Raw genomic sequence first — 144,179 nt, 5'->3', positions numbered from 1 at the left:
CGTTTCTTTATTATATATATAAAATGAGATCTCATATAGGAAGACTCCAGCTATTCAGTTACCGTACTGAATCGAACAAAGATTGAAATTGTACCATCAACTCCTGTTAAACCATAGCATCCCCGTTTAATTTGCTTCATCTGTACACAAAATCATAAAGTGTATATGCTTAAGTTTAGGAAAAAGTCAATCACAAGTGTAATCAAAAGCACAAGTGAGGTGGTTGTACATTCGTTAGCTTAATAAAAAGTGTACCGGTATATATTCATACATATGGTATTGCATAAGTTTAACATACGAAGGATGCAAAACAAACTTGTAATTCATAATGTAGACTTTACAGCATATCCCGGCATAAATCCCGTTAACCACAGCCAGCTTACAAAACATAACGTTAGGTGAGGCTTAGGTGGTTTAGGTTAGTTCATATCAGCCTATGTTTGGTGTACCATGATATAAATAATTGTGGCAAGGCTTCACGAAATTTTATCCTCACATAACATTACGGGGTAGCTTCTATGCTGACCTAGTGGATAACGGTGCGTGTTTGGTGAAGGAGTCCCAGGTTAATTCCTGGAGGAAACCTTGATGTAGATTTATTTTACCGATACATATAAAGTTCATTGCATATATACTTCATCAGCAAATCGACATTTTGCATCTTAAACAATCATTCTTGGGGTGTGCACTTGATTTCAACTATATAGATTCACTTCAGGTAGGTTTCAGTGTACGTACCCAATTGTGCAAAGACACTAACAAACTTGTGCTAAGTGGTTACTAAAAAGCACAAGTGCTGTCTAAAAGAGTCAGAGCAGAAGCGCAGCAGGAGAGCCTGAGTGATCATATTAGTCGCAACCCAGGATCTAAAGAGAAGAATCCTGAACATGCAGAGTTATAGGGAGAATAGTTTATTCGTTTTTTTTAAAAAAAAGAAGAAATAATAAAGTTTACTTGGTCAATTATTTTGCATGTGTAACATTAATTGGAATATAGTATTTTTCGTGTAGTGAAAAGATTATGGATAACATTCAGAATCTTCCCCAAATCCATCGACAGCTCCGGAGCCAGTACTGTGACTAATAGTGAGCCGTTATAAACATCCTCGTTTATGTGTATACCTACCGGCACTGACGTGCATGGTCCCTACAGACGCACCCCTCGCTTGCCCGGTTCGATTGCCAGGGAGGGTTCATATGGCTCAGATCCCACATTAAATTATAAATTCACGTCAGATATGGTCTCGGGACTGAAATGAACACCAAACTGTAAATCAATCAACTAAAATTAGTACAAGATGGGCCACGTTATCGACGAATGTAAGGTCACAGCATATTCTAAATGGATGCATAAGGTCCAACTAACCGAACACTTCCTCAGATGAAGATACAAAATATGGAACTACTACTTTTTTAAAATTTTACTGGTAAAATGACAAAGAAAGTCTGATATATAAGGAACATATTTATGTAAGCGACTAACATGAAATTTCCGTTCCTCATGACTTTTTTCGTCTGTTACGTTTCAGGGGCGGCTTTTGGATTTTAATTTTGGGAAGACCCGAGTGCATTTCTGGGCATTTTTCGTTACGTGTTACCACACATGTGAAACACCCTGTTTCATCTGTTGTGTTGTACCGACACTCCAGATGTTTTCTAGAGCATTTGAGTACAAATTCGATACACTTAATACTCAGAACGTTACTGTTGGCCAGCATCCGTACCTGGCGATTATGCAACCACACACAACTGGCTTGAAGGTGTCCGCCATTTTGTACTTGTTCCAGATATCGACTTAATACAAACGAATTATTGTTACCTGGTAGAAACCCTATCAATTCATATCCATTTAGACCTATTTTCATTTGGGAGATTATCCGGGACTTCCTACGTTTCTTTAGGGAATCCCTTGCGCGTGCATGGTAGGATTGTGAAACATGCAAAATTCAATACAGCAGGTATGACTTCTTCAGTGAATTTTTTACCCGCCCTCTTTACGTTGGATAGTTTCCGAACTATTGGCGTACGAAAGTCATTTTCCCACGCTTTCGGCACTTTGTAGATCCGAAACTATGTCCGATAGCCGAAAGTTCAAGAGAACTTGTTTTCTTGTCTCAGTGGCAGGAGTCACCTCCAAAAGAGTTCAAGAGTTGTAACAGTTATTTTGCAGCACCCGATATATATATATATTTGCAACACGCGGAGTCAAAACTTTGAAAGCGTTCCTACTTCGATTCTCGCTACATGACCTGCCCCCCTGAGCCTCTTAGATTTGATGACTAACAATGTTTGGTAAAGGGTATAAATTACGCAATTCCTCGTTGTGAAGTTTCCGCCATTCCCCTTTCCCGTTCCTTTTGGGTCCGAATATTCGTCTCAGGATTTTATTCTCAAGTACTTTGAGTCTGCATTCTTCCCTTAAAGTAAGTGATCATGTTTCGCAACCATACAGAAAACAGGTATGATTATCGTTTTATATATTTTAAACTTCAAATTCCTCGACAGAATTCCGATGACAAAAGATTTTCAACTGAATAATAACACGAATTTCCTGCTTACAGTCGACATTTAATTTCTTCGTGGATATGATTTTGATCCTAGATACTTGAAAGTATCCACTTTATCTAAAGTATTATTTGATACTTTGATGAATCCATAATTTGCAGTATTACGATCCCAGCAAACTTTCAAGTATTTAGTTTATTTTGCATTTACTTCTAAACCTGTAAGCGTTTAATAAGGCCTCTGCTTTTCTTTCTATTGTTCTCCTATCATCTATCAGATTCACAATATCAGCATACGCCATAACATGGTGAATATAATTTAGCTCTAGGCCCTGGTTGCTTTGATTTTCCTTATAGCGTACTCCAGAATAAAGTTGAGTAATAATGTCGACAACACATATCCTTGTTTCATACCATTCTCGACGTGGAAGCCAGCGGCGTAGCGTAAGGCAACGCCGGTAAGCCCGGCATCCCCTGTTAATAAGAAAAAGTACGTATTTCAATATATGTAAATTGTTTGCTTGTAATTATCACAATTATTTCCACTGCAATCTTCTGGATGCGCTCTCTCGCCTTACTTTGAGAAGCAGAACATACGCACGCGCGTCACTCAGATGCACATTTTCTGTCTTTCTTCTTGTCGTATGCTATGTTCCTTGGGCATCCAGGCCTATTGCAAGCAACGTGGTTTTCGTCTGCTTTCTGTCGAATGCGCATGCCCAACTACTTGCTGTCTTACTCTCCTCAAGCCCTTGCAACTCTACATTTTGCTTTAGATATACGCAGGCGTATTCAAGTATTTCCATCTCTATATATTTTGAAGTAAGCTATAGTTTCAGTACAGAACGTACGAGCGCTAATATCAAGGAGATAGAACAGAACAGAAATGGTTAGTTCAATGCCTTTTTGAAGCATGTCGGTTATGTGAATAATAGTAGGAAAAATAGTTATGCTTCAATCGTAATAATAATAGTAGGAAAAATAGTTATGCTTCAATCGTAATTAAATGCATTGTAATTGTAATCGTAATTAAAGGCAAACTATTAATCTTAATCATAAATACATAGTATGTCCAATGACATGGCCAGAAACTCTTTGAGGGAGCTCACACACACAAGCATAAATATAAAGCATTCTGTAGAATCACGATCACCGATCTGGTAGGCCAAAATAGCACTCCCCGCCCCTCGCAAAGATTGCTTGGGCCCTTTAGTCACTGGCATATATCCCGGGGAGATGAGGGGGACATGTTCCCACCAATCTTGGAACAGGGAGACTGTTTTCCCAATAATCCGATTCGAAATTGTGATAATTTGTATCCGACTGCCACAAAGGAAAGTGAAATGAAATTGATATCCCTTGACTTGTTTCATTTTAAAAAGAGAATCGTATTCTTTAATATTTCATTCTCATTAATTATTGTTAGTCTATTTTCAATTATTTCTTTAATTCCTGTAACGCTTCCTATAATGCTATTGTGATCACCATAGTTTTGCTCAAATAAGAGTATAGTTGATTTCCTTTCATAGTTTTGGGGAAGCCATTATTTATATTATTACAAAACAAGTGCCCTAAAATTTTAATGTGGATCATTGTGGATGCGTAAGTAGAAACTTATCAATTATAAATATGCGTGTATTCAGATTTCAGAATGTGTTCACGACACTGATTTGTAATACTGATATGTACCACAATTTCATCTACATCGCCTGGTATATAATATACAATAGATTCACCTCAGAAATCAGATTCATCTACCGTAATGTGAGTCTCATCTATCCTCCTCCCAGAATAAGCCTCAAGTATGCCCTCCTCCCAATGTTGAAGACAAGACAATGTTGAGAAAGAAGTTGCCCACGAGGAAGATATAAAGGGAACTATACTGGAAAAAATGGTCATACAACAGTAGGGCCGAGTTTTCTCGTCAAGAGAAAAGAAGGAGCTGAGACAATTGCTTATTGGCTTCTAACGTAATCCATGCAGTTGCTTTTGTATGCCCCACTAGGCCACCAATTAGGGGGGCTTCCCCCTAAATTTTTTTATAATCCTATATTTCCCCTCGGAATAGCTATGTATTTTTGATTGCTGTAATATTGTATCGTACAAGTGACTAACTTTGGCATCCCCATTTCGGAATACCACGCTACGCTACTGGTGGAAGCTCCTGGACAAGAATTTTTCTACTCGAATTTTACTTTGGGATTCATTTAAACATATCTTAATTATTGTAGCTAGCAGTAGATAGGGGACACTTGGCGCAGTTTTTTTTCCTACTGCGCATGCGCAAACCCTTGACGCTGATTGGCTGGCGCAGGTCACCTGACCCCGCCCCCTTGGCCACGCCCCCTGACGCTGATTGGCTGGCCACGCCCCCGACCACGCCCCTTCACGCTGATTGGTCGGTGCAGGCCACGCCCCTTGACGCTGATTGGTCGGTTTCGGCCACGCCCCTTGACGCCGATTAGTCACGCTCTTTTACGACCTCCTATCTACTGCGCTGACTGGCTGGAAGCGGACCCCCGCTGATTGGCTGGCACAGGACCCACACCGATTGGCTGGCACCGGACCCCGTCCCCCTTGGCGCTGATTGGCGGACCACGCGCACAGTCCACACTAATCGGCCGGCGCCGGATCCCCGTCCACGCACATGTCACATAAGATTCGTTCCCTTTTATGAGCACTTTACGAACACATAGCAGAAATTACATAAGACTCGTTCCCTTTTATGAGCACTTTTAACATAGCAGAAATTACACAGAGACTACGAGCCCATAACATAGCACATACAACATAGCAGGGGTGCACTCGTTCCCTTTTATGAGCACTCTTTTTTAAACATAGCAGAGAATAATGGGGGTGTATTCGCCCTCAATTTTGAGACCAATTTTGACCTACTGCGCATATGCGCAGAATAAGACATAACAACCCCGTTCTCTTTTACGAGCACTTTATAGCAACATAATAGAGCAGACCGCAGATTGTTCCAGTTTAGGAGCAGACTACGGCTATGCGCAGAAACATAAAATAAGACACAACACCCCCGTTTTCTTTTACGAATACTTTATAGCAACAGAATAGAGCAGAGAATAAAAAATAACAAAACACACACACACACACACAAACACACACACTTGATTGCTTATGCGCAGCAAAATTAAATTTCCAATTAATTACACATTGCACGCATGCGCAGAAAAATTACACTACACTACAGACTGTTCCAGTTGCAGTGCTGGTTCCGGTTATTCATTCCCTAAATAACATAATATACACCCACGCTTGGTTGCGTATGCCTAATCCAATTTAGTAAAAATAACACGCATACGCAGAAACATTTATATTTCCGATTCGACCATGCTGGTAAAGAATACCACATTTATTTCTACCTGGGTCTTATAGTTTATGTGAGATACGCCCTTTCTATGACAATTTTAACCGATTTGGATGAAACTCGGTATAGAGGGGTTTTCGGCCATGCTGATTACGAATATCATACTTATTTTTACCTGGGTCTTATGGTTCATGTGGGATACGCCCTTTCTATGATAATTTTAACCGATTTGGATGAAACTCGGCATATGGGGGTTTTCGACCATGCTGAGTACGAATATCATACTTATTTTTTAACTGGGTCCTATAGTTTTTGCGGCATACGCCCTTTCTATGACAATTTTATCCAATTTGGATGAAACTCGGCATATGGGGGTTTTCGGACATGCTGATTACCAATACCACACCTACTTTTACCTGGACGTCGATTGTATGACACTTAAAACCTAATAACTCAAAAACGGATCCACATATTGAGATGCTGTTTCCAAATCTAGTAATTGGTCATCAGGTACTACAAGATCCAAAACATTGACTATCGAGGTCAAAGGTCAATCTACTTAAAACCTAATAACTCGAAAGGATCCACATATCGAGATGCTGTTTCCAAGTCCGGTAATTGGTCATCAGGTACTACAAATTCCAAAACATTGACCATCGAGGTCAAAGGTCAACATACTTAAAACCTAATAACTCGAAAACGGATCCACATATTGAGATGCTGTTTCCAAGTCTGGTAATTGGTCATCAACTACTACAAGTTCCAAAATAATGACCATCGAGGTCAAAGGTCAACATACTTAAAACCTAATAACTCTTAAATGGATCCACATATTGAGGTGCTGTTTCCAAATCTCATAACTAGTCATCAACTACTACAAGTTCCAAAATCATGACCATCGAGGTCAAAGGTCAACATACTTAAAACCTAATAACTCGAAAACGGATCCACATATTGAGATGGTGTTTCCAAATCTAGTATTAGGTCATCAGGTACTACAAGTTCCAAAATAATGACCATTGAGCTCAAGGGTCAACATACTTAAAACCTAATCACTCGAAAACGGACCCACATATTGAGATGGTGTTGCCACATTTAGTAATCGGTCATCAGGTACTACAAGTTCCAATAAAATGACCATCGAGGTTAAAGGTCAAAATACTTAAAACCTAATAAGTCTAAAACGGAGCCAAATATCGAGGTGCTGTTGCCACATTTAGTAATTGGTCATCAAGTACTACAAGATCCAAAACATTGACTATCGAGGTCAAAGGTCAACCACTTAAAACCTAATAACTCGAAAACGGATCCACATATCGAGATGCTGTTTCCAAGTCTGGTAATTGGTCATCAACTACTACAAATTCCAAAATAATGACCATCGAGGTCAAAGGTCAACATACTTAAAACCTAATAACTCGAAAACGGATCCATATATTGAGATGGTGTTTCCAAGTCTGGTAATTGGTCATCAGGTACTACAAGTTCCAAAATAATGACCATCGAGGTTAAAGGTCAAAATACTTAAAACCTAATAAGTCTAAAACGGAGCCAAATATCGAGGTGCTGTTGCCACATTTAGTAATTGGTCATCAACTACTACAAGTTCCAAAATAATGACCATCGTGATCAAAAGGTTAAAGTACTTAAAACCTAATCACTCGAAAACGGAGGCACATATTGAGGTGCGGTTTCCAAATCTAGTAATAGGTCATCAACTAGTACATGTTAAAAAAAAAAGTACTGACTTTCGAGGTCAAAGGTCAAATATTTAAGCCTTAATAACTCGTACACGGAGCCAGCAAGAGATTTCTGTGACCTATTCATTTTTTTGTTCCAAGCAGAAAAAGTGAAGAATGAATAAATTTTAGTGACTTATTTGCTATTGTACTAACGAGGAATCTAATTTGTAACTAGCTCAGAATTTCTGTACATTTTGGGTTATTCAAAATAATTTGGATGGACTAACGAAAAAGAAAGCAAAGATATGCCATTGAGCTAGCTGAGAATTTAAAGAAACAAAGGGAACCTACTCAATTTTCTATCAACCAGAATTGCCATTTCAACTACCTCAGAGTTTATGTGCCTTTTTTATGCTAAGGTGTATTTTAACTCTTCTTGACTAATTAGAAAAACGAAGGAATATTGTACCAATGAGAAATGCCATTTTTTTCTAGACCATGTTCTAATATTTAAACAAACGAAGGGGTGGATTTGAGTGACCTATTCAATTTTGCACCAATTAGAAATAACGGCATATTTTAAATCATTTTGTACTATTTAAATGAACAAACAATCGAATAAATTTAACCGGCTCAGAAGTGTACTATTTAAACAAACGAAGGTCTTCCAATTTTGTAGCAAGAAGGACTATTTTCTAACTAACTCAGAATTTCATTTCATATTGTAATACTCAAATTTGGATGGAGTGTTTAGTTTTGTTCGAACCAGAAAAATTTGATTGGATTTTTTTCCTTATGTACCAACTGGAAAAAAGTGAAGGAATAAATTAGGGTAGAATATCTAGTTTTGTACCTAACAAAATAAGAAAAAGAAGTGAAGAACGAATAAAATTTGGATGGACTATTTTCTTATGTACCAACAAAAAAAATGGAGCACCAGTGACAAAAAAGAAACCGAAGGAGGAATAAATTTGGGTGACCTAATCAGTTTTGTACTAAGCAGAAAAAAGCGAAGAAGGTAAAATTTAAATAGCTCAGTATTTTTGTACATTTTTGTACTACTAAAATAAACGAAGGAATAAATTTGGGTGTTCTAAAGAAGAAAACGGGGAAGGGCCATTTTATTTAATTTTGTAGTACTCAAAATATACAAAGATATAAATCTGTGTGACCCATCCGGTTTTGTACTAAGCAGAAAATTTGTTGTATTCAGATTTTCCGGCTACTTTTTGTGCTCTACAAATAAACGGAGGAAAAGCAAAGAGACCATTTTATGTGCCTTTTGTAACGAAGAAACAAATTTGAAGGAGGTTCATTTTAACTAATCCTGCTGCGAGTAGATCGCTTAGTACATAGTAAAAAATAAAACAATATGGCATTATTGCGACTTTCATTTTCGAATACATACGGATTAAGCCACTATGGCAAAAAATACTACTCTCTCCTTATGCTTTAGAAACCCGCTAGTAGGCCGTCGATTCAGTAATCCATATTGGAGTATACCTTTTATACAACAAACAAGCTTCTTAGTCCCACTCCAGAAATTAGAAAACAAATTCTTTCTTCTACGGTCTTCGGCACGCATTTTAGACCAAGGGCAGCAAGATTCGATTCTCTCGATCTTCTGCTTTACTTGGAAATTATCCACATCTTAGAATTTATCAGGTTACATCTAGTAAAAGAAAACGAATAGATAATTTTGAGACAGTTCCATATGGGTAAATACAGTATTAGTAGAAACGATAGTTTTTAATTAAGTAGAGATAAGGAGAGAGTGAAAAAATGGAAAATTAAATTTTAAATCATTATTATTCTTATTTTAGAGGTCAAAAGGAAGAATAAATGAATTTGAGTGGCATATGTACGGAATTTAGTTTTGTACCGGGCAAAAAAAAATTTGAATGGAATATTTTATTTTGTACCAGCTGGGAATTTAGTGTTGTACCATTGTATCAATTTAAGTATTTTGTACCCTTTAGTACCACCGAGAAGGTGTAGAATATTTAGTTTTGTTGGCTTCTTTATTTTGTATTAACAACTAAAACCTTTAACACATACTTGGTTGTGTGCATTACAATGGCCGAAGTTTTTCATTTCCCTGTGGTACAACGTAATGGTCGCCCCGCTTATTCTAGGTCTACAGTTAGATATTTTCGATTGGACAATGGTATAAAGCCACGTTTTGTTGAGCACAATGCCCACTATAACGATGTGGTAGACAATTATTTGATGGATAGATATTTGTTTAATAGTCGCTATAACAAATGGTATATGGTAGAATTTGTTAAGCATTTATTGCAGGTAGATATTGAGATAGACTTTTTGTCGTTGGTTACTCGTTTAACCGCACACAGTTCACTTTTCCAATCAGCTACCTTTTTGCCATGAAAACTAAGGGTAATAGTTATACTGTGACAGCTTTCTTTCGCTATGGGGGAACGCAGGACACTTTGGATGAGTTATTAAAGTTTTGGAATCATGTGTGCGAGTTCAGGCCAAGTATCCAAATTGCGGATTTACTTGGTTGCTTTACACGATGTGGTAAAACTGGCCTTTTTGCGGTATCTCCTGATACCTATCTGTTGGACCTCGTGGTATTTGGAAACTTGGTGAAAAAGAATAACAAATGTTTTTTCTCACAATAAAGTTATACATACAGAATAATCCATTATGGCAAAAAAATACTACTTTCTCCTTATGCTTAGTTGGAGTAGACTTCGATAATAAGAACGATACATTGTGTAAGAATTTCCAATTAATAGCGGTCTGTAATAGTGCAGTTTATTGTAGTCTACCAGCAATAATGATCTCTAAGAGAGTTATTAGGTAAAGATAACAATTACACCGCCATTCTGCGAACACATTTATACGATCCAATTTCTCAGATTTAAACAAAGAAAGACCATATTCTGCTACTCAAACAAACGAAGGAATAAGCTCAGAATTTCTATACCTTTTTGTGCTATTCAAATAAACCTATTCACTTTTATACTACCTTTTAGTTTTGTACGAACCACAAAAAAAAGGGAAGAAGGACCATTATAACAAGCTCACTATTTTTATACCATTTTGTATTATTCTATTTCATTTTTGTAACAACCAGAAGAAAAGTGAAGATGATACATTTTATACCTTTGTGGTGTTACATTTTGTATATTTTTGTGTCATCCAGAGAACAATTTAAATTGCCTCTCCCGTCACTATATGGGTATTGACGTGTGTTTAAGGAATTAGGTTTACAAAATACTAACGGCACCGCTAAAGTCCAAAGTTTCCCGGTCACTAACTAAATTGCGTCATAATTCAATTATAACTTAATCCATAGCAATTAGCGTACTAAAGAAAACTGATGAAGGACGACGAATCATAACAGCATGCATGACCATTTTTGATCACAGTGGTGATAGAGGAAAAAAGCAGAAGGAATCAACTCATCAAGGAAAACAAAAGTTTCATGTTCCTCACCATCTATAAAGAGTGCTGCAGATATTTAAGCAGCGTTACCTAACTCTTGTATTGCAAAGGTACTGCCTATTGCTCAACGATTCAATTATTTTTTAAACTTTCTTTCCTCGTCTAAGTCCAAAAAGACAAATATATATTTTTGCATTTATGTATTTTATTATAATGGAATATAAGATTATGGAGTATATTTGGAAATAATAGAACATACATCATGACGTTATATTAACGAATTATTTTGCATTGCCTTGAAACATATTATTAAACACGGAGAATGCATAGAATGCTTTTATTGTAGGTATATAAGTAGATGTGTCACACTTGATTTGTTTTTGCGGAAGAGTAGAAAAAATGACTAGCATGGAAATTGCTTATGTTTCACCTAGAGAAAAAGAAATTCAGCGTGAAAACGAGAAACCTATACAGTTAATCCAGCCGTCTGACCCCGATTTGCCAGATGAATTATGTGATACAGTGAGAATCATATATCCAACACAAGAAATAGAAGAAGTGTATTATTTTAGACGCTATAATAGATATAATGATGAAATACTCCCGGAAAATGATGATGACAGTGTTTCAAATATTACCTGTTTTGAACTGGAAACTAATGAGTGCGACTGTACTAGTGAAACTATTAGTGATACATGTGTTATACAATTATTTAATGAGTATACACCAAATTCAGTATTATTATGTAAAGCATGTTCTAAACATAATGAGAATGAAAAAGATCACAACTGTTTGCTGCAGCATGATTACGAATTATTGCAAAAGGTGTGGACGATCTTAATTAAACGTGAAATGAGAGAAAAAATCTATAAACTTTATATAAAGAAGCATTTTAAAGGTTGTAATATTAAGAACACTTATACTTTGGAGAAAAAATTTAATCTGGTATATGAATACATTACAGAGTGTGATTATTATATCAACAAAATAGTAGAAATGTTTTTAGAGAAAGATAAACAATTATTTAATTCTGTAAATGAACACTGACCCCACTATAGCATATGCATTTGATTGTGTAAAAATAGAAGAACTTGAACTGTTAAATGGATCAATCTGTAGTATTGTAATATTACAAACATTGGACTCTGGCAACTGAATTGTCAGTGAGAGGCAATTTAAATTGTTCTCTGGATGACACAAAAATATACAAAATGTAACAAAACAAAGGTATAACATGTATCATCTTCACTTTTCTTCTGGTTGTTACAAAAATGAAATAGAATAATTCAAAATGGTATAAAAATAGTGAGCTTGTTATAATGGTCCTTCTTCCCTTTTTTGTGGATGGTACAAAACTAAAAGGTGGTATAAAAGTGAATAGGTTTATTCCTTCGTTTATTTGAATAGCACAAAAAAGTATAGAAAATTCTGAGCTTATTAATTCCTTTGTTTAAATCTGAGAAATTGGATCGTATAAATGTGTTCGCAGAATGGCGGTGTAATTGTTATCTTTACCTAATAACTCTCTTAGAGATCATTATTGCTGGTAGACTACAATAAACTGCACTATTACAGACCGCTATTAATTGGAAATTCTTACACAATGTATCGTTCTTATTATCGAAGTCTACTCCAACTAAGCATAAGGAGAAAGTAGTATTTTTTTGCCATAATGGATTATTCTGTATGTATAACTTTATTATGAGAAAAAACATTTGTTATTCTTTTTCACCAAGTTTCCAAATACCACGAGGTCCAACAGATAGGTATCAGGAGATACCGCAAAAAGGCCAGTTTTACCACATCGTGTAAAGCAACCAAGTAAATCCGCAATTTGGATACTTGGCCTGAACTCGCACACATGATTCCAAAACTTTAATAACTCATCCAAAGTGTCCTGCGTTCCCCCATAGCGAAAGAAAGCTGTCACAGTATAACTATTACCCTTAGTTTTCATGGCAAAAAGGTAGCTGATTGGAAAAGTGAACTGTGTGCGGTTAAACGAGTAACCAACGACAAAAAGTCTATCTCAATATCTACCTGCAATAAATGCTTAACAAATTCTACCATATACCATTTGTTATAGCGACTATTAAACAAATATCTATCCATCAAATAATTGTCTACCACATCGTTATAGTGGGCATTGTGCTCAACAAAACGTGGCTTTATACCATTGTCCAATCGAAAATATCTAACTGTAGACCTAGAATAAGCGGGGCGACCATTACGTTGTACCACAGGGAAATGAAAAACTTCGGCCATTGTAATGCACACAACCAAGTATGTGTTAAAGGTTTTAGTTGTTAATACAAAATAAAGAAGCCAACAAAACTAAATATTCTACACCTTCTCGGTGGTACTAAAGGGTACAAAATACTTAAATTGATACAATGGTACAACACTAAATTCCCAGCTGGTACAAAATAAAATATTCCATTCAAATTTTTTTTTGCCCGGTACAAAACTAAATTCCGTACATATGCCACTCAAATTCATTTATTCTTCCTTTTGACCTCTAAAATAAGAATAATAATGATTTAAAATTTAATTTTCCATTTTTTCACTCTCTCCTTATCTCTACTTAATTAAAAACTATCGTTTCTACTAATACTGTATTTACCCATATGGAACTGTCTCAAAATTATCTATTCGTTTTCTTTTACTAGATGTAACCTGATAAATTCTAAGATGTGGATAATTTCCAAGTAAAGCAGAAGATCGAGAGAATCGAATCTTGCTGCCCTTGGTCTAAAATGCGTGCCGAAGACCGTAGAAGAAAGAATTTGTTTTCTAATTTCTGGAGTGGGACTAAGAAGCTTGTTTGTTGTATAAAAGGTATACTCCAATATGGATTACTGAATCGACGGCCTACTAGCGGGTTTCTAAAGCATAAGGAGAGAGTAGTATTTTTTGCCATAGTGGCTTAATCCGTATGTATTCGAAAATGAAAGTCGCAATAATGCCATATTGTTTTATTTTTTACTATGTACTAAGCGATCTACTCGCAGCAGGATTAGTTAAAATGAACCTCCTTCAAATTTGTTTCTTCGTTACAAAAGGCACATAAAATGGTCTCTCTTTGCTTTTCCTCCGTTTATTTGTAGAGCACAAAAAGTAGCCGGAAAATCTGAATACAACAAATTTTCTGCTTAGTACAAAACCGGATGGGTCACACAGATTTATATCTTTGTATATTTTGAGTACTACAAAATTAAATAAAATGGCCCTTCCCCGTTTTCTTCTTTAGAACACCCAAATTTATTCCTTCGTTTATTTTAGTAGTACAAAAATGTACAAAAATACTGAGCTATTTAAATTTTACCTTCTTCGCTTTTTTCTGCTTAGTACAAAACTGATTAGGTCACCCAAATTTATTCCTCCTTCGGTTTCTTTTTTGTCACTGGTGCTCCATTTTTTTTGTTGGTACATAAGAAAATAGTCCATCCAAATTTTATTCGTTCTTCACTTCTTTTTCTTATTTTGTTAGGTACAAAACTAGATATTCTACCCAAATTTATTCCTTCACTTTTTTCCAGTTGGTACACAAGGAAAAAAATCCAATCAAATTTTTCTGGTTCGAACAAAACTAAACACTCCATCCAAATTTGAGTATTACAATATGAAATGAAATTCTGAGTTAGTTAGAAAATAGTCCTTCTTGCTACAAAATTGGAAATTTCACTCAAGAGACCTTCGTTTGTTTAAATAGTACACTTCTGAGCCGGTTAAATTTATTCGATTGTTTGTTCATTTAAATAGTACAAAATGATTTAAAATATGCCGTTATTTCTCATTGGTGCAAAATTGAATAGGTCACTCAAATCCACCCCTTCGTTTGTTTAAATATTAGAACATGGTCTAGAAAAAATGGCATTTCTCATTGGTAAAATATTCCTTCGTTTTTCTAATTAGTCAAGAAGAGTTAAAATAGACCTTAGCATAAAAAGGCACAAACTCTGAGGTAGTTGAAATGGCATTTCTGATTGATAGAAAATTGAGTAGGTTCCCTTTGTTTCTTTAAATTCTCAGCTAGCTAAAATGGCATATCTTTGCTTTCTTTTTCGTTAGTCCATCCAAATTATTTTGAATAACCCAAAATGTACAGAAGTTCTGAGCTAGTTACAAATTAGATTTCTCGTTAGTACAATAGCAAATAAGTCACTAAAATTTATTCATTCTTCACTTTTTCTGCTTGGAACAAAAAATGAATAGGTCACAGAAATCTCTTGCTGGCTCCGTGTACGAGTTATTAAGGCTTAAATATTTGACCTTTGACCTCGAAAGTCAGTACGTTTTTTTAACATGTACTAGTTGATGACCTATTACTAGATTTGGAAACCGCACCTCAATATGTGCCTCCGTTTTCGAGTGATTAGGTTTTAAGTACTTTAACCTTTTGATCACGATGGTCATTATTTTGGAACTTGTAGTAGTTGATGACCAATTACTAAATGTGGCAACAACACCTCGATATTTGGCTCCGTTTCAGACTTATTAGGTTTTAAGTATTTTGACCTTTAACCTCGACGGTCATTATTTTGGAACTTGTAGTACCTGATGACCAATTACCAGACTTGGAAACACCATCTCAATATATGGATCCGTTTTCGAGTTATTAGGTTTTAAGTATGTTGACCTTTGACCTCGATGGTCATTATTTTGGAATTTGTAGTAGTTGATGACCAATTACCAGACTTGGAAACAGCATCTCGTAATGTGGATCCGTTTTCGAGTTATTAGGTTTTAAGTGGTTGACCTTTGACCTCGATAGTCAATGTTTTGGATCTTGTAGTACCTGATGACCAATTACCAGACTTGGAAACACCATCTCAATATATGGATCCGTTTTCGAGTTATTAGGTTTTAAGTATGTTGACCTTTGACCTCGATGGTCATTATTTTGGAATTTGTAGTACCTGATGACCAATTACTAGATTTGGAAAGAGCATCTCAATATGTGAATCCGTTTTTGAGTTATTAGGTTTTAAGTGTCATACAATCGACGTATCCCTCATAAACTATAAGACCCATGTAAAAGTAGGTGTGGTATTGGTAATCAGCATGTCCGAAAACCCCCATATGCCGAGTTTCATCCAAATTGGATAAAATTGTCATAGAAAGGGCGTATGCCGCAAAAACTATAGGACCCAGTTAAAAAATAAGTATGATATTCGTACTCAGCATGGTCGAAAACCCCCATATGCCGAGTTTCATCCAAATCGGTTAAAATTATCATAGAAAGGGCGTATCCCACATGAACCATAAGACCCAGGTAAAAATAAGTATGATATTCGTAATCAGCATGGCCGAAAACCCCTCTATACCGAGTTTCATCCAAATCGGTTAAAATTGTCATAGAAAGGGCGTATCCCACATAAACTATAAGACCCAGGTAGAAATAAATGTGGTATTCTTTACCAGCATGGTCGAATCGGAAATATAAATGTTTCTGCGCATGCGTGTTATTTGTACTAAATCGGATTTCGCATACGCAACCAAGTGTGGTTGTATACTATGTTATTTAGGGGATGAAAAATAGGTCATAGTCTTTTATGACCTGCTCGTTGCACGTAGTCTGCTCTATTGAACCGGAACCAGCACTGCAACTGGAACAGTCTGTAGTCTATGTAATTTTTCTGCGCATGCATGCAATGTGTAATTAATTGGAAATTTAATTTTACTGCGCATAAGCAATCAAGTGTGTGTGTTATTATTTTTTATTCTCTGCTCTATTATGTAGCTATAAAGTGCTCGTAAAAGAGAACGGAAGTGTTATGTCTTATTTTATGTTTCTGCGCATAGCCGTAATCTGCTCCTGAACTGGAACAGTCTGCGGTCTGCTGTGTGTGTGTGTGTGTGTGTGTGTTCTGGTACCATTGATAAATAGAACGGCAGTTCTGCTCCGGCGGAATCGGAACAGTTTTGCACATATGCGCAGTAGGTCAAAAAATTGGTCTCAAAATGGAGGGCGAATACTCCCCCATTATTCTCTGCTATGTTTAAAAAGAGTGCTCATAAAAGGGAACGAATCTTTGCTATGTTATGTTAAATAAGCCATAGTCTTTTATTAGCTCTGCTAGTCTCATGTAATTTCTGCTATGTTAAAAGTGCTCATAAAAGGGAACGAATCTTATGTAATATGTGCTATGTTAAATAGGTGGATGGAGAATGTGTTATCGATCTGCTATGTGTTCGTAAAGTGCTCATAAAAGGGAACGGATCTTATGTGGCATGTGCGTGGACGGTGATCCGGCGCGCACCGTGCGCGTGGCCGACCAATCAGCGTCAAGGGAGGCGAGGTCCGACGCCAGCCAATCAGCGTCAAGGGGCGTGGATTTCCAATCAGCGTCAAGGGGCGTGGCGGGGTCACGTGACCTGCGCCAGCCAATCAGCGTCAAGGGTTTGCGCATGCGCAGTAGGAAAAAAACTGCGCCAAGTGTCCCCACCCTACTCTAGCTTTTTCGATATTTCAAATTCTGCAAAAATGTTGTACGTTTCTTTCCTAAAAAAATTCGTAGATCTTTCAAAAATCAATAAATGATTGATGTATTGTATTGTATTTCCATTATCTTTAAAGTATTCGTCGAATGGTAAATATTTAGTCGATAGTTGATCGATTTCGTCTAAATTCGCACTGATAATCTCCAATAATTTCATATGCGTGTTCGATCAGTTTTGCTAATACAATGTTTGAGAAGATTTTTATAGGATATTGGTAGAAGAGAAATGCCTCGATAATTATTACACTCTTTTTTGCTGCCCTTCTTTTGAATTGAAACGAAAATTCATTCTTTCCACTCTTGTGGTAATTCCTCCTCGTTCCAGATAAGGAGAGTGGGTTTATAATTTTTCGCCTCCAGCCAAAATTAACTCAACCGGAATTTCGTCTATACCGGGAGATTTGTGTTTCTTTAATTTATTTATAGCGATGGTTCTGCTGTGTGCATTTACCTTTCTCCACGAACATTAGTTTTTAGCTGCGTGTTAAGAAAATCGTCAAATAAATCTTTCCATTTATTCAAGATGCCATCTGTATCAGTGAGAATTGTTTCGTCATTTTCTTTAAATTATACGCGCGAGGTTGATACCCTTATTTAAATTCGATGATGCCCTTATACATGTCTCGATTTTTTTTTACTATTATCTTCAAGTTTATTAATTTTAGCCATCAAAATATAACGCTTCTTTGTTCTATACATTTTGGAAGTTTCCCATTTGATGTCAACGAAATTTTGTGTAGTTATATCGTTCGAATTTTGTACCTAACGCTATTTCGCCTGTTTTCCCTTCTCCGCTAGTTTAATACATTCCTGGTCGAACCATGGTTTGTTCCTACGTATTTCCGCGTGCCCCATTTTTCTCTTGCTGTTCAAATATAGTGCTTCTCTTAACTGGATTCGAACAGGGAACCCCAAGACCGGATCCATCTATTATTTTCACAACACTTGTCCGATAATCAAATGAACAGGTCTTGTATCCAGCGCACTTGTGAAGCCGGTTCTTAAGATGACTGATTAAGAATAAAATTTTGAGTTTGTTCTTTTTAGTGTGTTGGTTATTTAGCAACTACTCAATTGGAACATTGACGTATGAATTGATCAACTTTAACATATAAATTGAAGAGCACAACAACAATAATAATTATGTATAGACCATAACAAATAATTCTTCGTTTTTCGTACTGTATGAAAAACCTGTAGATCTACAACTAAATCTGTAAACTTGGCACAACCAAGGGCGCCCATCAGGGGGGGGGGGCAAGATGGGGCACCCGCCCCTCTAAGAGGATATTGTATTTGGGAATATCGCAAACCCAATAGAATTTTTACATTGGTTACAGCAAAATTTGAAACTATATTTGAAACGTTGCTTTTACTTGCCCCCCTTGGAAACCACAACATGGGCGCCCTTGGGCATAGCCTAGTATAAAATGATTAGTTGAATCATAGAATCTTACCTTGCAAACAGAGGTGACACTTTTGCCTGTTCTAACGCGTTACCATCGAAGATAAGACAACAATAAAACACCATTGACTAATTTTAGTTCTGTTGCCAAGAGCTAGCTGAAAAAATGAATTTAAGCTTCATTATTCACATTTAAAAAATAGTAACAACCTTCGTCTATATTTACAGAAAACGAAACGAAACGGAATTTTTAATCAAGTATGTTTTAAAATAAAGGATATACCAATACGTATCTTCATCCTATTAACTCAATGAAGCCAAAACACAATCAAGCATCAGCTAGGGTTGTTCGATAAGGCTGAGGACCCATTGAACTTTGGGAGTGAAAATTTATCGAGTTCTCATCGGTTACTCGAAACCGTTCGAGTATTTGAAATTATCGAAGTTTCGGATATTATCGAAATTTCGAGAATTATCGAAGTTTCGGGTATTATCGAAAGTTCGAGTACTATCGAAGTTTCGGGTACTATCGGCATTTCGAGTATTATCGAAGTTTTGGGTATTGTCAACATTTCGAGTATTATCGAAGTTTCGATTATTATCGACATTTCGAGTATTATTGAAGTTTCGGGTATTATCAAAAGTTGTGATAAACAGTTCGGTTCCTTCACCTTTCCAACGATTTCTTCTTGCAGCCAAACTAGTCAAACAACTTTTTCATCTGATAAGTTATTGCAAAGTTGTATTTGTCGAAATCATAATTATTTTTCTGCTTGCCCCGTTATTGACGCAATCGGCAAGTGACTATTAGTAGACTAATGTTGTCTTAGATTATAATTCCATTCGGGTGATGCATGTTTTCTCTTCCTCTTTCTCTCTTCTGACAGACTGCATAAACCTTGTACAGATATGTAGGAAAAAAACTTTTCCTTCACTTCATTGCTAAGGAGAGAAGTTTTAAAATGAACGTTCTGCATATATGTAATACATATTATATACAACTATGATAACCTCGAATACATCTTTCTTTTGAACACTACGATAATCCCGAACTTTTCTAAATATTCAAGCGACTCGACAAATGTGATCATATTGATATATTTCTGTATTTGCTGCTTTCAAACAATTCGAGACCCTCGAACAATTCGAGTGTCTCGAAGTTGTCTAATATTTCTTACATTTCGAGTGCCTCGAACACTTCGAGAGTCCCAAACATTTCTGGACTCTCGATCATTTCGAGAGTCTCGAACATTTTGGGAGTCTCGATCATTTCGAGAGTCTCGAATATTTTGAGAGTCTCAAACATTTCGGGAGTCTCGAAAGTTCGATAATTCGATAAAATTAAAATTCTTTATCGATGAAACGGCTAGGAGATTACGAAAAATACAATGGTGAAGTCTATGTTTCCATAATTTATATTTGTAAACGTAATGCACGTTGATATGAATTCGTTGGTTCAAAGATTTCTTTAGCAGCTTTATCTTTTTGAAAAGAATTCAAGTCAGGAAAACCTAATGTACGCTAGTGAGAACATCGTAGGGAGCTACTTATGAAAGGAATAATCAGCTTGAAATCGTTATAAGTGCAGACAAAATGAAATTGTGATTAGACTATCACAAACTTTAAGGAACTGATGTAAGATGGATGACATATTTTCCATTGGATTATTTGTGTTTGAAAACAAACCTTCATACGCAGCCACCTATTCAGTACGCATTAGTATACATTCTGTTTTCCTGACTTGATTTAAAAAAAATACATCCACAGGATTTTTCGCAGGAGAGGACAAAATTTGTCCACTGGATTTGTATTTTTAATACAGTTATAATAAGAGAAAGGATATGCAAAGGAGCCCCACTGAGGCTGGTTTATTTGATTATATCTTGGTATGACACACGTCGTATAGTATCCCATTACATAATCAGTAAGAAAACCAGGAACTTTTACTTAGTGGAGTGTTCAAAATAAAAGAGGGTATGCACCCAAAATAATGATACACATTTTTACAAAAACTCAAAGAAAACAATAGGGAGCGCGGTGGCTCAGTGGAGCCGGTGGGTGTAGCTGAGCGGTCTGAGGCGTTAGGCTGATGATCGCGAGGTAATGCCCATTGGGGGTTCGAGTCCCTCTGTAGTAGCAAGGGTGGAATTTTAACTGTCCTCGATGTTTCTGTGTTCGTGTCCCTGTCGTGTCTAGTAGTCCTGAAAAGTGGTTGCAGTAGAAAATAAGTCAGGAAGTTTAAAAAAAGTGGTAGGACCTTCACCTCCGGTGCTTGGGGTCTCTGGTTCGATCCCAGCTCGCGCCGTGTGGACTTTGTGGTGGACAAACATCGTGCTCGTGGGTTTTCTCGGGGTTCTCCCGTTTCCTCCCACTTTCTTCATTCCACCATTTCATTCATTTCTCATAATCGCCGTTTTCTTTAGCCTAACCGGCATAACCGTAGGACGTAAAACTCAAAGATTTCATTTCATTTTATTTTCAAAGAAAATAATATTTTTATGTCCGGGGTGTGTAGAATACTCCCTGAACATTATATCTATTTTTACAACAGGAGTAGTAAAAGTAAAAAGTAAAGAAACTACTGCAGCATTAAATTCACAAAATATTTACTTGTGCCCAAACTATTAATTTATTTGTTAGGAAGAGGCCATACCCTACCTTGTGGAGTCCATGGACAGGCTCGGACTGACCAGGACAGGAGGGCAGGGATTCCGGCCAGTGTCCTCCCTAAATACATATAATCATGGGCGTCTCTGGCGGGGGGACGGGGGGACGCGTTCCCCCAATATTTTGAAATACGAAATATTCAATATTTTATTTTAATTTAATTTATTTAGATACTCACTAGCAGTTAGATCATTTCCTTTAATGTCCCCCCCCAAATTTTACATGCCAGAGACGCCAATGCATATAATGAATATTGAATAACATGGAAAATAAGATAAAACATGTCTGCTGCTTTGGAGCATAGTCGTTGTAGTTAGTTCCATTCCAGACTTCGGTGGCCCCCAGCGTTGAATGTAGTCTTGCGGTCCCATTATTGGAATGAAACTTGTAATATTATAAAGTTCTGTATGGGGCTCTATTTGTGGTCTAGTATGAATATACTGTATGAAGAATGGGCCCCAGCATCATATTGTCTAAATGTGTATTGGGATTCCATGAATGCCGAAATGACTGACTTTCATAAAGACCCTCTGGGTCCCTCTGTTAGTCATAGAACAAATGCCCACTCTGGGGACCCGCAAAAATTAAGAAGATGGAACTTAGTATACTTTGTGAGGCTCCTGCCGAGGCCCTACATCCTCCAGTGCGAGACTGTCCATGGATGTATCTGTAGTGCAATATGTTGTTGTGTGTACTTGACAACCGAGAGTAGCAGAACCATCTTAACGGTTCCATAGCCACTTGGTTGGGGACCCCGCGAGCAGAATGGTATTATTAATTACATGTATTAGGGGCAAAATTTAGTCATAGGGACCACAACACACTTGTTGCCATGGGGCTTAATCAGCTATTAAAACGGCACTGGAGAGTAGAGTAGACGGCACTAGCGCGGGGCCCGATTGAGAGCAATCGGTCCAATCGGCTTAAAGCTGACACTGCCTGACAACCTAGTTTCAGTGTGGGAAGAAATTGACAACAGATTTGATGTGTGCCTGTCACAAGGGAATCCCACATTGGACGTTTGTAACTTTTGACCAAAAGAAAAAAAACTTTGAGTTACGGTTCTTTTTATGGTATGTTTCATTTCTGTATTGTATATGTAATAAGATGTATATTTAATGAAATCTTCAATATTCATTTAGGAACACTCTGTAGAAGTTTCCTTCTGAAACTATTTTAAAGTTCTAAATAGGAGCATGACCTTCATGTTTCTCAGCAGAAGACTTGGATCTGGTAATACACTTATTTACTGGAAAATTACTACAATCTTTTCGTTTCCATATTTTAATAAACCACAAAAATGTGGTACCGACTTTTATTATATACTTTGCCGTAACTATTTTCCCTGCATTACAATTACATACAATGTCTGCCACAAAAACACACATAGGTGATCAATTTGATGACATCAATTGCATTGTTCATATTACTTTTCAGTGAGCTTTTTCCAAAGTTCTGGAACTTTTTCGTTCCATTTTTAATGTTTTCTTTTTCTTTTTTTTTTTATATAATCCGATATATTTCTGGATCAACTCTTTCCTTTTAAACTAACTCTCCGCTGTAAGAAGAGAAAATCACTAAACAACTTTGATTGAGTGGGGTAAGTGACATGCATTGGAGTCTGCGCTTTAAAAATAATTTGAAAAATTCAATACCAAAATAAACAGAAGAAGAGGAAGAAAATAACGAAGAGGAAGAAATAAATGAGTAAAACTCACCACTTGTTCTAACGGTTCTAACATAGCTTTGATTCATGCTATATAAAATTACTTGAAGCAGATGAAAAGCCGTTTTGTTAGTCGTGCTAAAAGCAGATAATTAGCTATCCTATGCACACAATTACTTTGAAATTTCTATAGAATATGCAGGATCTATTTCAGGCGTTGTAGTGAAAGATTTGAAAATTTACTCTGTTCTCTGAAAAGTTACTGTTTGTACTTTCTTGTATATTAAATATGTCGAAGGAAAATACACTTGAATCAAAAGTTCTCGTAATATATACTGGAGGACTAATTGGCTGGTTGGACGATGGAGGAGGTGAGTTCTATACTGTGTCTAATAAACAAGTAAAACAAAACAAGGATTGAGTATAGCCCGCTCCCCCCAGTAGGCCTAATTTTTAACGAATCATAGTGATTCTAACGATTCATATTAGTTCATAATGAATCGGAATCACATGTTATCAAGATTTAAGATGTTATTCTTGTGGTAAGGAGGCTTATGTATAAGTAGTAGTAGCGGTAGTAGTAGTAGTAGCAGCAGCAGTAGTAGTGGTAGTAGTAGTAGTAGTGAAAGTAGTAGTTAGTAGCAATACTAGTAGTAATAGTAGTAGGAATGAGTAGTACTTTGAAGGAGACGGTAGCCCCGAAGAAGTTGGTTGGGTTCTGTTCTCGATATAAGTAGTAGTAGTAGTCGGAGTAGTAGTAATAGTAGTAGCAGCTGCAGCAGCAGCAGCAGCAGCAGCAGTAGTAGTAGTAGTAGTAGTAGTAGTAGTAGTAGTAGTAGTAGTATCAGTAGTAGTAGTGGTAGTGACTCATCCAGTTCCGGTGACAAAGAACTGGGGGGAGCGGGCTATACACAAGCCCAAAACAACAACAACAACATAAAAAAACTGCAGTTATTGTTCATATGTGCCGTGTTTAGTGATGATTTCTTATTCACACACAAGTCAAGTTTTCTATTTTTTTATTATTATTATCATTTTATAGTAGGATATTGTCTTTGAACTTCTGACCAGTGAAGATTTCAGACGATCCCGAGGGGGATTTCAATACGCACGGGGTTAAAGCAATACTACGAAAATACTAACCAGTGGCGTATTATGAGGCTTCTGGGCTTAAGCCCCCCGAAATCTTACGTAAAATAGTAAAATAAATGAAATATCCTGCAGAATTTTCGCATTTTCCAGGCAAAGCTCTCCCTCCGAAACAAAATCGTAAGTACGCCACTGCTAATAATCTTTATTGAGCACTATCGGGGGTTTTCCTCAGGGGAAATTTTGTAGTTTTAGGAAGTATGCTCTTATCAGGATCACCCCATAAAATCATCACTGAACTTAATACGTGCAGCTCTATATCTCTACTCAGTCCTTATGGTTTCAAACATTCTTGGGTCCAGCCAGGGACGATTTGCGAGTATTCGCACTTTCGCATGTGCACACCCGTATCAATTTAATTAATCTGTGTATCGTGCAGGTCAAGTTTAGGAACCAGTTGAAATAATTGTTAAAAGATTATAATTCTTTCACTAACTTCCTTATTGTTCTTCAAAAGATTCGCGCTGGGTGACATGGAAATAGCCAACTTAGCAAAGCTGAAGTGAAAGAAGACCACTAGAAGTAATTGTTAAAAAGTTACAATTTATTCACTATTTATGTGTCCAGATATGTGTTACAAAACTACGGCGAGAAACACAAAACCTGTTCTAGATGGTCACTAAAAAGCACGATGCTATCTAACCTAGTCAGGGAAGGGCAAAGCTGATGAGTGCGTGGTAGATCGGGGTGCATACGAAGGAAGAAGACGCGTTAGCAACGGTGGGTATATGCGTAAGCGACGCTACTGAAAATACGTGGATACGAGTTCCTATAGCACTTGTAATGATTTCAAACTAAGAACCCTCAACTTATAAACACAAAGCATACTTTTTCTACATTTGCAAAAATACTCCGTTGGCAGAAAATAGTAATTAATATAATTTCCTTTCATATCACTCACTTCTTATTTCAACCCAGTGTTGGGAAGTAACGTAACGCAAGTAACGTAACGCAAGTAACGCGTTACTTGTAATGCGTTACTTTTTAAGTAACGTTTCCTAGTAACGCGTTACATTTTTTCCAAAGTAACTGTAACGGTAACGCGTTACAAATTTTTAAGTAACATACCTAGTTTGCGTTACTTTTTTCGCGTTACATTTCGGATGAGTAACTACAATATATGTATATATTTTTTTCGGAAACAAATGTTTCTTTCCTGTAAGTGAATTTCTCAGAATGAAACAATCGAGCATGAACTATGTATGTCAGTGGCCGACAGTCACAGACACACAGAGAAACAGATAAGTTCGTAGTGCCACTTGCTGTTTTTTGAAGATGAGGACAGCCTTAGGGAAATCACGTGTACTGATTGCAAGCACCTGGAATATTTTGTCGTAGATTTTGACAGCTTCAAAATCAATACATTCAGTGAGTGAACTAGGAGTGCAATGATACCGGTAGTCTATTTTACTGTTGTTTTTATAAAGATGGAGAAGGAAAATATTTTACCGTTCGAACATTTGAAAGAATACTTTTTTTCTTCTTGGACCGAGGATGATGGTGGACAGAATTTAAAAGTAAAGTGTCGGAAGTGTCCCGGCGGAAAATATTTATCAACAACTAGGGTGCCGTAATTAACGATTTACAGTATGGAGTTAATATGAATAAACTGTGTTTTGATGAGCAGACCTAATTTATTACTAGAAAATAGTTTGCTGGTGGTATGTAATATTGGAGTTCTTTCAGATCAGTTTGCTTATCCTAGAATCCCGTTGATTATAGAGTAGTGTAATGTTTCTCTATATTCTTTATTTTTAATTTTACATAACAACATTGTTATTATTATATAATTAGTTTAGCAGAATAATAATAAGCAACCATTTTTCTAACGCATAGGGATGAACACGAGTAAAGCTAAAACTCGACTCGACTCGAATTCAAGTCGAGTTTCGAGTCAAGTCAAGGGTAATATCCTCGAGTCAAGTTCCAAGCCGATTCAGTTTTTCGCATCGAGTTTCGAGTCCAGTCGAGTTTGATAAATGGCTCGTTCGTTTTAAGTCGTCTTGAAATCATGGCCTGATTACACTGGAAAACGAAAGCCATGGAATACTTCTAGTGTTGCTCACGAGAGGGGACACTGCTCGCATCTCGTCTCGTCTCGATAACGAGACCACAAGAGATTTTTTATAACAAGCTCGGCTCGGCTCAACTGAGAAGATGGCTCGAGCCGGCTCAATTGGAGTGAACCATCGTCTCGAGCTGGCTTGGTAGGGATGAGCCATTTGCTCGGTTCGGCTGAACTGAGCCTAAGGCTCTAGCCGGGTCGGTTGGGTGAGCTGTTGGCTCGGCTCACTTCTTGGTTCGGGTCGATAGTGAATGAGCTGTGAGCCGAGCTGCTAGAGTCGTTGACAATTCTAAACCCGGGACGAGCAGTTTTGAAGTTATTTGGCCAGTGCCCTATAACTTTTAACAGTGTTTGGCTCGAACCCGAATACTCAACCTAGACCCTCATTCCAAATTCAGAAGCTCATGAACAATGTCCTTGACTCCTAGACTTCACGACTACCGAGGTTGGCAATCAACTAGTTTTTTAGTATTCAAATACAAACGGCCTATCTTTCTTTTTATATAGAGTGTTGTTATAATTAATAATAATAATAATAATAATAATAATAATAATAATAATAATAATAATAATAATAATAATAATAATAATAATAATAATAATAATAATAGAAGTTGTAGTAGTTTCATTGATAATAATTATACTGTCTATGTAATATACTTGAAGAATGTACTCGAAAGTACACACCGGATTTGGCTCGAGTCGACTCGGAACTCGACCCGAATTCGAGTCGAGCTCAAATATATCTGTTTCTAGTCGAATCGAGTGTCAAAGAAAACTCGCTCGTGTCCATCCCTACGAGTAACGCAGTATGGCATTTTATCAATGTTACATTATATGAAAATGTTCGTATATCAAGTAAAAATTTGTCCTTGCATTTACATAAAGCGATTCAGAACATGCAATAATAATAATAATAATAATAATAATAATAATAATAATAATAATAATAATAATAATAATAATAATAATAATATAGCGGTAGTAATAGTAGTACGGAAAATTGAAGTCATAATTTTTTACACATTTTTAGTTTCTGACCTAAAAGTAACGCGTTAGTAACGCGTTACTTTTGAAGTAAAGTAACAGTTACTTTTTGGAGACAAGTAACGCGTTACTAACGCGTTACATTTTAAGAGAAAGTAAAGTAACTTGTAACGCGTTACATTTTTACAAGTAACTTACCCAACACTGTTTCAACCGTCCTATAGCACTTGAATTTTACCTATAAGTTTCGCAAAATATGGTGTACCTAAACTTGCCCAGCACCCTATTTTTATTACTTAGAGAATGTATAATTAATTTTAAAATAATTGTATGAAGTATAGTTTTTCTTTAAATGAAGCACGTAGCGGTTTCGTGCATCAAAGGTGTGTGAATTCTATTCGTTCTTCTAAATAATGAGAATTGTACTTTCTCAGATTCGATCACGAACACTGAAAGGTTGAGTATCTGAGCGGAACAGAGGCACGCGGAGAGACAGCATGTGTTTCAATCTAAGCTATTCGCATAAACAGTGTTGCCAAGAAGTTGATACAAAAAGTCGCTAAATAGGGGATGAAATTACTCCAATTTTGGGTGAAAAAACGCTAAAAAATTATTCGTGGAATTTCATCTTTCTCTTATATATTCTATGTCGCAAGCCGACCAAATGTGTGTCGATCAAGTGTCAAGGTCAAAGGTCACGGTCAGATCAAGGTCACAGGTCATCTTGAGAAAACACTTGAATACACTGAAAACAAGAGAAAACACTTGAATACACTGAAAACAAGAGAAAACACTTGAATACACTGAAAACAACGCAATATCCGTATCTCATCATGTCAAATGGGTTCTCAAGATGACCTGTGACCTTGATCTGAGAGTGACCTCTGACCATGACACTTAATTGACACATATTTGGTTGGCTTGCGACATAGAATCATACCATACAGCTCTTTCATTGTTATCACTTCGATTTACGTTTTTTCAGGCTCTTTCAGAATTTAACATTGGAATCTCATAAGGAAAAAATCGAAATGTGATATTTGACCCTATATCTCTTCAATCTTCAGTACAAGTGACATGCTTCTATGGCGAAGCAAAACTTAAGTCCTTCGTTTAAAGTTATACCAAATTCCACGGCTTTACCTCATACCACTTTTGCACAGTGAACAAATGAAATTGACACACGAATTAATCAACACTCTGTGTATATATATATATATATATATATATATATATATATATATATATATATATATATATATGTGTGTGTGTGTGTGTGTGTGTGTATGTATGTGTGTGTGTGTAGAGACAGAGAGAGAGAGAGCGAGAGAGAGAGAGAGAGGAGATATGTGACCATTTCAAGCCAAAGTGCTATCTACGCTACGAAATCATAAATGAAAGGTTCACATGTAACTAATAATAATTTCACTTTTAATACAATATATAACTTTATGATCAATTTCACTTCAACGAAATCAAAAATGAGTTTAGAAAAACGAACAAAAGTAAAAGTCTACAAAGAGAAAATCTTACTTCCCTTTCACTCACGCTTCTACAGATAATCAGCTTCCTATAGGTTATGTATTATTTGTGTCTCTAAACGGAAACTCAGCAAACTAAAGGATATTAAAGATTGGAGTTGGTCCCCGTTAGAGGACAAGAGATAACAGCAATCAAAGCGAAAATATGGAGATAAGCATCTTTCCCAACTTGTCAACACCTGCACTGACTCAGCTAAGCAAAAAGAAAACAAACGTATATCTAAATTGATTCGTGCTAATAATACTTGATTGCAGGACAAATTGTTCGCAGCACAATAGTCGCTAAATTTATAAGTGGCCATATTGTTACTCAAAATCACCAAAAAAGTCGCTGATCGGAAATTGTCGCTATCCTGGAAATCGAATCCCCTAGATTTAGCGACTTTTCCCCCAAATTGGCAACACTGCTTATAATGCCGATTTGTGCAAACGCTTCTGCAGATGCGCTGTTGTATTCTGTTGGAGATGCATAAGATTCACCTGCCGGCATTTTCGCCGATCCCAATGTTCATCCAATACATGGCTGAAGTAACTCTCATATTGGCTACGTACCGAAGACGCCACAAAGTTTCAAGTTCAACTTGCTATTATGCTTGTTGCTTTCGTTTCTCTATTTTCTGTGTGCGCGTTTAAAGAGAGAGAGAGAAGATTATCAATATTCTTACTTGTGGAATACATTGCATTATAATTCTTTATTTATTTTCACTTTATATCCGGTAAAAATTCTTAAATAAGTCTTCGTCCTAATATTAGTTTTAACAAACGCACTACACATAAATGTTATTACTGTCTACAATAAATTTTAACATTTTTATTAGATCACACATTAGCTGATGGTGCTCCCAATACAATAAATACACTGGCTTCTGCAGAAATCGTGCACTTTGTAATGCAACACCTTTTGATTTCAAATTTACATACAGAACTTGGGTTCCACTCACTTGATGATGAAAAATTTGAAACGTCTTGGCCTAGTTACTTTTACTATGTACAAAAATGACTCCCGAGTTAACTTTACATTACACGCTTCATTTCGTCTTCATTTGCATCCAAGAGTAGGTCTGGTTTAGAAGTATTTTTCTTCTAAACCAATAAAGACACGACAATAACATATGTTACAAAATATTTCTACGCGTCGAATGCACGTACGAACTGCAAGACTATTTTTTAAAAATATCTTTATACGAAATTCGTAATGTTTAAATGAGACGGTGTCCCAGCAGTAGTGGGACATGTTGACATTTGTCCAGTAGTTACGTGTCGATATCAACACACACATTGTCCCATTTCAATATCGATCCTGCGATCCCACTAGTGGCATTCCTTTAGTTTCCCCAGTTTCTTTGTGAGTCCCCTTGCACAATTTCAACGTGGTCTCAGTTGCTGCATCCTTATTCCTATGCAACAGTGCACATCATATTGGATCTTCCTGAGGAAATATTATTGGTGAATTGGAAATGGCTTTTATGTTTTTAATGCTATTCTTTACATTTCCGACGCTTTGAACTCCAGTGTATCAGTGCATTTCTGGGCATTTTTCGTTACTTGTCTTAACAAATGTGGATCACCTGCTTCATCTGTTGTGCTCTACCGACACTCCAGATGTCTTTCTAGAGCATTTGAGTACAAATTCGCTACACTTAATACTCAGAACGTCACTGTTGGCTAGCATCCGTACCTGGTGATTATGCAACCACATACAACGGGCATGAAGGTGTCCGTCATTTTGTATTTGTTCCAGATATCGACTTAATACAAACGAATTACTGGTAGAAACTCTATCAATTCATACCCATTTAGACCAATTTGCATTTGGCAGATTAGCCGGTACTTCCTACGTTCCTTTGGGGTATTCCTTGCGCGTGCATGGTAGGATTGTGAAACATGGAAAATTCAATACAGCAGGTATGACTTCTTCAGTGATTTTTTTATCCGCCCTCCTTACGTTGGATAGTTTCCGAACTATTGGCGTCCGAAAGTCATTTTCCCACGCTTTCGGCACCTAGTAGATCCGAAACTATGCTCAATAGCCGAAAGTTCAAGAGAACTTTTTTTCTTGTCTTAGTGGTAGGAGTCACTTCCCAAGAGTTGTAACACTTATTTTGCAACACCCGATATATAAATGGAAAAACAATAACATATCCAACACTGGAAGAAGCCGATAGAATAGAGCTAACAATTTATGATCTCCCAGCAAATGGCTGGGAGTTACTTGAATTAGTTAACGAGATTTTTGAGAGACGAGGTATATAGTGGAAGTTAGAAAACGTTTATGAACAACTGGTACGAGCACATAGGCACGGAGGCGTATGTACATACACGGTATGAATGACAACCAACAATACTTGAGAATTATGCAGAATAACGCACAAGAAAGTAGAATAGCTACAATGGAACTAAGAAAATTGTCAGAAGTCAAAAAATTGATATTGTAGTAATACAAAAACCTTATTTACTAAAAGGGAAACTAACAACTTTTCCAGCAGGCTCAAAAATAATATATAGAGGACATGAACCAAAAGCAGCCACACTCATTATGAATAAAGAAATTGAGGCATTAAAACTGAATCAATATAGCAATAATTGGATAATAACTACGGAAATTAATTGGGGAGGATTAAAATTATGGTTAATAAACGCATATTTTCAATATAGTCTAGAAACACAAGAATTTATAAATAAAATCCAACAGATAATCTGGCAAAAAAGAAAAAGAATAATAATACAGAAATACTGATCCTAGCAGACGCCAACGCAAAATCAGTTCTATGGGGCGCCCCGGAAACAGACGAAAGAAGAGAAATTGTTGAGGATTTTATAATGCAAAATGAACTTGTTGTGTCAAACATCGGAAATAGACCAACTTTTATCGGAAGTAGAGGAACATCCCATATCATGTAACATGTGGAACTTATGAAATAGTTAACAAAATTGTAAATTGGTATGTTGGAGATAAACTTACTCTTAGTGACCAGGAGATAATATTTGAAATAAGATTGGACTCACAAAAAAAGAATCAACATTTTTCAACATTGCTAAGACAAATTGAACAACATTTAAGAATAAATTAAATTTACCCCAAATAAATGAAAACGAAGACCTAATAAGATTAATAAATACAATTGAGCAAGAAACAAAACGATTAAAGAGGCTACCCCTGCAAATCAGGAAAAAATAATATATGAGGACTTTTGGACACCCAAACTACAAAGATTAAAAAGAATTGCAACGTCAACTAGAAAGAGTTAACAAGCAACTTTTAACCTAGTATTAAAAGAAAGAAGATTAAAAAAATATAGAAACGCGAAAACAAAGTATAAAGAAGCAATTTTAGAAGCAAAGAAAAGAAACTGGGATTTATACCTAAAGAAAAATATTGAAACAGATCCATAGGGCGTACCATATAAGCTTATAACACAAAAAATAAACCCAATAATATTAAATAGGTCAAGAAACCAGATGGAACATATACCTCAAACAGAGAAGAAACCTTGGAAGTTTTGGAGAATAGTTTTTCTCCTAAAGATAAAAATACGATACAGAAGGGAATGCCAAATTAAGGAACAAAATGGCCGAATTACGTACAGGAGTAATACCAGAAACAGATAATGTGACTAACAAAGAAATGGAAAAGATCATCAAAAAACTCAAGAATAAAAAATCACCTGGTATAGGTGATATAAAAAATGAAATCTATAAGAAGACAAGAGATTTGTGGACCCCCTACCTAACAAAGCTCTTTAACTTACTTGTGAAAAAACAAGAATTTCCAGAATCATGGAAAATATGGAAATTAAGTATATTATCAAAAGGATCAGAAAGAGACCCATCGGAAGTAAACTCATATAGACCTATTTGCCTATTAAAAAACATATAAAAAAAATTGAAAGGGTTGTACTGAATAGAATTTAAAAGTATAGAGTGTAACTAACGATAAACGTAAATTTGGCTTTAGAGTAGGTAAGTCGACGGAAGATGCTATAAATACCTTAATAAACAGTATAAGAGAAAAGACATATGAAACAAATACGACTTCATCAATATCGAAGGTGCGTTCGATAACTTACGGTTTCCATGGTTAATAGAAAACATAAAACAATTGCAAATGACAGAATACCTAGTAAACTTAATAAAGAACTATTTAGAAAATAGAAAAGTAATAATACCCAATGAAGAGGAGGATATTGAAATCAAAGCAGAGAAGGAATGCCCATAGGGGTCAATATTAGGGCCCGTACTGTGGGATATCAAACTACAACCTTGTCTGGAAAAATTAAACAAAATTCAAGAAGTAGATAAAATAGTGGCTTTTGCAGATGACGTCGTAATAACAACATAAGGAAATAGTCGTCGAGAACTATACGAAAAAGTAAATAAAAAATAACCGATATACTCGAAGAATGGAGCATGGCGAGCAAATTAAAAATACCACCGAAGAAAACTAAATCCTTAATTTTGGGCTCGAAATTGCAGAGAAATCCAATTATAAAATTAAATGGTGTAAGAGTGGATAGAGTTCAACACATATCTCGGCATAATGTTAGATTAAAATTTGATGAGCATTTAAAATATAATAGAAGAATAGGAAATAATATAGCAAATAAACTAACCACTATAACAAGAAATAGATACAGGTTGCCATTAAAAATTATAAATTATATTAAGAAACTATACTATCAGCTACTGTAGGATACGCTTCTGGATAGATAGGATATTAAAAAACAAGACCTTTAAAAATTATGTCAACAAACCACAAAGGAATTTATTAATTAGAATCAGTGGAGCTTCAGCACCACATCTCATAGTGCACTTTGTGTGATTTTAGGGATCAAACCGATGAACTACGTAATGCTGCAAATAGCAGCCAATTATTGGCTAAGAAAAGAAGACAAAGAGAATATAAGAGCAATTTTTGATAAAGACCTAAAAGACGGAAAAGAAATTAACAACATCATATTACAACTTTGGAACAAAGAATGGCAGGAACATACTGAGGCACAACGGTTACATAGAATTTTCCGTAATATCTTCGAAAGATATAGACCTAAATCAAATCCCAACTCAACCTATGAATGTGGAGAAAAGGGAAGTCCTGGCCATCACGTTATTTGGTGCCCACTATTAGAAGACACATTAGAATTAAGAACACAGATAAAAGAAAAAACCGCTAGAAGAAATTTTAAGAATAAAGGGAGATTGTCTAATACTGGAGAATCTAGGAAATGCATATTCTGAATTAAGAAGAAAAATTTTTAGAAGAATATAGATAGAAAAGTGTAAGTGGAAGAATGCATCATGAAGTCTTCGGACCGGAGAAAGGACTCCTGGGAAAACAAGCACTGGATCACCGTGTTTCCACCGAGGACAGGAATATGTCTTTCCTTGCATCTCCGGCCCTTTGGTCAGGAACTGGAATTCCGATGCAAGAGTGTGTGAGTGTGAAAGTGTCGTTCGGCACCTCGTAGAAACCGAAGTGTCTCAGTGACGGATCCCAGCGAAAGCATTGCAAACATAAGTTGGCATAACGGTCCCAGCCCGGGTATGCGAGCGAAAGGATACAACGGACCAGGGCCTGCACTAAGTGCTCAGAGTGAGCCCTGGATCTCAAGCCAGCATACACGGGACTGCGAATAGGCAAAGGCGCGTAACGGAGAACATTAGTAGCATCGTTGTAGAAATTCAAAACTGATCATATGAAGAACCGAATTGCATTGTAGTGAAATGCGGAAAGAACTTCGATACAAATAAATGTCAAATGTGTGTTTCCTCTGAAAATTTAGTTTTTTCTTGGTGTAGGTCAGGGATTTTTTTAAACTTAGAAATAGTAAGTGTTGGTGTAAAAACAGTGTGAGTGCAGTGCTAGTGTAAAATAAGTGAAAAGACATACAGGTGAAAGACTAGTGTAAAAAGTGAAATAAGTAGAAATAGAACACACACGAGACAAACACAGGGAGAAACCAGAGAAACCGAGCATACAGGTTGAAAACCTGAAGAAGAAAAGAAGATGGCCATGAGGTAAACTACATACACAACACAAAATTAAACAGACAATAAAACACACAGAACAAACATACAAGGCGGGGAAATTAGACAAGAGTCAAGTAAAGAGGTAAAGTTATTTTTATTTTTGTTGTTTTGTAGTCGTTTTGTCCAAGTCCCTTGTTTCGATTTTGCTCCGCATTTCACTCTTTTTTTCCTGTTTTTCCTTCCAAATTAAGAAATAAAGAATCCCAAATGAAGAAAAAAAACATTCGCAATGATGATAATTCGCCGGTTTTGAATGCTCGAGGCACCGGCTGACAGTAACGCGGCTAAGCAAATGTAATTAATAATAATAATAATAATAATAATAATAATAATAATAATAATAATAATAATAATAATAATAATAATAATAATAATAATAATAATAATAATAGTACGATAATACAATAATAACCATATTTTCATCTTTAGTTCCCTCGTAGCTATATGATTAGCATAGACATCTTCAGTATGGGAGACCTGAGTTCATGGGCGGAGTTAGGAATTGTCTGCTGGGAGCAGCCTTTAGGTCGGTCTCAGAGCTGTGGAATATTTTCTACACGAGTGTGGAGTTAATATGAATAACATATTTTGTGTCAAAAAGTTGGGGATGCATTGCCCCCATAACTCCGCACATACCAGAGTTTTGTAGTTAGGAATTTAAGTTACCCTGTATCTTCACGTCTCATATAGTTTTGCTGCTGAACGGGACCCCAAACCTCAAACCACTCACCATGTTTCATCTGTTTACATTTATTAAGTGTTTAATTACTTAAAAATCTCGAATGAGAGTCTAAGAAAGACAAAATGTCAAACACGTAACATCTCCTAAGTTTATTGATAATTTTATATTTTATTTCTGTCTTTAGCTTGTGATCCATCGCTTGTTCTTCAAGTACCCTCTAGGAGGCTGGCTCTTGGGAACCACATTTTTAAAGTTTAAGGCGATATAAAGTTGACCTTAGTATATTCATTCTAAAGAAAAACAGGATTAACTTTACATTGTCTGGAACTATCTCGTGGCCATATCAATAATGTACACGTCTTTGGACCGGGAGATCCGGATTCGATTCCCCTTGTAATCTCATGTGTTTCGGATTCCACGTGAAGCAGTAGGTCCATGTCTCATAATAACCTTGGTGTTGAAAGGGGCGCTAAACTCCAACAAAATGTAATACAATTTACATTATATGCTCCAGTTGGTATCCTTATGTGGTTCATAAACAATACTAAGTAACAATAGCCATCTAGCTCAAGTTGGTGGACATTTTTCCGTGTAATTGAACAGAGTATGGCTTATCTATAAAGACACTACAACGCTATTTGCCGCATAATACTTCTAAACCCGACCTACTCTTAGATGTAAATGAAGACGAACTGAAGCGTGTAACGTAAAGTTAATTTGAGAACAATATTTGTACATGGTAAAAGTAACTATACCAAGACGTTTTTAATTTTTCATCATCAAGTGAGAGAAACTCAAGTTCTGTATGTAAATTTGAAATCAAAAGAAGGTGTTGCATTACAAAGTGCACGATTTCTGCAAAAGCCAGTGTATTTGAAGGGTAAGGGGAAAAAACAAGGAATGTCCATGTATAAGCTTTTTCGGGTGCTTTGTCCTATCTGTTGGTGACTCTTAGTACTATTTGACTGTATATGTCATGCATACGTAGATGTAAAAATGTTCACGTAAAAAGGGGCAAAAGATGTAACTAACCCTATTCTTTTTATGTGGTTTTCAATATTCAAACTCCGTTTTCTCGAAAATGCAGTTTTGTGACATTCCTTCTTTTTTCCCCTTACCCTTCATTTATTGTATTGGAAGCACCATCAGCTAATGTGTGATCTAATAAAAATGTTAAAATTCATTGTAGACAGTAATAACATTTATGTGTGGTGAGTAGTTAACTTTTTTAAAACTTTTTTAGGACGAAGACTTATTTAAGGATAATATATTTGTATCGCATAAAAAGTGGACATAAATCAAGAATTATAATGCAATGTATTTCACAAGTAAGAATATTGATAATCTCCTCTCTCTTTTTTTAAACACTCACACACAGAAAAAGAAACGAAAGCAACAAGCATAGTAGCAGGTTGAACTTGAAACTTTGTGACGTCATCGGTACGTAGCCAATAAGGGGGCGCGGTAATTTTGGCACCGGAAATTTTGGCACCGAAGCAAAATAAATTTTACAGAAGAGAAAGAAATTTTGTCGCTGACTGTACATTCGTCACTGGTTTGATTCGTCGCGCTGGAGCAGTTCTAGTTAATAGCATGTAAATTTAAATATCTATTACATTCAGAGTATCTTCTCACATTTTCTGTACTTCTATTATAAATGGTGCCACAATTTCCGTTTGCTTTGTTTCTTGGTGCCAAAATTACCGTGTCAAAACTACTGGTGCCAAAATTTCCGGTGCCAAAATTTCTGCCTTTCAGCCAATAAGAGTGCTATTTGAGCCATGTATTAGATGAATCTCTAGGGATTGGCGAAAGTGCCACCTGCCTCTTGGCACTCAGTGGTACCAAATATGTGGAAATTTCTCTTCAAGCGGGAAATTTTGTATTGATGTGAAATCTGAAGTAGTGTATTTAGAGTGCATTACTATTGTATTAGAGTTTAGTGTCCCAAAAACTTAACTAAAAACGGCGTCTTAGAAGTCAGTGGGGTTGTCCCCATAGTTCCCGACAGGTGTATCTCGGGCATGGGCGGAGTTATGGGAGTCCCAAAAAATCTAAGCTAAAACAATTTAAACCTTTTTAGGTGCTTAATATCATTATTTAATCAACTGATCAACTTATACCTGTTACGTTAAAAAGTAATAACATCTTCTTTATTTGTATTGCTTCCTAACCATTTTTCACGATTGTTACTGAAAAATATAATTCGTTCATTATCATAAATGGATTAAACACATCTTTGAGGCTACCCAATGTATAGGGATATTTTTTTTGGTCGCTGCAGTGAAATGCAACATTACCGTTGGCAACACTGACTGTCAAACACGCGCCGCCAACCCTGCCATTTTTGTCAGTTCAGTAGTTCAGTGTAAGCCGTCATCTCGTGAGTTTTAGACAGTGTGGTGTGTTATGTGTGTATAAACAATGAGCAAAAAACCTAAGCCTGACATTCGTTCGTTTTTTAAACAAAGAGAACAAAAACCTATTGCAAATAATAGTATTTCAACTATGGATAACACTCCAGCAGTGCAAAGTGATGCTTGTAAACAGACTCCTAACCTGCAAACGCTGCCATCTCGTAATGAAGGAAGAAAGACTGAACTTGCGCCTTCGCTTGGAATTTCAGCAAATGACCTAGGTGATCTTTGTAGCGGACCAGCTCGTCCAATCTTGCAGCATTTTCCTTTGACAGACTTTCTAGGTAGTAGAAAGCGTAACTTTTCTGTTTTGTACTACAAAAAGCATGAATGGGTAGAATACAGCATTAAAAACGATGCAGTTTATTGCTTTGCCTGTAGGCAATTTCCCTCAAGCAACAGAGAAGAGTTATTTGTTGAAAAGGGTATGAAAAATTGGAAAAAGGCTGGTGAGAAATTAGATAAGCATGCCATTAGCATAGCACATTCTTTTTCTATGACAAAATGGGTTGAATACAGAAAACCATGTCAGTCCGTGCAAACATTATTGTCCGACAACCACAAAGAACTAGTACTAGAAAACAGATACTATATGAAAAAGTTAATAGATATATTGCTATATCTGTTAAATCAGGGTTTATCTCTAAGGGGTCATGATGAGTCTGATATGTCAGGCAACAAAGGAAATTTCTTGGAATTATGTGACTTTTTCTAACTACGATGAAAATTTCAAAGAAAAATACAATAAGTATTTTAACATGACTAGCCCTGATATCCAAAACGAATTGTTGTGCATCATAAAAATAGAAGTTTTAAGAGTGATTGTAGACGAAATAAATAGCTGTGGATTTTTTGCACTAATGGTAGATGAAGCAAAATCCCATAGAACTCAGCAGCTTTGCATTTGCATCAGGCATTTAGTAGGACAAGAGATCAAAGAAAGAGTAATAGCCATTGAAGATGTGTCACTTTCAAGGTCTGCTATTTCATTAGCTGATGTTATATTTAAAAAATTAGGAGATATTGGATTAAGTGCGTTGATGGTTGGCCAGGCATATGATGGAGCGAGTGTAATGTCTGAAATAAACAATGGTTTACAAGCTATCGTCAAAAAACAAAACCCCTACGCAATCTATGTCCACTGCTTGGCCCACAAAGTAAACCTAGTTCTAGTTGCAGCTTGCAAGGACAACGATTTAAGCTGCAGTTTCTTTAACATTATGCAATGTCTGTACCAATACTTCAGCTATCCTGACACACACGCTGAGTTTCATATAGTTCAGAGAGAGCTAAACATTACCAGCCCGGGACCTCATGAAATTCACAAACTAAGCGATACTCGATGGCCTTGTAGAGCCAATTCAGTTTTATCTGTAAAAAGAAACTACTCCGTAGTTATCGCTGCACTCACAGCTACAGCTTCTGACATAAGGAATCCCAAAAACCCTGAAGCAAAGGGTCTGCTTTCGTCTGTAACCTCACTGGATTTTATCGTATGTTTGTCAGTGTTTGCTCCCTGCTTGCCATTAATCAATGTACTTAACCAAGCTCTACAAAAAGCTGACTCATCAATTGCACAAAATTCAAATGTTGCTAGGGGTGTGATCGAAGAGCTAACTAACAATCGAAACCAAGTCTCATGGGACAAGAAATGGCTAGACATAAAGGCTTTTGATAACGAGTTTGACCTAAGGATTTTTCAAAACAAAGATGAGAGTGGTATAGCTACAGATAATAGCTCCAAGCCTAAACGACCTCGAGTGATACCGAAAACCCTAGATGATTTTGTAATTTGTAGTTCAGTAGGCCAGAGAGATAGAGATATGTATCCTGAAACCACTAATTTGCAGAAAAGGGATGAATTTGTCAAAAATAAGTACAAAAATGACTTTTATTACCCTTTGTAAGACATTTTAACAGAAGAGCTTAAAAGAAGGTTCAGCGGCGAAGTTTTGGAAATAGCTGATGCCAGCGAACGGTTTATCCGAGTAGATGAAGCTGGAGCAGAACCATTCATCAAAATGTTTTCTATACCTGAAGTTGATAGAAATATATTATACTAAAGGCAGAAATGGTAGTTTTAAGAAGAGTTATGGAAAGTTCTGGTATAGATCTGCAAAGAAACCCGCTAAAAGAAATTGTTGCAAAATTAATGGAAGTTGTATTAACGACCGGCTCAGAGACATACACAAGTTTTGGCATCCTTTTGAAGATTGCTCTCGTTTTGCCATCAAATAGTGCCACCTGTGAGAGATCCTTTTCAGCAATGAGGCGGATTCACAACTGGTTGCGGTGCACTATGGGACAAGAAAGGATGAACAACTTAATGGTCCTATACTCAGAATCAGATGTTGTAAGAAAATTGGATATAGAGAGTTTGGTTGATATCTACAGCTCAAAAAAGGAAAAAAAGAAAGATAACCCTTATGTAAAAATAGGCCTAAACCCTCAAAGTATTGATCATTTACTCAATAATTAAAAATGTGTTTTTCTCGAAGTTCTCAATGCAATAGTTAGACCTATCATTTTCAATGTCATGACTTAATGTTTTTGTTTATCGTTTAATACGTTTTAACTCATAAAGAAGTTAAATCCTTAACTTAATGCTTTTAACTTAATACTCGTTTAATACTTTTTTTAACTATTAAAGATTTAAAATTAATGCAATTCTTTATTTATTTTACCCTTTTCCACTACATCTTTTACATATCATACCAACTATTAGCATGACAGTAAAGCCGTTGAAGTCATTAAATACCCTTTACCTAGATCCCTTGGATGGCCCCCCCAATATGCTATGGCAAACTCCGCCTATGATCTCGGGGTATAAGTTATGAGCCTACAGAATGTCTTCAGTAAGCATCCAATTTATACAATTATACGTACCATTTATACATTTATAACAAGTTTCTCAAGGAATATCTCCTAAATGGGTTCCTTCTACGAAAAGAAAAATAGGACCATTCTTATAGAAAATTTTCTGAGCTACAAATTTTCAAATAACTGCTTTTGTCGTAGGGTCAATAGTTTACGAGATTTTCACGAAAAATATTTTTTTTTCTTGAACTTCGACCCGCTATTAAATCCTTAACAAGCGTCAAATCGATGGAGACTTTTGATAGGCTATATTGTTTATAATGACAATATTAAGATGTAGGGAAAAGTTCAGTATTCTTCGAATTTTCCGCAGGAAAGTCCTAATTTAACTGGATTAACCCTTTTAGGATTTTTGATAACTTTTGTTGCCATGGCGTAGTATTGACCACTTATTTAGGTTCTATAGTAGGTATTTAAGCAAGTTTTTTTTTCTTTTTTTAATTATTGGTCAAATCAAGGATGGATCAATAAACACCCCAGATGCATTTTGGAACTGGATGGTCAACTTGGAGGAGCCAAGTGGGGCGGAGGGGCGTGACTTTTTACTTTTTTCTTAAAGCCAATTTCAAAAATTTTTTCACGCCTTTAGTTTTCAAGATATCAGATTAGAAATGTGCATACGGATCGTGTGTACCTTTGGGTATTCTCAGATTTTTTTGAGATCCCTATGCGAAACCGGGGCCGGGCGCAAGTGTTCCCAGGTGGTGATTCTTTTCAGATTTTTTTTTTCAATTTTTCCAGTTCAGATATGATACGAACATGTAAGTGGTATCGCTGGAAAGGTCTGGTTATACTGAAGAAAATGGCAAGATATTTCCGTGGACAGATTAAAATGGGCAATCCTGCATAAATATACAGACGCGGATCCAAGGGGAGAGCTATAGGGGCTAAAGCCCGCCCCTTGACGCTCAGGTATATACTGGATAAAGTGGGCTTCAATCCTACTCTCTTTACATTGGATATATATATATATATATATATATATATATATATATATATATATATATATATATTTTCGAATTCTATGGCTACAGACAAGGCCGGATCCAGGACTTTCTGAGGGGAGTGCACCAAATAACTGCTAGTATATTTGAATTAATTTTTTGAGATTTTTAAATGCCTTTAGGCATGTGTGGTGTGAATAAGGAATTGCCCTGGAAATGCTGTGTGTCTGCTCCCGATGAATCCTTTTGCTTCAACCTCCAGAAAATTGTCTGAAACTATTGATTTTGCCGACGGAGGTTGCACATGTACCTTTGCACCCCCTTAAACCCGGCCCTGGTTACAGATTATTTTGCAATTTTAGAAAATAAATACACTGTACCAAGTATCTTTCAATGTATTTTGAAAATAGTTTTTCCAATATTATTTTGCAGCTTAGGGAATTGATATTTTAAATTTTTTCATATAAGCTACATTTTTCATTTGTAGGAGTAGCTTAGCATCATGATTAAAACGGGGCCACGGTGGTTCAATGGTAGAGCGTAGGTCCCTGCTTCGATCCCAGTTCGCGCCAAGTAGGCTTTATAGTGGACAAACACCGTGTGCGTGCGTTTTCTCAGGGTTCTCCCGTTTCCTCTCACTTTTTTCATTCCACCATTTCATTCATTTCTCATCATCATCGTTTTCTTTAGCCTAGTCGGCATAACCGTGGAACAAAAGCTAAAAGATTTCATTTCATTTCTCATGATTAAAACGTTACTTTTGATATAAAAGTTTCAAGCTATACATACAGTATAATGATTAATTTTTTACATGAATTTAGATGCGCCTATTCCATTAATTTGAAGGTTGAAACATTTCCTTGCGGTTAAAGTAATATTTTGTTTCGGTAAAAGTGTTCTCCTTGTACCATGAAATATCCTATTTTCTGTATTCACAGTTTTAAGACCTATTCCAAATAAACTGGCAAGCTGTATACGTTCATTTCCACAACTTCATGACCAGGATTATGCAGAAAAGAGGTTTGGAAATGCGCCGAACTCACCATGCGTTCTTCCGTAAGTATGAAATTTACTCTTTCTTTATGTCTTTAGTTTTCAATCGTTGTATTATAAATGTAAGGCTAGTTTTAGACGGAAGCATTTATCGATAGCATTTCTTGTAGCAAAAATCGCATCATCGATATCCTACCGTGTAAAATAGCAAATGCTATAGCATTTCACATGTCATGGCATATCCTATGGCATTTCTTGTCGATAGAACCCGCTCTATTTCGTAGTATTCCCCAGCATTTCTGGTCCGATTGCAGCGCCGTTGTATGTTAAAAGGTAGCGAAAGATTTTGTGCCAAATATCCATGCTCTTGTTTTGTGTGGGAAATTGAATTGTATTAAAGAAAAATGAGTTGGAGTAGGGATGCTATTTTTATCGTGATTGAAAAATATGAGGATCATCCTTGTTTGTACAAAGAACTTTTCGAATATTTCATTATCCATACGCAGAAAGTTTTTGAATGCAATAGGATCCTCAGACTTCAGTTCTTTCTCTACCATACAAAGAACTGAAATATTATCATCCCTCTGCAACATCCTTCTTTGCCCACACACTTCTTTGTGGTTTTCGTTTTTCAATATAACCGGGGAGAACTGTTGTTACAACTAATATAGCTCTAGCTACTTCACGCTTTATTTTCGGAGCCATAATTGCGCTCTTCTCCAGTGATTTGTTTGCTACGTCACAACAAGATGCTTATCAAAATGCTACCGTGTAAAAGAACCATATACTTCCTATGCTATAGAATATTATACGAGATTTTTGGCAGCACATCTACCACGATAAATGCTTCCGTTTAAAACTAACCTTAGCCAATTTCCAAGCCGAACTTACATACCGGATCCCATGAAATAACCGAAGGTGAATAGTACTGGATCTAGTTTTGAATTAGATAAGAGATCACTGGGGAAAACTAGATCACATAAATATCAGTCGATCTATCTTTGTCCCGCGACGAATATCTTTTTAAATCTTGAATAATTTCGATCAACACTGTGATCTTCATCATCATCGTAAGTGTTAGTGTAACTTGATGTTTAATGAGTCATTACTGGTGTTATTTTCCTGTAAAATAAAAGTGCATCATGGTGGCATAGTCACTTACGCTCTCGCCTTCGGTGCGAGTGGCCCCGAGTTCAATTCCCGGTGCTGGCACTCGGTCGAAAACGTGTAGAAAGCTTTTTCAGGCCAGCCATCCTGAATGAGGTTTTCCTGGGTTTTCCTCATCACACCAGGCAAATACCAGAGTGGTACCTTACTTATATATCCCAGACCACTTCCTTCCCTTTTCCCGGACAGTGTACTCGCGAGGGACGTCTTTTTTCATACGTGACTGGCTAAATAAATTACCCTAAATGCTGAAAGCCCAGAAATCTAAATCCTAAATCCTAAAAGTGGATCATGGAACTTTCTGAACAAACAATAATTATTTTTGTATCACTTGTTGTCCTTTCTACTATATCCACTGCACAAAACACCTTGTTCTTTCTTAGAGTGATAAACAACAAAAAATGTAATTGTCCATTGTAACGTAATTTTTGAATGTCCACAGAGTAAACCTTAGTGAACTTAATTTTTTGAATTGAGACTAAGATTTCAGTAAGGTTTCACCGGAGGTTTTCCTTTATGAAACGTGAAAAAAGTATTATTGTAAATAACGAATTATACCTACTTTTTTTTTTAAAAAAAATTTCTTTCAAAAACATGAATTACACTGATATATATGTAACATGTACCCATAGTTTCAATTAGAAAAAAAGTCCGTTAGGAGTGAGACGTCCACCCTGTATCGTGAGGACAATTGAGGAACTACTTGAAAAGAAAAGGTGGCGGACTACGAACAAAATAAAAATTAATAACTGCAATGGAACTAGCGATGTTCCGACCTTATATTTTCTAATTTTGAAATGCCGGATGGTTGACTTAAGTCCTTCGAGGCTTTATGCGAGGGAGTTTGGTTTATATTATAATTACTCCGTTCAAAAATCTAAATCCATTGACTCACTGAGGATTACTGACTCTCTGAGTTATGTATCTCTATTATTATTATTATTATTATTATTATTATTATTATTATTATTATTATTATTATTATTATTATTATTATTATTATTATTATTATTTCAAGAATTTTTCTACAGATCCTCTTTCAACGAATGCGTGAAACACAGAGTAAAAAATAAGTAAAATTTTAATTATAATTAAACCCTTTTGTGTGCCAGGGGGAGTATACCTCCGCTAAAAGAGCCTACGTACACTGTAAACAATTACGGTCACATTTACTGACCGATTACCGTTAATTCTGGATGCCAACTGATTACTCTAAAATCCACGGTATTACTGTAAAATTTATGGTTACAGACCATAAAAAAAGGCCGTATTTATGCCCTATTACCATAACTTTAATACCAATACCGTAAACTTGAGGGTAATCAGTTGGCAGCCAGAATTGACGGTAATCGGTCAGTAAACATGACCGTAATTGTTTACAGTGATGCTCTTATTTGCTCCACTGTTATGGGAACAGTTATTACCATTACAGTCATAAGTCTCTTTCACTAGGGGAATGAAAATTGCACTCTTAAAATGACTTCGTTTTGTTTTGAGGGTTTTGCGTAATATGGAAGAAGTACGAGATGTGTTCAAAAAGAAATCGAACTTCTGCTATCACAGCTTCATTGCTCATTGGACATTTTTAGCACTACCTCTTCAAGATAATCCCCCTCTTCTAGAAATACACCGCGTTTCCACCTCTCTTCCATTTTTGGAAAGCCTTCTGGAACGCACTTTCTGGGATGGCGCACAAGTCTCTTGTCTCATTATCCTGAATCTCCTTTGGAGTTTGGAAATGACGCCCTTTCAACGTGGTTTTTAGTTTGGGGAAACAGGAAAAAGTCTCTAGGGCTAGGTTCAAAGAATAGGGTAGATAAAGCATAACAAGAGTCTGATGTTTTGCCCGATAACTGCGGATGAAGAACGAAGCGTGAGTAGGCACATTGGCACGGTGCACCTTCCAAGTATTGTTTTCCCACAATTCAGGTCTCCACAACATCCTTCAACCGCACTGAAATGTCCTGGTAAACTGTTCGTTTACCACCTGATCACGCGATACAAATTCATGATGAAAAATGCTTTTCCAATCAAAAAACACAATCAAGATCACATGATCTCTGACAGACTCATACATGCTTTCTTTGGACGAAGAGACCCCTGAATGATTTGAAAAGCAACTGAAATGCATCTGTAGATGTTTTGCCAAGATTATAGCACACACACACACACACACACACACAGTTGTTCTTCAAGCTCTTTCACTGTCACTGTATCATTAATCTGACGAACAACTTGTGCTTACTTCAGCGGCTGTAGCTCAGCAACTAACGGTCATAGCGAAATGAGGTAGATGGTAATTTATTGTCTGAACCTGCTACTAGATGAAGTCAGTAGCCGTAGCACGATCCCTCTGTCGGTTGGCACACTATTTCAAAAATTCGATTTCTTTTTGAACACACCTTGTATTGTCCTATTACCTTTTAACCCACAAAAGGGTTCAAGAATTGCAGACACTTTTGCAATTCTCTTTCAACATTTACCTCATGGAAAAATACAAAAAATACATATCTTCGTATTCAAAATAATACTTAATATTTACAACTAAGTAAAGAGTTTATAAACAAAGTTATATTTTATTATTCTTGGCAAGCATGCAAAGCCAGTTATCTTTATAATATAAACTCTGATATCTCGGAACTTAATTCAGGTTTTATCTTCTGATTATAAGAATAGTAAATATTATACAGGGTAGTTTAACTCATGTAAATTACAGTAATTTCTTTTCTTGTGATATATATACACAGAGTGGATCATTTATCTCGAAATGTCCTCGTTATAAAACACTGAAGTTTTGTACGATGAAACAATCAACAATAGGAAATCGTTTGTAACACTCTACAATACATTCAAGTTAACAGTATCGTCAATCCAACAAAGTTTTTTTTTTTAATGACACTGTTATATTCTTATATATTTCAATCTACATGTTAAAAGAAAACGTTCAGTATCACATTTATTATTTAGCGTATAAACTAAGGACGCTAAAATATTACAAGCATCTCAACTTGGGAAGTTTCTACAACAGTAATAACAATAGTCTGACGAATTGGGCAAGGTACGTCCAAAGTACCTTAATATTGTGGCAGAGCCAGTATTTTAATTAACAAAATCATAATTTAATGATTAATTTTATTTATTTTAAGAATATTGGATTTATGTAAAATATTAAAATTGTTGTTTGGTAAAGGAAAATAACAGTCATAATTTAGGTCAATGCAAGTTTGTATATACTATTTTGCCGTCAGCGAAAAAAAACAAACAATAACACATAATTGGTAGTTTGCAAATGCAGGAAAAAAATTATAAAATGCGTCGGCAATAACATTCTGTTAAATCATAAGTTGCATTTGTACAATGTTTGTAAACACAAAACACATTCACGAATATGTAAAAATTGCTTAAAATCATGAAATCCGAGCATTCCGAGTGTTGCAGTTTTTATTTTTAAAATGAGGAAAAACTTTGTTTTCCAAGAAAAAAAAAAAAAAAGAGGACACACGTGCCTGACGTCAGACGACGCCACCGAATTCCTAAAGTGAATTCTAAAACAAAACCAGGGGACAGGAGGTCTCTGGGGAGAGAAGTGCAAAACCTTTAAATAAAAGTAGTACTGAGCCTATTCATCAAGTAGTACCAAGTTATTGAAAAAAAAAAAAGTTAAACACTGCTAAGTTTTAAATGTAATTTAAAAGCACAAAATCAATCACAACATTGAGACTCCGGTTTTTAGTCTCAATGCAACTATCTTTAATCAACTAACATTTAACGTCAGTTATACCAAAACAGTAAATTAAAACGCCATCTCCAATGTAAACCATTTATTAACCAAAAAAACGCCTATCAGCTACAATATCAACTTGGCAATATTGACATTTAATAATCAACCCAGGAGAGCATTATCAAAAATCATCAACCAAAAACATTAATTAAAGTATGTATAACTTCAAATTTAAAATTTAAATGCTCAATGCTTGGTATGCATTGCTCTTCTGGCAAAGTTTCTAAATATCCAATTTTATCCACAACATTTACACAAGCAACACTTTCAAATAAAAAATATAACTGTTAATCTTTCATTAAACTTATAAGTTGTCATTTCAATTTAATCCCCATAAAAATTATGCTTTATGCAATAACCTCTCGCATAAAAAACAGTAACTTACCCACTCATTCTAGATGGTGAGTAAAAGGTGATCTGCTCGATTCAACTATCGCATCCCCATTTCAAGGCACAAATTAAGCAAGTTGTCAATATGAAACACTGTGACCATGCTGTGACTTATTTCGACTGAATAGAAACAAAATTACAACAAATTTAAAATTTGATTTTTTTTCAAAACGTTTCATTTCGAAAAACTGCATAAATAAGTATAAATGCAATCAAGAAGATTATTTCTAATAGCTAGAATTATTATTTTGACAGTTAAAAATTCTTTGTAAGATAGTAAAATTAAGCATGTTTTATTCTAATTTTGTTCAGATGTTCTATTTAAAGATTAAAGATGTATGTTTTCTAAACTAAGGTTCCCATGCATTCTAAATTATTATTCTTTCTTTTCGCAAGACTTTTTTTTTTTAATTCAATGTATGCTACATTCCACACTTTCGACTTATTCCATTTGATATTCTATATTTTATATAAATACACTTTTTATTCTTAAAATTAACTATTCTCTTTTACCAAAAAAAAAAAAAAAAAAAAGTCTTACACATGTACAATATCCTAAGAAAATATACGAAAGAAAAAGACGTGTTGAGAAAAAGATTGTGTACGAGGAACTCAAACTAATCAATTACAAGTAAGTTAAACATCGATACTGTACGCCATTGTCTAAATTTACCCCAACTTTAGACAGTTTTGTTACATGGTGTTACAGCTTGAAATATTATTATTGAGTAAATATAGACTACCACACTATTTATTTATTTAACAATCACCAGATACAGCTCAGAGGCCATTTTACACTGGATATCCAACAACAACAATAACAATGGAAAGGATTTGGGAAGGTATCGGCCAGGGCCTGTTTAGTAGGTACCATCCCGACATTTGCCTGGTAGTACTGAGGGAAACCCTGGAAAACCTCAGTCAGGATGGTCGGCAGCAGGATTCGAGCCCACGACCTCCGGAATGCGAAGCCAACGCTCTACCACTTGAGCTATAATATTTTCAGAATTTGGTAAGTATTTTCAGATTTAAAGTCAGTAAAGTCAGTAATTTTGACCTCAAAAGTAGTTCTCATCCCTGAGCATTATCATTAGTGCTGTAAGTAAGGCAATGTTGCCAATTCGGTGTGCACTATTTTATTTTCAAATCGGACTATTACTTTATTACTGTACTGCATAATGCTGAACAAAAATATGTCTAATACTTAGCAGTGTTACAAACTTTAGAGGTTATTTGGGCCGCGGTGGCTCAATGGTAGAGCGTTCACCTCTGGTACATGGGAACCTTAGTTCGAACCCAGCTTGCGCCATGATCTATCTATCTATCTATCTATCTATCTATCTATCTATCTATCTATCTATATATATATATATATATATATATATATATATATATATACTAGCAGAGTATCCGTTCTTCGCACGGAGAAAATACGTTTCATTTTTGGCCAAAAGGGCTGAATTTGGATTTAAACGGCATCGGAAGTGTCACTGTCCGTCTCAGAGATCCCGGAAACTATAAATTCGGCACTAATATCTTTCATTGTATATATATCTTCCCTCTCCCCAAGTTGTGTGGCTGAATTTGGATTTAAACGGCATCGGAAGTGATACTGTTCATCTCAGCGACTCCAATAATTATGGATTCGACACTAATATCGGTCATTTCCAAACATTTCTATACATCTACTTTTCCCCCAAGTTGGGGGCTGAATTTGTATTTAAATTCAGAAGGGTCACTGTTCATGTCAGTGACTCCAAAAACTATGGATTCGACAGTAATATTTGTCATATTCGATCATTTTAAATATCTCCTCCCTCCGTTCCTGTCGGTTACACCACCAACATGAATTGATGAAAACCATCCCAAGCCTGAACCTGAACCTTATCTATGTTGAAAATTTGATCGAGATCGGTCTGGTGCTTCAAGAGTTATTAAGTCACAAACATAGTGATTTTCACTTATATATATTTCAATCTTCTTGAAACAATTCCTTTTCCAGGGACGATGCTGGTGATCGAAGAGTAGTTTATTCACTTATCGAATATAATCCTCCTATGAGTTCCTCTGATGTGTCAAAGAAGAATTGGTTGCAGATAGCTGAAGATATTAAAGTAAGTAAAATGATAGCCAATAATATGATGGGCAACATATTTACCTGATTTAATTCTCAAATTAAGAAATACTCAATTCTAAACACAAGCAGTCCTTAGCAAAAAGATTACTTGAGAAATTTTAAAGAAATAAACAGTGCAGATAAGAAGTACTGTAAGTGAAAATAATCTTCACTTCCTTTTTAAAACTAATTTCATAAAATTCAATGTTCTGTCGTTGTTTCAGACATATTTTGTATGATATATGAAAGATGAATCGATGTCTATTTTCACGTTACGTTTATCTCGACTTATCTAAAGAATTTTTTGTATTGTATTATTTAATTCTTTCTAATGAGTATTATGCCTCAAATGTAATCATATTAATATTAGTTAATGATAATGAGCAACTTTCTCTTATAAATCCAAAATTGCTGTTCCCCCTTTTTTCTCTATTTATTTTTATTTCTTATATAGCTGAATGATAAAAGGGGGCATAATAATTCTCTTAATACTAAGAGATTGTAATTTGTAAACCACTTTGGTGATCTTATATACACTGAGAGAAAAACGTATGTGGCGTAAGAAAAACGTAGATCACATGTGATTCGTATTGGCCCCACCCTATCGCACTCTTGATTATCCCATGTAGGGGCCCCCATGCCCCATAGCGTTAGTGCGAATGAGTAAGGGATGCTTTGGCCCGGGACTGCTTCTAATATTGAAATTTTTGCTTATGCTTACTCAGGGGCCATGCACGCTGTTGTGACTGAGTCAGGGGTACTTTTGCCTGCTAATGCGTTTGTATGACGTCATTGAATTGGGATTTTTTGAACAGAGGTTATGATGGTTTATTTGTTTTCTTTTATGGGTATAAAATTACTAAAAACATGGTTATTGATCTCTTTCTTAATGATATATTACGTTATGAATTAATACAGGGTTTATGTATGCTTTTTAGTTTCGTTCCCATTTATGGCATAAAATTTGGAGAGTTTTATCCCCTTTCATGAGATGTTATTACCCTATATCGTTATATATTTGGATTAACACTGGTGCGAATGGAAAAAAAAAGATGAAATGAAATCTTTAGTTTTACGTCCCACTTTTATGCCGGTTAGGCCAAAGGAGATGGTGATGATGAGAAATAAAAGAAATGGTGGAATGAAGAAAGTGGGAGTATCCCGAGGAAACCCATGAACACGATGTTGTTCACCACAAACTAACTTGGCCGGTGATCGAGCCAAGGACCCCATGCATCAGAGCTAAGCGCTCTACCACTGAGTCACCGCGCCTCTATTGGTGCGAATGAAAATGAAATGAAATCGTTAAGTTTAACGTCCCATGATTATGCCTGTTAGGCTAAAGGAGACGGTGATAATGAGAAATGAGTGAAATGGTGGAATGAAGAAAGTGGGAGGAAACGGGAGGACCCCGAGAAAACCCACGAGTATGGTGTTTGTCCACCACAAAGTCTACACGGCGTGAGCTGGGATCGAACCAGGGACCCCAAGCACCGGAGGTGAACGCTCTACCACTGAGCCACCGCGCCCCCTGGTGCGAATGAATTAGAGGTATTTGGTCCGAACTAATGTGTTCATATGACGTCACTGAACTGGGATTTTCAGCTTGGAGGTTATGATGGCTTGTTTCGTTCCGTTTTATGGGTATAAAATTACTAAAACAAGGTATTTGATCTCTTTCTTGATATTACATTATGAATTAGTAGACTCCAGTAAATAATATGAATTAGTATTAATATGAAACTTTAAAACTTTGGAGCTCATCCGTGGCTAAGCGGTTAGTGTATGCGCCTTTGCGTGAGAGACCAGGGTTCGATTCCCGGCGGGAGCTCATGTGGTTCGGATTCCACGTTAGTTAGAAGGATCTATCCTCGCTACTGAACTTGACGTTAAACTCAAAATCAACTCAACTAGAAAGCTTTGGGAGGAATACTTAACTTTTGGTTAAGGTTTAGTTTTCATTCACGGGACTTATGGGACCCGAACCACGATATTCAATTGTCAAAAAGTGTGTCCAGGAAAGCATACATTTATTTGAGACGCATAAAATTGAGGAGGGGCAATCCCGGACCTGGCTATTACCTCTTAAATAACAACAGTAATTTATATCGTATTCGTTTGTGGATTAAATAAAATTGCTGGAAAGATTTAAAAAGCTTCTTTGTGTATTGACTTATAATCATATGTTTGAAAGGAAACGTCAGCTATATCGTGTTATATATGCTTACGTATTCGTTGTCAGTATCGTTGAAATTGTTTGTTCGAACAAATACGGTGTTTAATTGTCAAATAGTGTGTAATGACTTACTTTGAAAAGATATATTCATTCTTTGAGAAGGAGAAAAGGATTGGGATGAGGAGATTTTGGACCTAGTTAGTACTTCTCGTTTTTGTTTGTGGATTAAAATAAAGAGGGCGCTTTGCTTAAATGCGATTGGTTCATTGTAATAACTCTTCTAATGAGATAACAATGAGTACGAAACATTGTTATTGGTTTGAGCGATTTAAACGTTCAGTGTACCAGTGTTTAGTTTAATTAGTAAGGGCTTATGTGATGAAAAACTGTTCCAACAGTATTTGTATGCTTGTTATATGTCATTTAGGTCCATGAATAAAGTGTTCTCGATATTGTGTAATATTTGTAAGCTTAATTGGTTCTTTATTACAGTATATGGATGAGTATAGGCTTTTATAGAGCAACGGTACATGAACGAACATGATTGGTACCAACTTTTTGTGAGTTAATTTGGCAGAACCAAAGTCATGGTCTCCAGAGCTAATTATAGTATTTGATCACCTAAAATTGCTAAAGATATAATTTGGAAAGGTTTCTAACCTCATATATTCTCTTTATTATGTTATAGGCATGCACGGTCTACATTTAGTCTCCGAAGGTCATGAGTTTGATTCTCGATGAGAGGACTTTGATATTAACTTAAATTCTTGTGCTGTTTAGGATTTATGCTCTACATAGACGTTGTGTGAGCTCTTCAAAGTAGAGTTTGCTGTCACTTTATTTACATATAATGTGGATATGCGTACCTTAATGCACTCTTCAGCTTTTTGATAAGAGAGAACCACGATACTTTAAGGTCACCTTCTTGCTTCTACTGTTAGTTCGTGTAATTTGTACCTTAAATAACCTTGACGGTTTAGTTTAAATCATCATTTTAAAAATATTTTAGGACGTCCCAAAAATTTTCAGTAAGTGCAGAGGGAATTGTTTCACGATTAACCGCCAAATTTTATACGCTTTTTAACTATTCGATTAAAAATAAATGGTTTTTAACTATTCGATTAACAAATAAACGGTTTTTAACTATTCGATTAAATTTTGAGTCTTCACTAATTTCCAGTTATTACAAAAGTTCAAGGGAAAATTTGAAACTAAAATTTTTCCGAACTCAAGTTTAAAATAAAAATATTCAAACTGAAATTTTTCGAATTAAAAATATCAAACTAAACTTTTTGAACAAAAAAACCTTGAAATCAAATTTTTGGAATTCGAATTTTCAAACCAAAAAATTCAAACTGAAATTTTCGAATTAAAAATTTTCGAAACAAATTTTGGAAAATAATTTTCGAACAAAAAATGAAATAAAAATTTTTGAATTCAAATTTTTCACATCAAATAATTTCACACTGTAATTTTCGAACTAAAAATTTTAAACTAAAATTTTCGAAACATGAAATCAAAATTTTCGAACCAAAAGGAGTTGAAACCAAATTTTAGAACTAGAAATATGAAACTAAAATTTTCGAACAAAAAAAAACGAAATCAAGATTTTTCAAACGAAAAAATCAAACTGAAATTTTCGAATTAAAAGTTAACCTGTGTCGAACTAAAAAAAATATATATATAACTAAATTTTCCAATCAAATTATCGAACCTAAATTTTCAAACCAAAGTTTTCGAACTGAAAGTTTTAAACAAAATTCGGACATTCGAAATTTTCAAACAAATTTTTTGAAAAATTAAGCAGTGGTTTGAAAATGGTCACTTAGTCAGATTACACCTTAGGAATAAACGGTTTTCAACAAATGAACGTTTTCGACTACATTTATAATCTTAAAATTCTAAGTGTAAAATTAATTAATGGATTTCAAGGTCGAACTAAAAGTTAGAGATTAAGCAATTTTGGGTAAAGATAACTTTTCATCGATAACTACTCTATATTCAAGTATTATAATCATAAAACTTCACCATTTCAGATGAGGAGAAAACCCCATAAAATTTTAAAAAATGACAATGATCTGTTTGGTCATAACTCATTTCATAAGGCATAACCATAGCCGTTTACTGATTTTAAAATTTTAATTATCTTGATGAAATATTCGGGACTAAATTTTTGAGACGATGAACCATTTGGTAAGCCCTAGCCGAATCGAGACATTGATATTGCTTGAAATGAAGTTTAATCAAGCTTTATCTCATCAGCAGCCCTAATTTACGAACCGTTTTAGTGAACTGTAACTTTTTATTTGTTTAAGATCGACGTGATGGCCAGTCATAACCGGACTTTTTTTCTTTCCTATCATCATGAAAACACGCAAAGCTTCTTAGAACGGTCATAGCCGCTACGCTACGTGAAACCTGAATCCCTACCACAGAACAAACATAAACGCATATTTTCAAGACCTTGAATCGAACCCTGGACCATTTTAAGAGAAGGTCACTTACCAAAAGACCAAAAAAGTTCGTGCCGTTTGATAATAGATAAGAAAACAAGCGCATACAAGGGGTTTACACAACATTTATTCAGGAAAATAGCCTCCATCCGTTTCTACAACCTTCTACCATCTACGAACAAGTCCATGGATGCCATTTTTGTAGAAATTTGTATCTTGCGACTCAAAAACCTCGGCAATGCGTTTTCAACTTCTTCCCAAGTTTTGAACTGCCGATTGTGCATGTTATTGTCGATGGATAAAAAGAGATGTTAATCTGATGGAGTGACTTCTGATAAGTGAGGAAGGTGGGGCAAATGTTCCCATCCAAGAGACGAAATGACTTCCAGGTTCATCCTTGTTGTGTGAGGTTTCGGGTTGTCTTGGTGGTACGAACCTCTTTTCTCTTAACGAATGGTGGCTGTTTCTGGGAGTTTTGTTGCTACCGTTTGCAGTTATGCTGAGTAAACATCGTTTGTGATGGTCTTTACAAAAACTCAAAATGCACTATCCCAGCAATAGTCCACCATACACACAGCATTACCTTGTGCTGATGAATATTGGGTTTACCAGACAGAGTCATTGGGTCATTCGGTAGCAACTGATGGTACGATCTCTTCGTGTTATCGTACATCACCCACTCTTCATCACACGTCAAAATATGGTCCAAAGTTGGACACGTTTTGTTCCAACTCAGCAAGATGAGAAAATGTTCAGCCGCTGGAGTCTGTTTGCGGCAGTCAGCTCGTGCGGGACCCACTTGCTCATCTTCCACGTAAACGAATGATTTCATCACTTACCTCAAACCGTTTAGCGTGTTCCTAACGTGTCTGGCTCGAATCCTCTTTAATAGCTGCGTTCAGCTTTTCGACATTGAATGATTTTGGTATCCCATAACGAGGTTTATTTTCAAGGTTGTCATCACCAGTCGAAAAGGCCTTAAACCATTTACGTGCTGTTCGTTCGCTAACTGTAGCCTCTCCAAATGCCGAACAAATTTTTCTTGTTGCTTCAGTACCTTTCATGTTAATTTGAATTCGGAGAGTAAACAAGCCCTAATCACTGTGTTTGGCACAGCCATAGTTCACATTGAATATCTCAACTCTCACGACTAAATGCAACGTTTTATTTTTTTTTTTAAAGATATTATATATTTAAACTACTGAGCCTACAATTGAAATCATCGTTCCTGATAATTTATTAACGTTTGTTTCGAGCTAAAAATTAGCCTCTTTAGTATTCCTCTCATCTTCCTCACTCTGGTTCACATTACCAATGATATTGTAGTTTCTCTCACATGTCTTAAAGCTGATGACAAAATTGCTAACCTTAATTTAAAAAAATTAACCCAATTTTACATTTCATTCTGTTACTCATACTCTATCTATTATATTTAACATAAATTATTGGTATTGTGGATTAAATACTTTCAAGTTTTCACTTAGAATAAGCAACATTTACAATGATAACATTGCATAATCTATATCTCTTGCACCATCTACGTAACTCAATATAATTATGGTAACCGGAGAAAGAGAAACTAGAAACATATTATGAAAATTGTTCGTATTATCAACCTCTTTTAATGCTTACAAGGGAACCTTCCGAAAATGATAGTTGCAGTGAAAGATGTCACATATGCCAATTGAAAGATCTGTAACAGAGATGTTCATTCCCAAAAAATTAGCTGCCCATAGCAATAGGTTCAAGAAATATAAAGGGTGGAAGTTCGGGAAACAGCAAGGTTGGACAAGGGGGAAAATGCAAATTCCGCAAAAAAAAAAAGGGGGGGCACGGCAAAATACAATGCTGACAAGTGATGTATAGAAAGAGACTTGTCACAATAGGGAACAAATGAAGGCCACCAGTGGGGTTAACAGTGTTGCCTACTGCAATGAAAAGTACATGTTTTGCAAAGAGCACTATATGAAGTGAGTGCAATATTCAGGGTCAATCTGTCATGTAGAACATAAGATATGACATGTATAATCAGTGGTACAATCTAACAAAAGAGAGTAGAAAACACAGAAGTACAAAAAATACGGAAAAGACGGAGTTTGCCATAATGCGCCACATTTGATCATAAGCTGTGCATATTAGAATGAACAAAACAAGAATGCACCAACTATGCAAGAAACCGACGTACCTAGAGTCGAAAAGAAAAACGAGTTCCAAAGTTGGCAACACTGGTCATGAAAATACAGACAATTCTAATATAGTTAGGCCACTCGCTTCACAAAAAGAAAATTCCGGCAACAGGCATTAGCCTTCGCATCATTTGTACATACTCGTCCACATTGTACGTGCAATTGTTCGATGAGACAATGGTCCAAACAGAAGATACATTTGCAGTGAGCACAGCGGAATACTGCCAATCCGTCACACATGGTACAATGATCGCCTGTGAATGTCTTGAAACAGTACTCTAGAGGTGTCGGAACCTTTTGTGGTCTTTCTGCCACATATACACACCTGTAGAAAGCAACATAATCAAAAGCTTGATCTGATGTGTGTTGCTGTCTGTAGTACTATCACCACCTATATGATATATCCAGAGTGTCCCACCTAACTCTGCGACTGAAATAGCTTAAAAGCGAAAAAAAAATGTGACACATCCAGTTGTGCAGGAATGTACCCATGTCAGCGGGCGACAAACTTCTGTGAGACTCAAGTGCCCCCAAGTTCCCTATCATAGGGTCCCAGGGGCCAACTTCAAAATTTCAAATAGCACCATCGGTCGAGTTATATTTATTTTGATAAATCTTGGAATATGCAACAACGCATATCAGAAATATTTACTACATGGGATTTCAAAATGGCCGCCAAAATATCTGCTCGGTGACAAGAACAACGTGCATTTTTGGAGGTCATTTTGAAACCCGTGCTTCATATAGCAAATGTTTCTTATAGGCGGTGTTGTATCTATCCAGAGAAATACCATCCGCCCCCTGTTCCCATTTGCAATGTTGCGGTTGACCACTCGAGCCTTATGATGGGGACCCTGGGGACTTGCTTCTTACAAAGTTTTCTTGGCCCTCGACATGAGTACATTCCTGTGCAATTGGATACGTTCTTGGTACCGGGAATGAAATCATGTCTTTGAGGCCAGTATTTACGGATGTAATGGTTTGCTTTGTCACGGCTATTTCACTCACATAGAAAAAAACAATTGGTGTATCCTTGTTGCATTCCTGTGAGAATACCAATAACTTTCAAGTCCCCCCACACATGTCATTTGATTTTTTATGTTCAATGAAGTCCAATATCGCACTCATAATTTCATACGTCTCATTTGTATGAGCCGAATATGCTACAGGAAGAGATGGGTGAACATTTCCAATATGGAGAAGCACTGCCTTCAGACTTAGTTTCGAGCTGTCAATAAACAAGCGCCACTCGGTAGGGTTATGTTCATGTCCTAAAGACTGAAATAAGCCATCTACATCTTTGCAATAAACAATGCCTCCATTTTCAACAAAATAGTACTCAAAATTACTTTGCCGTTTTCTAAACAAACTTATTTTAACATCTTGAGCTAAGAGATTCCAACCTTGAAGCCTGGAGCACAATAATTCCTTTTCTTTTAGGAATATTTAAGTCTCGAGCAAGATCATTAAGCTCTTTTTGTTTGATCAAATGAGGTAACGTTGACTGGGATGTAGAAGGCTAAAACTCTACATCTTCTCTACTGCTTGGAAAGTCTGAGATATCTTCTTCCGAATCAACAGTGTAATGTTCTGGAGGTTTAGGTACTATAAGATCTTCACTGTGGGGAACTGGTCGGATAGCTGACTTTAAATTAGGACACTGAATCTTATGTTTGGATTTAGAGGTAAAACCCTTTACATCAGTCAAACAAAAGTAACAGTCAGTTACATGATATATTTGTTCGCGCCAAATGTGTTTTCCTTGTAGCCAGCTTCTCAAATTCCTGGAACACGTAGTGCAACATATGTGTGGAGCCCAAGACTTATCCTGATCTCCAACCCTGCAGCCAAAGTACAGTTCATAAGCCTTTTCACTAAAGGTGTGAGGCTACTTTTTTTGAGTTTTAAATGTAATTTCACCAGACACATAACAAAATAAATCGGGTTTATTTTTACACGCACGGGACATTGCACTTCACTGCATGCAACTGAAAATATTTTCAGCCCTTTCTTGAAACCCAGATGCGCAACAAACACTACCACAAAAAGACACAACGCGACAAATCCAACCACTCCAAACGAAACACACTTAGTAGCTAACAATACAATCGAAACCAAAAAAATACTCAAATGCTAGAACATCTGGCAGCAGAGTTAGGCAACACAAATCTGAACTCGCTTATCACTAGATATTAATGGGCTACTACCTGAAATGAAGATAAAGAGTAAGGAGAAATATGAGAAATTAGTGTTTCCAATTATAACGCAGAAAAAGACTCTTACGCAGTAGGAGAAAATTGGGGGATGAGAACCCCTCTTTAATCAGCGTATTTCTTCTGTAAAGAAGAAAAAATGTCGTTTGGATGATGTTTAAATCAGCGTAAATTGTAAGGTATATTACATATGCAATAATTTTTATCTTAAGTACATTTCTGCCTCTCCACTGATCTAGAGGGTAGCATGTGCGCTTTGGTGCACAGGGTCTCGAGTTTGATTCCCAGTAGGAAAACATTGAGCGACACGGAGGCTTGGATTCAACCTTAAACTGTAGGACCACGTCTCATATAGCCTCGCTGCTAAGAAGGTACGCTAAACAATAACCAAACCAAAATTTGATCATATTTCATCACATCCCGTAAAAATACTGGATTTCACAGTATAACATTTCAAACTTTTCGATTTTTTCACAAAATTGGTACGTGATACATAAAAAGTAATCACGGATTTGATTTTTTCCTGCAAAAATACATAAGAAAAACATATTTCCATGTAAAGGATAGATTTCGTGTTGCACAGTGTTATTTGTAATGATAGTAATCTCAGAAGAAGTTAGAATATATTAATGGATGTAACAATTTATATATACTAATATTTTTCTACATAAACTAATTATGTTTATTTAGAGATATTTAATATGCAGCAAAATATGCTGGGATTAAAATGGCAAGATTACAACCAGCATGTCGACTCGTTATTTGCAATCAATGAAGCTATTAGAAAAAAGTAAGAAAGCATTGTGATTTGAAACGCTGATTCTAAAATGAACAAACTAACTGTATTTTGCGACTTCCTCCTCCTAAATTTTGTGTTGAATATGATTTCTCGAATTTGTTAATTCTTTCTTCGAGATACATTTTCCATTTCCTGAATTTTGACAGTTCTAGATGTCACTGAAAAGTTTTAAGTTATTATAATTGATAACATCTGTAGAAAAAATGAAAACAGGAAACGGCTTTGATTTTATACGTCTAGTATTAAGCTGGCAACTGAGAAATACCTAAGAGAATTCGTTGACTGGTAACTCCTGGACAAGGCCGGATTAAGGGGGGCTTGGAAGGGCTATAGCTCCGGGCCTCCAGGTGGACAGGGGTCTCCACTCTGATCAAAATATTAACTGGCTATCTAAAAAGAATCATGAAGATACAATCATCATCATCATCATAAAAAAAATATGACCAAAAAATGAGGTGTAGAAATAACACAAAATGACTACCACTTTAGCGTGTTACTTGTGTATCAATTCAACACCAGCCACATCGCCTTCAGAGCATATCAGAAATATCAAGCATTTGTATTGTTTTTTATTGTTTGGCATGAGCAAAGTTTTGCGAAACATATTTCGCATTTACGTCAAGTAACTAATAACATTCTATGTTTTCTGTAATCGCTCACAATAATATTGTTGTAAACCTGTGAATCATCTGACAACAGTTACATAGATAGCTGTGATCCCATCTGTTTTCTTTATCTGTTATTCTTGTGTCTTAGCATATATGAACATAAGATGGCAGAACTGTTGCCTGTGTTACTGTTGTCAGACGATTCACAAGTTTACAACAATATTATTGTGACCGATTACAGAAAACAGAGAACATTATTCGTTACTTGGCATAAGTGCCAAAGATATTTCGCAAAGCTTTGCTCATATTAAACGATAAATACCAATGCAAATTCTCTCAGGTAGTAACTAGTTATTTCTGATATGCCCGGAAGGTGATGTCTTGGTGCTGAATTAACACACAAATAACACGCTAAAGTGGTAGTCATTTTGTGTTGTTTCAACACCTCATTTTTTACAGTGTACTTTCACAGAAATGTATTAGTTGAAGTCAGCCCGGGCCACATATTTTTTCTAGTTCAGGGCCTCCAGATGGGTTAATCCAGTCCTGCTCCTGGACTTAAATGCAGAATCATCTTTATTTCAATGTTCAGTGACCATATTTGTGTTTCATTTGTTAATAATTTGTAAATATATAGGGTAATATTTATGTTTGTGTTTACAAGCTATTTATTTACATGTATTCTCAAAGAAATAAATTTGGTTCCTGTTTCATTTCAATTTATTATTCTCTGTAACTTTAATCTCAGTACTTGCCACACTTAATCTTCATTTATATACCCAAAGGTACAATTTCTAATAATGTTTTATTGGCACTTTTAGACTGGCAAGGGTCTTTAAAACACACTAATATATTAACACACTTTTATTTTCAGCGTCATCATTATCATTATCATAGTTATTCTGCCATTATTGGCAGATCTTTTGCTGCAACTGAGAAGCTTCCATGCTCCATGGTCTTCCGCTAACCTGTTGGTCTTCATGTACGATTTCTCTGTTTGTAATATCGTCCAATAATTGTAGTCTCCTTCGCCCCTCCCTCTCTTTCCTGCCACCATACTCTCTAGTACGTCCCTCATGATACAATTCCTTCTTGCCCAATGCCCAACCATTTTCTCTTCCTCTTCTTAATAATATCTAAAACTGTTCTTTTCTCCCCATCACTTCTAACACCCTTTTATTCGTTTTTCGTTCGACCCAGCTAATGGAGAGAATTCACCATACCCACATTTCGAAAGCTTCCACACGTTTTTCATCATTTTGCGTAATATTCATGTTTCTGACCCATACAGCACAATACTCTACACGAAGCATTTTATGAATCTTTTTCTCAATTCTTTATTCAAGGTCCCACACAATAGTACCGGTATTTTCCTCCTCTTAAATACTTCTTTCACCATTCCTATCCTTGCTTTTATTTGACCGCGGTTCGCGTAAAGTCTCGATTTAAAAAAAAAAAAAGTCAAACCAAATTCTTACTTTCAAATGAAGGATAGAGAGCAGAAATGATCCGTCTCCAGTTTGTGAAAAAGAGAAATCAAAGTCCGTAGTTTATTTTCATATAGTGAATATACAGATGATTATCAAACTAATAAAAACACCCAAAAATACTCAACTTAGTAGATTATTATCATAGTGTTGGACCACCCTTCAGACCCGGAACGGCTCTAATGTGACGTTGAATGAATCATAGAGGCTTTGAATGGTAGCAAGCGTAATCTGTATCGGATTCGTGTTTAGAAAACGGGCCACAGATGTTCAGTCATGCTCAGGTCTGTGAATTTGGTGGGACAGAAGTGTTTAACTTCTTCCGAATATTCCGCAAACCATACCGCAACCTCTCCAGTTATGTGAATAAACACATTATCATCCAGGAATATGGTGACATCACCCGGAAAAAGATTTGGAGCATAGAATGCATATGGTAATCATAAAATCGCAACATAATTTCGACTAGTGATGCGACCGGCAAGAGTCAGCACAGAAGCCACTAAAAACCAGGGTACTAAAAGCCAGTCTGCATCACAGAGTCGCCGTCTGTTTCTCGGCTGAGCAGAGACACTGCGGATCATACGCGCCATAAGGCGTCTGCCACATATAAACATTGCTGGGGTTTGAAATAAGGTGCATGGTGACTCATCCGATCATATCACACGTTTACGTTCATGAGCAATGTATGTTGTACGTTCGTGGCACCATTGGCATCATGCTAAATCGTCGTCATGATGCATAATTAGCGGCTTCACCCGCGTAACCCGACCCCGTATGCCTGTCATGCAACCCGAGGTGGACTGTGATTGTCAACATATGCTGTGTGAGATGCTGTTTGAGTTTCTTCGTCACTTTCACCGCATTTACATGAGTGATAATCTGAGGTTCTGAGTGATAATCTGTTTTAATCCTCGACGGGACCAGTCACTGAGGGTTCTCTTTCGACCACTGTTCCTCTTTGCCGATTCGGTTTTTCCTTGAGTTTTGTAAGTCTACATCTCCTTGGATACTTTCCCTCACGGCACACTCGATACACTTACCACTTTTGTCACATTCACACGAAATAATCGAGAACCAACAATTTGACCTCTTCGGAAATAAGAGAAGTTCGTTTTACACTATCATTATCTTCTCCGTTCATTGTACATTGCCATTTCATTGCTTCTCGCATAGTTCGAAGTTTACCCTAACACAGCACTGCCAACAGCTTGGCGCTGCAGACACCGCGTGATAACTCCAGGCATTTGTATCATTTGTATATATTGCTTCAAATCTTCATGCCTTATATATATGATGTGAATGTTCTTTAAGAGTGGGACTTTCATATATGATAGATATGTCAAAATGCGGTATTAACTCATATTCATATTGCATTTCGGGAAAATCTAATCACTTTTTCAAAATAATAATCAACACATCAAGTTTGTTTTAAATAGATAGACTACTGTTAGAGCCTACTGTTTTGTAGTTAAACTTTATAGATAAAAAGTATTCCATGAATGTACAACTGAGGTAGGGCTTCAAATCTCTTTGGAGTATATTCATATACCATGTTCCTATGATAGATTAACAGTACAATTACGTTTAAAGTATAATGAACATATACGTATCTTCTGGAAGTTCTGTTCTGTGAATAGTAATGTTCTCTTGTAATCATACTTAGATGTCTATGTATCAAGTAATGTTATCTATGGATACAAGAAGAAAGTTTTTATGAAATGTAAATATGTTGAAGAGTTTTTGAACATAAATGTACAACCATTTAATAAAAAAATTGTCTGTTTCTCAAAAACTATATTGCTGAAAGCTGAATAAAAAGCATCAATTCTACCCAGGATCTTTGAAATTATATTGAAAAATGTTTTCTCTAATAGAGTAGACCAATTGTAACTGAGTGTAGTAATATTAAGTACAAATAAATACTCTAATACAAATATATAGACTACTCTTTCCTAAATTTTGAGGTAAGGTCCCATCCTATTACCTTTTATAGTCAATATCATTAATTAGGAAGTATTGTATTGTAATGACTGTTATGTTGTTATTTTTGCAGAAATATTATGAAAATTATGATGGATTCGTTATTTTGCATGGGACTAATACTTTAGCATATACAGCTTCGGTACTTTCATTCATATTGGAAAATTTGGGGAAAAATATCGTTGTTACTGGTTCTCAGGTACAGTATGACTAGTTATAGTTTTTGTTTTCGAAAATCAATTTAATTGATTTCGTTGATAGAATTTACTTAATTCAGTCAATATTGAGACTACTCTAACAAAAAAATCATCAGGAAATATATGTGGCTACTGAAGAAGAACAGAGAGAAATCTATGGTAGTTGTCCAATGTAAACCCGTGTTGTTTAAGGAAGAACAGTTTACCGGCGTTAAATAGTCGGTACTTAGAAATTAGCACTCTAACCCTTTCGTGGACAGTAGGAAGAATTCTTCTCACTAAAGAAAAGCAGTTATGCTCTTATTTGCTCCATTGGGAAGCGTTATTCCCAGTACAGCCATGAGTATTTTTCATTAGAGGAATCGTAATTGCACTCGAACAATGATTTCTTTTCGTTTTGAGCTTGTTCTGCATCTATTATATATCTAAGTATGTGGATAGTGACTGATTACTGTTTTCCAATCTTTCTTCCATTTTCTAATTTGAAAGGTCATTTATATTGAAATGAACGACAAAATACAATGAAGAAGAGAAGAAAGGTACGATTGAAACTTCAAACTAATTGTTTACAGTATCTATGTATATCCATAGTGAAGCTGAAAAATCTGGAAGAACTGCGTCATAAATAAATTCGACTGAAGTAAAATAATAATACATCAATTATTATTTTTTAAATTCACAGACTCATTAAAACTATCTTTCAATGTCAATGATTTTTTCTTGAGTTGTATTTATTATCTACTCCAATATACGATGTTCTCTAAAAAGAAAATTTTCGAAGTTAACAATGACTTGTTTACTACTCCAACTAGGTGTCGCTGTGACTTTAGGAAGATTAACTTTACAAACTAAAGGTGTGATACAGGTCGAAATTGTAAGTATGTATTGATGTCAGTAACGCCTAATTGGAGGAATGCTATGAAAGGAACAAAACTTTAAAGACTAATATACTGTAAAAACTTTGTTTCACTAAAATATCTGTTTTTTTTTTTTTTTTTTTTTTTTTTTTTTTTTTTTTTTTTTTTTTACAAATTTATAATGAACTGAAATGTGGGAAGAACTTCTGGAAAACTATGTACAGCAGTACAATATGATAGTAAGTATATATCAGAAAGTTGTTGCCAATTTTCTAGTTTTAAATATTTATGTATGAAGATGTCTGTAAATGTATATGAAATACATTTTGTTTGCAGATTCCACTGTTCGATGTACGTAGTGATGGGAGAGACAATTTACTTCAGTCTTTAATCATAGCTGGTTTGTACGATATACCCGAAGTGACTGTGTGCTTTGGAAGGAAACTTTATCGTGGAAACCGAGTGACTAAAATAAGAGCTTCGAAATTTGATGCCTTTGAGTCTCCAAACTTTCCTGCGCTGGCTAATTTTGGAATCCAAATACAAGGTTAGTATATGTGAAGTATATATATATATATATATATATATATATATATATGTAGCTTATAAGCCATGTTATCTAATGTCAGTGTCGTAGTATGTACCAGAAACATACGTAATATTTTAGAAAAATGGTTTCGTTAAGTAATTGTTGGTAACATTCAATATTGAAGTATTACAGCTAGTTGTTTACATTTTATTCACCACACGGTTACATTAACCTGTAATAACATAGTTCATAGATTTTTCCTGATTGCTTATAACTATGAATTGCAATTTCAAAACCAGTAGTCATAAGGATCACGCCTTATTACTTTCTAAAACCTAGAGCAAACATCCCCAGCAAATTATCTTGCTATGATAATATTTTCTTACTTTTCAGATCCACTCAGATGACTACATATAATAATTAAAACAAAAGAAATAAGTCACCAATCTATCTTAATTAGAAAATATACATGTAAATATGCGAATATCAAAGGAAGATATTCAAACGATTTGTATTGAATATTAATTTCCAGGACATGTTATTGACAAAATTGGGAAACGATAATATTTTATTTATTTATTTATTTACTTATTCTCAGACAATTTTCGGAAAGAAGGGGATAAAATATTAGAACATAGCTTATGTATAGAAATCTTTCGATTTGAACATCTTGAGAACGTATTAATGTCGCTGTTCTCTTAAACACCTTTTATTCGTTTTCAATAAGCACTTCAATAGTTGTGAAATAATCAAGATGGCATATAAAAATTAATTATGAAAATTATTTTCAGTAACACGTTAAGTTCTTAGTGAAATATCTTCAACGAGTTTCATATCATTTTTCAATAGACAAGAGTCAAAACCTTTTTTCCGAGTGCTCAAGCACTACATGTCTTGACGAATCTATAACCTTTAGCACTATAATGCAAAGTTCATCGTCTTTTTAACATCCAAGCGTTGAATGATTTCGATAATTTTCTCTTTCCTTTCCAAATGCTTGTAAATTTGGTTGCAACACCTGTTTGAAGATATTAAGGAAGTAAAGTTATTAGAATACCTTCAACCAATATCATACTAGCGTTATAAAATAGTCTGATAAAAATAATAAAAGGAAATAGTATTTCTCAGTTACGTTTTATTTAGCCGAGAACTATTGTAAATAAATCGTCAGTTTCAACCTAACAATCTTGCTCCTGAGTCAGGATTTTATAAGCATTGTCTAGATGATGAGTATAAGAATGTAACGTGGATATCTGTAGCACAAGTCATTTGAAAATATTGGGAGCAAAGTGTAACAGGGTGTATAAGGTCTTGCACAATTCCTGTGTTGACCAGTTATATACACAACAATTTGCATATGTAGCGTATGATTCAATAATCAAAAACAAAGTTTACAAGAATCAGAAATTCTTTCCTTAACATGTAATCCATGTAGTATGACGAGTCAAATGTATTTTCATATATATACACAAAGGACACTCAATAAGTTTTGCACACTGGGCCATAACTTTTTTTATAGTAGTACTAGAACCATGGAATTTTGTGTGCACGTACTTGTGTTCTTTATCTATATACATATGTTCTCAATACATCCCCCGTTTGCTGTGACAAATTTAGCTCTCTGTCGCCAGATATTTTGGAGTTATTGCTATACAATATGAAACTAACGGTAATTATTTATGCACACTGTTGTATTTACTTGAAAGAAGAATGGTTATAGTTTCTTTTCCTGGGTTCTTTTGCCTCAATTTAGACCAAAGTTCAGAGAAATACTACAACTTACTGAAAAAATTGGAAAAATGTTTGGGTACCTAATTGTTTTCTTTATCATTGAAATTAAGCTTACATGTACACCCATTGTTTGTGTGTTATAAATTAAATCAAGGTAATGATACACCTATTTCATACCCAGATACTTTTCAGCCTCGATATTATTTTACATTTGTACATTTTAGCCTAGTCTAGTGTTAGGACCTGTTCCGTCTTTGAAACAGTAATAACATTTATCTTTATTTCTAATATTAATTTGCGGATTTACAACCGAGATTGTGATGTTTTAGAACATCGTCAATCCACTTGACTACATCACAGTTGTGGATTTTTCAACTTAGTCATGAGATACGACATCTTCTAACCTCAAGGCCCATAACCAATACGCACTAAACCCATAAATCTTCAACATTACATCCCTAACCTACTTATTCATGCAATATGTACAAAAGCGAAAACAGTGATGCAATCCAGTAACGTGTTGTGCAGAAACGTATGACGTGTTACAAATCGATGCTTTCATATATTAAGCTGTTAAATATTTAAATAGTTAGTAGTTTCCAACAATTTTAACTATTCTTTTATGAGAAACAGTTTCATTGCTTTCCGTGACATACCATCTATCAAACTTCTACTATAATGTAAAAATATCAAAATAAATGCAATGTTTTTCAAATTAATTGATAAAGGGAAAAAAAGTAGATTGTTACAATAAGCCTTAAATAACTGTTAGTTAAGGTTAGAATTTGATATAACTTGTTTATTTATGTACATATGAAAGTATATTGCTAGCTACATACTTCAAACATAACTTGTTTATTATTATTATTTTGTTTTCACAGTCTCATACATTCGAATACTTTACCGAACTGGTGATCCGTTTACTGTTTTCTCCGGCTTGAATGATAATGTTGGCTTATTGAAGTTGTACCCTACTATTACTCGAGAAATCGTAAGTTTTAAATTAAAAATGATTTTTGAACTATGTAGTCACAATTATGCTACATAATATAAGTGTACTACTGTCAACTACCTGCTTCACTGGGTTAAAATAAGGAAAAAATTGTAATACCAGGTATGTTCTGTTAGGTAGTCACCTTTTACTATTACCGAAGCCCTCTCTGATAGACTATGCTTTTTGTCCTGCATTCTTCAACCAGAACATATAAATTTTTGGGATTTCCAACTCGAGACATTGCCACATAAAGTTCGCCGTGTGAGAAGCTAAGGGTTCTCTTTCCCTCCTCCAAGTAGTGGGTCTGAATCTGGATTTAAACATCGGAAGTGTCACTGTTCATCTCAGCGACCCCGAAAAATATGGATTCGACACTAATACCGGCCATTTTTGATCATTTCTAAATAGATATTTCCCCCTCCCTCTCCCCTAAGTTGCACCGTCAACGTGAAATGATAAAATCATCCCAGACCCGAACTTCATCTATGTTGAAAATTTGATCGAGATAAGTCGGGTGGTTCAAGAGTTATTAAGTTACAAACATAGTCACTTTCATTTATATATGTATGTAGATAGATAGCGTACTGAATTGAATAAGACCCTGTTATTTTCTTCATAATCACATTCTCAACTTCCTTGTTCAATTTTATCTGATACTATTAATCTAATTAGAGTTAAAGGACGGCTTGAGATATGTCGTTTATATTTTCGTATAGTATAGTTGTATTCTAAATATAAATGAAAATGACAAAATCGAATAATGTTAAGTTTTTTTAAAACAGTACTAAATTCCAGTAGTAATTTTTCATCTCAATATGACTGGGTTTAAAATTATAAAGTATTAAATTAAAATTTAAGATTAAATTGCAAAAGTATTAGAACATGAAAGAAATAATTGTCATTGATTGTGAATTTCCGATCATGTGCTTGAATAAATAGCAAACATGTACTTATTTTGAGGATAATTTGCAGATTAATAACAAAAATTATTAGTGGTAGAAAATAAATGAAAACAAACAGCATATGTATTTCACACATGGGAGTTCATTTTAGAGAATTACAGTGCCTTACTTATTTTAGATGTAGACAAATGTCCTTATGTTGATCATATCAAACTAGGGCATTTAATGTATAGTTAGCGAAGAAATACAGGGTGTCCAATTATATATGATGTGTTGTCTGGGCGCCTGGCGTCGTGAAAGAGCCGGCGCCTCTTGATATGTGAGCGACGCCGGGGCGTCGATAAACGTCGGCATCTTCGCCATTTGATACGTGATGAATTGTCAGGGCGCCAGGCATCGTGAAAGAGCCGGCGCCCTTTGTTAAAATATGGGACTTGTGGAAAAATAATGAAAGCAATTCACAAAATGAGAGGCTGCAACGTAATATAAATTGGGAGTTTACTTAGAACTACAGTGGTTCGGAATCTTCCACCAGCCTACCAATTCTGGGAATTGGTTATCAGCCTTGTCACAGTCTCTAACATCCCATAATTCCTAGAGCCAAGGTCCAGGAATCGCTACCGGGGGTACGTTGCATATATATTCGCACTCCTACTCTTTACTTATGTTGCTATGACCTTACTTTCCTCTATTGATTCTTAATTTCAATGTTTCTCCAAGATATTTCTCCACTACATTAAGGTATCTTTCTCTACCACACAATTATTCGGATTATGAGATGTTACTGATTTATATTTGTATGGAATTACTTCGGACACCAATTTCTGATATTAAAAATTTATTATAAATTTCTATAGTTCCTTACATAAATTCACAACGCTGAATAAATAGATTAAACATTTTCAATTAGTATGGTTTAATCGAAATCTTGTTAAAATTAAATAAATTTTTCGTTATTAAAATAGCGTTATATCTACTACAACAGATTATTTAATACAATTGAGAATTAAGTTTAGGAACGCTTTGTCTCTTTACGAACTAAGATTACTAAGAATTAAATGATAATGATATGGCAAACAAAATCGCAACTAGTATAAAATCAAGAGAGAAAAATTTCAAAGTCCGAATAGCAATGGTGTAGTGGTAGTGCATTCATCTTGCTTAAAATTTCACAAGTCCAAATTGAAGTTACTGTGAATGAATGCAACTAAGCCAAGAGTCAGTCTCGCCCTGTTGGCGGCTCTGACTCAATCCACAGCTGCTCCACATTCTAAGTCCATATGCTTATGGCTTGTCGCTGCGTGCGAAAGTTCATCGGAGCTTGTCAATTTTACTTGGCGGAAAGCAAAGCTAGGCATCGACCGAGGATGTCGACAGAACGTCTCTCCTGTCTGCTACCGCTAGCAAGAAAAATTACATCTTTCTTACCAGGAGCGATAGTCTAGACGTGAAACACGGAACAAATTTCGAAGACAGACTGAATGTTGGATGTGGTGCTTGATTTGGCTCGTCACCTCGGTTTTCCTGTGTGTGGGTGTTGTTTAGCTACCTACACATATCCTATTTCCGCCATGTGGGTGTAATTTTACTACCCACACGTACCCTTTTTCCGTTAGGGGAAGTACCTTAAGATGAAGAAATATGGTACAATTTCTCTTTTTTTTTTCCTGTGAATTCAGAATCAATCGGAAATATCCCCGACCTTAGATTTGTTTACAATTTCTGTTGTTTATCTTGCATAACATTACGAAATTTTGTACAATAGTTTAAACACATTATCTATTTATTCTTGATTCTTCAATTAGTTAAATTTAAGTTGTTAACTAATTATTAAAAGATCCAAGGATAATTCCTCATGATTAAGAATTCCATCATTGCAGGCATTTCTGGCATCTTCTTCTATCTTCTATTTCTCTGTCTTTTTCTTCACGTTTCTCAATACATTAATCAGCAGAGGAGAGGGAGATATATGCAAGTCCTGATGTCGACTCCACACACTGGGCTACACCATCACAAGGTCGCTGTTGCGTCTTCCACTTCTATCTCGGCTAAATGCGGATTGTCCATCTGTGGTTGGGATCCACCTCTTGGTGTCAGTTGCAAACACTCATCGATTTTGCTATTAGACTGAGTATTTTCGCTGGCTTGTTGTCCTGCATCTGATAAATAATACCAACAAGCTAAACACCAGGTGGCTAGGTTGACTATATCCACTGGACATCCACTAATGCTGCTTATGTTCGGTACGCACAGGTAGATGGTCAGGTGTGGTTGTTTATTAAAAGTTCACAAATTTCCAGTTTGTACACAGTTCCACTAGGCTTCACAAGTTTTCACAGTTCAGAGTGCTGTAGTGCAATGTCCATAATTTCCCAGTCCTCTCCCTGACTCTCTCACTGATCATCAGCCACGGTAAGTCTCTTCTTCTTTGTATATCGGATAAAACAGAGTTTGCAACCATATATTGACAAATTAAAGAATTTCCTTGGATAACAATTTACGAATATGAATTCTCGTTCCTCTTGTGCACTGTACACTTTTATCACATAACACCAACACGCAATGCAACCCGGAGTTTGGGACAGTAGATCTTTTGAACCTGAAGCGATACACAAATATTGATTATACCAAAATGAAGGTGTGATCTTGTATATATTTTTAAAGTAGGAACCAACGATTGAAGTACACTACGAACCACACAGTGTTGCCAGATGTAGCCGAAGGTGTAAATCTTTTTTTTTTTTTTTTTTTTTTTTTTTTTTTTGCAAAATATGTAAATTGACTCATAACTCATACCTATTGATGTTCTGTCGTTAATTTTCAGTTTGTTTAGCTGGAGTAGCTTGCAAACTATGGAGCAGAAAAAAGAATTTTTTATTTCCACCGATCACTAATCGGATGAGACCTCTGTAAGGGCAACTAGGGAAATCGTAGTTTTCATAAATTAACACTCTGAATTGGCAACAATGTTGATGTTTCAATGCATCAAAAGATGTGTTAAGGATCTGTCCACATTATGCAAATCTTGAAAACAATGAAAAACAAACTTTGAAATTATCATGATAAAACTTTTACTTACATGCACGCGGCAACACTGTTACTATCACGAAACGAGTTATAAGCCCTACAGCGATGCTGGAAGTGCACCCTGTTTGGATTCAAACACTGGTTCACACGTTTCATCATGTTGGCAGCAACTTTAAGAAGAGTAGAAGTGTTAATGTTCTCAATGGCACTGTTAATGTTTGTTCCCAAATCTTGTATTGTTCAAGAATATGCTCTTGTATATCTCTTGCTTTAAGTAGCCCCAAAGAAATGAATAGCAGTGTTGCCGGGTGTATGTAAGTAAAAGTTTTATCATGATAATTTCAAAGTTTCTTTTTCGTTGTTTTCAGGAATTGCAAGAAGGAAAAGAAATCACTAGCTTGATGCAGGTTTAAGAAATGTTGGTAATATATACAATAGCTTAAAATATAGTATATTAAGAGGGATATTAAACTCCAATCATAAATTATTGTTAACTTCTCAATAAGCTTTTCTATAACTGAATTAACCTTTAACTAAAAGAAAGACAGAACATGGAACACCAGTGGTATTATATATTCTTCCTTTGATTTAAATGTAGTAAACCCCATGACCATTCCACCAGAGGGCCGCCACAGGTCCACTGACGTGCGAATGGCGGGCCTATAATGGATACAACGCCGAGCCGCCTGATCGATTAAACACTAATTACACTTTAGTCCCGTCGGTGAGCTGGAAGTTATAATCCCACTGATTTCCCGCCGTCTCCCGTTGTCCAGCCGCTGAAATCCCTCCACGTATCTCTACTTACCCGCTACGAATAGCTCGCTTTAGGGACTAGTGTAAGAATAGCTAGTAGTTATATTAAGTTTCCAGTATGTTTATCAGCTGAATTGCTAAACACTTTATCCATTATTATACATTAACTAATATATCGTAGAGGCTCTCCGCTAGGTTCACTCCCATATATTTGAATTTTAATGAATAAAGGCTATAAAGAATATTTAAAAAATTATGAAATGAGCCAGATATTATCTGCAAAATGCTAATAAAATAACTAATAAAAGTTCCCAAACTTCTGTTTATAGAACACAATTTGGGTGTGCATTTATGACTTCATCACCGTTGAGCATCCATTTTTCGGCTTATAAGAAAATATCTGGAAACAATCCTTAGTTTACTTAATATCAATTTGCTCTGTCTCATTACTTATTTTACAATTAACTAACTAACTCTATGGCCTATGGAATCTGAAGATTCAATGCTGGGTTCACAAAAGCTCTCCATTGACTCTTGTCTTTAGCCAACTGGATCAAGTTTTTACATTATATTTTATTTCTGTGAGATCCATCGTAATATTGTTTTCCCATCTGCGTCTGGTTTTTCTTGATGGACGTTTTCCTATTGGATTTCCTGTTAAAATTTAAAAACGTTCCTATTTTCTTCCATTCTGGCTACAAGACCTGCCCATCTGAGCCTCCTAGACTTGATGACCTTAACAATGTTTAGTAAACGGTACAAATTATCCAGTTCCTTGTTATGAAGTTTTTGCCATTCTCCATTATTGTTCCTCTTGAGTCCGAATATTCGTCTCAAGATTTTATTCTCAAACATTTTCAGTCTGTGTTCTTCCCTCGGCGTAAGCGATCATGTTTTGCAACCATACAGCAAAACAGGCATGATTATCGTTATATATTTTAAGCTTCATATTCCTCGACGGAATTCGTGACGACCAGTTGCAACCACACACCCGCTGTAGTATCATACAGGATAACTCGCTTTACAATCCGCGTTGGCTCGAATACTGCACCTGCCGTAGTATCGCGCAGGCTCGTAATCCGCTATAGTTATAGTCGGTCCACAAGTGAATGTAGTTACTCAACCGACACGACAGATCGTGTCACCTTTCCGCTTTAAGTCCGATTACATGTCGCCATAGTAACACATGGTAAACACATTCAAGAAACTGTTATGAGAGGAAACAAAGTGACAAATAAATTGATAACTGTAGGTAAAAATAGATATAAATTGCCTAACAAAATATTAAAATTGTATCACGAAACTTTGCTATGCGCTACAATGACTTAGGGATCTAGCATATGGGTGCATAGATTGCTTCAAAACAAGAGAATAAAAGAAAACTTTATCAGGCCACAAAGAAACCTTCTGATGACATTAAGTGGTGCATATAGCACCACACCCAACAATTCCCTGTGTTTATTACTTGATGTCAAGCCTTTGAACTTAATAGCAGTACAGAAAGCGGCAAATTATTGGATGAAAAGGAATAATATAGAAGAGGAAGAGGTAAGGACACTGTTGGGTGATGCTTTTGAAAGCGCCCAAGAGATTGAAGAAAGAATTTTAAAAAAATGTGGAATATTGAATGGACGCACTCTGCTAAGTCACAAAGACTTAGAAATATTATACCAACAGTAGAAATCAGAGAACAAATAAGGTTTCTTGACCCAGACCCAAGACTCATTCATTTTCTAACGGGACATGATCCATATGAAACCTACCTACGAAAAATACAGGCCAAAGACAATTCAATTTGTGAATGTGGTGAAACGGGGATACCAGAGCATCATATTCTCTGGTACCCCTTGCTCGAAGAGTTATTTAAGGAAAGAGTGGATAAGACAGAAGACGATAGCTGATATAATGAGAAGCGAGAAAGATTACAATATCCTTAAGAAAATAACAGACCTTTACTCGAAACTAAAGAAAGAACAGTTCTATAGAGAAAAACACATAAGGGAAACAAAAGCAGAATGAATGTAGAAGGACGAATGGAATCTAGTTTCTCCTCTGGACCGGAGACCTCAGAACGTCTTGTGGAAGATAAAGAAACTCAGTATCTGCCGGGGAGGACGAGTGTGGTTGTGCTAGTGCTAGGTGACTTGGAGCGGAACTCCGAACGCACTAGATTGTGTTTTTGGAAGTGTGTCTTTCCTTCGGTTGGTGGGTTCATCTGGTGTGACCGTGAATGTTGGCTGTGACTGTGTCCCCATAAGAGACAAGTTTGACTTCGTCAATGGCTCAATTACGGTGTGTTAATAGAGATTGATCCCCACATCGGCACAGGTGGAAGGATACCTCGTACCAGGGTCCACACTAAGTACTCTGAGTGGGCTCTGGACCTCAAACCTGTGTTATTGGGAGAAAATCTATTGCAACCACGAGAACATTCAATAAACGAAGACTCAAGGCACTATCAAGAGGAACGCGGTATGGATTAGTGTAGACTAGTGTGGTTTAGGGTGTTTTCGTGAATCTGGTTTAAGTGTCAAGTTAGTGTTCTTAGTGTTTTAGTGTGCGAAATGGGCAAAACCAATGTATAAATAGTGAAAGAATTAAATATGATCACAGGAGAGAAACCTGAAATAGCAGGTGAAAACCAAGCTTATATAGGGAAAACCTGAAGATAGAAGGCGTCCAGCAAAATAAATAAAATAATATAGTAAGAAAATAAATAAAAAATAAAAAATAATCACTAAATAGACATCCAATCCAAAAGAGAATATACAAATGAAGCATAAGAAAATTTTAAAAAATTAAAACATGATAATCATAGTCAATAACTATGGACTCAACCAAGCTAAATAAAGAAACAAAGTATAAATAACTTCAAATAATAATAATAATAATAATAATAATAATAATAATAATAATAATAATAAATGGTAATAATAATAATAACATATAGACATAAATGTACCAAAAAATAGAAGTAGCTAGATAGTTAGAAGAAACTAACTAAATATTAATAGGATCAAAATTAAATAAATAAAAATAGCAAACAGAAATAGTTAATGATAGGGCAGATCAAAAAAATTAGATTATTTTGATTTGATTAGCAAACAATTTAGTATCAGAATGTGTTAGCGTCAAGATCAATGGTCAAATACCTTGGAAATCGCATTAGTCGATAGTTGAGATTTGCATAGTTTAGTACTAGAATATGTTAGGGTCAAGCTCAACGGTTATAGTACTTTGGAAATTGTAATAGCCAATAGTTGAGTTTTGCACAGTTTATTCTTTGTTCATTCTTTGTTTTGTTTTGTTTCATTTTTGTATTTTTTTTCTTGTTTTTAGTTTCCTTTCCCTCCCTTCATCCAAATCCCCTTTGACCTACTCCAAAATGTAAAACAAAATAAATTAAAGAAATAAAAGGCAATGATGATAACCCGTGCCGGTTTTAATTTTCAGGAAGACTCAAATTCTTCGGTTCTGAAAGATGGGCCTGAGCCTAAAAAAAATTTAAAAAAAAAAGATGTCACCATAGTAGTGACCGATCCGACGACGTGCGGCGGCCAATTGCTCATGGGAATACGAATGTTGGTTTGTTAGAAGTCCATCAACCTAATAAGCAGTTTTGCATTTATAACAATATATTACAACTCACGACTTAGATTTATAATAGCATTATTGAGTTGTGTTAGTTATCAATATCATAATAATATTGTTTAATGTAACAAAATGTTGACAAAAAAGTTACAGTTGTCTTTGTATATGTTTAAATACTCTCAACTACTCTAAATACTACTCATACTTTCATTTTATACTATTATCAGGTCAGATGAACTGGGGACTAGATAGTTGTAGGCTTGTGTTAAATAGGGACTGTTGTTTTAGACCTCTATTAAGTTAAGTGAGTTGAAGATTACATAGCTGCAGACTTGCGTTAAATAGGAAGTTTTGTTTTAAACTACTATCAGGTAAGGTAAACTGAAGACTAGACAGCTGTAGGCCTATGTTAAATAGAAACTTTTGTTTCGGACTACTATCAGCTTGGATGGACTGGGTACTAAATAGCTGCATGTTTGTGTTAAATAGGAACTTTCGTTTTAGACTATTATCAGGTCAGATGAACTGGGGACTAGATAGTTGTAGGCTTGTGTTAAATAGGAACTATTGTTTTAGACCTCTATTAAGTTAAGTGAGTTGAGGATTAAATAGCTGCAGACTTGCGTTAAATAGGAACTTTTGTTTTAAACTACTATCAGGTAAGGTAAACTGGAGACTAGACAGCTGTAGGCCTATGTTAAATAGAAACTTTTGTATCGAACTACTATCAGCTTGGATGGACTGGGTACTAAATAGCTGCAGGTTTGTGTTAAATAGGAGCATTTGTTTTAAACTCCTATCAGGTTAGTACTGTAGGCTTTTATTAAATAGAAACTGATACAATTTTGTTTGGTTTATAAAATCAAATCTTGATACTTGGGTGTAATAGTGAATAATCTGTGAAGAATGTGAAAGAGTGTAATAGTGAATAGTCTGTGAAGAATGTGGAAGAGTTAAATAGTGAGTAATCTGTGGAGAATGTGGTATAGCAAGTAGTCTGTGAAGAGTGTGACACTACTGTCAATAGTCTGTGATGGGCATGAGGATGGCCGGCTTTGGCATGAGTCAAAGAGTTCGTGGGAGCAAGAATGAAGTTGGAGTATGCAAGTGGGCTAGTTAGAAGTACTGTGAAGAATATTATTTAGTAGCATGGGGATAAAAATTAGTAAAGTACTTTTGAAGTTTGTGTGCATGTACCCGTGTCCGTAAATAAAGAGTACCTTAGTTTGGAAGTAGTTATTTTAATAGTAAAGGTAATAGCAGTATAGCTAGTATAAGTTTCAGCTGTATAGCAGTGGCGACGAGGAAAAAGGATTTACAATATGGCAGGTTCCAAACTTTTTGAAGCATTTGAGGTGGAAGACCAGGAAATAAGTGATTATTTGGACAGGTTTGATCAATTCTGCATAGCCATGGAGTTACCGGAAGCAAAAAAAGTGCCTACATTGATCGCGTCTATCGGTGCAAAAACATACAAACTCTTAAGAGACATTTGTGAACCGGAAAAGATACAAGATCTGACCTATGCAAAAATCAAAGACAAGTTAGTGTTACACTTCCGACCAAAACTCAACACAATTTCAGAACGGTACAAATTCAGATTTATTCAACAGTCACAAGGTCAGTCCGTTACCGAATTTGTAGCCACGTTGAGACAGCAAGCAGCATTGTGTAAATTCGGCACATTTTTAGAGGAAGCATTACGGGATCAGTTTATATATGGTATCAACGACGATAATGTGCGTAAGAGATTGTTAGCAGAAGACAATATGACCTTCACAGTAGCTGTTCAAATGGCAGTGCAAGCGGAAACTATTGGTAACGACATGGCAATCATGAGAAAGAAAGAATTCGAAGAGGTCGGTCAGGTGAATGTGTTGAGTCATTGTCAAGGTAAGCCAAATAAGCAAAATCAAACACAGGTAAGGTACAGTAGTAACAGTGGGAATAGTAACAAAGCAGAACGGTACAAGGGTAAATTTGTGTGTGGTAAGTGCGGAAAACAACATAACAAATACTCCTGTCCTGCAAAATATGTGAAGTGTAATTTTTGTGGTGTGCAAGGCCATTTTCAGAAAATGTGTTTTAAAAGACACGAAGTACAAGGGACTATTGACGCAGAAGAAGTAACAGAAAAAGTGAAAGAAATTAAAGCGACAACCCCAGAAACGTCAGTAATGCAGGAAGAAAACTTAGATAAGATCGTTGAATTATTGGCAATGGACGTACCAGACGGTAAACGCAAGGACTTATGTAACATACCGCTAAAATGTGACGGTAAGACAGTGTTTTTTGAACTAGATACCGGTGCCGCAGTGTCAGTAATTAGTAGAGATGCATGCAACGAACATTTCCCCAACAAACAAGTAGTATCGGATACCATTAAATTATGCAATGCCGATGGTAGACCGTTAGACACTAAAGGTAAAATAATGGTAGAAGTGCAGTGGAAAAGTAGTAAGTGGCAGTTACCATTATATGTACTGGATGCTAAACTAAACAAACCAATTGTGGGACGTTCATGGATCAATATACTTTGGCCTTGTTGGAAAGAACAGTTTAGTAGTAATATTGCTTCGATAGGAACAGATGACGTAACTGTAGCTGACAACTTAGCAAGTAAAATCAAAGATGAGTTCTAAGAAGTGTTTGAGGGAGACTTAAACACACCAGTTAAAGGGTACAAAGTGGTATTACCAGTGAAAGAAGAAGCGGTACCAATTTTCAAGAAGGCATACGAAATACCGGTAAGTTTGAAACCACAAGTGAAAGATGAGTTAGAGAAGTTGGTGCAACAAGGAATTTTGACGCAAGTGGATTATTCCGATTGGGCGACGCCACTGGTATTAGCGAGAAAAAAAGATGGAAGCATCAGGTTATGCTGGGACTTTCGCGTGACGGTAAACAAAGTTCTGGAAAAAGTATCGTACCCACTACCACGCATTGAAGACTTAATGAACAAGTTGAAGGGTGCCCATTGTTTCGTATTGTGTGATTTAAAGCAGGCGTACCAACAATTGTTGATCCATGAAAATTCATTAAAATACATGACGCTGAACACACCTTGGGGCTTGTACCAACACAAAAGACTAGCATTTGGGTTGAGCTGTGCAGCACAAATTTTTCAAAAGTTTATGGAGTCAGTTTTACAAGATTTACCGTGGGCTGCATGTTTCTTGGATGATGTGATAATATGGGGAAAAGATACGTATGATTGTTACGAAAAGACACGGATACTCCTACAAAAGTTCAAGGATCTGAATATCAGACTGCGGGGAGACAAGTGTGTTTTCTTCAAACAGGAAATAGAGTATTTGGGACATCATATCAGTCCAGAAGGAATTAAACCAATGGAAGATAAGGTGGAAGCGATCATAAAATGTCCCGAACCGACGAATGTAACGCAACTGAAGGCCTTCCTAGGCATGCTTTCATTTTACCATAGACAACTACCTGGCTTAGCGTCAAAAATTCCGTCGTTGTATGCGTTACTAAGAAAAGGAGCCATATGGTGTTGGGATGAACGACATGCACAAGAATTTACACAAGCAAAAGAACTGCTGAAGAAGGCGGAAATACTACACCCATTTGATGAGAAGGAAGAGGTGGTACTCGTTACGGATGCATCACAGGATGGAATCGGCACTATGCTGTGTAACAAAGTGAATAACAAGTTGAAAACGGTAGCGTGTACGTCAGCAACATTGAGCAATGCAGAACGTAACTATGCCCAGTTCGAAAGAGAAGCATTAGCGATAATACACGGAGTAAAGAAATTTCATAAATATTTGTTCGGTAGACGTTTTACAATTATTACAGATTCTATGCCAGTCAAGATCATATTCGGAGAAAAGGCTATTCCAGACGCAGCTTCACCAAGACTCCAACGATGGATGTTGTTCTTGTCTTCGTACGACTTCAAAATCCTTTATAGTAAGCAAGTGGAAGTAGCAGATTTCCTATCCAGACTACCGATTAATGAGGCACCAGTGGATGTAAAAATAGACGAAAAAGAGTTCATAAGCCAAATAATGTTGGCACCATTAACGCTCCAAGAAGTCATGAAGGCATCGGAAGAAGACCGACTACTATGTCAGGTGAGAGAATGGATAATAAAAGGCTGGCCCAGGAAGTTGAAGGAAGAACATAATACTACAGAGTTAAGAACATTCTTTAACAACAAGCAAAGACTTTCAGTTGTGAACAAATGTGTGATTATGGAAGGCAAAACTGTACTCCCACATAAGTTAAGGAAGAAGTATCTGGAACAGTTACACAGAAATCACCTAGGTGCTTGGAGAATGCTGGCTGTAGCTAAGGAAGCAGTTTGGTGGCCAGGTTTAGACCGTGATGTCAAAAAAATGAGCGAATTTTGTGAAACGTGTAATAGCATGCATAGGAATAACTCGAAAAATCAATATAGTAGTTGGAAAGCAGAAGCACAACCGATGGGAAGAGTGCATGTAGATCACTTTGATTGTGTAGGATCTAAATTTTTGCTGTTAGTGGACAGTTATTCAAAATGGATCCAAGTGTGGAATGTAAATTCAACGACAGCATCTGAAACTAAACAAAAGTTAGACGAGTTTTTTCAAATTTTCGGGTATCCAAAGACTTTAGTATCAGATAACGGACCTCCTTTCACATCATTTGAGTTCACGACATACCTAAAGGAAAGAGACATCAAGGCAGTGCTAACCCCACCATACAACCCAGAAAGCAATGGAATCGCTGAAAAAGCTGTGCAGACAGTAAAGCAGCTTTTAAGAAAACAGTTTTTAGACAATAAATATACATGGAACCGTAGATTAGGAGAGCATAAGCTGAAAGAAATATTATACATGCTTCGATTCACACCGAGTAAGGCAACAGGGAAACCACCAGCGGAATTGATGTTAAATTTCCAACCACGCACAATGTTTAATGTTGTACAGAAGGGAGTGTTTGAACGCGGCAAGAAAGACAGGAAAGAAGTGGAGCAACAAGAAAAGAATGAAGTGGTCTGGGTGAAGAACTATCGCGATCGTTTTCCTAAATTTATCAAAGGCGAACTGGTCAGGCAGATGAGCCCAGTCGTGTTTTTGGTAAGAATACAAGGAAAAATACGGAAGTGCCATCGACATCAAATAATTTTTCCGCAAGCAAAGGGAGACCAAGAAGATAACATGCCAAGAAAATGTCAGGAGGATATATGGTTTCTTTGCCGGAAAAACCCGCTCAGAAACGCAGTAGTGGAAGATATACAACACGTACAACTACCTAGAAATCCAAACATAAATTCAGAAAGTGACAGAACATCAGTCAGAGAGCAAGATCAACACCTACCAAGACAACACCCAGAAGATGGCAGAACACCAGTACGAGACCCAGATAGGCAGCTACCAACAAGATATCCAGGAGGTGTCAGAACATCAGTAGGGCAGCAAGATTGGCAGCTACCAAGAAGATCCGGAAGGATCAGGAGACCACCTAATAGATTGTCATTGTAAAAAAAAAAAAAAAAAAACGGGGGAAGAGTGTAATAGTGAATAATCTGTGAAGAATGTGAAAGAGTGTAATAGTGAATAGTCTGTGAAGAATGTGGAAGAGTTAAATAGTGAGTAATCTGTGGAGAATGTGGTATAGCAAGTAGTCTGTGAAGAGTGTGACACTACTGTCAATAGTCTGTGATGGGCATGAGGATGGCCGGCTTTGGCATGAGTCAAAGAGTTCGTGGGAGCAAGAATGAAGTTGGAGTATGCAAGTGGGCTAGTTAGAAGTACTGTGAAGAATATTATTTAGTAGCATGGGGATAAAAATTAGTAAAGTACTTTTGAAGTTTGTGTGCATGTACCCGTGTCCGTAAATAAAGAGTACCTTAGTTTGGAAGTAGTTATTTTAATAGTAAAGGTAATAGCAGTATAGCTACTATAAGTTTCAGCTGTATAGCATTGGGTCTTTTCTATAATTCGTTATCTTTATTTTTCTTAAAATTTGAAGTTTCATCTCATTTATCATTGAACTGCACCTCTCTCAAACTTTCAAATGGTTGTGAATAGAAATACTTTTGTAATTAGAAAGGCAAGTTATGGATGTGTTAAAATAACAAATAATACTTTTGATAAAGTGGATACTTTCAAATATCGAGGATCAATATTAATGTCAACTAAAAGCAGAGAATTCATGTTATTATTAAGTTCAAAATCTTTTATTGTCGCAAATGCTGTCAAGATATTTGAAGCTTAAAATATATAAAACGATAATCATGTTTATTGTGCTGTATGGTTGCGAAACATGGTCTCTTACTCTGAGGGAAGAACGTAGACTGAAAGAATTTATATTTGAGAACAAGATCCTGAGATGAATATCCGGACCCGAAGAGGAAAGGGAATGGGGAATGGCGGAAACTTCATAACGAGGAACTACACTTCCGTTTACCAAACATTGTTAGGGTCATCAAATCTAGGAGGCTCAGGTGGGCAGATCATGTTGCCAGAATGAAAGAAAGTAGGAACACTTTCAAAGTCTTAACTGGAAGTCCAATCGGAAAGCGACCATTAGGAAGACCTAGGCGCAGATGGGAGAACAATATTAACATGGATTTTGCAAAAGTAGGAATACAAAGTAAAAACTGGATCCAGTTGGCTAAGGATAGAAGTCATTAGAGAGATTTTATGAACGCAGCATTAAACTTCCGGGTTCCATAGGCTATAGAGTTAGTTTGTTTGTTTGTAATTAGAACCACTCAAATCATTACTGATAGGTTGCCATGCCAGTTCGAGTTTAAGCGTACTAAATCACAATGTTCCTTAAACTACCTGATCTTAATTATGTTTATGATATTGCTTATTGCAGGTAAGGACATTTCTACAGCCTCCAATCGAGGGTGTTGTGTTGCAGTCATATGGAAGTGGACGCCTTCCATTGAATAGAGTAGACATCATAGAAGAACTAGCTGCAGCAATAAAAAGAGGAGTTCTCATTGTTAATTGCTCACAGTGTGCATATGGAGGTGTTCATACAGAGGAAGAAGAATTAAAAATGGTGAGTTGGTTGGATAATAATTCAAAATATTGAAGATTCTCTCAAGGAATTCATTAGAAGGAATTAGATTTCTGGGCTGTCAGCATCTAAGGCCATTTATATTAGGGATGCCGTCCCTCGGCGAGCACATTATTCGATGAAAAGGAAGGAAGAAAGGATTGGGGAAGGAAAGAAGAGGTCTAAATGTTAATATACCATCCCGGCATTTGTCTGGTGAGAATGAGGAAAACCCAGGAAAAACCTCACTCAAGATGGCTGTCCTGAAAAAGCTGTTACACTTTTTCGACCGAGTGTCCTCGCCGGAAATCGAACCCAGGACTACTCGCATCAAACGCGAGAGCATTAACCACGCGGGGCCACCAGGAATTCATTAGAGTAATAAGAAAACTTGTCAATGAAAAATAGTCTAGAGAGACAAAAATAACCGGAAAATTGAAATCTATCACTAACACTACTTGAAATCATGTTACAAATTTCCAGAGCTGCCAACCTACTGATGTTACTATTCGTATTGAGGGCATATCGCTGCTGAAGTGACTCATTTAAATTAGCATTATCTTCATAAAATACTGTTTGCGAACACTACCTATGACACTAACAAAATGTTTAACAGGTTCGCTGATTTTAGCAGCATCAACATCTTTCTTCTGAATATAATTAAAGAAGATAGCAATGTATGACATGATTTTGTGATAGAACGTCAGCTTATAAATGTACTGAGAATCTTGCAATATTAATAAAAACCCTGTTGCTTCAACAGGGAATTTTTATAATTTTTGTCGGTATTTCTTGTATGTTCAAAACTTTTTCTCTCAAAATAATATTTGCTCTATAACTATTCTGAAAGTATCACGTTGTTTGTGAAGCACTATTTAGTTTCTGTTCTTTCCATGTGTTGTAATATGGGAGCAGGGCTAATTGAATAATAACAGCTATTCATAAATAACTACCAAAATTTAGTCAATAGCACAATTCTCATGGCATTTAGCTATCAAATAAACCAAATCCCTTATTACAAATTCTGACACTATAATATTTGCCGCAGTAAACTCAATCTGCACAAAACCAGCAAAATACTTTATACAATATACCAGTTGCTTTTCAAAAGCTATACAACAATCTTTCAAACCAAACATATAATTTGATCTAAATTGTCCGTTCCATAGTACAAAAAACTGGTTTCTAACATCGTAATACAAATAACACACCACAGATATATATATATATATATATATATATATATATATATATATATATATATATATATATATATCAGCATTCACTTCCTTTTGACAAAGAAATTGACCCTTTACAAGTTAGTAAAACTACATACCTATGGCATGGAATGCTGGTTCCTAACATAACACAACTGTACGTCTATAATACGAAGTATTGCACAACTAAAATTGCCAATAAAACGATCACAGTATAATCAAATGCCCTTTCTGCAACGTCACTCTGACTCTACCTATTGATCGTAGTACCTTGATAAACCATCTTCTTCCTAGCAGCCCAGCTATCATTCATCGCCAGGATGTAGGTTGCTTGCTTGCTATGTGCATTCCTACATCCTTTCTCGTCTCAGTAGCATAGCTACTCCACCTGATGGATGTAATTTGCATATTATCCTTTGCACTCAAAACCCTCCACTTCTTAGTATCAAGTTACACTTTCACCTTTTGGATATAGCCCTGTACTAGCCATTTTCAGTTCACCAGCATTCTTGCTAGTCTCATTGGTTTCAGTTTCGATAACCAGATCAAGCCTGCTAATATGTGAACTTTACCTTAATTCCAGCTGTTCTGGAAATTTAGTGTGTAAATTTACATGCAACATGTAAATTTACACACTAAATTTCCCCATTTTACTGAATGTAATATTCTTTCAGTTACACAGTAACACACAATTACATACATTTTTTTTACAACTATCATTACAATGATTTTCCAGCTCTTTTCTTTAACATTTCTAACCATGACCTACAGTTGCCTTTAAGTATATCGTATTAGATAATTCAATTTTTCAAAAACCTCGAAAAAAAAATGCACCTATGCCTCGCAAATCTTGAACAAATGTTCTACTACACGAAGAAATGATGTTACGCTTTGACAAATAATGCTTTGCTTGATGTTTGACTTACAAGTTTTCCGAGGTATATTTCTACTCCCATTTCATTTAATTACTCTAGAATCGTTGCTACTAAACCACCAGCAGGTTTATTGGACATTTCAAGGTAACTTCAAAAGATTTCAGACGATTTCCTCTCGATTTGATCTCAAAATTAATGATAGCCGAGTTCTTAAAGAATTATCTGTTGTTTCATCACCCTAAAGTGATACAGAGTCAACCTAGGTTACATTTTCTATAAATAGACAAATACTCCATCCAGAAAATCATTTTGAATAGTCTTTTATGTACGCATCGTTAAAAATACTTGAATTTTCTAAAGGATCTTTCAAAGCATTGTCAAGAGTTGCAGTATTATTAGTAAGCCTTTAAAAACATCGGGATCATTTGAGTTGTCAATTCAAAGTTTCCTGAAAATTTAATCATATCAGTAATGTGTGACAACCTATTCTATAAAAGCTAATGTGAGTTTCTGTCTGTTAGCATCACGCAATAACTAATAAACCAATTGAAATGATAATTGTTCCAAGTATCCCAAAGGATCATACGATATTAAATTGATTAAAATACAAGTCCTAATGGTGGCAAAAAAAAAATAAAAATAAATAAATAAATAAATAAATGAGTATCTCACGAGTGCGTTAGGTTAGGAAAATAAAACTTGCTATAAACTTCTCATTAGAAATAAACGAACCTATGTCCTAGCGTTTCTGAAAATTTTCGTTTTAAGGGAAGAGGAGGCATTTATTACAATATATTAAAATATACGTACGTATGTATATATGTTACAGCATAAATCTGGAATACCTGGACTAATTTCAACCAAACTTGCTACCCATATAACTTACAATCTGGAATAAAATGCTGTGGAGTAAAGACATACATAGCAGTCCTAGGAGAAGAGAAGAAAATGCAAAATAATAAAAAACGATCGATATTAATATCGAATCTATAATTTTTGGGGCACTGACATGGTTGGTGTTGTACCAGATTACATTAAAGCCCAAGTTTAGGAAAGAAGGTGCACTTCAAGTGGCCTGCAAATTGGCTCTTTGTTATTTATTTCACTCAGTTCTTTATTTTCATAGGGGTAACGCCAAAAGATGATGATAGTGTTTTCTTTTGCGAAATATCATTGATTGGCTGAAGCATATATTTTAGCTGTTGTATAGTTTTCGCAGCATGCATGCTGCAATATTTTTCACGATTTTCATCAGGTAACTAGCGCACGTAACAGTAACATTATCTGCGAGACGAAGCAACTATCACGAGGGACCTAATGGAAGCTACTTTTCTCCATGTTCTCCCCGTGCATAGTTTAACCATGTTCCGTAAGGTAGTGCACAACGCCTCTTACGTCAGTTCTCAGCATTAGCCTTGTCAGCGTTACTGTCATTTGTGATCATTCTTAATGAAATTAGTTATAATACTCCCTGCCAACTCCCTCAACTCTGAGGTTATGGATAATTTTAAAGCAGTAAGTCCGCAGTCAGAAAGCATCCATTCCATCACTATGCTGCCAAGTTTCATCTAACGCACAAATGTGCATAATCATAGCCTTCTTCACTCGCAAAGACATCAAAGACGGCTGCATCATTACAAATGCAAGCATTGCAAAAGAAAAATATGTCGATTAATATGCTTGTAATTGTTGTCAGGTCGGTAGCCAGCCCATAAATGTAGAGGGAGCCCGGTAAAAGTTAGGTGGGCCCGATCCAACCATATTATAGTTCATCACTATATTATAGCTCATATGCAAGCCTACCGTAAAAATTTTAGCGGGCCTGATTGTTGTTATAATTGTAGTTCTGGTTAGATAACAAATAGAGAGGCACGTGACTGTGGCCTATGAGTAAATCAACGTCTGGATTCTGTTTCCAATTTTATCTCTGTATTGAAACCGGAAGTAGTAGACCTGCCAGTTCTGGTTTTAGTATTAGGGCCCCGTAGTTTTGAAGTTTTCTGTAGTTTTACGTGATCCGAAAAAAAAAAACTTGTACACATCGAAACAATCATAAAAAAAAAGCTATAAAATTAGAATCTTAAAACTTTTCTTTACTTCACCAAAGGGCACTCCAAATGTTGTAAGGATCCTCACCTTCTAGTGCATGCTACTTCTATGAACACACGTTACAATTGTGAGCACGTGTTATTGTTTATCAACACAGTTACAAGCAGACGATAGTAGGAGGAAACAGAAAGACACGAAGCCGGTCCAGAGGAAATCGAAAATTGACGAACCTCCCAAAGGACACCCATAAAAATGAACCGCAAGAGGAACAAGGTATCAGTTCTTGACTGATCAATTAACCTACTACAACTTCTCCTAAAGTTGCTTTAGACGATGGAGTTCTTAATCAAACCATATCTCTGGAGGCCGCCCTGGACAGAGGAGATATCCTAACTACAATCTACCTGCCGAGGCCGCAATGAGGATAGGAAGTCCTTATAAACTGTCTCCCGAGGTCGCTACAGGCAAGGAGACTACTTTAACAAACAAACTCCGGAGGCTACCTTGAGCGCAGGGGTTCCCGTACAAACCAACTCTACCTCAAATATTCGAAGCCACAGCTGTGTGCTAAGGATACAGCTGAACTTGGAAATGCGTTTATTAATATTACAAAGAAACTTTGTAAATTGTTAAACTAATTTTTATAATAAATTGGCAAAGGGCTTATCCCAGACTATTTATTGAGTCTACCGAAAAAAAATTCAATATACTTCCATATAATACAATGTCTGTGTTAGAACTGTCAGATCGAGCTTAAGGCAAGCCTGAAGACCAGCAATGTAATTAAGAATAAAACTGAAGATTTTTTTTGCATGTTACTATCACTATTACTACTTCTAACATATAAGAACTATATTATTAACTATTAACACTACTATTACTATGCACTAACCAAACGTATAGTATACCAAACTAAATGAAAATAACATAAAATATTAGTGATTATAGATGCCTTATTATTCATGTGGTTTGAAACTCCTCGCTATTAAAGAACAATTTTATGTTGGAAAAATTGACAAGATGTTTTCAAGCTCATCTCAACACTAATTTTGGTCATCATAATATCTATTAACATTCAGTTTCTATTATTTGCTCATAAACCTTTAGTTACACTAAACACTTGATATGCCAACTGGAATAAGAGAATATACCACATTATTTCGAACAAGTTTGATGCGTGTACTTTTTCTAAAAGCGCACTCCAGATATTTACAATTATTGTTATTATCATCTTTCCTGCTATCAAATGTTGATATTACAGATGACAAAACATTGAACTTACTATACAGTTGATTTCCATTGAAACTAATTTTCAGGTTCATTCTGCCTCTGTCAAAGCTGGTGCAGCGCTACAATATAGGTGCAACAATGTAAATAATTATGCCTAGCCTTTTGCTGTAATAAAAATATAATACTTGTAAATAACAACAACTAATTACAACACTTATTAAGTATAAATGACATAGATAATTAATTAATATTTCATACCGTAGGCCCGTAATATGTATTTGAAACCTATTGATAACTAGTTACTCATTTTCACAAATATTGTCCGTGTAATATTAAGAACTATGTTTTCTGTAAAAGAAAAAAATAAAGGTAGTACTATATGATTCTAACCATTCAAGTACTATTCAGATTTCATCAAATAAGTTGTATTTTCTAAAAACAATGTAATTTTATAGGGAAACAGCTTATTTTACAGTTAGTGGTATAAGTGGATATTTTCTCTGTTTCGCACAGGTTACGATGAGTGATTATCTTCAATTCAATTTATAATATTTCCTGCGAAACTGTGTTGATACAGTTTTCCGGTTCGCTTGCAATTCTAGCATAGTATAAGGATAAGTTGAATAGACAGTATCCTTCAGGACCTCCAAAACACCACACACAAAAGACAAAAGGAATGAACTTAAACATTTCATGAACTGACCAAACTCTTTATATGGATTTGTGTTCACAGGTAGTAAATACTGTATACCTAAGCTTGTGTAGGTATTGCGGATGAAGAGCCAGGACTGACTTCACAGGTGTGACAAGAACTTTGGACTACATCAAATTGGCAGAGACATTTTCAACATTTGACAATCGTTCTTGTTAAAACCTGTTTGAACTTAAACACTACAACTCAGTAAACAACATTATCAATAACGTTTTAAGTGTTCCGGGACATACATCCAAATTTTCATAATTTTGTCAATCTCACTACATGAATAATACCTGTTGAAAAAGTTCAAATTTGAACGTTACCTCTATATAAATAACACCGTTATTCACGTTTTAATTATCCTTTATTGATGTTAAGATAGTCGAGACGTATCCTAAAATTTCAAAATTTAATAGCCTGATTATGAAAATGGTTTCTATTTTGATTCTCCTGAAAACTGCTCGAATTCGAACCTTCCGTCTATATAAATAATGCCAATTTGACCAACCAATTTGACGTCAATCTATACATTAAAATGCTAGGTTTATATGTTTGTCCGCAATCCTTTCGACAATGAGATCTCGAAAACCATAAGTGATAGAAACGTGCCGTTTTCACTGGTCGATTCCAAATTTTGTGTAAATTGTCCAGTTCTCATTCAAATTTTCAAAAACCGTGTCGTTATTCTATTCAACATTTTAGAGGCTGCTTTGAGCCCATTAAGATTAACATTGTTGCAGACCGAAACTACGGTGTTAAGCAACCAATAGAGAAGTTACGTAGGCGGGTTGACGGACATTGTAGGCGCTTTGCTTAAATTGAATGGCAAAACCTATTACATGCTGGCAACTTCGAAGGCCTCAAGAGATGCAATGAGGAGTACTCGGGCGGATATGGATTTATTAGAAAAAAATATTTCCACTTGATATCGTGTTACTTATACAAATTTGCCATAAACTCACTCCAACATCTATACATAGCAATTCACTTCCTTTGTGAGTCTCCTATCCTTTACTTGTGTGAGTAAGTAGACATGCGCAGTGGGAAGGAGATTCATGGTTATAACAGAACGAAACGCTGAGTAGACAACGCAGGATCAGCTAGTACTAGACAATTAAAACGTGAATAACGTGTTTTTTTTTTTTTTTTTTGGTAGAAGTAACGTTCAAAGTCGAAGCAGTTTTCAGTAGAAACGATTTGCATAGTCCGACTGTGAAATTTTAAATTTTTAGAGTATGTTTTGGCTAACTTGATGCATTAGAACTTCGAAGACTGACACTACACGCAGTTCTCACATCGGTTAATTTTTTTCTGTCTAAACCCTCTGTTCAATAATTTTCGGTGCATTCACGGCATTCCTGTCTCCTCAAACTAGTCTTATAATCACATGTATGATTTGTTTTCAGCTTCTTCTTTGTAATGTTCTATAAAGTTCTGCGTCCGAGTATAAGAGCTGAAATAGATGTATACTTCTGTGACGTGTACCTAATTGCTGCTCAGTTCCAATTATCAGTGTCCTTCACAATTTAGAAACCATAAGGTTGCTTTACTTGCTAAATGATATGTGTTCACGCTTCATTTCTTATCTGCTTTAATTACAGAAACTGGAGGATACAATAGAGGATGATGAGGAAATCTGCACTTGTCAAAAACAATGTGAGGCTGTAATAAAGACTTGTCAGTGTTGCAACAGGGTAAATAAAAAAGGTTGATTTACTATCTTGTTGTATTGTAGAACTAAGGACTATAGGAAAGCATCAAAGAAAATGTATTGATACATAATATTCTATCAAAACTCAATAATTTTTACATTTGTCATTTAATTTTTATCCAGGAAAAGTGCTCATCAACCCTTTAATTTTCGTTTATTTAGCTCTACTGAGAGATGGTGATTCCAAAATCGCAAAGAAAAGGTATGGCATATTGCATTAAAATGAAAAATAAATAAATAAATAAATAATAAATGGAAATTATTATGAAGAATATATTTTTAAATTGGGAGAAAAAGAGTAAATGCACACTTTCCTTTTTAGCAGATTTCAAATCCAACCCATGACGATCATTGTAATGTCATGAAAAAACTATACGATCTGTTTGTCAAGATCGAATAATTTTTACATAGTTTGTCCAGCAAAATTGTTTTATCTTCAACTTTGCAGCATGGAATGAATTTTACCTCTTTATTCTTCATGAATTGCAACTCCAACAAATATGCGTTTTTCAGAAGGTTGGAGGAAGGTACTTACATTGTTTTATTAAGAGCAGATAAGTTTTACGAGAGTTATCGTCTAACAGATGGACTGACTGACATCAAATGCCGATTGAATCAAGCAGTCAAACCACCTTATACTCGCTTCAGTAACAGAAATAATACAAAACAAAGGCATACAAGTAGCAGTGAAAATTACACGACAACGAACTAATCCACAATATAGTGGCCCGAACGCTGGGAAAACAAGTATAAATGTTCGGATTCGGGGCAAAATTTGCACGTTTCTGTTCATATATGCCAAGTTGTTTGAATTCTGGAAGCATTGTTGTAATTATTTTGTTTTATTTTAAAGACAATGTCAGCTTCTTTAAGACAGAAAATTTAATTGTTCATATCATTTAGGCAATAACTAGAGAAAATGCATAGATACTTATACTTTTTGTATGTGCTATGACCATAAAATACTTAAACATTGCTTTTAAAATATCTATCTATTTAGGTATATATCTATATCTACATCTGTATTTATATCTATATATATTTATCTCTCTCTCTCTCTATATATATATATATATAGAAACAAAATGCCATCCGATATTGTATTATGAGACCTATCTACAATTCATTCCAGGTAAGCAGACAATCAATCAAAAAACTTCCTTTTTCCCATTTCTTTCCCAGTACAGAAGAGAAAAACAGGAAACAGATCGGTAATTTCGACAGGGCAGGAAAGATACAATATCGTGTAAAATATACATTTTACTCCGATTCGCTTGTATCTAATGTTGAGAAATAAAGTATTGATTAATATTTGTGTACTAAAGCTTTAACTTTAGTCGTATATTTTATATTGAATTTTAAGAAATAAGAACTCAGATTTTATGAAGTTAATTTCCATTATCCTTTCAGTCAACAGTCGGAAGAGGTTGTGAATTAAACCAATTCTGTTAAAATTCTGCTTTCATTTATTTATTTATTTATTTATTGTATTTGTTTATTTATTTTATTTATTTATATATTTATCTAAAGTTTCTGACTTTGAAGTTGTTTTTTCCTTATTTTCTCTCTTTTCAATGTAAGAACGTTTGTTTATAGAAGGGTCAAACAAAACACATGTTTATATATATATATATATATATATATATATATATATATATATATATATATATATATATATATACTCAGTTATAAACTGTAACTAAAGTCGAATTACATATTGTTATTTTACCCTCCTTCTAGATTATGGTCAAAACAAGAGTTATTCTAGGCGCAGATATGACTCCAGAAGCAGCTCTCAGTAAGTTATGCTATGTGCTAGGGAAAAAGGAGTGGAATTTTGAGAAAAAGAAAGAGGTATGTTTGGTTTCAATATTCGTAGTTAGTTATTGACACTTGTGGATTTCGTCTGCTTAGAAACAGTCATTATCAAATACAAATCCGTGGTCGCATAGTTATATACTGTGTAGTCGAAACTTATTAAGTGTGTGTGTGTGTGTATAAAATTTCGTACATGATTTTTGGCGTTTATAATTCATTTTCTACTATTATGTACAAGGTGTTTTAAAATAACTCCGATGACGTTTGGGAGGTGATTCCTGACACCAAAAAAGTATAGACCAACCTGGATGCACAAATGCTTCCTTTCAGAGTTGTAGGCCACCGAAAACATGAAAAAATGAACTTTAAAGTTCCATAGCTCCAAAGCTATGGGACCTACTGTAGTCGGATCAAGACTTCACTTAGGAACTAATATGTGTCCTATCCAAATATCCGAGTTTCGCAACCCTGCTGTACTTCTGCAACAATTTTTCTAGAGGTAGTTGGTGAGTACTTCCAATTATGTGCTGCAACCAAGCTCATTCCATAAAAATTGTTGCGTGCGTGCCTTAGGATTCTGAAACATGTATTTTTGGATAGCGTACATATCAGTTCTTAAGTGAAGTCCTGACCCGACTACGGTAGGTCTCATAGTTTCCGAGCTATGGATCTTTAAATTTAATTTTTTTCATGTTTTTGGCAGCCTGTAACTCTGAAAGGAAGCATTTGTGCACCCAGGTTGGTCTATTCTTTTTGTCTTATCTTGGTTTCAGGAATCACTTCCCAAACGTTGTCGTTGTTGTTTTGAAACACCCTGTATATATGAGGTTTGAATGGATATGGTTGGGAAATGCATGATACGAATTATATTTGAGAGTAAATAAATACCAAGCATATACCTTCTATTCGAAACATAATTGTATTTTATATATTTTATATAGTAGGAACCTTCGTAAGTAACACTTCTTCTAGATGCCCTTTCTTGCTTACATCATTATCTTGGAACAGGATTTTTGGGGAAGATTTGAGGAAGGAGATGAGGCAACATCATTCGAAAACAGTATTTAAATTGTAGTGTCACTCGTTACTCTTCGCACTTATTTACTTATAGAACATCACTGGTTGTGTTTAGAAGGCCTACTTATGAATGAAAAAATGTGATCATCCATCCCTAAGACGTAACATAAATTTTACTTATTAAAAAGGAAAATCGCTATAACTTTTCCTTACTTATCTTTGTGATCTGAAAACTTTTATAGAATTTCCTTTTCCTCCTATATTTTTATTTCCAGTATCCCTTCGGTAAATTTCTAACCCGTCTATCCTATTGTATTTCAACAGCTTGTGCTGTGAAAAGAAAACAAAACTTTTTTCTTACTGTACAAGAGCAACCCAGCTATGAGCAGAATGAAGAAAAAAAGATTAACATTTGTAATGTAGAAAGTTTATTATGAAAATTATTCTATGTATAAATAAAGAAGAAAATAAAATTAGTATTAATATTATTCTTTGAAATTACCTATGATGTCATCTTGTTTATGATCTAAATTACCTTTATCGAGATTAAGTAGCGGTTCTTCTGTCCTTATGAAAAAGAATTTAAACACACTTTATCAGTACTCATGGAATAAGAATGAAGTGTTTTATGTTGCCCCTCTGATCTGTCTGATATGTTGTGATGTGTTTAAGTGCTTAGATTAGCCGGAAGTAGGGAGCCTTTGCCCCTCGAGTCCCTCACATGTTCTTTCACTCTGGTGGAAACATTATTTTTAGTCATACCTATATAGGATTTCGGTCAAGAAAAAAATGTCACATAAGCTCCTGAAAAGTCGACTCGTCTTTATTCTTGAATTTGGACAGTGTATTTTGAAACTAGTTTCAGATTTCACTGCGAAATTGATATACTTACTTTAATTCCTATGTTGTGTAGAAACAGTAACAGTCATAATTTGAAATTTCAATATTTATGAACAAAATTCTCTACGTGAATTAATGCGAGAAGTAACAAGTTATTCTACAACTTCAATAGTGTTTTAGGATGATCCTATGTTCTTAAGAACTTCCAAAAAAAATCCTCTTCGAAGATGATCGTATAAGGGATACTGGAAGAAGCGTTACTTACGAAGAACTGGAAGAACCGAAATTACATAAAATACAATTATTTTCAAGACACAAGGTGAGAGTGCCTGCTATTTATCTATGAGATAGTCTCCTACAGCCTCTTTTATTGCTACAAATTACATTATAAATGGAGAAAAACATCTGATTACTGTAAAAATAATTCATATCTTTACATACTTTTATAATTGCTAATGAATATTTTCGTATTGATTTGTTTAATTGAATCTTTACATATATATATATATATATATATATATATATATATATATATATATATATATATATATATATATATATATATATATTAAATTCATGCAAATTTGTTGATTTATTGTATTTCGTAAATTTTGTTGAAGAGAGCTAGTCATTTGTGAGACACTACAGGACAGTGTTATCACTGAGCGACATTTATAAGTTGTTTACGAATTTTTACATGGCAGTTAAGTGATGATACATCCAGTAATCTGATGCATCATGATTACACGTGGTTTCCAGGTGAGGAATGTTTGAATGGAGGAAAAGCCCAAGGAGCAAGTAAATTCTTCTTCGGAGATAAAAATCACTGATAACATTCAGTTTAAAACATTTGTTGATAGGAAAAGGACTTCCTAGAGCAGATACTGGTTCATTTATGAATGTCTTGTGTACATGTAGGGGGCTTCAAGTGTGATTTTATGTGTTTGCTTGCAGAGGAATCTTTAAATTGTTGTGAACTGTGGTTTTGAAGACATGTGTACCAGAAAAGATATATCACCAAAGAAACAAGTGATAATTCCAACTCTGTTAAACTTGGAAAGCATGTCCAAATGGGAGATTAGTTGATAATGGCCAGTGCATCATATGTTAGACGATTTGCACAAAACTTATGCCGTGGGAATGCATTGTCACCAAAACGTAAAGGTGTTTTCGGCCAAAAATAATCCCTATCAGCTTATGCAGACTGCTGGTAAGGGAATCAAGAAAAAAAAATTGCCTAGTAACTTCTACACAACTATAAAGAATGCTTCAAAGGCTGGTGTCCATGTTTCATCGAGTACTGTTCGACGCCGATTGTTTGAGAGAGGGCTGAAAACTAGGTGTTCCAGAAAGAAACAACAACTAATTCCGGCAATGGTGAAGAAACGATATCAATAGTCCAGGAATTACTAGGATTTAACTGCAGATGATTGAGGAAAAACGTTTTATTTCTCATTTGAGTGTAATAATAAATCATTTCTCATTTAAGTGTAATTTAATAAATTGCAAATATACAGGTTGCCAGTATTTTGGGTTACTGAACGAATTTTGATGTGATTCATGTCGACTTCAGTAATTTTAAAGTCATTGAAACATGATCATTTATCCATAGGTTGTATTCAGTAATGAGACCATAATTTCTGTAGAAGAGAACTCCCAGTATGTGAGGAGAACCGAAGGTGAATACAGATTATGTAAGCCAAAGTGTGAAATCTCCAACACGAGTGGAGGTATGGAGCTGCATTAGTGTGAAAGGAACGGGACGTCTCTATGGATAGAAAGGAACATTAAGAGTCTTCATCCCGGCGAAATTAAAATACCGCTAATTTTACAGTAATTATGTGATATCTTCAAATAGATAAAAGATAATTGAAATATGGAACAAGAGCGCCCTAGACAATATTATTTTGCGTGAGGTGCCGTTATCACAAGTCCCCTAGTGGCTTTCCGTTTTCAGCTGTTTAGAAACGCGAAAATAAATGCCAATTTTCAAAATGGCTCGAAATCGAAAGCAGATAAGTGAGTCGTGATAACGGTATCTCATGAAAAATAATATTGTCTAGGGCGCTCTTGTTCCAAATTTCGATTATCTTTTATCTATTTGAAGATACCACATAATTACTGTAAAATTAGCGGTATTTTAATTTCATCGGGATGAAGACTCTTAATGTAGGGCAGTATCAAAACTCACCATAGAACATATTTTGCCGCAGTTGCGTGAATGGTTTTCACCTGGGGACCCGATTTTTATGCACGATGGCGCGTCCTGCCACAAGGCTAAAGATATTTCCAAGTCTTTGTAGAAGAAAGGCGTTCAAGTCCTTCTGTGGTCTGGGAACAGTCCAGGTATGGACGACACAGAGTCTATGTGAACCTTTCTGATGAAAAAAGTTAGGAAGGAGCATCCAACTTCAGAAACTAGCTAATAGAAGTGGAAAATAATGTATGGCACGTTGATCTAGAAATAAAGAACTTTTGCTGTAAATTAATAAACCAGATGCCAAAACGAATCCAGGCTCAATGCCAAGTCAAGATTTCCATACAAAATACTGAAATACTGTAATAGTACGTGGAATGTAGTGGGATACAGAATTATTCAGATATTAAAACGTTTACAGACTTATTCTTGTTTTAATTTGTGATTTTCTTCGATTTTTATGTGAAAATTCTAAAATTGCTACTAATTTGTCCACGTCTGTATATATCTATATATATATATGTGTGTGTGTCGGGAAGCTTTAAGATTTTTTACTTCTAAAGTATGCTGAAAAAAATATATGCTACTATCAGTTTCACTACTTTCCAGTGGGTTATCCTAGTTGTGTTAAATTTTAACACAACACTGATAACACAGCAGTTCAATATTATTTCGTGTTGTTTAAGGATTTCTTTTTACTTGATAATCGAAGCAAGCAAAGTGAGTTTCTATTATACAATAAATAAGGCAAAAATGCATTTGTATGTGTGCTTCACAATAATATGAAAACGTTCTGATAGTAGAAAACTGATTTTCAAAAACTGTGAGTCCAAACAAAGTTAAAATATCATCCAAAATTGTGAACATATGAAGAACAATAATTTTAGAAGAATAGGAGTGTTCCTTAAAAATCCATATAGCTGATGTTGGTTCCTTAATCCACATTAGTTCACCTAAGTTCACATTTGAAGTACATAAGTAGACAATATAAAATCTGTGCTCAGTTCCAAAACGAAAATATTGAGTAAACAGCCGAGATGTTACTTCAGAACTGATGGGACATATAGGCACGCGCATTCTTCTGAGGATTATTTGAACTACTTCCACAGTGAATACTAAATAGCTAGTTATTCACTGAGTAGTTTTAGGCATACAGGCCACATTTTTACATTAAACCGAACTTTTCAATTTTTGGCACTTGGCATGGATTTTATATTCAGTATACATATGTATTTATGTAATTGCACTATTATTATTATTGGGGCCGCTGTGGCTCAGTGGCAGTGCATTCACCTCTGCTTAATGGTGTCCTTAGTTCGATCCCAACTCACGCCAAGTGAGCTTTGTGGTAGACAAATGCCCTGTACATGGGTTTTCTCAGGGTTCTCCCGTTTCCTTCCACTTTCTTCATTCCACCATTTTATTCGTTAGTCATCATCACTGTCTCCTTTACCCTAGCCGGCATAATCGCGGTATGTAAAACTTAAAGATTTCATTTATTATTATTATTATTGAATTGTTTTATTGCAGTGATTGGTTTCAATACACTCGAAATATTTCATCCACCATAAATCTTTAATATAAATATGTATATTTGTATTTTCTTGCAGGTGATGCAAATGAACTTACGGGGTGAATTATCACCTCTGAATCCTGTAACTTTGAAAAATTGTGATCTTATGGAAGGCGTTGCGAGGGCACTTTACGCAGATACTGAAACTTTACATCAAATACGTGAAGAACTGTTTCCCAGTATGGTGATGAATGCTACTCATTATAGAGATATTAAGGAGCTTGATGTATTACAACGTTTTGTAAGTAATGTGATTCTTGATTACTTTACTTTATTAATTTTCATAGTAGATATATATAAAAAAAATATATTATGATATCGAGTTGTGCGCTGCCAGCTCATAAATGCAGCATTTCCCGTGAAGACAAAACATACAAACGAAAACATTGATGACAGCCACTAAGGACAGAACTAGAAAATGAACGTTCACCCAAGATTTGCACAAAAGCGCACATCTCGATAATGTGATACATCATTAAGAACATACAGAAGGTTATGTCACATTCTGTTATTTCCCTTGTTCAGATAAACCTAAACGCTTAAAACAATGTCTTTTCCATTATTCGAGATAATAATTTTTTTTTATTATTTATTGATAAGCTATTGTTGAAATTATTGTATCATTTGATTTGGTTCTCCACAACGGGTTTATTCTATTAGCAGGGGTAATTTTTATTGAATCATATATATACTCATTTAAATCGGTAATTTCTACAACTATTATTTTTATGTTGCCCTAATCTATAGCAGCGATTCTTACACTGGACCTCGTTTCACAAGTAGTTTTGGAGGTTTTGCTCTGGTTCTCTTAGATTGAACATTAGTCAAAAAAAAGTTAGGAAAAGCAAAATGCAAGTAAATTGTGTACCACACGCTATAGCTGAGAATCTCAAACGATATAGATTGTGAAAATAATATACCATTTAATAAGCTATAAAATATGCAATTCCTAATAACTTATAAAAGTATTCTTATGACCGGCCGGGTTCGGTTTCCCATGTTCGGGCGTTAATTTTATGTCTTGAAGGGGTCTTAGTGGTTAGAACGAACAAGTACTTCACTCTGCAGGTGGTAGTGGTTAGAGTAAAAATCATGCAAGCCTCCTAATTAAATCACAAACCAAAATGAACTCAAGCTGAGGTTGCGCTCGCGCGTACCCTCCATCCTTGGCACGCCAATCTTTATATTTGCAGAGTGTTCACAAATACCTGTACATAACACTAACAATTCCTGTAGTGATTCATGCAAGAAACGCAGACAAGATAATTGAAAACAAAACAAATACATAAGATGAGTTTTATTTGATCAAAAGTAATTCACATATTATATTTACTTACGTGCACCTTTTTTTAAATATATTTCTATTGGTAAACTTGTTTCGATATATTCTCAAAACCTTTTAGCCCATTTTGATATATAGTAAAAAAATAAAAAAAATGACGAAGGATTAATTTAAAATGATATAATATATTATTGCCGACTTATTTTAAGATTGGTGATACACTACCACTTAGCACACGTTGGTTCACTTAATACATCACTGCACTACACTTTAATTACAAGGGATTCAGGGAGGGGGGACTTGGAGCAATTCCATGTAGAATGATTCCTTGCAGCTTTGTCTTCTTAATGCGGCGACAACGAATTCATGCTTCCATCCGTATTACATTATCTCACACTTCCTCTTTGCAGCATTTCATGTGTATTTCTTGAAATGCGATAAATTCAGATTAACACCATTAAATTTGTGTTTCTACGAATGTTTTACTATACTTTCATCAATATTGGAGTGATTTACTAGAAAGATTAGTTATGTTAATTGACCGTATTAGTACGTAATGAACATTTGGAATATATAATCACTAAGTTACAACTGAGTCGTGTTTTTATCACGTATTTTTCTAAATTTTACTAGAACGATTACGTTGTGAACCACATTGACTACAGGAGATATTTATATCATTATTTCACCACTCCTTTGAGGATTTTTCGTTTAATCACATATATTGTTCACACTCGATTTTTTGTTGACTAGTTCATTCTACGCTGCCATTACAATTGATATTCACGATGAGCGTTCTCGTGGTTTTAAACTAAATTGCATTATTTCACACACATATGTTTGTTCTCACTAAAATATTAATTCCATGAAGCTACATTAACCCAAAAGATTATTTATTCAAAATATTTCGCCACAGCGTCAATGATTATCAATCTTTCACAGATTTTCTTCAGTATCGTTCTAAACGCTTGCTAATTTTCTTCATGGTGCCGCCAGAATGCTAATCTTCGCGCTTTTTCGACAAAGCGTCGGTCTTCCTACGCCTACTAATGACAAAGAGCAAAACCAAAATATTAAGGGAAAATATTCCTTTATAGGTAATATACACACTAATGAGTTCCACACCTATTCGCCATTTAAATAACACAATCAAAGTACCAAAAACAATAGAAATGAACATTGATAACATTAAGTTTCACTGAACTAGTTTTTCAAAGAACCACGGCCACTTCACAGCCCATTGTCTTCTGAGCACGTAATGCAAGTCACCACAGCAAAGCATTGCCAACAGGTTAAAAAAGACAGCACCATAATATAAGGTTTGCGTCAACGTATTGTGCAAAGAGCCTTATTCCACTTCAGATGGGGCTGACTGGGGAATTTAAACAAATGGAATGGGAGTGAGGGAGGACACACGCTCACATATTATTATAATATATTCTTCTTATCCTTATTTAGAAATATAAACTAACGAATATGCATTTTCTTCTAATAATTCAATATAAAATTAGATTACTTTTAATTGTTATTTGAAAAATAAAAAGTAATCTAGTATAGTGATATACGAGGTGTAGCAATTAAATAACGAGACTGGTGTCATAAATGTGATGTATTGCAAAGAAAGTTACAATTGACTGTTATCAATATACTCCCCTCCCCTACCTATACACCGCTGCATACGTGCCTTCCATTGTTCAAAGCAAAAAAAAAAAAAAAAAAAAAAAGAAAGAAAGAAAAGAAAAAGAAAATGAAATGAAATCTTTGAGTTTTACGTCCCACGGTTATGCCGGTTAGGCAAAAGGAGACGGTGATGATGAATAATGAATGAAATGGTGGAATAAAGAAAGTGGGAGGAAACGGGAGAACCCCGAGGAAACCCACGCACACGATGTTTGTCCACCACGAAGTTCACTTGGCGGAGGCTGGTATCAAACCCGGGACCCCAAGCACCAGAGATAAACGCTCTACCACTGAGCCATCGCGGCCTCTTGTTCAAAGCAATGCTGTAGGTCATCAGATGTCACACTGTTCAACAACTGTGCCGTTTTTCATTTCATCTCTTCCACAGACTGAAAATGTGTTCCCTTCAATACACTTTTCACTTTTGGGAATAGATAAAAGTCACAGGGAGCCAGGTCTTGGGAATACGGAGGATGGTCGAACACAGGAATGCGCTTGGCTGCTAAAAACTTCTACACAGAAAAGGCATTATGGGCAGGCGCATTGTCTTGGTGGAGGATCCATGCATCGTTCTTCCACAAATCCGGTCTCTTCTTCCTTATTCTTTCCCTCAGCTTGATTAGGACTTCTTTGTAGTAGGTCTGATTCACCGTTTGACCCTGACACACCCATTCAGTCATGATGATACCCCTGATATCGAAAAAACGATGAGTGTTGCCTTCACTTTCGACTTGCTCATTCGTGCTTTTTCATTCTTGGCGATGTGGGAGTCTTCCAATGCATGGATTAACGCTTAGTATCGGGGTCATAGTGGAAAATCCATATTTCATCACATGTAATGACACGTGTTAGCAAGTCTAGTTCTGCTTTGAGTCGTTCCATGACGTCACAGTAAATGGTCTTTCGAATGTCTTTTTGTTCCTGAGAGAGATTTTCGGGACAATTTTTGCACAAACTTTTGTCATGTTTAAATTGTCATGCAAAATTTGTCTTACTGTCTTTTTATTAATGTTCGTCATGTCTGCGATCATCCAAGTGCTCAGATGTCTGTCTTTCCGCATAAGTTCATTATTATTATTATTATTATTATTATTATTATTATTATTATTATTATTATTATTATTATTATTATTATTATTATTATTATTATTATTATTATTAACTAACTAACTAACTACCTAACTCTATGGCCTATGGAACCCGGAGGTTCAGTGCCGCGTTCACAAAAGCTCTCCACTGACTTCTATCCTTAGCTAATTGCATCCAGTTTCTACTTTGTATTCCTATCTCTGCGAGATCCATCTTAATATTGTCCTCCCATCTGCGCCTAGGTCTTCCTAATGGTCGTTTTCCTATGGGTCTACCAGTCAAGACTTTGAAAGCGTTTCTACTTTCTTCCATTCTAGCTACATGACCTGCCCACCTAAGCCTCCTAGACTTGACGACCCTAACAATGTTGGGTAAACCGTATAAACTATGTAGTTCCTCGTTATGAAGCTTCCGCCATTCCCCATTCTCGTTCCTCTTGGGTCCGAATATTCTTCTCAGGATCCTGTTCTCAAATACTTTCAGTCCATGTTCTTCCCTCAGAGTAAGCGACCATGTTTCACAACCATACAGAACAACAGGCATGATTATCGTTTTATATATTTCAAGCTTCAAATTCCTCGACAGAATTCGCGACGACAAGAGATTTTGAACCGAATAGTAACACGAATTCCCTGCTTTTAGTCGACATTTAATTTCTTCGTGAATATGATTTTCGTCTGTTAATATTGATCCTAAATATTTGAAAGTATCCACTTTATCAAAAGTATTATTTAATATTTTAACGCCTCCACAATTTGCCGTATTACGGTCCCGACGCACTTCCATGTATTTAGTTTTCTCTGCATTTACTTCTAAACCCATGTCCCTGCAAGCGTTTAATAAGATCTCTGCATTTATTTCTACTGTTTTCTATCATCCCCTATTAAATTTACATCATCAGCATATGCCATAACCTGATGAATGCCGTTCAACTCTAGGCCCTGGTTGCTATCTTTGATTTTCCTTATGGCGTATTCCAGCACAAAGTTAAATAATAATGGCGACAACGCATCTCCTTGTTTCAGGCCATTTTCGACGTGGAAGCTCGTGGACAAAAATTTTCCTACCCGGACTTTACTTTGGGATTCACTTAAACATATCTTAATTAATCTAATTAGCTTTCTCGGTATTCCAAGTTCTGTAAGAACGTTGTATAATGTTTCTCTCCTAACCGAGTCGTAAGCCTTTCTAAAATCAATAAATAGTTGATGTACCGGGGTATTGTATTCCCACTTCTTTTCGAGTATTTGGCGAATGGTAAATATTTGGTCGATAGTTGATCGATTTCGTCTAAATCCGCACTGATAATCTCCAATAATTTCATCTGCGTATGGGGTCAATCTTGCTAACAGAATATTTAAAAGGATTTTATAGGATGTTGACAGAAGAGAAATGCCTCGATAATTATTACAGTCAGTTTTGTCGCCTTTCTTGTGAATTGGAACAATGATTGATTTTTTCCACTCTTGTGGCAATTCTTCCTTGTTCCAGATAAGGAGAATGAGTTTGTGTATCGTGTTCCACAATTTTTCGCCTCCAGCTAAAATTAACTCAGCCGGAATTTCATCTACACCCGGAGATTTGTGTTTCTTCAATTTCTTTATAGCGGCTTCCACTTCTATTCGATTGGGTTCTGGAATATATGGTTCTGCGGTGTGTATCTCCTTTTCTCCATGCACATTAGTTTTTGGCTGCGTGTTCAGCAAATCGTCAAAGAAATCTTTCCATCTATTTAAGAGGCTATCCGTATCGGTGAGAACTGTTCCGTCAGATTTCTTTAATATATAAGCACGAGGTTGATAGCCTTTCTTAAATTCGCTGATCCCCTTATACATGTCCCGAATATTTTTATTTTTACTATTATCTTCAAGTTCCTTAATTTTAGCTTTCAAAAAATCCCGTTTCTTTGTTCTAAAAGTTTTGGAAGTTTCCCGCCTGGTATCTGCGAAATTTTGTGTCGTTGTTTCATTCGGATTTTGTAGCCACCGTAATTTTGCCTGTTTTCTCTTCTCTGCTAGTTTAATGCATTCTTGGTCGAACCATGGTTTGTTCCTACGTATTTCCGCGTCTCCCAATTTTTCTATTGCTGAACTTTTAATGCTATCTCTAATTTCAATCCAAGTATCCTCAACACTAGTGCACTCCGAGTCTTCTAAAACCGCGAATCTATTCGAAACTTCAATCTGGTATTCCTCTCTTACCTGGCTCTCTTCTAATTTCTTTAAATTAAATCTCTCCGTTTTCGGACATTGAATATTACCTTTATTCAACGATAATCTCTCCCGTATTATCGCTACTACCAGGTAGTGATCAGTGTCACAATCAGCCCCTCTAAACGACCGAACGTCAATTATGCTAGATTGTCTTCTTCTATCTACTAAAACGTGATCAATTTGATTATGTGTTTTTCCGTCTGGTGATGTCCAAGTGTATTTATGAACGTCGCGATGTGGGAATTTTGTACTCTTCACGATTAGGTTTTTGGATGTTGCAAAGTTCACGAGTCTAACACCGTTGTCATTACTTTCCTTATGCAAACTTTCGTTCCCTATAATCGGTTTGAAAATATCCTCTCGTCCTACCTTCGCATTGAAATCCCCTAATAGAATCTTCATATGGTATCGCGGGAGTTGGTCAAATATCCGTTCCACTTCTTCGTAAAAACTATCTTTTATATCGTCACCCTTATCTTCAGTTGGAGCATGTACATTTAAAACAATAATATCACACCACCGTCCCTTAAGAGTAATAAAAGAAAGTCTGTCAGTAACAAATTCAACCCGTTTAATTGCTGGTAATATTCGTTTGTGAACGAAAAACCCTGTTCCTAACTGGCGATTTTTATTTCCTTCCCCGTAAAAGAACGTAAAATTTCCGGAATTCTCAGATCCATTTCCTTCCCACCTAACTTCCTGAACTCCTATTACGTCCATCCTGTATTTCTCTAACTCACTCGTTACAGATTTTAACGCGCCTGCCCTGTAAAGACTTCTAATATTCCATGTTCCAAATCTCATGTCCATTTTCTTTTGCTGATGTCGTGCCAAGTTATCAGTCCTTGTCCAGTCCTTAATTATTATTATTATTATTATTATTATTAACATTTTCGTCCGTACTTGAACTCAAAACACTTCTGGGTCGTTTATCATCTTCAACCTCCTCCCTACCTTCTGAAAATCGTTTGTGCTATTCGAAAATTCGCGCAGGTGACATAGCATTATCACCACACGCCTCTTTTAACGTTGCACAACATTCCGTCGATGTTTTTCTTAATTTCACCAGAAATTTGATGTTAATGAGCTGCTCAACTTTACTGTTCACCATGATTTCGGCACTACTACTGAACACTGTCCTCTTCATGCAAGCCTGCAAAGAAAAGAAAAGCTTTCAGAATCATGAAACAAACAGTGGCTGCTCATGAAGGTTCAAGATCAACAACACATCATTAGCTACCTCCCCCCACGATCCTGCGCGACAGGAGGTGGGCAGTCTCATTATTTAATTGTCACACCTCGTGTATTCAAAATATAAGAAAAAAGAAAAGAAAAAAAAGAAAGAAACAAGAAACTTGATATCAAGTTGCTTTCGAAGAAGACAAGAATAGAGTGAACCGTAGAACATTCCGATTAATAAAAGTGGTCCGTACTTTAAAAAAAAAAATTGAGAAATGCTGATCTATAATATAATATAAAAGCTTATAGGCCTAAAGGATAATATGTAATTGAAATATTAGGAAGATGATAAGGAAAAAGTACAATATAAATGTAATATAAGAAAGAAATGTCAAAGAAGGAGGGTAAATTTACAAAATATATGGAACTCTTTATAAATTAAAACAGCTGAAACATAATCAAATTGGTACATTAGGTCCAGCCTTAGAGATAATAGTATTTTTCACTATTGATTCTTACGGAACTGTGTAACAATAACTCTGATTGAAATGAATTGATACAGGATAAGCTTATTTTCCGGAATCATTATTTTTTTTTCTAAACTGTAGAGTTAACTAATTAGCCTTTATTAATTATCTAGTCTTTTAATTGGATGAAGAAATAGAGCTATATGCGATATCTTTAAGTAGATGACATAATATCTTTATACAGACAGACGGGCAATATCATGACAGTTCGATAGAAAAACATTTCAGGGTAGAGATCACGCTTTTCACTGAGACTTCAACTTTTCAGTGAGTGACGTCTCCACGTATTTCAGTGTTCAACCAGTACAGTCTAAGATCTGTTTTGTTTCTTTGTGTTAGTGTTCAATACTGGCATTTGGTAAATTCTTTTTTGTGCTTTCTGTGTTCCGGGATTCGTTATGTCTGGGTTTATGAAGTTTCTGGTGGTATTGTAGAATGGTGTTTTCTTGGAAGAGTGGGATGCCTAGATCTGAATTATTGAGCCGATTGAGTGCCTGGTAATTGTCTTTGTGAAATTTTTCTGGACCGCCTGCACGTGTCGTAGATGGAACTTGGCTGAATGCTGTCTAACGGGATAAGCATACATCAGGAGGGGTGAATGGAGATTTGGTAAATGTACCGGCGGGTCTCTCCTATGAATTGGGAACCGAAGATATGAGTGGAGGAAGCTCAATGATGTTGAGTTGCTTTTATAGCTGTCGTTGCATTATGCGCTGCAAGATTACATTAGCTAATACTCACCGAAAATGTGCCCTGGAAATTCAAAAATGATTTTTATATTCCTATTATATTATCGGCAACTAATCCTATTGCCTTCAACATCTGATCAGTAATGAAGAGTTTAGCTTCACATGTACTTTTCACATTTTATTCAATTAAGTCTTGTTTCCACTTAAAACACTAAAATCATCAATAAGTTACTAAACTTTTAGTAATCACTACATACACTAAATCACAACTAGCTGTACCGATATAAACCGAATTTACAGTGTGCTTTTAGCAAGTGTTTCATAAAATACGAAACATTTCATTTCAACTCACTTGCTTTCTTCTTTTTGTTCTTCGTTCTCTTTTATAACCCTGCATCAACTTATGCAACTCTGCCTACGTAGAAATCTGAAAAATTACCATCCCTTTGCAATTTGAGCCTTCCTCACTAATCTAGTGGTTTGCTGGTGTCAAAAGCTGAGTGGTCTCGGGCGTTCGATTTCGGATCATGAAATTCACTCCATTGTGGGTTCGAGTCCTTCTCTGAAGAGCATGATCGGAAATTTAACTGTCCTGTATATATTTGTGTTTATGTCCCTGTCCACTTTGGTAAGGGTTAAAACCTTGTACGAGGAAATTCTGGTTCACATTAAACTGAGGACTGATCAATTGATCTTCTTTTTTAAGTAACTACCGTACCGCCTGTACCTTTGGTGCACATGATCCCGAGTTCAATTCTCGGTGGGAAGTACAAAAAAATATCACAATCATTCACTTTCATTAATTAATCTTCTTAATCTAAAGGGTATATAACTGTGGGACGTTAAAATAACAAATTTCATTTCATTTTTCTATACAATTTGAAGTCACAAAGAAATATGTGTTTGAATGAAGCTTTTTATAATTAAATTTCAATTCTTGTTGAGATTTCCTTTTTTCAAATTTAATGTTTGGTGTTTTGTTCTAATGTAATATGACTAAAAACATTTCTTTGTACTGGAGACGACTTTTTATAATTTCTTTGATCTCCTTTATGTTGTGTTTGGTCATACCTAGATGTTTTGATAAGCCAGGAACAGAAGAATCCTGAACTTTATGCTACTGGATCAAAAGATTCAATACATTTCAATCAAAAATTTTCTTGTACTCTTATATCTGGAGAACTACATATAGTGTAGCCAAACTCAAACTATCATTTAACTCAGTATGATGTGCTTATTCCGTAGAAAATACGAAAACTCGATTTCGGGGCCGTTCAAAAATGTTGTGGTCCCTGGTCCAGAAACTAATTCTTGGCCAAGATCGCAATCTTTTGATACTTTTTTTTTTTGGTCACTCCTAAAATTCTTGTTTTATTCTAGTTATTCTATAAATGAGTTGGTTCTAGTTATACTATCTAAGGCGCAAAAGTTCAGAAGCCAAGTTCTTCATTACTGACTAGTTGTCGAAGGCAACGTGATTTATTCCCGAAATTATACTAAGATATATATATAAAAACCGCTTTTAGGATTCCCATGGCAATTATCGGTAAGTGTTAGTTAATCTTAACAAAATGTGCTAGATGGTATCTGTGTTAAAGGGAAGTTAAAGTGTTTCAAGTAAATTATAAAAAAAAAAGAAACTTTTTTTTTAAAGGATGAATTGGAGCATATTAGGGGAATAACACATGAAAATAATCGTATTAGAAGTTGTTTAGTTACATTCTGTAACACTGAGTTAACTTCACACATATTTGATTACGCAATGACATTTTGTCTTGTAAAAATTTAATGTTACTATTATTTAGACATTGATTTTTAAAATATTGATTTTTGTTTTTTGAAGGGTGCAGACTTAGCAGCCGGAAACATTGACGGCCGTACATCTTTCCATATTGCTTGTTGTGACGGGAATGAAGCTGTAGTTAAATACTTTCTAGACAAGAAAGTTGATCCGAATGTTGAAGACAGGTAAGTTTTGAAATAAACATCCTGGTGCTATTGTCGAGAAAACACAGGAAAATCCAGATGGCTAACGATCAACGGAGTGATCAGTAAGCGTTATTATTTCTCCTTTTAAAATATATATAGTTCCCATGGTCCTGTCAAAGTGTTGACATTTATTTTTCATGTTCAAAGCCTTTGAATATATTGGATTTTCATAAACGGTCCTCAGAAGTACTTGAAACTTATTGGACGAAACAGTAAAATAGGATATGAATTCCACGTTCTCGAAATCTAAATATCAATTTTGGTACACCTTGTCTCAAAAAGGTTGAGCGCATTCTTTACTGGTGTTTTGAGGCAATAATTTTCTAAGTCCAGCTTCGGGTATCTTCGGGAAAAAGTAAGCCAGGTTCGAACCTCCAAGCCAGCCTTTGCAATCGGGAAAAAGTTTGCAGATGTGTTTTTCTTCTTTTAAATATAATAAGACTTGGTACCAAGTGTTTAAAAAAGCAACATTGATTGAGATACTTAATGATACAATATTTCGAAACCTTTTTTTTTTTTTTTTAATGTCAGCACATGCTTGTTTGTCATTTAGCTTTCCATACGTAATGGAACATTTAAATACGTTAAAGAATCTTTCCATATGTAAAAGAATGCTCAAAGTTAAGAAATAGAACATAATTATCGCCTGAGTACTAAAATAAAAGTCAAAGTAGAACAGAAACAGCGTTTGTAATGGATATGAATGTCATAATTATCTTGAGATCCGTTATACATCGCTAGAAGCATAATTCTAGAAGTCCTTGTGCTAGCTCATCGGTAAGCTGTCGGATTTCAAATCATAAGGTTTTGAGTTCGAATCCCGTCTAGGTTAGTCCTTTTTTTAAAATTATATTTTCCGCAATGCATGAAAAATTATATAAAATAATTACATTAGAATACATAAGTTGTGTGTATATATAACATAATCATTGCAGAACATAGTAATTATTATGTTTAAAATATAACATCTGAGATAATTTTCACAGTAGGTCGGTATTATATATGAGGATGTAAATACAACTTAAGAAACTCGTTCAATAGCAATAAATAAATCATGTAGTGTATTTATTTGCAGCTATTTGTCATATAGAGGGTAATTCTCAACATTCATAATACAGAATGTCATTTTTGTTCTTGAAAAGTTATTCGATGCATAAACAGAAGGTATAAACAGAGAATCCAAAGTCGGAACGCTCACAAAAAAATTCATGAACCCCAAAGGTCACGTGAGCAGACTGGAATTGTCCTTATGAAGCATGCCACAGCAGAAAGTCTTTACATAGATTTTCAATTCAATTCCTGATATATGCTTTTGCAATGTGGAAGTGGTGGTGCCTTCAGTCGCCCTCTCTCGCTCACTCTCTATTTATACAGAATATAAAAGTGGATTTATGTGTGTATTTCAACATAATTCTGATATATCTAGAGCAATTTTAACTATATTTCTTACAGTCTGGAAAAAGAGTACTGTCGGGATACATATCAAAAATGCTAGAAACGTGTCGATATTAGTATCGAATCCATAGTTTCGTGGTCGCTTAGATGAATGGTTCTACTTTCAATTCAAGTCCAACTAAGCTCCCATTAGCACCCAGGGTGGTTACGTAGCGACATAAAGATATCGAAATCATTCGATATTAGAATCGAATCGTAAGTTTTCAGCGCCGCTAACAGTGCAGCATTTCGCATTAGTCCACAATAGTCCACATTTCACATTAGTCCCATTGCCTAGAGGGCAACATATTTGCAGAGTGCAAAGTTTAAAACTTGAATAATATTTTATTTTTTTCCGTATGAAAAAGTTATAAATCAAGAGCAAATATACTATTTCACGAACAATCCTCTTTTACTATTCTAATATGTTTAATGATAGCGTAAGAAATGTAATAGTAATTCAGAACATGTTTCACAGTTGTTATTTTTTGTTACATAGTTGTAGCTGTAGCATGTAGTGAGTGGAATTTAACTGTAATAAATTCACTAATTAACCATATTCGAATTAAGTTTTATTTTTAAGTTCGGGATGAAGAGGCGGAGAAATATGTAGTTATTGGGGGCACCGAGCTTTTCTACATTTTACTTTCAAGATCTCCATTTTTCTTTTGTCATTTGTTCTTAATAAAACAGTTCAGTCACTTTTGGATTGTCATAGGATAGTAGGAGTTGGATTTTGGGATGCAGCCTGTGAGATTCTAGAGGAGCTAACTGCTTGAAAAAGTATTTTTGAATCATCTGTAACATATGAAATAAGGATATGTATCATAAAAAATTGAAAGTAACTATGTCTGCGTAATCATCACGGTCAAATTGCAAAGTCAAATAAATTGACGTTTGGTATATAATCAGGCTCCAATCCCAACTGGGAAGTTATCATACGCGTGTCACTTTCATTATAATACATATCCTTAGAGGGAGTAGAAGTCCGAATTTTTGCGAAAAATTGAGTTGAGTTGAGTTTAGTTTAGCGTCCCTTTCAGCAGCGAGGCTATATGAGACGTGGACCTACTGATTAACGTGGAATCCGAACCACATGAGCGAAAAATTGAGTATCTTACAAGCCGTTCAACTGAGAGCTGAAATTCAACATGTAGCTCTTTATTAAAAATAAAGAGAATATGTCCTGGCATTTTTTAAAATTATCTTTTATGAGCGGGGGGACGGGGGTGCATTTTCTATATATTGGAAATTGGTAGTGGGTTGATTTGTAAAAATAATCGAAAACGATTGATATTAGTTGAGAAACAAATTGAGTAATGCAAATTAAAGTTCTTTTTGAATTTTATACCCACTGCTTTCTATTTATAATTGCTGAAGCTGGTGTTTAATATATGGAATGTTCCGAGCATAAGGCAATCAAGCCATAAAGTTAGAGAAAAATGGCCATAAAATTTGTATTCTAAACTTAATTACATGGGCATTTTCAATTAGTACGGCATGCTTAATTATATAGAAAATTAGTTTTTCTCTCTCTCTCTGTTTTTTTTTTTTTTTTTTTTTTTTACGTTGGTCTACTTTTCCTTGATTTGAAACTTTCAAATTTCACCCTATTTTCTACTGAAATGTGTCTGTAAGGCAACAAAGAAATAATTATATATGATAAATTTAAATTCATTTTAATTTGGAAGATGAGAAACACTTTGCCATTATATATCGTAAAGGTCAGACCCACCAGTATTGTAACAGAGAGGTGCTTGAGCCATTAACGGTAGAAATTCAAACTCCCATAAGTGATAATTTCACAGTCTTGTTTTATTACAAGTGTAACCTCTTTAGCCAATGGAGAGGAGGACGTGGGCCATCGGTCAGAGTTGATGACGATGGGTTTTGGTGGGTCGGAGTTGGTCACAATGGTTCAGAGTGGTTCATAGTTGGTGGTGGGTCAGAGTGGATCACGATGGTTGATGGATCAGAGTGGGCCAATGGGGCATAGTGGGTCATGGTGGGTCGTGGATCAAATTTTCATTGACCCACACCATCTCTGGTTAAAATTGTACTAAAGATAAGAGGCACCGAAGATGCATGTCGGCTATTATGCTCAAATTTTGCTCATGGATAGTACTCCACCAGGAAGCAATAAATCTGAAACGGTTCACGGTATCACCTTCTAGAACTCGAGATGTAGGGGTTTGTCTAATTGGCTAAATTAAGACGTCAATGATTTATCCTTCAACAACCAAGCTTTTTATGATCGTTTCCGTGGGGAAGTCAGAAGAACACGTGCCTAGTAATCGTAATATTGATAGTTTGCGTCCACCCCGGGTATTTGTTTTGTGTTTTTTGATTCACCTAAATATAAACAAATCACACATATAGGCATTTTGATATATTTTGGGAGAGTAATTTTGTGGTTCGTTGGCGTATCATCGCGTCTCTGCTGCTGGTAGTAAACTTTTCAAAATGGAACTTGGCCCACCACGGATCGTCGCTGCGGGGCCACCAATTTCTGGCGAGAGGTCAATAGTTGACCATCTGTAGTCCACCGACGCTTACAGCTTAGAGTAATGAACGATGTCTTTGCCTTGTAGAGTTCATGACTACCGACGTCGGCAGTCAACTAGCTTTTAGTATTCCTTTACTAACCATCTATTGTTCATGTTTGTACACGGTGTTGTCATAATAATAATAATAATAATAATAATAATAATAATAATAATAATAATAATAATAATAATTATTATTATTATTATTATTATTATTATTATTATTATTATTATTATTATTTCTAGTAATAGTAGTATAATTGATGATAGAATAATTATTGTCTATGTATTGTCCAGGTAGGACTACACACAGGATTTTGCTCGTTTTGGTTCGACTTGACTCTAATCCAAGTCGAGTTGGAAGATATTTTTCGCGCCGAGTCCAAGAGTAGACCTCAAAGATGTCTGTTTCGAGTCGAGTCGAGTTTCAAAGAAAAGTCGTTCGTGCCCATCCCTACTAATGAGAGCTTAATCGGAGTTAAGCGAAATTGAAAGTCTCACTATTTATCTAAGCGACCCCGAAAACTATGAATCTAATATCGATCATTTTCTACCAATCTTTTATATGTATCCCCCTCCCATTCACCATAGGTAACCAGACAGCACTCTTTTCGAAACTATAAGAAATGTGGTTAAAATTACTCTAGGCCAGTGGTTCTCAATCTAATTCCTATCACGATCCCCTTTTATCACACGCTCTTGCCAGCGACCCTTTTATAATTTGTTTTATAATAAGCTTGTGTGGGATTTTTAACATACCTCTTTCTATAATAGTAGAATCCATTTTTTTGTTTATAGTGAACAGTGCCATGGAAAATCAGCGCCCGGGGCGAGAGTATAGTACGATGTCACCGTATATATGAGTGACGTCGACAGACTAGCTACGAAGCGCCACCATGGTTGGCACGAAGCTCAATAACATTTTCAAAATAAACCCTACCTTTCCTTAATTTTGAGCACATTTTATTACGTTTTTCCTTCTATTTTACACATGTGCACATGCACTTTCCTAACATGAGTAACACACTTTCTCCGAAATGTGTGGCTCCTTTTTTCGGCGCCCGGCACTGACAGTGGATACAGTAACTGTAATATCTATATTCCCAACGACGAAGGTGCTGGTTCAAGATGGATGTTAAACTCCTTCATTGAAGAGGCCATTAACGTATCCGATCTAAGCCCACAACTTCTTGACCAAATAATAGAATGATCATGCGACAAGTCTTTGCAACTGGTTTTTTGTAACGAAGACTTGGACAAGTTCTGCCTGATGAGGAGAGAAGAATATCCTGGTCTGGGGATTGCTGCTTTAAAAGTAATAATTCCATTTGCTATATCGTACTTGTGCGAAAGTGTGTTTTTTATGGTAAACATTAAAACAAAGATAAGAAATCGCTTATCAGTTGAAAATGGCTTCATAATATTCGTCATGAAGATTGAACCGGACATTGCTGAACTAGTGAAATTACACCATGCTTAGGTGTCTCATTAGGTTTTAATTTTAATTGTATTTCAATGTGCAGGTTTTGTTGCATGTGTATTTTTCTAGTATTTCTATATACAGTTCCCATTAGTTTTATATCATACCTCTTTGATTTAAATTCATTTTTAAACAACTCTACTAACTAACTCTATGGCCTATGGAACCCGGAGGTTCAATGCCGCGTTCACAAAAGCTCTACACTGACTTCTATCCTTAGCTAATTGGATCCAGTTTCTACTTTGTATTCGTATCTCAGCTAAATCCATCTTAATATTGTCCTCCCATCTGCGCCTAGGTCTTCCTAATGGTCGTTTTCCGATTGGTCTTCCAGTCAAGATTTTGAAAGCGTTTCTACTTTCTTCCATTCTAGCTACATGACCTGCCCACCTAAGCCTTCTAGACTTGACGACCCTAACAATGTTGGGTAAACCGTATAAATTATGTAGTTCCTCGTTATGAAGTTTCCGCCATTCCCCATTCCCGTTCCTCTTGGGTCCGAATATTCGTCTAAGGATCTTGTTCTCAAATACTTTCAGTCTATGTTCTTCCCTCAAAGTAAGCGACCATGTTTCGCAACCATACAGAACAACAGGCATGATTATCGTTTTGTATATTTTAAGCTTCAAATTTCTCGACAGAATTCGCGACGACAAGACTTTGAACCGAATAGTAACACGAATTGTACACCCTTTGAAAATGTTCAGTAGACTTATTTTTTATTGTTATTTACAGTGTGTATAAAAAACAAAAGTATGCCTATCAGAACAAAATTAAAAATAATATTTAAAAATAATTTCTGGTATTAGATTCTAACTATATTTATCTCTTCCGCCTATCTTCGCGATCCCCTAGGGGCCGCGACTCCCAGGTTGAGAAACCCTGCGCTAGGCATACATGAGTTATGTTGGAACATACATACATACACTTTTATGTGTATAAATGCAGATAAGAGAGAGTTGAGAGAGAGCGATTAAGGAATTACCGCTCTCAATCTCTTCACTTTACTTTTGCGATTCGCGAATTTCTTACGTGACAGTTTGGGGCTAGCTAGTTTTTTGTCTTGGACCACGATTCGATTTTCGATATGCTCTACCTAAATGCTGTAATGCGAATATTGAGAAGTTATCTGCGATGAAAGTAGCTGCAAATAAATACATTACATAACTTATTTATTGCTATTACACGATTTTTTAAATTTGTATTCAATATTCACACATAACACACCGACGTTCTGTCAATACCTCAGATGTTATATTTTAAAGATAAGAATTACTTATGTCATGAAATGATATGAATATATATATTCAACTGATATATACAACTGATGATATGAATATATATATTCAACTGATATATACAACTGATGAATTGTAATGTAACTTATTTTACATAATTTTCATGCATTGAGGAAAGTAGAATATCATAAAAGAATTTCACCTGAACGGGTATCGAACTCACGATTTAAACGCTCGGTGGTGTACCACTGAGCTAACATGACCGCTTTTCGGAAGCTGCTTCTGAAATATAACTGAGCTCATACGTAAATGCTCTTTTCCGTATGGAAATCACAATGACGAAACGAGAGTGTGAATACATAGTCTCGAAATATTGTATCATTAAGTATTTCAATGTTACTTTTTTCTACACTTAATACCATTTCAACATGTCTTATTATATTTAACAGAAGGAAAAACATATCTGTACATCGTTTCCCGATTACTAAGGTTGGCTTTGGAGGTTCGAACCAGCAGCTTTAGTTTACTGTTTTCCGAAGATACCCGAAGTTGGACTTCGAAAGAGTTTGTCTCAAAACAGCTATCATCATATCGCTCAATCTGTTTGGTATATGGTATATGTTTTTATACGTGTAAAGTCGTCAGTATAACAATTCATTCTTTAAACAGCTTTTCGTATGTATTAATATTCCTTTATAAAAACTGTTTTTGATATTACTATTACGGCACACCATTTTCAGATTTCTTTCGCGAGTCGTTGACCAAGTCGTTCCCCACCAGCGTTGCCAGACTCACAGCTCGGAATTATTCCAAAACCTGATCGAACTTATGCTAGATTCGGTCAAATTATGCTAGATCCTCATAATTACTAATTCAGGAGTTTAAAAAAAACGAAGTTGAGATACGATAACGTAACTTAAAATACACAGAGAGCAAGAATGCAATACTTCACGCACCAAAATTTTAACTCAGCTAAATTAATGCAGTCGTTGCCAGACTCAATGGCGTATATATCGTATAAATGAATGCAAAGTTTTTGTTTACATATTTTGAAAGAAAATTACTTCGCAGCATAAGGGGAGTTGGGAATCGTCTGCTAGGGGGGGGGGGCGGCAGATTTTTGGTCGGTCTCGGAGCTGTCATTTCAGGAATAAATATGATCATGAAGTCAGAAATAAAGATGGTGAAGTTGTCAAAAAGTTGGGGGGAGAATGGCCCCCATAGCTCCGCCCATGCCTCGGAGTTAAAGGATTAGAAAACCCTGGGTGGAGCCACAAAAAATCCCAAAGACGTTTCGAACTTACTTAGGAAAATAAGACTGCCTGTATGGTTTACCGACTGTATGAATCAATGGAAGAGGATACATTTCTGCCGTTCTTTTTCTTCCCACGACCAACTTCTTTCTCATCTCCAGGTTTTACGGCTTTCTGATAAACTTGCTGAAATTGTGCTAGATTTGGGCAGGATGCTAAAAGCAAGATGCTAGATGCTAGAGACATGCAAATTATGCTAGATCTAGCATCATTATGCTAGATCTGGCAACGCTGTTCCCCACAATAGGCGTGTCGTGCAAGTAACCAATCACACGTCAGGTACTAGCTTTTACCTATTGCTTCCTTCTCACAGCTCAGAACATTGGTAACTATGGATAGACGTACAGCAGTAATTACTTTATGGAAGTTGGAAGGTTATTCTGCAACTGCAGCTAGCAGGCGAGTAGGTGTCCCGGCCTCTACAGGAAGGCGATGGATTCGGAAATATGGTGCTACAGGTCAGACTGATAATTTACGATCTCCTGGTCGTCCGCATGTGTCAACCGAAGCCCAAGATGCGAGATTAGTAAACGAAGCCCGGTTAGACCCACTAAGGACGTCTAGACAGCTAAGGGAAGTTTCTCTCTTTCCTGGTAGAAAGCATACAGCTCTGCGAAGGCTTCGTCATGCTGGGTTACGTGGCCGTGTTGCTGCCGTGAAGGAAAAACTCTCAGACGACCACAAAATTTACCGTCTCGCGTTTGCACAGGCGAATGTGGGTCTCAATTGGGAAAACGTAGTTTTCTCAGATGAATCCATATTCACAACATCAAAGAAGGGACGCCGTTTTGTGTATCGTCCGAGAGGCACCCGATATGACCATGGATATGTGGCTGCTTGCAATCGCAGTGGCCATGTATCTATTTTATGTTGGGGTTGGATTTCCAGTCGCGGAGCAGGACAGATTCATAGAATTGAAGGACATCTGGACAATGCTCAGTACTTAGATATTATCAGTAATATCATGGTGCTATCTGTACGAGTATTTCAGCCTGATGGTGTAATTCAGTTCCAGCAATACCAGTCGCCAATACATACTTCCCGTGTGATTCAGGAATGGTTCGCAGGGCATCCTGAGATTGATTTAATCGACTGGCCGCTCGTGGAGCAGACCTCAATCTCATGGAAAATATGTGGGCAGAAGTGAAGCGTACTCTAAGGGAAAGTTGGCCTGAGGCAGATCCACCAAGAACTCAGGATGACCTGTGGCATCTTGTTTCCGAAGCATGGCTGGAGGTAGGGGAAGGAGATAGATTTGTCACCCATGTAATAGATTTCATGCCCAGAAAAATGGAGCGTGTAATAAATTCAGAAGGGTCTTGGACACAATATTAATGTCCCCGCCTTAACTCCCGAAAACAGCCCTTTTCAGGGCTACCTAAACGCTTCTGAAAATATTTCTAGAAGTAAACCACTCCTTGTATCCGATTTCTGTGCAATCCTACTAACAAAAGAATGATTATTAGCTGTAGGCTTTGAACTCAAGACCTCTTTAGTGGCAAGTCCGTACTCTACCAGTGAGCTAACATGAACACGCAAACCCAACCTGAAGAAACACGACTTTCAATTTCTGGTATTCGATGACAATGATGCTCATATACTTGGCAAATGTTGTATTCAACTTGGGATATTCCGAGAGAAAGATGAATATACAAAAGCATATTCAACGTATTCGAATGAGACTCTAAGTAACGACATTCCGTTCTAAAGAGAGTTTGTGTTTCTTCCCGTGACGTTAAGGGGATCGGGAAAAGTTATGTGTCTTGAAACAGATACGACTTTGGATACTCTGTTTATACACTTTCTATATCCGTAGGAATATATTGTATTTCACGAATGTAAATGACATGCTGTAATGAGAATATTGAGAAGTTACATCTGTATGACAAATGGATGCAAATAAATACACTACATAACTTATTTATTGCTATTGAACGAGTTTCTTAAGTTGTATTTACATCCTCATATATAATACCGACCTACTGTGAAAATTATCTCAGATGTTATATTTTAAACATAATAATTACTATGTTCTGCAATGATTATGTTATATATACACAACTTATGTATTCTAATGTAATTATTTTATATAATTTTTCATGCATTGCGGAAAATATAATTTTAAAAAAAGGACTAACCTAGACGGGATTCGAACTCTCAACCTTAAGATTTGAAATCCGACAGCTTACCAATGAGCTAACGCAAGGACTTCTAGAAGTATGCTTCTAGCGATGTATAACGTATCTCAAGATAATTATGACATTCATATCCATTACAAACGCTGTTTCTGTTCTACTTTGACTTTTATTTTAGTACTCAGGCGATAATTATGTTCTATTTCTTAACTTTGAGCATTCTTTTACATATGGAAAGATTCTTTAACGTATTTAAATGTTCCATTACGTATGGAGAGCTAAATGACAAACAAGCATGTGCTGACATTAAAAAAAAAAAAGTTTCGAAATATTGTATCATTAAGTATTTCAATCAATGTTGCTTTTTTAAACACTTGGTAACAAGTCTTATTATATTTAAAAGAAGAAAAACAAATCTGCAAACTTTTTCCCGATTGCAAAGGCTGGCTTGGAGGTTCGAACCTGGCTTACTTTTTCCCGAAGATACCCGAAGCTGGACTTAGAAAATTTTTGCCTCAAAACACCAATAAAGAATGCGCTCAACCTTTTTGAGACAAGGTGTACATAGTAGCCTAAAGATAATATTGGATGCACATTTTAATAGTATAAAATAGTCACCCGTAAGCTTTCTGTAAAACTGTAGGAGTGACTAAACGATTTCAATGAACTACTGTCGTCTTCCTCAGAGATTAAAAATAAAAAGTTGAAGGTGTTGAAAGCCTGATAAGTTACCTTCAATGTAATCGTCATTTTATTCTTAAGTAACTATATTTTCTGCAAAGACAACTTTGATTACATGGCCATTTGTCTTCAGTTTAAGAAATTCAGAACAAAGTTATTCTAGCCGTAGGAAGTGTTCAATTATTATTTATCCATTCCATCTGTATAGATGTATCAAAAAGTAAGGTAAATTTTACTGAAAAATGTACAGAGATAAATATCAGAAACTGTATCATGTTTGACACAAAGTATCTCATAGGAACTGGAACCATTGTGATCCAAATATGCATTCTAACGTAACACTAAGTCGTCCACGCCCTTGAAAAAAAAATCGTAAACAGTAATAGCCTTCTATTCCTCTTCCAGTGTATCTTTAGGGATACAAACAAATGATAGAAGATGCTAAATCGGGCTATAAGGAGGATGAAGAATTTCCCAGTTAACTCATGATTTCTGTACGGATCTGTTAAGCTGCATGTGGTCGTGTGTTATCGTGCAGTTATAACGTATGATATGCTTATTGCGTACACTATCGTAGTGCTCCTTTTCGTTTCTGACATGTGGCTGTTTTCAGCCTGTGGTCAGCCTGTGGTCAGCCTGTGGTCAGCATGAATCACACCCTGATGGTCGCAAAATAGAATAGGCATTGTTTTCTTGTTAGATTTATGGTTTTTAATTTCCTGGCCGGCAGTGACGTCGGATGTTTCCATGTCATGTTCTGGGGTTTTGATTCAGATATCCATAGGGATATTGGGATTTCATCAACTGTTATGATGCGGTGAAGGAATTAATTTCCTTCCTAGGCATATCATGTGAGATGAGTTAGAGAAATGCCCATTTGAAGGTATTTTTGATTCTCACTCACATGTTTTGACACCCAGGGCGCACATACTTTCCTGAAGCCAAGTTTGGCATGGACGATAATCTCATTGAACCATATGAGATTTGCAGTGGATCTGCAATGTTATGCAATTTCACTCATGTATGTCTTCGTCACGCACGTTCCTGTTGGTGGTGGATATTGCTAGTCTGCCACTTCCTCATCATCTGTCAGAGTCCTCCAGCACTTGAAAGTGCGTTGCACCACACATACACTTGTTTCTAAAACATAACACTCTCTTTATAGACCTCCACTAATTTACTATGAATGTCATATGGTTTCTGTCCCGCGACCCATAAAAAACGAATAACACCCCTCATCTCTTCCTGGGAGTAATGTTCAAGACGATGCTCCTCTTTAAATTGCTCTAGGTATTAGACGGGTATACGTGGAAGACAGTAATTGACATCAGCTTCACTCTTCCCGATATCTACATAAAAACTCTGAGTTTTGGAGACAAATTCAGCTTAATTATTGATACACCTTTGTAGATTTCCATCATCTGTGAGTTAGAGTCAACTTGATAATGCGAAGTGTTGGGCATCTTCAAGATGTTTGATTTTATACTACACTGATGAGGACGATAGTGGCTCGTTGAAATAATGTTGTCACTTTCTACAATATTTTAGGATAATTATAGGTGAGATTTTTTTAAAGCTATTTTGGCACACATTTTGGATGTTTACTCGATTCTTAAGACTTCAAGTTTCCTTTTTTTTCTTTTATATATGAGAGCAATGCAAGCATTGCGCAACAAATACGCTCATTCATCCTTTGACATAACAAAGGAAAAATATTATTTCAATTCTTCGTGGAAATACTGGTATGCTTTCGTCCTTTTATTGAAAATAATTTTACCTCAATTGAAAGTCACTTTTAAAAGAAGGTGACTGGTTTATAAGCCTTCTCTTCAGATAATATCAGATTTTCTTGTAAAAGCCTTCTCTATCTATCTATCCGATACTCAACGGAGATCGACTATTTGGCCAGTCCTGCCTTAATATCAGCAAGGTATTTTTTTAAAGTTAATTGTACAGCTGTTCAACTATTTTAAGCTAAATATGAATATAATAACCTGACGCAATGCCATTTGAAAAATATAACTTTGTTTGCTTGGCAACATTGCTAATCTAATTGTATTGCAGAGTATGCTAAACAATGTCCACCTGTCAATATTTGAATGGTACGAAATTTCAGCGCTATGTGTCTACTAGTCTAAAAGTTGGAAGGACATATGAAGATAAATGGTCCACCCTGTATATGTATATTTATATACATACAGAGTACTACAGGATGTGTTTTTGGATCTAAAGGTGCAATATATTTCAATAAAAAATTTTCTTGTAGGCCTTATATCTGGAGAACTACATATAGTGTAGCCAAACCCAAACCATCAGTTAACTCAGTGTGATGTGCTTATTCTGTAGAAAATTCGAAAACTCGATTTAGGGACTGTTCAAAGATTTTGTAGCTCCTGATCCAATTGACCCAAAAGATCTAATATATTTCAACAAAAAATGTTCTTTTAAGCCTTTTATCTGGAGAACTATATATAGTATAGCAAAATCCAAACTAACAGTTAACTCAGTATGATGTGCATATTGCGTAGAGAATACGAAAACTCGATTTAGTGGCCGTTCAAAAATTTTGTAGCCCCTGATCCAAAAACTAATTATTGGACAAGGACGTAATCCTTTGATCCATTTTTGGTTTTCCTAAGTTTCTTGTTTAACTTGAGACAACCGTCAAACATCTGAACTAATGGATAAGCAAAAATGCTGAAATATTGTACGAAGTAAAAATCACTAGGGGGAAATTGTTTGACGTACTCCGTAGTACCAATAAATAAATAATATTACCAATCCAATATAAAGTTACATTTATTCAAACGTCAGATTATTACATATTTTAAACCTACATGTTAAACAAAAACTTGCAATACCACATTTATTATTCATTGTTACAAACTTAGGAGGCTACAGTAGCACAAGCATCAACATTTTGGAAGTCTATAGAGAACTATAACTATGGACCATTTACGTTCACTCCTAATAATACTGCACCATAGCAGTAAAGTCTTTGTTTCCATCGATGTCAATGGTGACATTCTCAGTACTTAGCAGATTGGTATATAGATTCTCTTTTTATTTTTTTCTTTATTACACTTACGTTCATGACGCATGACCGATGTCTATCATTTGTTTTTGTACGTATATAGATTCAAAAGAACACCGATGTTAGAAGCCATATTTAATCATCATGATAACGTCATAAATATGTTGAGGAAAGCAGGAGTTACTTGTACATTGTCTCCGAATCGGCTGGGAGGAAAACTTTGCAGGTACATCTTGATTCTTTGTTTAATATATAGTATGTTCACAAAGCTTTGTCAATACTTGATTCAGTAATGTATGTATTAATCATGTCTTATTATATTACTTTAGTTTAAAGAGTAAGTCATTGTTATTTTCTACGTATATTCAGAAAACGTTTTATGTTTTGTTTTGCGTTATTTCAACATATTAAGAACAATGAATTATCTTTCATCAGGAAGATAAGCATATTACCTGGGTATTTTAAATGTATTGCTTCTGATAAATCGTTACTATTGGTATTCGCTCGCCTACTCTATGTGTAAGTTTGCTCTTCAAACAAAAAAGAAGTTTCTAGACATGAATAGTATACAGGGTGAAGAGAAAGTCTCTTTACACTTGCACTGATTTCATCCCTGTGTCAGAAACGTCGACACATAACTGCAAGGTGAAGGCATCACTAGTGCACTAACTTCTACACACGTTTCCTTTCGGATTCATGGACCACCGGAACGAGGGGCATCCAAAATACTTCCCAGGCGAATAGCTTCTTTTCCCATGTGATCAAAGTCAGACGACTTGCTAGCTCCTTACTGAACCGTCCATGAATCGTCTATTAATCTATTAATCATCTGCGGCATATTTTCGTTGTTGTGCTTCTGTTCATGAACCCACATACTTGCCACTAAGTGCTCCTTCAAAGTGAAGTCACTGGCATCTGCCATTGTTGTTCAACCCATGAGAAGCCGATACGATGAACTAGTCAACGCATAGACTTTATTCTCCTTCCTTAGTGGGCAGTCACGTGGCAGCTATACGGCAATCACGTGGCAATTCACATGAGGAGCACTGTTACCATATCAATAATCACGATGAGAAGTTCAAATCTTAAATATCTTAACATCTTACATTGTTACATCATTTAGTTCAAGTGTAAAGGGACTTTCTGGCCACCCTATATAAATACTTTCCACAGAAATGTAAAAGGAAAAACAACTACTAGTTTGATACCTTGAATTCTCATATAACCAATGTCTCTATTAAACTTCCTGCCTCTTTGTTTTGTCCCTTCAAAAATCAATACTTTTTTATCTTCCTCAAAAATGGGTTTTGTGTACCGTTTCGTAAAAACTTTCGTCACCATTTTATGTCTTGAATATTACTGTTCTTGTGCTTTGTCTCGAATTCCTGTAACTGACGTAAATGAATAGCATATTCTTCATACTGACAAGGAATATTCAAAACTGTTTGATGCAATAACCTTAGTATGTTTCCAGAAGAAGCCTTAAATGGGAAAATTTGTAAGGACAAATTTTTCGTTACATTATCTGAAAATGTTATTGCTGGCAAAAGATTTATCCACTGGTCTAAATCCTTGTTACTGGTCAGAATCCTTGAATAATAATAATAATAATAATAATAATAATAATAATAATAATAATAATAATAATAATAATAATAATAATAATAATAATAATAATAATAATAATAATAGAGCTAATAATAAATCATTCAGTGCTCTTAAGTAGTATCTACATGTTTTAAAATACTAATGTTTGATAAATATGAAGATAACTATTACATTTACATAAACATCCAGGTATCTTTCGGGAATTTGTCGGGCCTGAGAAGATGCCAATTGATTGTGTATATAGGCCCTCAGCGCCCATGGCCTGCAAATTACAAAGGGGAAAGGAACCTGAGGAAGATACTATGAAGGTAAACAACCGTCGAAGCTTCCTTTTCATAGAGGGATTTATTCCAGGGCGCTGTTCCCCTTCCCTCCGTTGCCCGTAAGTAATCTTAACAGCCAAGTTACAAACTAGCATATTGATTTTTACATTCATGCTAGTTCTTGTGCATATGCTGTTCCTTCATTCCTAGTAACGTTTTTAACCTCAACACCACTAGAAAAAATGGGGAAATAGGGAAATAAAGTACTTACCTGAACACACTCACTAAATTTTGCCACACAAATAAGAAAAACTTAACTCTTAGCAACAATTTAATTGTTGATGTTTTTTTTTTAAAAAAAAGGATTTGCCATTGTTAATTTATAAACTCCTTTCCTAAAAAAAAAATTAAAATAAACTTAAAAATTTCGAGGTATGAAAATTTTCTAATTTAACACAAATTTTTAATTTAAATAAAGGTTATTGTTGTATAACATTTTTAAATAATATAAATGATTTTCAGTGGTACTCAAATGATTTTCGTTTCACGTTGTGTACCTACGGTAGATATCTAAACTATTTGAATTCAATACTGAAACCTTAAGAAGTAGATCTAGAAGTTATGGTTGCATCAGAAATGAAAGCTTAATGCATATGAGAAAGTTTTCCGCTATCTCTTACAATTATTATTATCTAGGAACCAATATTGAAGTTGGGAGCTGTCCCCTTAAGGAATTCGTTGTCGCCTCAGCATCCGACTCCTAGCTGTTATAATGGACCCAGCAGCAACGCCCGCCGTCGGGATGCTGGTCAAAGTTATAATGATACCACCGTCTGAACCACCATGTCGGGGCCACATTACTACATGCCACCGTGTACTTGACTGCCCACCTTCCTGCCGACATGTTGCCGTAATAAAACCACTTTTCAGTCGCAATGGCGGTTCTAGAAAGGCGTGCTACCATCTGGATGGCGGTCCTTCTTCCCGGCGACGTGGTGGCTTTATAAGAATAATTGTGCGAAAGTGTATCGGCATGTGGTCATCGCCTCGACATGTTTTAGTAGACGAATTTCCTAAATGGGATAGTGGTGTAAACCCATAATTTGGAGGTTTAGCTGTAGCATGTATTTATCTCACTCTTACATGCACTTAATTCGTGTACATCCACAAATACTTCCATCTTAGCAACACTCGAGGAGCTCTCGGGGAGCTAAAGGGGACATGTCCCCTCCAATCTTGGAACTGGAGGGACTGTCCCCCTCAATAATCCGATTTGAAATGTGTTTTTTTTGGGGGGGGGAGGGAATGTGATGATTTATCTCCGATTGCCACAAAGGAAAGTGAGATGAAATTCATGTCTCCCCAGAATAAGCCTCAAATCTACCAGCCTCTCAATGCTGAAGACAACTCTGCTCTCTTGTTCTTCCACAACACTGTTTTTCAATTTCATAATTGTTTTGAACATCGCTTAAAAAAAAAGATTATGGGAACGATCTTACCCGTCCCTCCCCTTCCCATGTTGAAGACAGATTTGCGCCACTGCTCGTACTTATACATTACTTACATATGTAACGCCCAGATACAACATTCCTTATACTTCAGGTTGGCATCATTGTATAATAAGTTATTATCAGAAGTTGATATTTTTACTCTGAAAATCATTTTAAAAACAAGTTAAAGTCTTTGTAAATATGGTAATATTCTATGTATAAATAAATATGTTTTGTATTTTTTTAAAATTTTTTCTTTCTCTTTTGTTATTTCTTATATACGTTGTTACTTTGTTTTAGTGTAAAATGGACATCGATCTGTATCTGAAATATTTGTAAATAAATAAATAAATAAAATTATTGTACTGCCATCTAGAAGTGACATTTCTAAGTGTCAGTCACATCTCCTACCAACGGGAGGGGGGAGGAGGTACTTTGTGCCCATCAACTTAAAATAGCAAATTTATGAGACACAATAACATTCAATTTGCACCACCGCAAGGTTTATGCTTTAGGAAAACATGTTGAGCTTTTTTTTTTTTTCAGTTTTAAAGAAACGATTAGAAGAGTAATTACAAAACACATGCTGTGGTGTGCACAAAGTACCTCCCTCCCCGTTGGTAGTGCGCGGGTTAATAATTGACGCAATATGATACATGTCTATTAACAGTAAATAAAAATTCTTATACGTTAAAACATCCAAAAGAGAGAAAATCTGCGAATGGTTTCGAGGCATTCCTCACATCTTTCTCAGTGCATATGAAGAAAACTTGTTGCTATATACAATAGAATAAAAGTTATGGGATAAATTTATAATTCTATAGTACGATTTTCTTCTCTTCCTAGTTTATGGGTAATAGTGTGTCTTTTGGACCTTTTCAATGTGTCAGAATTTTTATTTGCTGTTAATTTTTCAATTAGTTTTCATAAATCTAAAAGTTATAAGAGATAGAACAATCATTATATAAAAAATTCGATTCCCGGCGAGAGCTCATGTGGTTCGGATTCCACGTTAATCAGTAGGTCCACGTCTCATATAGTCTCGTTGCTGAACGGGACGTTAAACTACAAATCAATTTAACTCACTATATGAAAAAACTGTTACTGGCTGTGTGGTTTCATAGTGTGAAGTCATTAAAATTAGGGTAATGAAACAGTTCAGGTTGAAATTTCGTGGCGTTTCAAATCAAGTATTGCTCTTATTTTTGCTCTTTATTTTAAGTAAATCATGCTAATTGTTTAGTAGGGTTTTAATAGGAAGGAATTACAGTAGTTTCTACATGAATTTAAATACTTTCAAATACTAATGCTTGAATATTACTAATGATGCGATGGGCACAATTACCTAAATAATAATACACATTATTAAAGATATTGTGTATTTGACAAAGCCTGATAATGATCAACTTTAAATCGTATAGTATGCTTCTCGTAATGACAAACTAATGATGGTCTCATCGACCAGATGGCTCACGCTGTTCTGGATGACGTGTGCTGAGGGCATTGTCTCTCACCGGCATAATTTTTGGCTTTCAAGTCCATTGTTTCTTAATTCAACTTGCTTCCCAATTACCTCATGATGCTGGATAAACATTGAAAATTCATGTGTATCTATAGATAATTTAATAGTACAGGTAATAAAGCATTTCACTCAACGGAATCACACAGAAAATTGTACAAAAGGGTGTGTCGAAAGTCCAGAGGCATAGGTCAAATCTGTTATGTGTAAATATACTTTAAAAAAAAGTCACAGGGGAGTTGTTGAAAATAGGTAGTTTCCAATTTCAAATGGTAGAATTTTTCCAAATTGCATAAGCCATTTGGGCTCCACAGCAAGGCGCCCCATGTCAAATTAAAAAGTCACGTCGCCAATTCAGCAGACTGTTTTCCTTAGACCCTCACCATACCAACAATACAGTATTGTTGGGAAGATTGTTTGAAATGCTCTACGTTCTTTCACATAATAATGTGCACTTTCCCTGTGTCATTTTTGCGTGCCCTTAGTTGTCGTTCGAACAGTCTGCTGAACTGGAAATGTTGCTTTTTTTTCATTTAACACAGGGCACCTTACCAGTGTGTAGTCCAAACAGGTGGTGCGATTAGAAACACTCGATCTTTTTTTAGATTGAAAAATACCTGTCTTACAACTTTCCCGCTATTTTTTTTTTTTTAATCTTGACTAATAATAGAGTTGGCCTATTGGTTCGGACTTTTGATGCACCCTGCATATTATTACGAAATAATAGTAAAAAAATATTACAAAAAAATCAACAGATACAGAAGTTACTGGCAAAACAATATTTGAAGAGGTCCAGCTTTTGCAGAAGATCAAACGACGCGATTCAGTATTACTGATTCTAATGGTATTACGTTTTTAAATGATCTAAGAAGCTTAATTTTGATTCTTTTACTGAAATTCAAAATATCTCAATAAGTCGAAGAATACCTCCAAACTTCTCTCGACTTAAGATGGCTTTAGTATAAATGCATGAACTCATATCTTAGTTTTACAGAGAAATGTTTCGGGAGATACTTACATTAGCTGCTTGTTATTCATTCATAAGAAACGCATATAGACTCAATCAGTACTTGGAGTGCCTGATGAGTTAAAGTTACATTCAACTGAACTGAAAAATATAGAACAGAAACGGTATAAGTCTCTTTCTTCTTCTTCTTCTTCTTCTTCTTCTTCTTCTTATTATTATTATTATTATTATTATTATTATTATTATTATTATTATTATTATTATTATTATTATTATTATTATTATTATTATTATTATTATTATTATTATTATTTATAACCAAAATATACTTATTTATTTCAGAGCAGCTAGCCAGAATAATACTAAAAGGCTTCGTGCATTTCAGTTGGCAGGTGCAAATTTGGACCAATGTGATGTTAGTGGAATAACAGCTCTTCATACGGTTAGTAATGTGAAAATAGGATTTCAAATATTCTATATTTGGTAACTGAAGATTCTAAGAAAACATGTTATCAAAGATTTCGCCAATCTCTGTTACTCAAACTACATCATGAATACATTAATTGACCTTTAAACAACAACGATATTCTTCGTACCAAGTTCCTGAGCAATTCACAAACACATCTTTAAAGGGCAATCAATTTTCAGATGTGTGTGTTGTGAATCTAGGTGTAACTTTACTTTTTCACGCAAAAATTTTATTCTAAATTGCGAATTAATTTTCCAAGTTATCCAACTTTGTATCTTGCATGATTGGTAAAATCAAAGAACGTTAAAATAAGAGAATGATGACAAAACAGAAACTACTAATGGAAATTGAGGAATATGTAAACATGATGATCAAATGGAAGAATAAGTTATTTCCTCTGTTTGTTGGTTTGGTTAGCTTTTATGCTATTATTCTAAACAGATAATTTATTTCAACAGTTTATATTATTCTCTTTTTCTATTTTACTATTTACATGACATAGAATCTTATGCTAATTGCTCTTTTTCGAGTGCTAGCTGTTTCCGTTCGTGATAGTCATATATATGTGTACAAAAATTTATTAATATAAATGTATATATACATATCTATGTATAAGTCCATCTTTCACGTTTCTTTCCATTCATTAGGCTGTACTTCATAATCATGTAGAATCTGTTGATTTCTTGTTGAAAGCTGGCGCCAAGCGTGACATTAAGGATATATTGGGTAGAACACCTGCCGATTTTGCGAAGCAGTTAAATTTATCTAATATGTTGCAATTGCTATCAAAATAGTGATCATATTATAACGGAGTGACCAAGGTAAGTATTATTTTAAGCAATTTTAAAAACTTTTCACTGTCTTTCTATTTTAAAAAGACAGTGATTTTGATATATATTGTACATAGATAGATAGATAGATATAAATATTGCTAAATAAAAATTAATAAACTGTATTTTCGTTCCTTTGTATAGACATACACAAAATTGGAAAAGTAGCACTTCTTTGTGTCAAGCACACTAATTATACAGGAAATTTACCATCATTAAAATATCCAAATTAAACAACATAGTAAATAACAATTGCTTTTACGGTAGAACATAAACATAAAAAAAAAAAAAAAAAAAAAAACCGAATGAAAGTATTGTCACACCTGAAAACCAAACTTTGGGATCCGTTGAGTCAATTTTAAAATTTACAGGAGAGATTCTTTAAAAGTGGAACTGCGGTATTTCACAATAACTTTTAACTTTAGAACACCAGATGTTAAGTAGTAACATACCTAAATCAGTACAGCATTCACTTTTATGTTGTAAAATGATTTATATTGTATTTTTATCATTTTAAAATAGTTGTAAAGTTTCGTCTGTCTTGTAAATGATTTACGTAATTTTGCTGTATGATTATAGGACTTGCTGAGTTGAAAAGAGAAGAAATTCAATGAGCCTAATATTCACGAAAGTTAAAAAAAAGAATTATAATATGTAATACTTAACACTGACTCTGGTGACATTATTATTAATTACAAACTTACAAAGAATGCATAAATTAGAATAAAAATTATGCAAAGCTGTACAGTCAACGGAGTTTCAAATATCACAAATATCACGCGTGTACAGAGTAAATTTTAAGAGAAAATCATCATTCATCTCTTTGTTGTAAAGAAAAAGAGCATTTCACTCAGGCACGTAGCCAAGGGGTGGGTCCGGGGGGTCCGGACCCCCCCTCCCTTTGAGACCAGAAATAAAAAATTGAGGAAGAACGAAACAAAAAGAAACAAGAAATAGGAAGAATCGGCGTTAAAAATAAATATAAAATATAAAGATAAAAATATAAAGAGAAAATATAAAGATAAAAAAACTAAAACTAAAAATAAGTTTTCGTCATCGCATCATTGCAGTATCAAACATGTTATTTCAGAAAAGGTTTTCTACTGCTCCTTTAAGTTGTCATTTGGAACAGATAGTAATTGACGGAATAATAAAACAAAAAAGTTATGTGGAAAGCAAGTCCTGTTAATATTTGATTCAACAGAGAAGAACGCAGATATTATAAAATATTTTACAAGACATATTGGATACGTACTTTTTTTAATAGTTGAGATCATAATGAAAGGAAAATTGTTTTATTTGGATGAACAAAAGAAGGAACGTAGATATTGTAATTTTTAAAAAAATATTTTTTAAAATATTCTTTTATTCGAGATTTCTTCATAGTTTGTTAGTAAAATACTTACTAACATGCATGGCCGCCGATCCTGGGGAGCCGAGACGGACCGTTCTCCCAAACGTCATGTGGGCCCCCTTGTTGTATCTATGAATATATAATATATTGACATAATTTGAATGCAAATTGTCTTAAAATCCTCATATATGTCTTCTGCATCTGAATGGACCCCCCCAAATTTACGGAGAAATCGGCGCCCTTACTAACATGTCACAATTTTAAAGTCTTAACATACCAATATATGTTGCTAGTAAAATATTTAAATTGATCAGGCCCCTGGTGTGATAACCACAATATTTCATATCATACTCCCCCCCCCCCCCATCACGAAATCCTGACTAAACGAACCAATATATGTTACTAGTAAATTCGTTTAGAATAATCGAACTCTGGTGTGATAACCACAGTATTTCATGTCTCGGACCCCCCTATTACGAAATCCTGGCTACGTGCCTGATTTCACTACATTTGTTGATCTCTTCCACCGTTTTCTACCAGTACTTTGGAAGTTGAGAATATTATTGTGTTCTTTCAGTAAGACACCTGTGTCTTTCTTTCAGAACAAATGTTTTTGTTGTTCACCAATCTTGAATCTTCTTCCAGAGAAAGATAAAGAAAAGCAAAGTTGTGAAGAGTAGGTATAGTTTTCCATTTCCAGTAATTTCACAATCAAAAGCTCCGTGAGACAAGTTGCATTGTCGTGATGTAGCATCCAGGCGTTTCAGATTCTTGCCACACACGAGCGACCCATTTTCGAAGCCACTCAAGAAAATCACTGTAAAAATGCATGTTGACCGCGTGCCTATGAAGCACGAATTCTTTGTGAACAATGGCTCTACTGTCAAAACAAAAGCAAATAAACATGGTATTAATTCTTTACTTTTTGTTTGCGCTTTTTTTTTCATCGTAATGAGCTGGGAGTGTGCTACTCTGCACTCTGTTGTTCGGTTTAGGCAAGAGTATGTTCAAAGGTCGAAATTTTATCATCTATAATGACCTTCTTAAAGAAATCCGGAAATTTCCAATCCGCTCCAAATCCTTGTTGTGCTTTTGTTCATCAGTGAAATTTTTTGGTACCAATTGCGCATAGAATTTTCTCATCCCCAACTTGGTCAAAATCTGATGAACAGTCATATGGTCTAAATTTGGTTCGCCTGCTCTGACTCTGACAGTTAACCGACGGTCAGTCCATACAGGATCTCGAATTCGTTCCTCACTTGCATTATTTTTGGATGTCGCTGGCCTTCCAGACCAGGACTCATCATTACCGATTATCGGCATTCGGAAAATGTCTTGAATCATTTAAGCACCTGGGATCAAAATAAACAGCATTGCTGTAGGCTTGTTTAATTTTTTGCACAAGCTCTATAATCGCATGTACCCAAGTTTGAAACAGAACTTGATGGCACACCATTGCTTGTACCTTTGTTCGCTTATTTTCGTAACACGGCACAACTCACTTCATAACACAAACTCTTTCATTTCATCTGTTAAGAAGGAATCACTTACAGAGACTGTATAAGATATTGATACGTGCACTCTGGAGGTAAACGCGCATTGCTATCAATTTATGAGTTCAGACTCGTCCCATTACTTTTTTACAAACCTTATATTTTTTGTGAATATATTGAGTTCCTGTCATAGGTTTACTGTATATTTTGGCGACTTAATTTATTTTCATGATTAAATTAACGCCGAAATAGCTTATTTTCCCATCTTCTTTTTCTATCATGAATCAGAGTTTCTAATAATAAAACTGTAATTTATTTCACTGTTACAAAGAAATAATGTATTATTATTATTATTATTATTATTATTATTATTATTATTATTATTATTATTATTATTATTATTATTATTATTATTACCTAAGAACTAGAATTGTGTAATGTAAATAAATAAAAAAGTGCAATGAAGAAATCGCCATGCCTCCTGTATATGACTGCGGTTACAGATTTAATTTATATCCACTCTAATGTGTTCATAATAAAATTAAGAATCAAAGCATCGTATTTCACTTACTTTTAAACGAATTTACTACATGACTAAATTAAGTAGCAACCTGTATAATAGACCAATAAAATGTACTCAGACTTTGGGTCGTTATTGGTTCATCGTCTAATTTAAAATGGAATTGCTAGACGAAATGGGAAAGATCTGGCGCCCAAAAATTTGTATATTGAATCAATACCAAAATCATCATAGGGTAGGAAGTTTTACATTATTTTTTTTTCTCTTTTAAATTAATCTCATCTTTGAGAAATGCACTCTTTAGCTGTTTGCAAGTTTTCCAGTTTCTCTGCCATTCTGGGCTTTTAAAATAAAAATTATCGAAAGTTTTTATATTCTTTATTTGTGTTTTGTGTGTTATTCAAGATAACCGTTTAGTAAACTTATATTTTAATTATTTCAATTTATACATCTTATTTTCCTTTCGGAAACTTTTGTTCAATAACAATCAGTGTATAACAGCAGCTTTTCAAATGAATTATAAGCTAGCCTTAACGAAGTAGTTTTAAAAGAATATCTTCCTTATAAATTGAGTGTTCAACAACTGTCAGTTTATAAGGACGACATGCTTTTAAAAATTACTTCTGCTAAGCTTGCTGATAATTAATTTTGGAACGCTGCAGTTATGTAGCAACAAACCACTCAATATTGCTTATGCTACTTACACCTTAATATTGCTACGCCGAGTATATAACAGAACCCAGTTTATAAAAAGAATATATTTTTAAAATTATTTTTTACCTTCCAAATTTCATAAGTTATGTGGAGTGTGCAGTATACAGAAACGTTCCAAAAGCAACAAATCAATGAATCTAGGTAATTAAGTTTGATTTTTAATATGAACAATGTTTAATTGGTTTTGCCAAAGACTAAGTAAGTACTTAAATAAAAAGATAAAAGCAAAAAGAGACCACGGTGTGACGTAAAAGGAGAATATTTGTAAAAATAATATTCTAGCTCTAAATGAATAATAAATTTTCTTTAAAATTGTATATCTTGAATATATTAAACACAACCTCCGACGTTATTATCAACTTAAAATTAGAATACATTCCATATATTATAAATATTATTATTATTATTATTATTATTATTATTATTATTATTATTATTATTATTATTGTACATGGTATTTTAATATTGTATATGGTGTTTTTATTGTATGTAATTATTTTCTTTATTTGCAGAGTAATATATTTGGATGATTGTTGCTAATACAAATTTGGATAACTTGTTCAATTTCTTTTTTAAAAAAGTTATTAGTTTGGATTTATAAAAACGTTGTTTTACATGGTCACACGCAAGGACTTGAAATTCATATATAGGCTCACAATGATTGTTTAATAATATCTTTAGATAGCATTGTTTATGATTGTAAAGATACATGTTAAATTACCCATATGTCTTGCGATTGATAAACAGAGTGTATTCAATAATATGAAATAAGATTTTACTGAAATTGATAAAGTACTTTTCATGAAGTTTATAAGTCTTTATGCAATGTACAGGAGAAATTTCGTATCACTTTATTCTTCAATAAAGTATGCTATTTTATTAGTTGTATTTTATTTCAGATCATTTGGCTAAATTCTAAAATAAATATTTCTGATCTTATCTAAAAGCTGGTTGTCTGTTCCAAGTAAGATTATTATAGAAAATTAAATTCGTACAGTGTAGTGTGATTGTGACGTAATCATGACATGCAGTCACAAGAAGTAGCAACTTGATTGTAACAATTGTCATAAGAATTCTATATTATCGCTGAACTCTTTCATGGCTAAGCGGTTAGCATACGAGCCTTTGGCGTAAGAGACCCGGGTTCGATTCCCAGCGGGAGCTCATGTGATTCGGATTCCACGTTAATCAGTAGGTCCCGTCTTATATAGCCTCGCTGCTGAAAGGGCCGTTAAATCCTCTCCTCTGAAGAGTGTGAAGATTAAGTAAAACTGAATATTTCAGCATTCACAATATTCATTTCACACTGTTGGAAGCTTTGAGTCAATGATTTAGCTCAGTAAGTTTGCTTAGCTCCTTATGGCCCACTTTTCCTCATTTTTTCTTCGAAATATCTCATGTGTTTCGCAGGATTTTGTATGGTATTAGTGGTCACAAAAAGGTAAACTTTACAAGAGTTCCCTTTCCTCTTCCTTTCAATCTATCGCGTTGTTGAGAAATACTGTCCAGAAGATTGACTCAACATTGGAATACACGTATTGTTAGTTTAACATTTCTCCACCAGATAATAGAAATCTATTTCATTCTCCTAATAACTAAATTTAAAACTTAGAGCTTTATTAACTATGGCACATTTGATGAAGTCAAAAACAAATTTCAAACCGTCATGTACCGTTTTCGCAATTATTTCTTTTTGATAAGGCAAATAATTTTCCCATAATCAATTTTTAATCTATGACTTGGAAATATTAGAAACTGTATATTTAACAGAGTGGATGTCCTAATTGCTTTGAATATACCGTCAAAAGCTCAAAAAGCAGAAAACTCGCCAAACAGGTTATGTACAAGGCATGTTATTTTTATTCATGAAGACTTATTTTTGATAATCCATTTTGAATCCTTATGCGCCGCTTTTCAGATAATATTTCGTTTGTGTAAAGTAGAGAGCATTCGTGTAGTTATCGTTTAATGTAGAATATTAAATATTAAGCAGCATCTATAATATGCACCGTCCAAATTCATCGTTCCGCTAAGCATACCATTATAAACTCTAAAGGTGGAAGAATTCATAGAATGGATTTATACGGAAGGATTATCTTTTATTCGTAAAGAGTTATTTTTATAAAATAAATATTGAACCACTATATGCCGTTTTTCTATAAATATTTGATTTCAGATAAAATTTATGCTAGTATATATTTTAGCTAAGAAGTTGTAGACTTTAGTGTAAAATACATATTTAATAGTTAAACCTCAAATAATGGAACAAAATATGCTATGAAGTTCACAGTTCGCTTAATCAATTGTTTCCTCTATAGTGCAATCACAGTGAATCACGGAATTATTTTTGTGACGTTAAAGGATACTGGTTTCAGGCACTCTCTTTCAGAACTTTAATTTATTTCAAACTCTAATGACCTTTATACATCTATCAGTTAGACGGAATATTAAATTTATGATCTTAAATTGTTTTAAATATATTGCCACAGCAGAAAAAAAGTTAATTTGGAGAACTTGAAGAATATACGGTAAAATATGCCGAAATGAAATATAACATATCAATATGAATTGTGTTAAACAGGTAAACATATTTTTATTGTTAATGTATCATAGTTTGAAGTTCTTTTTTTGTTAATATTAGTGTTTAAAGCTCTGAGTGTAACTTATATCTAGCATTTGTTTTCCAACTATCTTCTCATGTGGTACCAAAAGAAAAAAGATCATCATATGACACCAATCAAATTTTATTTGGTGGATTTTTTTTAAGCTGGTAGCTATTTTTATTCTCATATATCAATTCATATTCATGTGTACATCTATTAGATATTTCATATATATGAAATGGTTTAGTATAATGGTTGGTATTCTCGTCTAGCAACTGGGAACTCTCAGGTTCGAATTCCATAGTCGGTCATTTTGAATAAGATTTTTCAATGGTTTTCTTTAACCTTACCACGTGACTTCCTCAATGGTAACTTAAATGTTTAGATTTGACCTAATTCCTTCCAGAAACCATCTTTTCCTATTGGCACTGTTCATGTTTCTATTGTAAAATCACCATCCTGCCTTATAAATAAAAGCAAACTAATGATTACTTATTCATTTTAGTCTCGTAGATCATGATTTACTTTATGATTCTACCTTCACTATTTAAATATTGTCTGGCATTTTCTTTACCTAATGACATTTTGTTTAGTCACCAATTCTCGTTAGGTTCAATTCTGGTGGAAACACATGTGGTTGACACCCTAAGTTTAATTATAAATTTACATTTCATATAGCATCATAAAAAGAAGTTGAGTTCTGAACAAACAAATTAACTGTATTTGTCTGTTTAAAATTTATGACTGACAATTGTGAGTGGAATTTCTGCGTATATTCGTGAGTTCGTGAATGTCTGTTTTATTTCTGCTCAATACACTACATATATAATTGCTTTTGCCAGAACTTGAACATAGCAACAAGGAAGAAAAGAGACATAGAAGCTTTATTTATTATTAACATAATTAAAAACCATTTTATGGAGATGAGAAAAAAACAAAACGTTTATTTGTTTGCATATCAGTATTTCTGAAAATGATAAAATCTCTAATATTCCTCGCGTTTCGTCGACAAAGCGTGATGACATATATCTTTGGACGAGGGAAAAGCCATGCTTGACCAGAACATTGTGTAGTACTACTTTAAAGGACTTTTGGTAATTTAGATTCAATTTAGTGTGATTAATATTAAGGAAACCACGAGAAAAAGTTAGATTTCTTTGATTTTTATTTACTACGTATATTTATATTCAGTGATGATCGGTGAAGTTTTGCTGAAGACGTTGCATATCGAAGAGCAGTGACAACGATGTTTGCTCGAAGTGAGTTTGAAACCAAAACAAATGATCCAGCTTTCATTTATACCTTACCGTCCAGCTATGAAACTATATTTTAAAATACACATTTCTCTAGCTAGATTTTAAAATATGTGAAACGTAAATTTTGAAATATTACCCAAAGCCAGAGCTCTTACCTTTCACACGCCTGAACTTAAATATTTGACACTGATAGTGATATTTGGTTTTGTCCATAATTCTTCAGAAAATGAAATTGGTTTGACTTTGGAATCTATTGGTATTCGATGTGTAAGCTTCTCTTTATGGTAGCCATCTTGATGCTTTTTTGGTTTACAGATTTCTATGGTCTCTGTGAACTCTTTTGTCGCATATGATTTCTTACGAAGGAGTTAAAAAAGCGTTTATTTTGTAGCCTGTTCGAAATTTATAACAACTTAAACAATTTTATTCTAATTCATCATTATTAATTTTCGATACCACTTCCTTCTAGGCTGAGTGTGTACAGTCAGCGACTAAAATTCTTTCCAATTGGTAAAATTTATTTTCGGAAGAACTGTGGAACATACACAGTTTCAGGAGTTTCAAGGCTGGAATGTACAGAAAATTACATTCTCTTTAGTTTACTGGAACCTGTACTCAAATTATCCTTCCATTCTAAAGTTATTTACAAAACTAATTTCATGAAATGGAATGAACTTTTGTCGCTGACTGTACAAGGCATCTCTAGAGTTTCTTCACTCCACTATTCTTCATATTGAACTTCTTCCCATCTTATTTTTCTTCTATCTACATCCTTATATAATTTATCTTTTCATTTGTCTTTAGTCTTCGTAATACCGTTTTCCCGCCATTTTCATATGAATGAACTTCCTAGGTAAGCGTTGTATTTTTCTCTTTTTTTCCTTCTTTCTTTCTACATGGTCATACTAGCATAATTTAGATTTTTCTACTCTTTTTAAGACTACCTTGATTAAATGCATTCCTGGCGATTTAATTTCTTATTTTCTACTCTTTTAAAGACATTTCCTTGATTAAGTGCATTCCTGGCGATTTAATTTCTTATTTTATATACTCTTTTTAAGAGATTCCCTTGATTAAGTACATTCCTGGCGATGTAATTTCTTATTTTCTACTCTTTATAAGACGTTCCCTTGATTAAGTACATTCATGGCGATTTAATTTCTTGTTTTATACTCTTTTTACAACATTCCCTTGATTTAGTGCATTTCTGGCTATTTAATTTCTTATTCGATCTTCTGTCGCCTTCACAAGAGTCATAGGCGTAGATACGTGGTGTCCCAATTCTGGATGTGCACTCGGTAATTAAACAGTTCAATTGTAATACATTTTAAACTTTTGTGTTTTGTTTTATAACTGTAATATTTCAGTTCATTGAAATTGTACAATATTTTAAAGGCTTATCTAAAAATTAAAAAAAAATGCTCAAAGATGAGACATATACCAATCGATAGATCTTATTGGGCTGAACAAACTGATATTTGTGAGTTTAACAGCTCATGAGTAATTTTCGAGAAAATGAAAAAATAATAGTTTATAAATACAAAATTAATAGTGTACGATAATCATATTACTTATTGAGTTGAAACCGATACTGAAATATATCTTCATTAAGCTCATCATTATGAGGCTATCAAAATGACAGTACATACTGTATATATAGCAAAATACACTGTTAACTAGCAGATTGCTGTATGTCTTTTCCTCACTGTGAATGCTTATACTACGTACAACATTTTGCCTCATCTTTAATATAATTAAAACCCAATGAACTGAGAACATGAAAATACTAAAGTGGAAAAGTGTCTCTGGACTTAAGTTACGGTTCAGCTCACTCATGTGAAAAGTTTTCTGATCAGGAAGTAATGACAGTGGAAATGTCGAAAGGAACCCGCTCTTTCCATGATCATGAAGCTACTTAAACTTTATACACTATATTTTTTTTTACTTTGGATGTTCTATCTAGTCAGCCACTGCTTGCTCATATTATATAAAAATTATATTATTATTATTATTATTATTATTATTATTATTATTATTATTATTATTATTATTATTATTATCGCTTCTCGGCTTTTGGCCCCATGGTCGCTCTATTATCATAGGATTTCCTCCGTTTCTGGCAATTACCATCTTGAGCGACTGTCCCTTCCTCCTAGAAAGCCGAAGAGATTTTGTTTCTCTTAACTTTGGCCGGTTGGGGCTGGTAACACCGTGAGCAGTTAGTCAGCCATTCACAGTGGTTACGTCGTTCGGTCGTGCTACAGTGTTTGTGTGCTGCAGTAGGACTCTTGGTGGCTAAAAAGGAAACTTTACCTCTTTCCTTTCTTTTTCAACTCCAGCTAACAATTGAAGGGTCGTGAGGTCTTCATTTCTTTTAGATCCTCTGGCAGGTTGTGAAGCGTTTCTTGAATTCATTAATTTGTCTCCACTTTGACCAGGGAGTGTGAATTTTTTCTTTGCTTTTGTTATTCTTTTTTTCGTGTTTATGTTTTGGTTTGATGGCACCTTCTTCGGATAATTGTCCATTATGTGATTTAGCAGTGTATGGTAGGCAGAAGACAGTAAGATGTATTTTATGCTCGAGCAAAAGTCATTTATCTTGTTTTGAACAATATAATGATGGAAGCAATGTTCATATAAATGATTACAAGTGTAATATTTGTGTTCTGAAATTGAAAACTGGCCAAGATCGTTCTCCTGGGGTGGCCGGAGGTTCAACTCTGGGTAAATCAACTGATGGTTTAGCAAATGTGCAAACGAAAGAAAATTATTTGTGTTCTAGATGTAAAGGATCATTTACTGATCTTGAATCAATATCTAAGTTGTTTGAACAGGGTATAAACATAATAAGACTAGAATTATAACATGAATTTGGCATAATAAGGGAGGAGCTTGATCTTTTGGAAAAAAAGAACTTTAAATTGAAAATGTTACTAGTAAAGAAACAAGTTGGAAGTGAAACAATTTCATCTAAAACAAATTATGAATCTGTATTAGATGTAAATGATAAAAATCAATTCCCTGCATTAACAATAAGTAATGAAGGTAACAAGGATAAAGGTCTCCCTCAATCCTCTCAAACTTGGACTCAGGTAATTGTAAGAAATAAAAAAAAACGTATACAAAGTGAATCAACTAAAACTGTACAATATAAATCTAATTTAAGAAAGGAACAGGGAAAGCTAAAAATAGGTAGTGGACCAAATAATTCCAATTTGGTTCCTAATTTATTTTTTTAAAAAAAGCATTATTTGCAACTAGGTTCAATCCCTCAGTTGAGGTAGAAGAAGTTGAGAGTATTGTAAAACAACTTAATGTAACTGAAGTGACCTGTACCAATTTGAAAACAAAGTATGATTCTTACTCTTCCTTCCATGTTGAGGTAAACGAACAAGACTATTCTATTATAAGTGATCCTGAGGTGTGGCCTAGAGGTCTTTTAATTGGTCCTTTCTTTGGAAAATTACGGAATCAGGATGAACTTCTTAGGAATACTGATTCTCATGCTAAGCATGGAGAGTCTTAAAATTTGGTACCAGAATGTTCGTGGATTGCGTACTAAAAGTAACGAGTTCTTCTCCTCAATTTCTAGTTGTCACTATGATATTGTGGCTGCAACCGAAACTTGATTATTCGAAATTCATGATGATCGGGATTATTTCCCAGATACTTATACTTGTTTCAGAGCGGACAGGTGTTATAGTGAAGAAAGTGATAATAGAGGAGGTGACTCTTTAATTGCTGTCAGAAATAACTTTCAAGTGTTTCGAAGATATGATTTGGAAAGAGTAAATGAATGTGTCTGTATTGAACTTAGGTGCAAACCAACTAAAAATCTTCTAATTTCTTGTGTTTATTTTCATCCAGCATTTCCTCTTGAAGTATTTGAGAACTATCTAAATTGTATCTCCAGCAAACTTAACCTGTTAAAAAATGATGTATTAATCTTCGGAGATTTTAATATATCTAAAATAGATTGGTTAAATAAAGAACCCTATTACTCTAAAGATAGGTTTCAGTTATTGTCAACTTTTTTGGATAATACGAATCTAAGTGTTGAACCAGCAGTATCGGATTTAGATTTAGTTTTAACCAACGCATCTATAGTGTCGGAAAGACATGATGAGTATATGGTGGTTCCTGATGTACACCATTATTCAATTGTAACTAAAGTATTTTTGTCCAGTGTTTGTAAAGTATATGAATCTACTGAAAGATTTTTATATGCTAAAGGTGACTATCCCTGTATTTTCAAATTGTTAATGCTGATTGGTGTAATATGTTGTTACGTAACGATCTCAATTTAGTAGCTTGCAAACTAGAGGAAGTTATTAAATCTGCGATGGAGTGTAATATTCCTAAATCTAGACCTAAAAAATCTAAATTTTACTTATGGTTTTCAAAAAAATTGATTTCTTTATGGAAAGTAAAAAATCAGGCTCATAAAAAATACAAAATTTCTCAATGTGAAAATGATTATGTAGTCTTTCCCAATTGTAGAAGAGCTTTCAAAACTCAATTAAATGTGGACAGGCAAATTTATTTTAGTAAAATAGAAAATGATATTACAACTGCCCCTGAAAAATTTTGGAAATATGTAAATGGCTCAAAAATAACGTAATATCTGTTATTATTGACAATGATGTTTTGTTGACTGATGACAGTATGTTGGCTGGAAAGTTTGCTAACTATTTTTCATCAATCTTTCAGACCTTCTCGGTCAGTGCTACTAAAAATCAATTTTCATCTGTAGAATTTGGTCAAGTTAAACCCCCAGAAATTGCTACTCAACATGTATTGGAAGCTATCAGAACGTTAAAGATTAAATTATCAAGTGGGATAGAGGTATACCAGCTTTCATTATTAAGAGAATAGGTGAAATAATTGCACCAATATTGTCTTCTTTGTTTAATTGGAGTTTATCCACTTGTAATTATCCTGATGTGTGTAAAATAGCTTCTATAACACCCATACCTAAAACCAATGGAAAGTCTATTAATGATTTTCGACCAACCTCTGTAATGAAGGTAATTCCGAAAATCTTTGAGAAAATAATCTATAAATATGTTTATAATAAAGTAAAGAATGAAATTAATATAAACCAACATGGATTTATGTCTGGTAAATCTGTAATAACTAATTTAGCAAGTCTTATGCATTATATGCTTCCAGTTATTTGGGCTGGTGGTCAAGTTGACGCTATTTACTTGGACTTTACTAAGGCATTTGAAAAACCACATCATCACTTATTGATAAACAAGTTGAAAAGATATAACTTGCCTAACTGTATTATTGATTGGTTGACTTCATATTTAAATGATAGGAAATTTGTGGTAAAATATAAAGGGAAATTGTCTGCTATTCATAGTAATACCTCCGGGGTACCTCAGGGTTCTAATTTTGGTCCTCTATTGTTTTTGCTGTATATTAATGACATTTATGTTGATTTAATTTGTAAATATCTGTTATATGCTGATGATATCAAAATTTTCAGTCAAATTAAGTCCAAACAAAATCACGATACCGTGCATACAAATATAGATA

General features: G+C 35.2%; 1 protein-coding gene across 2 annotated transcripts; it reads left to right on the top strand.

Moving 5' to 3' along the window:
- The first annotated feature begins 23,188 nt into the window (after positions 1-23,188).
- On the top strand, positions 23,189-135,655 carry LOC145664233 (L-asparaginase-like). Of its 2 annotated transcripts, XM_081730706.1 has the most exons (15): positions 23,189-23,542; positions 42,799-42,916; positions 50,194-50,305; positions 64,286-64,411; positions 65,603-65,813; positions 68,408-68,517; positions 83,631-83,819; positions 91,486-91,578; positions 93,336-93,449; positions 99,078-99,281; positions 109,543-109,667; positions 123,653-123,775; positions 129,739-129,838; positions 130,513-130,686; positions 135,289-135,655. In XM_081730706.1, exons 1-14 carry the CDS (start codon positions 23,461-23,463, stop codon positions 130,657-130,659), a joined length of 1,854 nt encoding a protein of 617 aa, XP_081586832.1. In that variant the 5' UTR covers positions 23,189-23,460; the 3' UTR covers positions 130,660-130,686; positions 135,289-135,655. The 2 variants fall into 2 exon arrangements, with proteins under 2 accessions (XP_081586832.1, XP_081586833.1); XM_081730707.1 differs by lacking the exon at positions 64,286-64,411.
- Positions 135,656-144,179: the final 8,524 nt, after the last annotated feature.

This window comes from Thermobia domestica, chromosome 11 (genome assembly GCF_964235325.1).
Source record: "Thermobia domestica chromosome 11, izTheDome1.hap1.1, whole genome shotgun sequence".
Taxonomy (NCBI): Eukaryota; Metazoa; Arthropoda; class Insecta; order Zygentoma; family Lepismatidae; genus Thermobia; species Thermobia domestica.
The sequence above is the reverse complement of the archived record's forward strand: the minus strand, read 5'-3'. Positions and strand labels throughout refer to the sequence as shown.

Coding starts and splice junctions, on each gene's coding strand:
- LOC145664233 (XM_081730706.1), top strand. CDS start 23,461: ATGTCGAAGGAAAATACACTTGAATCAAAAGTTCTCGTAATATATACT. Junction 64,412..65,602: donor TCGTTGTTACTGGTTCTCAG/GTACAGTATGAC, acceptor TTTTGTTTGCAG/ATTCCACTGTTCGATGTACG. Junction 68,518..83,630: donor CTACTATTACTCGAGAAATC/GTAAGTTTTAAA, acceptor TGCTTATTGCAG/GTAAGGACATTTCTACAGCC.